Source organism: Drosophila eugracilis, unplaced genomic scaffold, assembly GCF_018153835.1.
Source record: "Drosophila eugracilis isolate 14026-0451.02 unplaced genomic scaffold, ASM1815383v1 contig_415, whole genome shotgun sequence".
In the NCBI taxonomy this organism is placed as follows: domain Eukaryota; kingdom Metazoa; phylum Arthropoda; class Insecta; order Diptera; family Drosophilidae; genus Drosophila; species Drosophila eugracilis.
The window spans coordinates 366,025-473,113 of record NW_024573278.1 but is presented as its reverse complement, the minus strand read 5'-3'; the positions used below and the strand labels follow the sequence as shown (position 1 = coordinate 473,113).

At 42.4% G+C, this 107,089-nt stretch overlaps 20 protein-coding genes and 1 non-coding gene across 23 annotated transcripts; 9 read left to right on the top strand and 12 right to left on the bottom strand.

Annotated features, from left to right (window-relative positions):
• Window positions 1-28,099: 28,099 nt before the first annotated feature.
• LOC108111733 (eukaryotic translation initiation factor 3 subunit D-2) lies at window positions 28,100-29,937 on the bottom strand. Its single transcript, XM_017221287.2, has 2 exons — window positions 28,890-29,937; window positions 28,100-28,833 (listed from the first exon to the last, which is right to left on the bottom strand). Exons 1-2 carry the CDS (start codon window positions 29,874-29,876, stop codon window positions 28,171-28,173), a joined length of 1,650 nt encoding a protein of 549 aa, XP_017076776.2. The 5' UTR covers window positions 29,877-29,937; the 3' UTR covers window positions 28,100-28,170.
• Window positions 29,938-30,404: 467 nt separating this feature from the next.
• On the top strand, window positions 30,405-30,773 carry LOC108111749. Its single transcript, XM_017221304.2, has one exon. The coding sequence runs from the start codon at window positions 30,425-30,427 to the stop codon at window positions 30,587-30,589; it is 165 nt and encodes a 54-aa protein (XP_017076793.1). The 5' UTR covers window positions 30,405-30,424; the 3' UTR covers window positions 30,590-30,773.
• Window positions 30,774-33,185: 2,412 nt separating this feature from the next.
• LOC108111737 (adenosine kinase 2) lies at window positions 33,186-34,685 on the top strand. Its single transcript, XM_017221291.2, has 2 exons — window positions 33,186-33,779; window positions 33,851-34,685. Exons 1-2 carry the CDS (start codon window positions 33,293-33,295, stop codon window positions 34,534-34,536), a joined length of 1,173 nt encoding a protein of 390 aa, XP_017076780.2. The 5' UTR covers window positions 33,186-33,292; the 3' UTR covers window positions 34,537-34,685.
• A 6,994-nt stretch (window positions 34,686-41,679) lies between these two features.
• Window positions 41,680-41,751, top strand: Trnat-ugu. The gene has a single exon. It is a non-coding gene; the product is annotated as a tRNA-Thr (tRNA).
• Window positions 41,752-43,442: 1,691 nt separating this feature from the next.
• Window positions 43,443-45,559, bottom strand: LOC108111728 (4-coumarate--CoA ligase 1). Its single transcript, XM_017221281.2, has 5 exons — window positions 45,382-45,559; window positions 45,115-45,322; window positions 44,870-45,056; window positions 44,695-44,811; window positions 43,443-44,582 (listed from the first exon to the last, which is right to left on the bottom strand). Exons 1-5 carry the CDS (start codon window positions 45,520-45,522, stop codon window positions 43,631-43,633), a joined length of 1,605 nt encoding a protein of 534 aa, XP_017076770.1. The 5' UTR covers window positions 45,523-45,559; the 3' UTR covers window positions 43,443-43,630.
• Window positions 45,560-49,005: 3,446 nt separating this feature from the next.
• On the top strand, window positions 49,006-50,424 carry LOC108111797 (putative glycine-rich cell wall structural protein 1). Of its 3 annotated transcripts, none has more exons than XM_041818923.1 (2): window positions 49,006-49,166; window positions 50,185-50,424. In XM_041818923.1, the coding sequence occupies exons 1-2, from the start codon at window positions 49,021-49,023 to the stop codon at window positions 50,357-50,359; spliced, it is 321 nt and encodes a 106-aa protein (XP_041674857.1). In that variant the 5' UTR covers window positions 49,006-49,020; the 3' UTR covers window positions 50,360-50,424. The 3 variants fall into 3 exon arrangements, 2 of the variants coding, with proteins under 2 accessions (XP_041674857.1, XP_017076876.2); XR_001772597.2 differs by lacking the exon at window positions 49,006-49,166 and adding an exon at window positions 49,318-49,644; XM_017221387.2 differs by lacking the exon at window positions 49,006-49,166 and adding an exon at window positions 49,414-49,606.
• LOC108111795 (conserved oligomeric Golgi complex subunit 1) lies at window positions 50,377-55,130 on the bottom strand. Its single transcript, XM_017221385.2, is given in 6 exon segments — window positions 50,377-50,706; window positions 51,728-52,393; window positions 52,451-53,389; window positions 53,391-53,509; window positions 54,178-54,860; window positions 54,924-55,130. Coding segments are annotated over 6 exon segments (2,667 nt in total). The 5' UTR covers window positions 55,058-55,130; the 3' UTR covers window positions 50,377-50,580.
• Window positions 55,131-55,360: 230 nt separating this feature from the next.
• LOC108111725 (short-chain specific acyl-CoA dehydrogenase, mitochondrial) lies at window positions 55,361-56,894 on the bottom strand. Its single transcript, XM_017221278.2, has 3 exons — window positions 56,819-56,894; window positions 56,514-56,753; window positions 55,361-56,452 (listed from the first exon to the last, which is right to left on the bottom strand). Exons 1-3 carry the CDS (start codon window positions 56,850-56,852, stop codon window positions 55,479-55,481), a joined length of 1,248 nt encoding a protein of 415 aa, XP_017076767.2. The 5' UTR covers window positions 56,853-56,894; the 3' UTR covers window positions 55,361-55,478.
• Window positions 56,895-58,068: 1,174 nt separating this feature from the next.
• Window positions 58,069-59,718, top strand: LOC108111735 (translation initiation factor IF-2). The gene is made up of 4 exons (XM_017221289.2): window positions 58,069-58,326; window positions 58,395-58,873; window positions 58,932-59,012; window positions 59,123-59,718. The coding sequence occupies exons 1-4, from the start codon at window positions 58,143-58,145 to the stop codon at window positions 59,621-59,623; spliced, it is 1,245 nt and encodes a 414-aa protein (XP_017076778.2). The 5' UTR covers window positions 58,069-58,142; the 3' UTR covers window positions 59,624-59,718.
• On the bottom strand, window positions 59,716-60,673 carry LOC108111736 (chymotrypsin-1). The gene is given in 4 exon segments (XM_017221290.2): window positions 59,716-59,877; window positions 59,950-60,057; window positions 60,059-60,546; window positions 60,607-60,673. Coding segments are annotated over 4 exon segments (825 nt in total).
• A 396-nt stretch (window positions 60,674-61,069) lies between these two features.
• Window positions 61,070-62,054, bottom strand: LOC108111741 (chymotrypsin-1). The gene is made up of 3 exons (XM_017221294.2): window positions 61,964-62,054; window positions 61,298-61,899; window positions 61,070-61,242 (listed from the first exon to the last, which is right to left on the bottom strand). The coding sequence occupies exons 1-3, from the start codon at window positions 62,052-62,054 to the stop codon at window positions 61,087-61,089; spliced, it is 849 nt and encodes a 282-aa protein (XP_017076783.1). The 3' UTR covers window positions 61,070-61,086.
• Window positions 62,055-65,208: 3,154 nt separating this feature from the next.
• LOC108111750 (chymotrypsin-1) lies at window positions 65,209-66,102 on the top strand (the record flags this gene model as incomplete). The annotated part of the gene is made up of 2 exons (XM_017221305.2): window positions 65,209-65,826; window positions 65,935-66,102. Coding segments are annotated over 2 exons (786 nt in total), but the record flags the coding sequence as incomplete, so codon positions are not given.
• Window positions 66,103-67,378: 1,276 nt separating this feature from the next.
• Window positions 67,379-68,516, bottom strand: LOC108111724 (phosphoglycerate mutase 2). The gene has a single exon (XM_017221277.2). It carries the CDS (start codon window positions 68,430-68,432, stop codon window positions 67,566-67,568), a length of 867 nt encoding a protein of 288 aa, XP_017076766.2. The 5' UTR covers window positions 68,433-68,516; the 3' UTR covers window positions 67,379-67,565.
• Window positions 68,517-68,621: 105 nt separating this feature from the next.
• LOC108111705 (probable cytochrome P450 313a5) lies at window positions 68,622-70,422 on the bottom strand. Its single transcript, XM_017221254.2, is given in 7 exon segments — window positions 68,622-68,782; window positions 68,840-69,404; window positions 69,460-69,586; window positions 69,642-69,714; window positions 69,769-69,954; window positions 70,009-70,209; window positions 70,269-70,422. Coding segments are annotated over 7 exon segments (1,467 nt in total).
• An 859-nt stretch (window positions 70,423-71,281) lies between these two features.
• Window positions 71,282-73,103, bottom strand: LOC121530227 (probable cytochrome P450 313a3). The gene is given in 8 exon segments (XM_041818951.1): window positions 71,282-71,502; window positions 71,570-72,146; window positions 72,204-72,330; window positions 72,387-72,400; window positions 72,402-72,460; window positions 72,530-72,715; window positions 72,776-72,976; window positions 73,037-73,103. Coding segments are annotated over 8 exon segments (1,401 nt in total). The 3' UTR covers window positions 71,282-71,332.
• Window positions 73,104-73,555: 452 nt separating this feature from the next.
• Window positions 73,556-75,360, bottom strand: LOC108111706 (probable cytochrome P450 313a2). The gene is made up of 7 exons (XM_041818934.1): window positions 75,204-75,360; window positions 74,952-75,152; window positions 74,709-74,894; window positions 74,579-74,651; window positions 74,396-74,522; window positions 73,775-74,348; window positions 73,556-73,716 (listed from the first exon to the last, which is right to left on the bottom strand). The coding sequence occupies exons 1-7, from the start codon at window positions 75,358-75,360 to the stop codon at window positions 73,556-73,558; spliced, it is 1,479 nt and encodes a 492-aa protein (XP_041674868.1).
• Window positions 75,361-75,679: 319 nt separating this feature from the next.
• Window positions 75,680-77,621, bottom strand: LOC121530224 (probable cytochrome P450 313a3). Its single transcript, XM_041818933.1, has 7 exons — window positions 77,427-77,621; window positions 77,165-77,365; window positions 76,929-77,114; window positions 76,794-76,866; window positions 76,604-76,730; window positions 75,985-76,549; window positions 75,680-75,926 (listed from the first exon to the last, which is right to left on the bottom strand). The coding sequence occupies exons 1-7, from the start codon at window positions 77,581-77,583 to the stop codon at window positions 75,766-75,768; spliced, it is 1,470 nt and encodes a 489-aa protein (XP_041674867.1). The 5' UTR covers window positions 77,584-77,621; the 3' UTR covers window positions 75,680-75,765.
• A 1,965-nt stretch (window positions 77,622-79,586) lies between these two features.
• Window positions 79,587-81,470, bottom strand: LOC108111732 (probable cytochrome P450 313a3). Its single transcript, XM_017221286.2, has 7 exons — window positions 81,314-81,470; window positions 81,052-81,252; window positions 80,816-81,001; window positions 80,681-80,753; window positions 80,491-80,617; window positions 79,872-80,436; window positions 79,587-79,813 (listed from the first exon to the last, which is right to left on the bottom strand). The coding sequence occupies exons 1-7, from the start codon at window positions 81,468-81,470 to the stop codon at window positions 79,653-79,655; spliced, it is 1,470 nt and encodes a 489-aa protein (XP_017076775.2). The 3' UTR covers window positions 79,587-79,652.
• Window positions 81,471-97,188: 15,718 nt separating this feature from the next.
• Window positions 97,189-99,532, top strand: LOC108111729 (glycerophosphocholine phosphodiesterase GPCPD1). The gene has a single exon (XM_017221282.2). It carries the CDS (start codon window positions 97,266-97,268, stop codon window positions 99,480-99,482), a length of 2,217 nt encoding a protein of 738 aa, XP_017076771.2. The 5' UTR covers window positions 97,189-97,265; the 3' UTR covers window positions 99,483-99,532.
• A 4,542-nt stretch (window positions 99,533-104,074) lies between these two features.
• Window positions 104,075-104,237, top strand: LOC108111751. The gene is given in 2 exon segments (XM_017221306.2): window positions 104,075-104,170; window positions 104,172-104,237. Coding segments are annotated over 2 exon segments (162 nt in total).
• A 1,434-nt stretch (window positions 104,238-105,671) lies between these two features.
• LOC108111708 lies at window positions 105,672-105,854 on the top strand. The gene has a single exon (XM_017221258.2). It carries the CDS (start codon window positions 105,672-105,674, stop codon window positions 105,852-105,854), a length of 183 nt encoding a protein of 60 aa, XP_017076747.2.
• The last annotated feature ends 1,235 nt before the right edge of the window (window positions 105,855-107,089 follow it).

Here is a 107,089-nt window from a genome sequence, read left to right as displayed (position 1 = left end):
CTGATGCAATGACAGTTGACAAACTGCCACTACGTAGCCGTTGGATCGGAACACATTAGCTCGGTGGAAATGTAATCGCAAAGAACTAAGAAATAAATCTTTCAATTTTTCGAATGAATGGAGGATGGAGGACGGAGGACGGCGGACGGTGGAGGATGGAGAGGGCCGTGAGGAGGAAGTGCAGCCAAATGTAAAGCAATCCACAGAGGCAGCCGGCAGTTGCACATGCCGTCCGTTGGAGCAAGTGTAATGTGATCTGCGTACAATTTGCAGCCTTCGTTTAAAAAAGTCCAACACCTCCGTACACCCCGCAAACCCTACTGGCCGGGAACCTAGCACACTTGAGACTTTTGCAAATAGTTTTTCCACATATGAACAGAAAGAATTTTCCTCACAAAAATACAAAAAAAAAAAAAATGAAAATAAAAAAATTGCTAGCGAAAAGAAAAGAAATACATATATATAAATAGACGAGATGGGAAAACGCTTATATGGAAATGATTTCACTGGAGAAGTGGAAGAGCGAACGGAGTAGTTGTGAAGATTGAATTGGCAGTTCAATTTCACGTATTATTGACATTTAAGCGTAAGCATTTGAATATAAACTGAACCCGGCTCAGGGATTGAATGCTCCGGAAGGCCGAGACCAGGAGCGAGTCCTTTTCACAGGATGCACAGACATTGGCTGCCTATTATTTTCTGTGCGATAAATCAATCGCATGAAGCAAAATGCAGAGAAAATACCAAGATAAGTGGAAATGAAATTACATCAAGCATACAAATTGTATTTATACTTTATTCTATCTTCTGCCGCATCACTGAGTCCGACAATTGATCTGAATCTGAGCAGACCAGGCGAAAAGGAGTTTCAGTCATAGAAAGAAATGTATTTCTCTCTGATGTCTTATGACATTTGTGGTTATTTACAATTTAGATTTTAACAGCTTAGAATGTTGCAGCAGTGATCTATAAAGGATAATGTGAATACAGCTCTCAAGTTTTGGTAGTTTAATAAGTATTTGTGGTAGTAATTGTCAAGTTCAATACTATTTTGAAATGTGAAACAAAGCTAAATTTGGAGTATTTAGATCATGCCCAAAATAAAGCTAAGGCAAATAATAAATTTGAAATCCATTGACAATGCATTTCAGGCACTTCTCACAGGTGGGGGATCGACTACAAAAAACCCAAATCAGTGCAACACATAAACCTAATTGCCGTCATTCTGCACGCACTCGGGGCGTGTTAAAAGTTGGGTCCGAATGCGATTGGAAAAACCAAATACAAATATGAATACAAATGCGGGGCGAAAATCGAAATTGCGAAATGCGGCGAAGAGGAGCTCAAGCTTCAATCCGGGCCCGCTTCCGGGTGTATTTTGCTAAATTGCAAATATTTCTCAATTCGCATGCATCAGCAGAGAATGCAATGCAAACAATTTTCACCCAGCGGCCACAATAAAAAGGGAAACCCCCGGCGAGCGCAAAAAACCCAAACACCCACACGCAGTAGGGCACACAAAGTGCTGTCTAGGCAAAAAGAAAAAAAGCGAAAAAAAAAATTCGCAAAAATCGGCGCCGTATGGCAACCCTGGTCGCTGTGTGGCTGCAGCAACTATGGCGCAATTTATTTCCAGTTTGATTGGTTTTTTCGTGCTTAATTGCACTTGGCTTGCGGGTGGTAAGGAGGGCGGCTGATTCTGACCATCCAATTGGGATCGGTGGGGGTGGCTGTGTGGATGTGAATTGCGTTGAGGGTGGTGGGTAGTTGCCCCAATTGGTTGAAAGGTCGCGCTCATCACGTGCTTTAATAATTTATTCAAATTAACACGCGTCAGGCTGCCTTTCAGCTGCCCTGCGATAGTGTCTGTTACAGCGTTTATGCGGAGTCCTTGATGAAAGAACTTAAAGAGAAAAAGTCATATAAATTTAAGGTTACTACATATTACAAAATTTATTGAAAAATATGTTTAAAAACAAAAGCCATGAGAAACAGTAACCTTTTCTCATCTATTCCGTGGAAATTAATAAATACTTATTATATTATTCCAACTTAAAAGATGCCTTTAAATTCATTATATACATTCTATAAAAAATCCCTTTTCTCAAAGTCTGCAGCATGAACATGATATGAGCCAGTTAGTGGGTCAGACTGCGCTCGGTTAATGGCCAACACTTTGTGGTCAGAGCAAACCGGAAAAACTGGCAGGCAAATGCAAAATATTGCACACAAGCACCCACTTACGGTCGACACCCCTTTACACTTTTTCTCCCCCAATTTTCACCTACCTGAACCCGGACGCGGGACGGGAAAGTGTGAGTGTGTAAATTACAGCTACATTTTTAATGCATTTTTATTTACATTTACATGGCAGCGCAAACAGAGACCAGTTGAGCGGGGAAATGTCCTGGCCTGACACGAACTTTTGACACTTGACAATTTGATTGTTTTTAAGGCAAAGTGTTAAATTATGCAAAGCATATAACAAACACAAATCGAGAGGCACGCACGCACACACACACGCACTGTATCAACAGCTATGTAAAGTAAAATATTTAATTTTAAATAAAAAGCCCAGCAACAATTTGCATCAATTAAATGTTGAGGAATCCTTAAAGAACTTGAATGATTTTTCAAGATTTCCGAAGTGACAAAATTCCAAAATAGACTTGACACTTCAAGCATTTAGTATTAAATGTTTAATCTCGTTAAGGAAGTGATGATGTAAGTGGTTATTTTTGTTGAACGGTTGGCTAAATTGCATAAAATGACAACTTAAACTCTGGGCTTGTGTAATATTTTAATAAAGTAAATAAATTTAATCCCAGATGTTTAACCGGATTACTATTTTTAGAATTAATTCCAAATTAAATTATTAAATCTGAAATGAAAAGGCCTGTTAATATAGTTACTTTACAGCAATAAATTACCAGCGTTATGAAATCCTCAGCCTTCGTGTTATGACAGTGCTTTGCTGATTTTTTCAGTACAAATTTTCCGGCGAGGAAAACCCAGACAAACCGGTTAAAAAAATTCAAATGAATTGCACAATAAATGAACAATATTTAGTGGGTAATTGCAACTAATGTAGCAAGTTAAATGGCAGTAAACTAATTACGATCCCTTGGTCTGGTTCAACATAATTTTCATTGCATTTTTCAGCCCCTTTTTCCAGACTCCTTTTCGCAAGCTCCTTCCAGGCCTTCCGCTCCTTGCGACTCCTTGCTGGCTCCTTTCTTGTGGTAAATTAACTTGAATGCCGCAATGTATTTACCGGTACTCCAGGCAAGGGGAAAAACAACAAAGAATATGGCGAAAGGAGTAAAAAAACAATCTAAAGCCTGCAAATGGAAAGGGTTAAAGAGCAAACAAATCCGACAAGCCGAGAGAAATGCTGCAGGAAAGGTAGGAAAATGCGCGCGTGAAGGGCTGAAAGGTGGGGCCAGGAGTCGCGTAACTTTTATCATTAGTCCGCTGGGAAATTTAACGGGCACTTAAGTTTTTCTCACTCGTTTTCAACTTATACTTTTTTTTTTTGCTGAACTATTGTTTAGCCATAGCTCCACTTCCACCCGCTTCCACCCATTTCCCCAGCTGTCACCTTTCATTTGGCTCCTGCTCAGCTCGGTTGAAAATTTATATTATGTTCACTCCAAATGCGGCACTAAGGTTAGCAGCATCATTTATAAGGAACTTTTATTTTTGTTAAGCGTGCCTTGGCCCGCTTCGGTTTTTGCGGATATTGTTGCAATTTATTTTATTGCATTTTGTCTACAGTTTGCGGATTTAATTTGGCCCCCAGCACTGCGAACTACAATCTGGTCTTCACCCGGGCTTAACAAGCTGCCAAGTTTTTAATGCCAGGCCTAAGCGGAAACTTTTTCGATTTGGTTCGGGTTGCCTACTATATATTCTTCCGCTTCCTTGGCTTCATTTTTTTGTTGTTGATTGTTGTTTTGGGTTGATTCTGGGCCTGGGACTGGGTGTATATTGCGCCATTAGGCTTACTAGCGGTCACTTTACTCGGCCAATTTTCATGGCCCAAAAAGATGGTTGTCAAAATTACAAAATACTTTAAATGCGATTGCAGATAAGGTGACACCGGCTAAGCTACGTGTTTCAGGTTCATGTCCCAAAGATATCACAATACCAGAGCAGGACCACATCCTTAGATGTGGACACGTATTCACACAGCATGTGCCCAGAACGAGGATATACCAGAGAAGTGCTTGTCCTGTCTTTGGTTTTTGGATAGTTTCAAGATGTGAACATATGAACGCTTAAAGAAATGTCAATTACATTTGTCGATGTGGACATTCCTGGTGTTGTTGCTGTTCAAATTTGAAATATCATTGTGGAGCCGAGAAGGGTTCTGGCCGAGTTTCCATCCAACACCAAGTGACATTTGTTGAGCTGGCGAGGCCGCAACTCCAGCTCGGCTGTGGGCACTCAGCACATGTCGTTCTAGGAACAAGGAATTATGTCCCCACCCAACACCAATCCCTCCAAAGAGGCCTTGACAAAAGTTCAGACAATTTTAGCAGCACGCACATACACAATTTATGAACTTTTCACTCAGATGCCCATGGCAACATGTTTCTTATCCAGCTCCACCTCCCTTCCCGCCTTTCAGTCTGAGGTTTTCATTTAACAGAAATGCTCGTTTGACCGGCCAACAAATGTGCACAACAAACAACTTTATTGCAGTATTTCCGCATTGTTCACATCATAATTTGAATTGTTCCGCAAAACCTTTTGTCTTGGAGTGCATTTTCTTTGATATGGCAACAAACTCTGCGGTCAACTAGGCAACAATATTTGTACTAAAACTATTCTTTATTGGCATTCACATATCCTTAAAAGTTGTTTAAAAAATATTTCTAGGTATTAGATAGATGAAATTCTTTTTTAGAGGGGCACAAAGGCATTTCCACGCTCCACTGGCAGCTCACCTGCTGCACTTCCCTTTCCACTACTGCGTTTTCTATTCAGAATCAATTTATTCTTTATTGAATGCATTGATGTGCACTCTTTTTATTTACCATTTATATTTGCTTTCTTCCACCATTTGTTTCGCTTCACTGACCCTTGCATTCAACCAATTATTGTGGCTCACTCTTCCATACCAAACCAGTAATCGTGTTATATTTGACATTATAATAAAAATACTAGTAATGATATAAGCAATGAACTAAAAACTAAACTAAAACTTATCAAAACAATCGGATTTCTGACTTCGTCCTTAAAAACTCAGTTCTTCTACAGTGATCTATAGTATAGCAGCAGCTTATGTCACTACAAACTCTTCTTATCGGCAGAGAGATCTAAATACCTTAAATTCTCCCTAGGAGAGAACTTTCCCACTGATACTCATAAATAGAAGCCACAAATGGTCTGGAAAAGGTTTTGTGGCCCAACCCAATCAAAGCGTTGAGATGGGGAGAGAGGAAGGGGGGAGCAAATGACTCTTGAGAATATGTGGTAAACGAGGTCCCCATTCAGGGTAAATTCTATGGGAATTCTATGGCACTTCGTCCAATTCCATTCAATCTCGATTCAAAGCCAGCTGTGAACAGCGAAATGAGCGAATCGGACTGGCCCAAAACCATCGAGTTCGCCTTTGACTTCACTTTTGGCCAAGAGCGTGAGAGCTGAGTGGGCCACATAATAAGCTCTATTTCCGTCTTTCCACGCCGAATTGCCAGCACTTACACACACCTTAGCACCACATTGAGAGGCGGCCGAGGCAGGTGCAAATAAAACGCTAAATTTGTGTACTTTTCGGCGGCTGCGTTTCCCAGCCTTGCTTCGAATGCCCCTGGCACGGGTAAGGAATTGAAAAACATTTACCACAAAACCATTCACATACGTGAGCCAAAAATGGTTGGCAGGAGGAGGCGAAGGATGGCGGTGTAAAATGCCAAAAGGAGCAAGAAAGCTAAAAGCTGCAAAAGCGCCGTGAGTTGGGCAAAAACTAATGCTGGAAAAGCGTTTGCTTTTCCCCAAGAGCTGGAAAAACGTTGTCGAGGCAAGCAAAAGGATACCAGGATACCTGAATTCAGCTCAAAATGGAAGCAGGGCACCTAAGTGCCAAGCATATGTCTTCCAACAAAGCAGATAGACACATTCACACGTGAGTGTCGCTCCTTTTTCTATCCTCACAAGTTTTTACTCACTTTTTTCCACCTGCTTGGCATCGGATTTTTCCTGCAGAGCTAATGTCTTTGCCAGTGTCCAGTTCTATATGTAATCCTCCCAGCTACCCTCCCATGATCTCTCAGTTTCCACACTTTTTATTTGATTATTTAAGCGAAATTTTACTTTTTAGTCATTGGCCAGAGAACTTTGTTGAGTTTGTTAGTTTTGTTCCACTTAGTAGATCAATAATATTCCGAGGATGCTTTGGCTGGCTTTTGGCTATTTTTGTTCTCACAGACTTTATCCTGCAATCTGCAAGATGGTAATAAACGGTTTATCATGTGCTTTATGTTGCTCTTAGCAAATGTTTTATACTTTTACGCTTCCTTGCACTTTAAATATTCTGTATGAAGCTTAAAAGTTTCAGAGCTAAGAAAATTTAACTAAAGAAAGACAAGTTTAACAGATACTCCAAGTTTTAATATTGTATTAACAATCTTTAATCTTAAAAATATAAACTTTAAGCGGGCGTCATAGAAAATATATAACTTGATATTCTCGAAGTCCATCAAGGGATTAGGGTTCTCAAAGTAGAGAATATCCGGATATAATTTGCGGGAAGAAAGGCGACTTGGAGGACAATGCCAACCCTTGTCCAGAAAAAGGGACGAGAAAGCCATCATCCAGGTATTTACACTTGTTTCGCGCCACGAAAGATTCGCCACGTGCTACATTCCACGTAGCAGGAGATTTCCTTCCTGTTGGCGGAACCTTTTTAGCATGTCCACGGGCAAAATAAACGAGTCCGTAAAGAGTCCACCCGAATTGAGTTAAGGCACTGTCGGAACTGCATTTTGGAGTCCAGTTGAGCTCGGGGATTGAAAAGTTCTCCGGCTTTCCAGCGGTTAATTGATTCGCGAACGTGGCACGTACATTGCTGTAATGCGATGGAGTTTTTACGAGCTGCTCTGATTTATTCAATTATAATGAGGGTCTTGACATGCCCTGACTTTTGGTACGCGTGAATAATGCAATTCGTATGACGAATTGAAGGACAATAATCTCGTAAGGCAGGAAAGCAGACGCCAAGTGTCCTCCCTGGCCATCCTGGCTCACATTACAGGACCTCCCCAAACCCAGAAGACAATCACATAAACACGCATTTCCCTCGGAGTGGGACAAATTAAATTACACGAAAGCTGCTTTCATGTCTAGGACATGCCGTTGGCTATGGAGCGAATGAGGCAGGACTATGTGCTCTGGCCGGGACAAATCGTAATTCAAATAAAACAATGTAATTTACCACAGGAAGCTGAGAACGTGGCCTAATAGGCAAATGCCCCCTGCTGGTGGCACATACAAGAAAATGTTCGACAACAAAGGCAGCTTTTCATATATACAAACACACGTACCGAAAGCTCTTGCGAAGGCTCCCAAAAATTGGTCTCAAAGTTCCGCAACCAAAAATAGAAACAAAGCATAATACTTGAAAATATAGGAAAAAAAATAACAAATTCAAGAGCTTTACGTTGGACAGAAGTTCGATTAATTATCCAAATTATTTTCGTTGTAAACAGCTTGGCATTATAGTAAGCCCTACGCTGACCTTAGAATGGGTGCCCCCAATTGAGTACCCGGAAGATAATTCGAGATTATCGCCAAAGAAAGCGCAGGAGGAAAACGGAAAAGTTTGTGGCACGACAAAACCGAAAGCAAGATATCATTTCGTGGCTCGTACTTGTTCATAAAAGTACTCATCCCAATGCAGCACATGCTCATACAATTTATGGGAAAACAGATGTATTCGGCTTTATTTATTTTCAGTCTGGGTTAGGGACGCTGGGTGAGTGGGCGTTCGGATCGGGGCTCCGCTTGTTGTCTTTTGTGCCACCGCATCACAAAAATAATCTCAAAGGACCCCTCACACACATACATTCACTCACTTGCGAGTGTTTTCGGGGGGACAAAGGCAGAAATCATATCAGGCAACAAACATAAGGACCAGAAGCAGGAACAGCAGAGGCAGCAGTACCAGTACGAGAACCAGTGGCAGACATGAAAACAAATCCCTTTGCACATTTTCCGAAAATGAGAAAATGCAAAAGTTTTGCTTCGGTCGGTAAGACAATGCTTCGGTTTGAATGGAATGGAATGAAGGTCCTCTGCGTCATAGAAAAGCGGCAAATTAAAACAAACCTCAGGTTGCCCGTATTCGGAAATGAGCAAAAAAACAAGAAATACACAAAAATCCAACAACAGCTACAAGAACAACCCAAATCCAGCCGAAACTTGAGAATATTTTGGGCAACTTTTTTTCCTTTCGTGCCTTCATTTCTCTTTAGTTGGCTCTGTGCATTGGACCAAGTTGATGAAATGCCGAGGGGTGTTGTCTGGCAGCTTTCCCTCTTCATGAAAGTGGGCGTTTGGGTTTGGGTGTGGGTTTGGGGGCGGTTCCCCATTAACTCCAAGTTGAGTTCTTCACACCCTCATCCAATATTTTCGGGCAGATGGGGCAGGGCTAAAGGCGTTAATGTTCGCTGATGTTTACGTACGGGAATTAACTTATTTGTCAGGTACTTGTTAAGCTAATAGGGGCACATTTAATGCGATGAACTGCAAATTACTGTCACACGAGATTTGCGCAGCAGCTGCAAGAGGATTTAACCAAAATGAAATAAGATGGAATTTCCCATTTCACACATTGAATGACAGGACGTCAGGCACTCTTTCGAACCTAGAAAAGTGTAAATAAAACGCTATTTCAGCAGGTAACAAACTACTAACCCTTCCTTAAAGGTGGTCCACTTGACATTAATTAAAACATCGGTGAAGTCAAATAGAGATAAATATGTAAATCGCTTTTGTAATACCTATTAAGCCTTCATTGCTGATATGAAATGATCTCAAATAAAGGTTTTTAGTTAAGAGTTACTAAGAAATAAGGGGAATAAGTAAGAAATCCTCAATAAAATTTTATAACATCAGTTGCTATTAGTAATCTAAAATCACCTATCTTAGTTACCTACTTTTATGGGCATCCAAGCTGTTCATCTTCTTTTAATACTCATACTTTTTAGTTACAGACATCACCGAACTTTGATGAAGGATATTTTCCATAAAGGAAACTCGCCAAGACTAGCACGGAGGTATATCTGGGAAAAAAGTCATGGAATCCTAATAAATATTTATATTTGTTTACCTTCCGCCGAGCCCTTTGCCATTCCTGCCACCCATTGAAGACCCGGCTAAGACTTAACAGGAAAATGTGTTTTTTCATTACGACTGGCAAGTGCGCTTTGTAGTGGATCTCGGAGTGTTCTTGTCTGCCTCGAGTGCACTTCTCCGACGCTCCGGCTCCGGCTCTGGCACTGGCACTGGCACTGGAGCCCTCCTTTTGGCACCCAAGCCTTTTCCTTTGCCAAACGTTTGTCGGAGCCGTAGTCGTAGGGGAATTTCTCATAACGCCAAGGCGGAGGCACTGACGAAGACGATGACTTGGCGTCCTCTTCGCAAATGAAGCGCAATTAAAATGTAATTTTTATGCAAATTCCGTGCATAAGTGAACTTTTAATTAATTCAGCGCGAAAATAAATGAGAACTTTGTCCATAATTATGCATTCCTTTGCCCCATCCTGACCATTTTGTTGTGCTGCACCGAACTGCACTGCACCTTACTTTTTAGTATTTGGTGTTCATCGTTGGGGGGTTTGTAGTTTTACTGAATTGACATGGAGTTGTACCAACAAGCAACTAATTTGTTGGGCCACAACCGGGAAAGGGATTTCAACGGCATTAATATTGCCCATAAATTCTGATTGCCGGTCGGCCTCTCCCTTGCTTTATTGAAATCGGTGCCAGAAATTATTCTCCAGACAGGCGGAACACACGCGATTCTCATATCGAAATGGGAAAAAATACATTTTAATAAATGCAGGAACGATGGTGAATGGATGCATAAATAAACGAGACTGTCAATCCGCCTGACTGATTACGGTTTGCCTGTCCGAATATGTGAATTTATATATATTTCGCGCCATCCATCTGTGCGGCACTAAACGCTTAATTAAAATAATAAATGCTCTATTATACGGAGTCGAAAGTCCTGTGGCTGCTTAGCTGCTTCTCTCTCCGTTGCTCCTTTCTGCAAACGTACTGAGGAATGGTGCATAAAAACCGCGACACGTTTAGCAAAAAATATCAAAGTGTTAATTTAAATTGCGATACGTGATGGGAATCCGACGAAGGCGCCTCCCAGCCTGCCTCCTTTTTCCGTTTCCGTTCCTGCGTTTGGTTTTCCCTCCCCCTCCTGCCACGTACGACGGGTTGCGCACAATTTTATGCACGTCCAGCGTGTAAAACACCTAAAGGAACGCCATCAAGCCGGGCACGCCCACTTTGGTTGAGTGCCCACCCAACGCCCGCCGCCCGCCGTCCTCGTTCCTTGTGGTATTTCACCCAACTCACCCCGCGCCATCGATTAGTTTTCATTTTGTGAACAATTTTTGCATTGGCTGCACTGATTACGGCTGCCGACCCGGTTTTTTTTTTGGCATGGCTCTGAGGTGAAGCCCTCTTCACCCCTTTCATCCAAAAATCCTGAAAACCCCTTATTTTCGTGGCCATTATCTAACCTCACAGGCGAAACAACCCTTTGCCTGCATTGCGGGACGTCGATCGTTTATGTGTGAGGCTGCCAAAACTTCTTTGCCCATATCACATATGGTGTTAAGTATGCTGAAAAACTGCTTCTACATACATGGTTCTCGAAAATAAAACGTAAACTGGCAGGCTGTGGCTTTTCAGGATATTATAAATTATCCCCAACAACTTTGCAATTATTTTTCAAAACAAACTGTAAGCTGAGAAGAAAAGTTCTGCGAACTCATTGCTAACATATTGCATAATTTTTTATAAATGGAAATATGCTTGCATTTTCAATTTGCCCCTTTAAACTATTTTAAACTTAGTCTGAAAAACAATATTGATAAAAATGTTTCAAGTTCTCAGAGGATAATCTCGAAAAGCAAGTTGTGAAAAATTTGAAAATGGAATATGCATCCGAAATAGACATTTTGCAGTCCTTATGTAACTTAACTGCTAATTTGAAGGTGAAATGCATTACCTCTGGAATATATTTATTAGGGAGTTAACTGAGCTTTTTAATGTCGCTCATTCCGATGAGACCTTCATAGAAGAATCAATTTAACATCTACATTTATCCGCAGTCTGCCTGTGCAACTCGTCACCGAGTACCAACTTCTTCGGGCAAATCGTTTTACCCACACTTAATTCACATTCGCACCCATACTACTCGGCCATATATTCCGATGGTCATTTACCAGTTGTCCTGGTTACGTAAATTCGCCATGTTTACCAAATAATCAGGGCTGCGTGTTGCATTCGGCCATACATCCACTTGTGGATACATACATATATGCATTTTAAATACATTGCATCTGTGTGCATTTATTGTTGATTTTTTTCGCAGCGCATTTACCCACAATAAACTCGATAAAGCGAGGGAATCGAGAAAATCGAGTCCGTTGTCAGCGAAGTGTGCCATAAAATGGAAAAATGTCGAGTCGAGAGATTCCCCCAATTTTATTGCATATGCTGGCGTTCGTAGAGGACTCTCCCATTGGCAAGTCGATGGACATCAGCATCAGGAAATGCCTCACTGGGCTGCAGAAGGTATCTTAAAGCTGGAAAAGCCATGCTTAAGTACGATTCTGTAGAGCTCAGTGGGCTTAAGATGTCCTCGGTCAGTGAATACCGAAGTTTCCGACAATTTCAGTAATTTTTCTTTACTGATCTGGTAGTATATCTGCCTCATCAGACATTTTGGAAAACAGATGTTTTCAATGGCACTTTGTATATATTTCAGAGCCACCTCACTGAAACTTGAATAATTTAAAAAATCACCATGGCCAACAAAATAATGCCATGTAATAACAGCCATCAGCTCAAAGGTCCCTGAGCTATGCTATTCAGAATGCAAATCTATGCATGTGAACCTATGTACGATCCCTGCATATGGTACATTTTTGTGTTTGCTCTGGTCCGCTTTCGGTATTTATGTATTCCCCTAAATAAATGAAATATGCGAACCATTTTTTGGAGTTCGGCCAACGTCCTGCATAATTATTTAGCATGGCCAGCCGGCACTGCACTGCAGCCCGTATGCAGTGTGTGAAAACACGATACTTGGCATATGAGCCGGCTGCTAAAAACGAAACCAATTTGCAAAAGTTCTAATGCGGCTACAACAAATAATAATAATAACAATAATCACGGAACGGCCGGCGATTTGCCACTTGAATGTTACAATTATATTTAGTGTAGCGCCCCCCCGTTTTGGCAAAGCCATTTAGAGTTCCGGCAAAGTGGGTTGGCTGTAGATTGCAGCACTTTGTTTGCCTGGGCCGAGCTTTTGGCCAGGCCATTGCATCCGATGTTTGCCATTTGGCTTTGGCCCTTTCCGCAACTAAGCCAACATCAGTGCAACACATCGGAAGCTATAATGGCGACGTACCCCCAATATCCCAACGGTCATCGAATGTCTGCGGGGGGGTTTCTGGGTCAGCAGGTGGAGTGGCCAGAGCCAATGTCAAAAAACTATTTCGGATTCCATTTAAAAGGCAAATTATAAAATGTATATAAACCAAATATTTGCTTTTTTTCTTATTGCAAAATGTAAGCTGCGTATAATTAAAGCAAACAAATTAAAATAAATTTAAAAGGAAGTAAACAGCAGCTCTCAAGATAAATATTCACAGAGCCTTAAATTAGTTCAGTAACTATTATATATTGCATATACAATTTCTCTTCTTTAACTTCTTTAAATATTTTAAGCAAAAATGCCGAACAGAATTAATCTGCCGATGGTATAAATTTCAAATTTATGGCATTCCTCTGTCCGTTGTGAAATATCTCCGAGGTTTTCCCAATAATCGCTTGGTAAATATATTCTTTTTTGAGCCAGAAGACATATTTCCAACATATTTTTAAAAATAATTTATGAGCGAATAATTTAAAGCTCTCTTCTCATATTCATATTTAACTTTATCCAGAAGAAGACTTTACATCACCACGGCTATGAAGGATAAGCTTAATAAGTCACCCCAATCTGTGGATGTTCAGTTTTCACTTCGCGTGCCACTCCTTTAATAATTCTCCCGCCGATTTCAGCCGGCATTACGGGCTAACTGAGTTAATTGTGCAACGGTGCGTATGAGTAATGCAGTCAGCTGTGGTCACACATCACCGCACGCACAATGCCACTCCGGAGCTCTGAAACTCTGAAGCCATGTACCTCCGCTCCATCTCATCCTGTGCGTCGATGCTCTCCTGATGCCTTTAAGCATCATTAATTTGCTGCGGACGAGGCAAGAGTAATTAAGTATACGCCCCGTACTAAGCTCATAGTCGCAGCCTGCAACTGGCGGATGGAGATCACAACTCTGCCGACAGCCGCGCATCCGAGGATACATTACAAATGGTGAACTAACCAGTACGACGTGCGGTATATCGGTGATGGGTCCATTGTTAGCACGCCTAAATACCATGGATGGGCCTCAGTTTTTAATGGGCTGTGGTCAACGTTCTGGCCATGCAGTTGTGGGTGGCTCCCAGCCTCAGCAATTATAATTTGCTTGAACAACCTTTTGGGCTGGGGTCGTTGCTCTGCTGTTGGCTTTAATTTGATTTTATTGGTCAAGGTGTTGCTGATGGTCTGACTGCTGCCATTTTCGGTCGGGCGGGTTATTAATGATGCTGGTCAAGGAAATAATAGTGGGAGGGACATTAAATGCTGTCATCATTCATTAGCCACAGCCATTAGGCAGTTGTCTGCCAGGAACTCTGTTTAAGTCCAGAACACTCGCACATAACCGACTTACTTCCTGGGAACCCAACATGTTCAAATCATACACGTACAGGTACTGAGAGAAATCGGTGGTGAGTATGGGAAACGAAAAAAAGGGGGTGCCGGAAACTAAACTTGTGCTGTGGAGTACTAAAAGAAGTGGAAAAAGAATATCAATGATCTGATTTAAGCTATGTTTTTAGCCGGAATTGAATTAAGTACTACGCCTCCTATATAAGTGATATACTTTCACCTTTTTCAGTTTGATTTCCCCCAGTGCCTTCCATCCCCAACAGCTTTCGGTTGTTTATGTCCTGCACATGCAAACAAAATCCGTAGGAAAACCATTCGTTGAATGCGATTAGATTTGTTCCCTGTTCCAAGCAGCTCCTCCTGCTGATAGCCAGTTGACCACAAATTCATTTGAACTGGCTTCAGTTCAGTTTGCAGCTCCTGGCCAGCTGCTGACTTTGACATCCTTCCTGGTAACGTTTGAGCCTGTGCCATTATTGTTGTCTTAGTATTTTAATTAAAACGTGTTTACATTCTGCAGCAACCCAAAAGCACACACCTGATGCCTCAGTTTGGTTTAGTTCGGATCGGTTTGGCCAGGGTCTCGCTTCAAATTATGTCTTAAGGATCTAATGCATCTCCATGATGCAGTTCGGTTTATTTTGTTTAAACAAATACACCAAGTTTGCGTGTTGGAATGCTCATTTGGTTTATTGAAGTTCAAGCGGACTTTAATCACCATTGGAAATTAAATTAATGGCTAAAAGCGAGAACATATTCTCTTTAAATCTAATCTTTTCAGTCTGAAAGTCTCTTTTGGGCGTTTTAAAATCTTGATTACATATTCCTTTTGGATTTTCTTCAATTTTGCATTTGTGGGCACCTTTGGAACGTGCCAAGCTAGCCAGACAGCCACGTATCCTTCGCCTTTTTTACGTTTTTGTTTGATATTTGCTTTTGTTGCTAGTGTTTGGCTTGCATTAACTTTATGACCCTTAACACATAACGTTATACGCCCACTTGGATGCGGGTGGATGTGATGCCCATGTTGATGCTGTTGTTGTTGTTGTTGCTGTTGCCGAGGGAAGGACACCGCAAATGGCATTCAGACATGGCCACCATATTTGATCAAATAATCGTAAATAAAGTGCTATAGTAATAATTTTTTGATGTCCCTCTAATGGGCTTTACGTGAGAACAACATAAATTGTGATTTAGTGCCCAGACAATGTTGAACGTGTTGACCGAAGGCCGAAGGACTTTTCTTACCTGTTTGAAAATATCCCGGTGCTTAATTCAAGCGGTTTTGAATACTCTTTTGTGGATAGAGGGATACTAGATTAGGCAGGTTGTTTAGGTATTTGATCTACTAAATAGAGCATGAACCTTTACTAAAATATTAGCAAAAATCTTTATTAGTTTCCCATCATCAAAAAAAATATAAACTAAATTTAAATATTAATATTCAACGTTTATAATGAATTTTATTTCGTTTATATTTTATATTTTAATTAAATTTAATTTCCATGAAAATTTTAAGTAAACAAACAAAAGGCAAATTAAAAAAAAAAACGCTGAAAATTGATTAACCGAAAATTAAATTGGATTTAAGTTTGCCATTAAGCATACACATTGCCGCGGAAATGTCAAATGTGAAAAGGTCAAATCCACCCATACACATGCACACACAGACACACACGCACAGTGTGCCAAACAGTTCGTTAGGGTATACATGTGTGTACAATTTAGAGGCCATCAATCAAGTCAAGTGGAAATTTATAGCACTTTTGTTTGTTATTATTCGTTTATGCATGAGTTAATTAGAATATTGGCTCTAACCTTGCCCCAAACCTTTGTTGACCCTTTTGTTGTTAATGCACAAAGATTTACGATGAGTGCGTATGTGTGTGTGTGGGCTGGAGTTTGAGTATGTCTTAGTGCATTAGACCATATGCTGAGCCGTCCGTGTGCATTCAGTCGAAACTAGCATGGCAAAACACTTGGACCGACCAAAATCTTGGCACGTGTCCTCCTTGGAAATATTTGACTCGCTAATTTTCCTCCTTTCCGCTTTGTTCGCTTTATAGTTCGATAAAAGATTTCCATCAAAATGCTCATTTTGTGGCTTTTGATGGCCGAAAGGGCAAAGCTCCTGGATACTTGACCCAAATTTAATAAGTTTTGGATTGCTCATTCAGCTTGATTGCCAAAAATTTAGGAAACTAATTGTGAATCGAGTTCGGTATGGGCTTAAAGTGAAATTATTTCTAGGAGGATAAAATTAGGCGATTTAAAACCTTTTTGACCTCATTTGGAAGCTTTTGAATATTACTTTAGTGAATTTGCTTTAGAGTTACCTTTTAAAGATTTCTAATGGTTTGACAAATGTGAAGTTTGCCAAAAGAAAAATAAATTCAATCAATGTATTGACAAATATTGTTGAGTGCCACCAATACTAACCACAATAAACTTCAAAATACATATCATCAAATCCATATCACTGTGAAATAAATACCTATACCTTTTAACCAACCGCTTAGCACTTGAACCTCACCCGAATCCCCATGCCGTCATAAGGTTCAGTGAGCTATCTAAAGGTGAGCAAAAATGCCCCGAACGCAGCGGAAATGCCAATTAGAAAATATATGTCAACAGGCCAATATCAGATAGGATTTCAGTTCCTCCACCCGGACCCTTACCATTTAAGCCCAAGGAAGAGAGCAGCCAGGACTTTCATAAATCATAAAGAGCGAGAGGTCCTTCGATGATGAGAGAAATCACAACGCAGGCGCTGCTCCTTGGTGCAGCTCTCTCGTTCACTGTTAAGACACTGTTAGCCGTGTCTGTTAACCAAACGACTGAAGGAGTAATTTTAACGAGTTTGTTGGCTTTCCAGTGCAATAAAAGGCCTAAAGGTGGCAACTTGTCAAATGGCCTGACTAAATGGCGATAGCCAAAGCTAATTTATGTCAATTAATACATTGAAATTTCATTGGTATTTCATGGTTGGGCGTGGCACGCCCAAGTACTCGACTCGTCTATACACCCCCACCAATCTTTGGCTGCTCATTTGGGGACACAGAACGTTGCCTATGGAAATTAATAGCAAATATTTGTGCAACAATTTGTTTGCTTGGGGCTGGCCAAAATTCGCATAGATGAGAGAGGGTGGCCAAATCTCATTTGGCGGGGTTGTGGCTGCGTAGGCATAATCAATTTAAAAATGCCTATCGGTATGCTTTTTACTGCTTAGCAGATCCCAATAAAAAATGCAAAACAAAGTCATTTCGGCCTTTTGCAAAATCCTCTGCCAGCTGCACCTTTCGTCCACGAAGGAACAATAAAAAATGTTCCCCATCACCGCGCGCCAGCTGTTTCCGCAGGTCGCCCTGTGACCTCCATACACTACCATACCGAAAATCCCCGCTAATAATTTGTCAATATTACGTGAGCAGAAAATTGAATAAAAAACGCTTTTGCATTGAGCGCCATCATCGAAGGCAAGGAAAAAGGCCAACAAATGGGAACCCAACTGAGGAGGTTTCTATGCTGGAAATCAAATAAATTGTTACAAATGAGTGCAACTTTTGCTTTTCTGCCTGCGTTGCTTCCTTTTGCCCAATTTCGATTTTTCATTTGCTAAGCTGATTTGCCAAGCCCCCCTCTAAAAACCCCCTACAAAATCCGCCCGAAACCCACCTACCTCTTCGCCTCCTTACAAAGTTTTGGCCGTTGCAAAAATATGAATAATTCAGCGTGCGATTCCGGTTTGGTCTCCGACTGTCTTTTTTCTACCTTTTTCCCACACACACACAAACCATTTGGCATCCTCCGTCTCTTTCGGAAAACTGAAGCTCTAATAAATGCAAATGAATTGACGAAAAGTCGTGCATTTCGGCTCTTTGTTTACTCTTCTCTGATTTGATATGCGCATCAATGTCAAGTTCCGGCGAGGTCCCCAGCCGGACAAATAGGGATCCGAAAGCGATATGATATTTTCAATAACGCTGCATAAATTTGGAAAAAAAATAGCCAAAACTCCGGTGGGGGTCAGGAAAATATTTGAATCGGTAGTAGCTCGGCGAATTATTCATCACTTTGATGGGGCTAGTGCCCAACCGCCCCACCGAATTCCCATCTAAACTAATCAAACTGCTTAATTAAAATTCATCCAGAATTACATGTGCGCATGTATCAACAAAATAAACTTAATTACTCACACCCAGCAAGCCGGAAAAGGGTTCAAATTTATTCAGCATAACAGTAGTAGTGCTTCAAACATAGTTTGGCCAAAAACCGCAGAACTAAAGCCACAGCGCAAAGTTGAAAATGCATAAAAATAGCAGCTATAAACGTATGTACCAGATAATTTGATGTCTCTAATTACAGGAGTTGGTACTCGATGGTCACGAATGCATGCTAAATATAGACTGAAACCATATGATGATGTTTTTAATTATTTTGGGTATCACATTGGAGCAAATAGTGGCATTCCTAATTGGTATTTAGAAAAGCCAATGATGGTAATATGAAGTGTATCTAAATCAGGTATTAACATGGTAACTTTAGGATACAGATACAATGTAAGCAATAGATTTTTCCTTCTACTGTATATATCTGGTATATATAATGCTGATTTTCACTTCTTCGTGAATCATGATTGTAATTTGCCCCCAAAGTGAGTGCGGCAAGCGAGTCGTTTCGAAAGTGATTCGAAACTATTACCAAAGCCAAAGACGGCAACAATTGATGACTGCATGGAGGAGGAGGAGAAGCAGGATGGGTTTTCAGCGGGGTCGCAGGTCGAATGCAACAAATTGCCGAGCGCCACTCGAAGCCGTCACCAGCAAGCAAGACAAATTCCATTTCACTCATTGCCAGTATTGACAGTTCCAAACACAAAGCGGCAGCGGGATGGTCGGAACAGTCGGGGCTGACTGGCTGAAGGCCGAAGCATGATGGCTCGTTGGGTGGTTGGTTGGGGGGTGAAGAGTGGAGGGAGCCAGGCGACCAGCTCAATTTGCTTGTATTTGCCAGGGGGCCAACTGATGATCGAGCCACTGTTGAGGCCGCTCGACTGCGGCTGATGCAGCGTCCGATTCCTGTTGCTGATGCCGTTGCCGATGTCGATGCCACTGTCGGACGGGAAGCTCCGTGCCTCATAATGCAAACAGTTGGAGTGCCCATCAAGCGAGCTGTATCCGGCTGGGGCACAGTGCATGGAAAACTGTGATGAACGATGCGGAGTTTGGAGTTATAAAGGAAGAACTTATTCTTTGTTTTTCCTCATTAATTGTTTTTAAGATAATGAGGAACAGATTTTAAATTTATGATTTTAATGGAAGAATATTATTATTAAGAGTTTTAAGTCTTATCCTTGAAATGAATTCCTAAACCTACAAAAACTAACAAGTCAAATGTGTTTTTGGGTCATTGTTCTCATTCTCTCGAATGTTATGCCAGACTTGGTAAACTACAAGATTTGTTGGCAGAAAAATGTTTACAACTTTTCTCACTTTTAATACATAATACAAAGTGCTCAAAGTTGCTTTTGATGTCAAGCTATACAAATGCCTATCGGGTATGCAAGGTAATATGAAAAAGGAAAGTGAGAGCTCTTGATTAAATGTTCTATTTATATCTTTGACCAAATCCAAGGCCTTTCGAACTCTAGGCTGTTTGGCCTTGAATAGGAAATCTTGTTTTGGCCAGATTACTGCCTTGGTTCGCAGGACCCGGAACCAATGTTCGCGGGTTGGAATGTCGGTGGATGCACTTGCACTTGGATGCCTGTGTGTGCATTTGGGATGCCTTTGTCGAGATGCCACGGCATGCTGCTCGTAGCCTGCCTCCTCACTGCCCCTTGAAATCTCCGCCCATGATACGCCTCAGCTGCCTGACTACTTAAAGCGAAAGTAAACTTTGCTTTCCTGCAGACTTCGAATCGCACACACATGCTCGCACACAAATTGCTCTGAATGTTGCCAAGCCAAGCACGGAGGGGCGGCGGCGGCACAAGAGGGGTGGGTAATGGGGGTCCTTGGGTGTACTTTGCAACCCCTTCGGGTGTGCAGAGGTGTGTGTTTCATTGCGGTCATTTAGCCGACCCTCAATGCAGCGTGTAATGTGGCCGCTTATGCGATGGAATGATTCGCCTAACCATTTTCGCCTGCCAGGCATTCCATGCCATCCCCATACCATACCATTTCTCCTTTTGCTATTGAAAATCAGTATAAAATACGCGAATAGTTCGCATTGATTTCCAGATTTCTGCGATCGAAATGAACGGCTGCTACCCTTTCGAAATTGAATTCATAAACTGCCGGCAAAAACACGGTTTCAATGGCTTTTCCCCGCATGTTTATTACTTTGTAAATGCGAAACAAGTGTGTGCTGGGGAACATGAGCAATCAGCATCAGCCATCCGCCCCGCATGACACAACAGTTGCTTTGGCCCGATCTGTCTTCCTGCCCCCCTGAATCCTGACCCCATCTGACCCCTATCCCCTGAACTGTGACCCCCTGTTTGCATTGTTCGGTTGTGTAAAAAGTTTTGTATTACAAAACACAATCAGACCCAGATGCACTTGGTGGGTGGCTCGGTTTGGCTCGGCACTGCTGGAAATATGGGGAACAAAGTTTAAGGCTCTTTGTATCACTTCTAGGTAGCTGCAGGCAGAACACTGCGGATGCAAGAGGCGAGTGGCAGGGGGATGTGTTTTCCGGAAACGCATGCGACACGATGGCCAAAGGGCAAAAGTCGCCGCTGCTCGTCGTCGCCGCATAATAATGTCAGCGATGGGCGACGTCTTTTTCCTGCTGTAAATTGCAAAAATGCAGCCAGAGGATATGCACATGTGCACATTTTCTTTTCCTCCATTTCTTTTTTCTTTTTTTTTGTAGCAGGTTTCAAGACCAAACGGAAGCCAAACTCAGATCCTGACAGGCTGCAGCAGCCAACCAACAACAACCAACTAAAGCTACAAAAGCAGCAGCGACTTCGGACAAAAAATACTTATGTACATATATGTATAGAAAAACAGGCCTGGGCAAAAAAGTTTATGTACATTTAATGCACGGCAGCAGGCTACAAGGAAACAGCACAATAAATCCAGGATACATTAAATAACACAAACACGGGGGCCATAAGGGGGCGTGGCAGGCTCACACAGACAGACAGGCGGCCATATGGAGCGAGCGGTCAACTTCCCTTTTCGTGTTTTGGCACGCTAAAGTTTTTCCGGGGGTGAGTGATTCCTAGGGTATGGAAAGGGAAGGCTGACTGATAATACAGCTTTATTTAAAAATAGAAATTAATTGAATTTATAATTTAAAATATGCATAATTTGTTGTTTTAATAAGGCTTGGATATATGGCGAAAAATTAAGGTAATTTTATTTTGATAATCCTTTTTCTGTTATTATAAACCACAAAATGTGGAGCACTTTAATCATAGTACCTCTATAATGTTTCTTTTTCGCAAAGAACATCTTAATAAGAAACTAAATACCTTATCACCTTATCGAAAACAATCCTTAAATCCCCTGTTAATTGACCAAGAGTAACTTCTTAGTCTACCCTCTCTAGATGTCGCCATCTCGTGTTTTGGCTGTTTATGAAAGTTGACCAACATGATGTGTTTATGGATGTGAGTGTGCGCGTTTCCTGTTCATCCATGTTTGTGTCAGTGAATTTCAGCGGAAGTTAAACAAGGCTGAGGGCATACCAGCTGGTGGGGAGGAGTGGGAAGGTGTGTGTGATTACGACAAGGACTCCTGCGGCATGGACTGGCAGCGAGGCCAAGCGCTGCATGCTCATAATAATTTCTTATTTAGGTAGCCACCAGGTGATAGGTGCCACCGAGGACGCCCCGCCAAGACCAGTCCCAGTTTTGTTGTTGGGCTATTTTCGCATGATTTTCTCTTTCGTCCTGTTCTGACCTCCTGCCTGTGTGCCACAGATTTATACACTTTTTCTAGCTGCCATTGTTCGGAAAGGTATTTAAATTCAAATTAGGCGAATGCCATGTTCAGTTCTGGTGACAAGAAAGTCGCAAAGGAGGCCAGGAGCATGGAAGTGGGGAGGAATAAAATCTGTGCCACTGATTAGCAGCACAGGTTGATAATTTTTTTCCACTCGACCAACTGGTGGGAGTGGAACATCTTGAAGTGAATGTATGTCAAGTGGCTAACACGCAGTTTGCTGGAAAAAAAAAACCTGGAGAAATGGAAAGTGGGAGTACGAGTTTGAGTAGGGAGTTGACCTCATTCGTGGTGGACTCTTGAAATGAGTTCGTTCACTCGTAATGCGCTTAACCACATAAAATTTAACTCAAATCAGCTCATTAAAGGCCTACCGCACTCGACACCGATACTAACACACATTCTGCAATGGGGGCAGCTATTAAAGGACCAACAAAAAAACACAAATTGAACTCAGAGACACGAAAAACATTTTGTTTTTGGGTGAGAGGAGCATCGCCATAAAGGAGAGTTTATGGAGCCACATTAAAGTGCGGAAGTAAGTGGCGCATAAAGGACCAAGCACCGAAAAAAATTACACAGAAAAAGAAACTAAAAATGCAGCACCAAAAAAACCACAACGAACAAACAACGTGAAAGTCAGACACATTAAATATGATATAAGTATTAGTGAGATGGCAGTCAGAACATGAGATATATTTTATGGCTCCAGGGGCCAGATACGGCGACCCAAGGGAAACTTTACAGCGGTCAATAAGTCAGTTCCTTCCGTTTATTATAATATTTTATATATTTTTTTGTTAGTTTTTCTTGTTTATACGAAAAATTTGATTATTAAAGATAATTTTTTATTACTGTCCTTATAGATCTTGGAAGATCATTATCGATATGTTTTTTATGCACAAGTCAGTTGGCAAAATTTATGAGTTAGCCAAATAGTTTATGGTATTAAATTATTATTGTGCATATGGTTCCATATTCTGGATTTGATTAGGTAGATTTCAAGTTTCGTTTCTGATTTAAGTAATTTGATTTTCCAATCTGCGATGTCCTTAACTCTTTACAGGAAATTAAACTGCCATTGATAAATTAAGTATAAAGCTCAATTTTATAAGGCGATCGTTGTTAATTTGAGAGTTAGATTAAATAATTTTCAATGCCGTTTAAATAATATTTAATATCCTAAGTAAAGAAGAACTTTAATTCTAAAGTAATCGATAGGAGTCTGATTGTTTTGCAGAAAAATTTCTGATAACTTTTCTCTTCTTGCCGGCCCCATCCGAATAATCAGTCTCCTTTTTGCGACGCCAACAAGTGTGGCACTTGATCTTTTTCTTGCCACTTGCCACCGCACTCAGATTGTGATTGAGTATGTGCAACTGAGCCAAGGGCCAAGAAAGAGGTCCCCGAACCCCCTGCTTCTTCTCTTCCACCTCCTTTGATTTTTCCCTTTTTGTTTGGACATCGGCAGTGGGGTGAGTGATGAAAATTTCGATGACGCCCATCCAACAATGCCAGTTTACTGAGAGGGACGAAACGGAATTTAATTTTGTGCGAAACTTGGCCAACTCAGACAGAAGGACATGGTTGTCATCGGCGCTGCATCAGCTGTCCCTCAACATCGACATTGGGCAGATGATAAAACCCAATTTGTAGCAAATAAAATAAAAAACAAAGCAGGCAAGCAAATGGACACAAGGAGCTCCTCTTGTTGCACCATCAGCAGACGCAGCAGAAGCTGGTGCAATTGAGCAAATTCATTGCAAATTGCCACTCGACGTCTGCTGGTGTCCGAGGAATAGGAATCATCGAGGATCAATGCCGAAATTAGAAACTGGAAAACGCATTTCGCATAATTTCAGGGCCCCTTCCGCCCCTCTGTTGCTCTGCTGCTCTGTGTTTACAATTCGTTTATGCAAAGTCTGATGCCGGGCTGCGGGCGAATATGCGGGGAGTCAGACAATCAGCTTACCCACTCAAAGATAAATCTATATATATATACACAGATATATATAAGATATTTTCCATTTGAAACAGGTAATCGATTTTCATGCTTGTGGCGAAATGTACAAAAGAACTGAAACGAACCCAAAAGTAAACCAACTTTGTTGTCTGTTTCGTTTGTTTTCATTCTTATGTTTTTTCCCTTGGCATCTGGATTTGGGTTTCGCCTCCACCTTATTCTTATGCCATGTGCGTGTGTGTGTGTGTGTGTGGAGATGTGGGTATACCGGGGTATCTGGGGTATCCGGTGCGTATACTTGATATTTATGTTGAAAACTTAAAGCAGTTAAGAGCTCGTCGTGCTTAAAATATTCCATCGGTGTCTGACAGCCAAGTTTATCCAACTTGTTGATTTACTTTTCGCTCCACTTTCCGGGGCCAAAGTTAAACCACATCACTGTTTTCCATCCACTTTGCCATTTAAAGTGAGACCTGCCTGGAATAATCACGTTCCAAGATCGTGTTTTGCTTTTGATCTTTTCTTTGATTTACATAATAAAAAACACACTTTTAAGCTGGGTTTTGTAACTGGCTTTGGCTGAGGAGATAGCTTTTTATCATTGAGTTATATTGCCGCTAAAATCATATCTTCAATCTCCTTCTTATATCCCGAATGGAAACATTATCTTTTCTTCATACAATATTCTAGTTCATTTTTGGGTAGCCTTCCAAATTAGGATCTTTAAAGCCATCTACACACAAGGATGGTTTCAAAGCCACCTAAATTATTCAGTGAATCTTAAACCACCATTAAATCTGAATACCAGGTATGATGCATAAATGCCGAGCATTCGAATTTCTAATCTGCCGAAAAATATTCGAGAGTGCAAAAGTGCACATGTGCCCAACTGGGTGACAACGGCAAGAAAGAATCCAATTACGTTGGCTACTGGAATATTTTTGACAAGTATTCAATGAATTTCATTCGAGATTTGTAACCCTAGCCAGCCAGACTTCCACCAGCCAGCCAGCCAGCCAGACTTTCGTTCGCAGGCAGGAAACGAATTAGAAATCTGTAAAACAGAAGTTGCTTCACAGCCCGCAGTTGGTCAGGAGCCGAGGAGTTGAGGAGCCAAGTGAGACGTGAAAAATATTCCCTTTTTTTTGCGGCCGCACAGGATGGAAGTCGGGAACTGAACCCTGAACTGAATCCCCTTTTGCCTGGCCGGAAAAGGAAAATGATTTCCGGCCTGGGCCGGCTGGGGTGATAATTCTGCGGGATCCAAGAACTTTTTTTATATGCAATCATTGGGCGGATTGTCAGTTAACTCGCAGCTGGCACTGCAACTGCAACCAATTCATTTCATCGAATTATGTGCACATTCCCGGGCGTCAGTTACCCCTCATTGCATCTACATAATTTTAGACATTATTCTCTTTCTCGCCACCGAAAAAGTTTTAGCTCAAATCGCGGGAGTCCAAAAAAAAAATAACTTTGTCAAAATGTTTGCACAAACTTTGGCCAGAACAGAACTCGTTGCGAAACGAGCTGAAGAAGTGGAAAAAATTATCACTATTGTTGCAGATTTGTTAGATGGCGGTGAAATTTGTTTTCGTTGCTTCTGTCTCTGCTGTATTTGATGGAGGTGTTGTTGTGGCATTGATAACAATTCTCATTTCGTTGGTAGCAGGTAACAACAGTGCCCACTCGTCGCTGCCTGGTCGAGCGTATAAAATACAAAAAGGGTAATTTAAATATATTAAATTGGGAGCAACTCGACTGAGAAAGTTTCATTTGGAAGAGAAGAACAAGGTCATCAGGTGTGAGCTGTGGTAGAATAATCTTCCCTTAGGGTTCTATTGGATTATATATTTAAATTTTGTATAAAAGGTTGAATAATGTAAATACTGCAAGGCTTACATAAATACAAAAAATGTCCCCCTAATTAAAAAACCATTAAATGGAAACATAAGTCAAAGGCTTTGATTGCTCGGCGGTTAGTTTTTCTTAAGATTTATCCATCCAAATTCTTAGAAATCAAACCATTTTTAAACTGAACCCTTACCTATATTACTGACCCGAAGCTATATCCTCGATTAACTGACTCGTGGCAAACTTTTAAACTGACAAATGATATTTAAATGAGCTGCATTTGAAAAGTTAACGGTGAATGGCGCCCAAAGCAAATGTCACAAAATTGACAGGATCCTCGAAAGGAAGAGAAAAGAAAAACTGGCACAAGTCGGCAAATTAAATATGCCAAAAGGCAAAGGCGAAATCCGAGCTGGCCAAAAGAACACAAAACTTTTGGCTTACAAACATTCCTAAACTCTTCACTCCGCCCAAAAAATCCTTGGCACCCTGCCCCCTTGATCCCAACTAATGTCCAAAGATGGCAAATCCGTTGCTTAAACGGCTAGAGGGCCCGAAGCCAAATGCTTTGGTGGCAACTTTAAGTCGCATTTGGTTTCCTAATGCGGCTCAGACGGCTTCCCGTTCCAGTATCAAAAGAAAAAAAACGCGTGGGGCAAATTGAAATGAAATTGAATTTAGTCAGAGGTCGCTGGGCGGCGGAGGAGGGTGGAGGATGAAGTAGTAGGAAAAGTTGACGCGGGTGTGGCAGTTTTATTTACAACTATTCCTCATGTGATGCTGGGAAAATGCAAAAGAGTTTAATTTGCAATTTGTCGCCCTCATTCAACGCTTAACTTTTCACTCGGGCGGTGTTTGTGGCTGCATATGCAAATGCCTTGGCCATCCACGACCCTCTCAACCCCACACCTATTTGTAGGACCCCGGAATGGCCCGCAGCCCTGCATATGCGATAAAATGTACAAAGTTTTGCGTTAAGGCCCCACTTGAGTTGGGCTTGGGCTCGGTCTCGGGGTCGGAGTTGTTGCCGCTGGCAAGTGCCCTAGCCAGCCTGGCCTGCCAGTTTGTTAAACGCCTTTCAACGGCGTGGTTAGCCAAGCGCAGACCTTGAAATGCCATGCCAGTCCTGGCCAGAAGCTAAGGCCAAAGCTGGTAGCTAAAGCTGGTAGTTGGTAGTTCTCCAGTTCGCTACTACATGGTTGCTGAAGCCACTCGAGCAGCTAACCAGCCGGAGCCAACTTTTCTGCGGCAAACGCTTTAAAAAACCATTCCGCAAAAGTCATTCCGTAAGTTGGTCCTGCATCCACACAGTCTCACATGTTGATTTAGCAAACAAAATGTTTTAATTGAATAACACTTTGGTGTTTCACTGCTGCTTACTGGCAAGTTCAAGTGCTCCGTTCTCCAACTGTGCGTATACTAGATGTGTATAACATACGTATACGTAATGCGTTGTTAATCTGTTCACTGCCCAGTTAAGTAAATTATTAATAGACCAGAGTTTATCAATCAAATTTGCCACTGGCAGGAAATTAAAATTAATTTTCTGGAAATTTTCATTTTTGAAAATTCACTAAATATTTTCACACCCTCGCATCAGCTTACTCACACCATCGCGAACTTATCCATGCAAATTGAATAGGTCTAAATTCAATTTGGCGAGCAACAAAAAGAAATTGGCGGATGGCAAAACAAAAACAGAAATGTGCAAAACATTTTGGTAATTTAGTTGAGCGATTTGCATTTCCGTTCGTTGGGGAATAATTTCTGCACTTTTGTGCTCACTGACTGGCCAAATTGAATTGCCGAATAACAAAAAGACCGGATGCATATGAAATTTGAGCATATATATGAATTTAATTAAATGCTGTTGAATACGAAAACATTTTGCTTAAATTGTCACACGCGTAGCACCACAGCAGCAGGAGCATCAGAATTTGCATTGATTGATGCCGTATTCGGTGATTTATTGAACCTGAGGTTTGTCAGCCAAACAATCTCCGCTGCCCTTGCCCCCGCGTTCAATTATTGTGATTGTCAGTCGGTAATGGCGGGGATGTTCTGCACAATGCATATTTATTTAGCTGGGTTTCATTTTGTATTTCTTGGAACCGCAGTGATTGATGTGGCCATGTTATCCTCCAAATAACTGTGACTGCACCCGGTCACCCCCCGTCGACCATTGTTCCCTGACATGTCATGTGCTGGCAACCGCCCCCGCTCATATGTTGTATTTGGTCAAAAACTCAATTTAAATTGCATTTGTGTTCACAGCGCATCTGTCAGTGCGGCATGTGTCGCCTGTCAACGGATCCCTTTATTCGAACAACTATCAGTTAAATGAATTTGTGTAAACATTAGTTATCGATGGAGTTGCCAAAGGGCTCGCTGGAGTCGTCATCCGCGTCTCCATCGGAGTCGAAGGCGTTCTCGGGTATGTCATAGATGCGGATCATTGGCTTGTTGGGATCCTTCATTATTAGATACTTTCCATCTGGCTGCTTCATCACAATGTCAATGAGGCAACGTAATATTCCCCAGGCATTGTCCATGTTCAGATTGATTTGTGTGGCGAATTCCTGCGGCTTGAATTGCTGACTGCCCAGGATCACATGACGGAGATGATCGCGGGGATTGACCCTAGACACATAGCCTAGCTTAAGCTGATCAGATCCAGCCAGCACGGCCTCCACAGTCCAGCGAGCCAGCTTACAAGCATTATTGCGCAGCTCAGAGGCCAAGACAGCACCACGTTGGTTGTCCAACTTCTGGCGCCATTCCACACTATTGGTCACCTTGGAGTCCCACTCATTCAGGGCCCTAATCGAGAGGAACTGCATCTCCCCATTTGGACCTTGGATAACCCCATTGTGCTTGCAGCGGGCAATCAGCACTATCTCGTTTCCCAGATCCCACTGGCGGTAGCGATAGCCCATGGAGGCCAGTTCTACGCCCGGCTCCTCAAAAGGATTCGGCTCCTCGAACTTGTAACGTGGCTCATGGTCACCAATGCGAAGAACCTTAAAGATTATGATATCGATCAATGAAAATTGAAAATAACTAGAAAGCAACTTACCTGCTGGCTAAAATTATGGTTGATGAGTGTAGCCTCCATGGCCAAACTGTGAGCTGAATTGATGGAGCCCTCCTCGTCCATCGGTGGCTCCAGCGAAGTCTCGTTGACAGTCAGCAAATCAAATTGAGAACTATCCCTTTTATCCAGGAACACCTTGGTGCCCAACTTCTCGATTACCACATCCCAAGAGTAATTCGAACGAGTGCAGCACATTATGGTGGCCAAGATCTCATCGGTGGCAAAGACTTTGCCCATAGTCTTGGAGAGGCGACGGATGACCGGATCATCCGTTGTGGTGGCGGTGTGCACAACGCGATCCATCTTAAGCAGCGGTTTCTCATTCCGCAAATTAACGCGATCATAGAGCTTATCATAGTACTCCAGGGAGCCGCAGGTGGTAATGTCCTGGCCCTCTTTGATATTTGGCAGTGTCAGTTTGAGGAGGCGTGAAAAGTCAATCTCCTCAATGGAAACCCAATTGGAACGCACCACTACGGAACTCTCGCGAAGTCGTGTAGGAGCATTACGGTTGAATCTGCGACCCATATTCCGGCGTGCATCTCGACCCCTCCCGTACTTGGCAATGTTGGATGTTCCACCGCCAGCTGTGGGACCTCCGTGCATTCCAGGAATGTTGTTGCCACGACCCGTCCGACCCCTGGCCCGGGCATTGTTGCGGATATTGGGACGGAAGCGTCCCCGCTGATAGGGCCTAAAAGCCTTCGATCCAGAGTTATCCACCAAACGGAAGGTGGCTTCATCGTCCTCGTGGAAGTACGCATATTGACTGTTGTTGCCAAAGGACGAGGAATACTTGTTGGGGAACTTCCTATCCGGCAGTGACACAGTCCAGTCGCAGATCTTACCCAGGCGATCACTCTTGCAGAACGGCTGGTAGGGCACATCCAAGACGGGCACCTCACATGGACCCCATCCGTGCTCGTTGTACTCCACGTACGGCTTGATGAACGGCGCGTAGTTGGACATGGCCGTGTTAATGAATATCGAATATAACCAATAAAAAGTATTGAAGTTTTTGTGCTATGGAAATCCCGATCCGCTTTTCTCGGGGTGAAAATTACACTGACCTGTTCTTGATAAATATATGACAGGTCGATTTGACAGGTTGGGACAGGGTTGACAGGTCTTAAAAGGGGCTTTAAAGGTTATTAAAAATACTAAAAGTTTACAATAAGTTTGTAATACGCAATTGAAATTGATGGTACTTAAGGATTTCTCAGCTTATTTATCTAAAGGCGATAATGCGAAAAGAAGTTTTACCATGTTCATATAAGTTTCCATAAATCTTTACTAAGAATTTAAGAAAAATAAACGTTTGAAACAATATTAGATTTTAATAATACTAGTATAATACTAATTTAATATTCCGTATTCAAAAATCTTGAACATTTTGGATAAAAAATAATTTATTTAAGTTTTCTTTTCTGAGAGTGGTAAGCAGGCCTTGGACTTATACTCATGATAGACACTGCAGACTGACACAGACAGGAAATAACGAGTAAGACGGCAGAAGAATGAATCGGAAAAGGACCTGCTGCCCCCCACCAATCCGCATAGATGAGGCCCCTAGTCACGCAACCGCAATGAAGAAATGTGTAATTGCCTGTTCGCCTATCGGTTATCCATCAACATTCTGCTGTTCTGCTTGGCTACGATTTTACTCATCTTTCGCATATTAAGCTGATCCAGGATATCACCTTCGAAAAAATTCTTATCAGAAAGATAGAAAATTGTTGTTTCTTAATATCTTTTATACCTAAAATTTCCCAAAGCGCAGTAATAAATGTTTGTTGAGATGTGGAAAAGGTACAGGAAATGGAGGTACTGTTCCAGGATTATCACTTAACAACGAACCTAAGCTCATATCGACATGACTCCATTCATATTGCTCCAACTTAGTTTCATTGTTCGGGTCTAAGTATCAGGAAAGCAAAGGAACAACAGCAGAGTGCAGTACAATGGAGCGAGTGTCCTGTATGCAGGATCTGGTCAAATGCCCTCCCTTCATTCCGGGTCGGTTTCCTTATTCTCGGCTGGAAGCACCTTACAACAATCTCGTTAAGCGTAAAGGCCAAATTATAGTAAAACTAACAGAAGGCAAAAGGTAATCACATAAAAAGCTTGTTAGATAACAACGTGCGAGGCGGCGAAAAAGGAAGCGGACATCCTGCCTCTCGGCTCATCCCCAAAAAGCAACATGTCGAGCGTGTGAATGTCTCTGGATGTGTGGAAAATGATATGGGGGATGGGTTGGAGGGAGACTTGCGGTGGCACCTCCCAGCTCCCAGCTCCCAGCTCCCAGCTCTCAGATCCTGAGCTAAGCTTTGTCAAGCGACAGGGTGTCATGTTGATGTGTGTGTCACTGGCAGCTGCTGCTTACATGGCCCAGCTCCAGATTCTCTCGCACTTCTCGGTTAGTACACTAAGAGAATAGGTTGAGCGTAAAAAAACTAAAAATAAAGGAAATTATTTTAGACATCTTGCAGCTGAATTTCCTAAGGACTCATAGGAATAAATTTATTTGTAGTTCTGGCATTGTAATCGTTCTTGTTGGTTTGATAATTACACTACAATTTTTCCCAGTGCACTGCAGTGTAGACTTAAGCCAAGGATGAGTGTGCGTGCGGCAGTGTGCGTCTGAGTGTGTATGAGTGTGTGGATTATAATTGCCATGCGGCTGTCAGTGACTGCAGGCGGCGCCTAACTGCACACAGCTGCAGATGTGCGGCTCGTGTTGCAATATCATTTTTAATGCAAACCGCATGCCACATTATGCAGCTGCATTGCCACGTCACCGCTGCGGTTTTCCCTTCTGCCACCGCTTCTTCCAGCTCTAGATCCTACCCCTTCTCCTCCCTCTCAACCTCCTCCTGTTTCTCATCTTCATCTCATCTGCAATCGCTCCTGCTGCTGAAGCTTTTCTACTGACGGTCTTGTTGGAAAAAGCGGCAGCAGCAGCAGCAGTGGTTTAGCAAAAGGAACACAGCCAAGAATAATGCCCTGGCACATAAGTAAGTACTTACCGAGCGAACAAAGGCAACAAGAACTACAAAAACAACAACAGCAACAACAGCAATGCTACTACTACTGCTGCAGCTACCAACAAAAATAACAACAGGAGAGGCAAAGTGAAAAACCGCTTGCATACTTTGCGGAGCTCGCGAGCGATAAACGACGCCATTGCCAACCGCCCCCACACCTCATCCTGCCCAAAAAAGGGTATATGCTGTACTGTATGTATGTATGGGATCCAACTGAAAGCGAAATTAAAAACACATTTTCACAGCACAATTTATTTTCAAAATTACTCCGAATTAATGTACATAGTTTATGGTATATCGCAGTTTTATGGCGACAAATATTGATAATAAAATGATGGCGTTTTTTCAAGCCAAGGTGGGCTACAGTATCCTTATATAAAAAATGCTCTTTAAATAAATATTTTAAGCTACAAACAAAGGAATCAATTATCAATCAATTTAATTTCAATGCCACTGTTGACTCAAATTTTTTTATTCTAAATAGAAGATAATATTTATTGTAGTTAGTGCAAACGAAACTAATTTGGATTAATTATCAGCTTTCTTTAGATATAAATAAAATATTTTTTTGAAAACGATTTTCTTTGATTGTTTTGATTGTTTTATATCAAATTTAATGTTATATTTAACACTCTTGTCATAACAAACTGTTATATTAACTTAGAGTATCTGCCTTTCGTTGCTTAATTTATAATTTCTGATTTCGTGTGGCTCCAACGCGCGTCGGAAGCTCGGGCTGCTTCTGCAGCTTTTGTGTTGCATAAAAATTAAAATTTATGCCAGGCAACTTGTGCAAAGCACTGCAAATGCCATTGTTTTTCATTCCCCATCCTTCTGCCTGCCCCACTGATGATGTTTTTTTGGCGGCGGAAGGACATTCACGTTCTGGGTGGCTGCATTCACTCCCCCCTTAGGTGGCCCCTTCAGCCAGCTTGTCAAGCCCACTTACATTCAATTCATTCATCTCCGGCAGAAAAATGAAAATAAAAGCCCCACAAAGCCACCTCCCCATTCCCCGTGCGCAGTCGGGCCATCGTAATTGCAGAGCAATTATACATACTTCCATCGACAAGATGGATACGTAATTAATAGCACATTAAATTGGGCCACAACAATATTAATTGTCCTGATTGATTTATGCAGGTAATTAACATTTTAAGCAACTGAGGGAAATAAATTTCCTCGTTGGGGGAGGGCTGTTCTCCTCAACTCATAAATTTCGTTACATCAATCAAAATTAGTATCAAGAAACATTTGGAAAGCATGTAAAATAGATTGGTGGAAAGTATTCAACACCGGATGTAGGCTTTCTCAAGAAACGAAGTGGGTCTAATTTTGGGAATGACCGTTCGGATTTTAGGCCTTAGTATAAAATATTTTCCGTTGCTGCGAGGAATCTCAATCCATCCATATCTTCAAAGCCCTAAAGCTGGCTATAGGTCTTTCTGTGACGGCAAAGAAACTCGAAGAATGGAGTTACCTGAGGGAATAATTATGGGTTTTGGCAATCCCCTGCTAGACATCACCTGCAACGTCGAGGACAATGTGCTCCTGGAGAAGTACGGCCTGGAACCAAATGCTGCGATCATTGCCGATGAAAAGCATGACGCACTGTTTGACGAGCTGATGAACATGGAGAACGTCACCTATTCGGCAGGTGGAGCCTGTCAGAATTCGATGCGCGTCTTCCAGTGGATCGTGCAGACTCCATTTCGAGCCGTTTTTACCGGCGCCGTTGGCAAGGACAAACTGGGTGACCGCATCGAAAAGAGAGCCACAGCCAATGGCCTGCTAACACTTTACCAAGTAAAGGAAGAACTGCCAACAGGTATGACAAGCCAATCATAGCATTTCCAAACAAATGTGATAAATTCCCGAGGATATATTTCTCTCTCCCAGGCTCGTGTGCGGTGATTATCAATGGACCAAACCGCTCTTTGGTGGCTAACTTGGGAGCTGCCTCGCTCTACTCCGAGGACTGGCTTGATGACGAGGAGAACGCCTGCGCCCTGGAACGTGCTGCTTACTTCTATATCACTGGCTTCTTTCTTGCTGTCTGCTCCCCGGTCGTGGAACGAGTGGCGATAATGTGCTCCGAATCCAACAGAATAATGATCCTTAACTTCAGTGCCGTGTTCGTGCTGCAGATGCAGAAGGATGCACTGGCCAATATCCTTCAGTACGTTGACATCATTATCTGCAATAAGGAGGAGGCCATTGCTTTCAGCGAAACCACAGACTGGAAAACGAAGGACGTCTTTGCAATTGGCTCGCAGCTACAGAAGATGCCCAAAGCCAATGTCCGCCCTCGCATTGTTATGATCACAGATTCCGCGTGCCCGGTTCTTGTTTTCCAGGATAACGACCGCATTCTGGAGTATCCCGTTCCGCCCGTAAAGCGTGGCGAGGTTTTTGACACCAACGGTTGTGGGGACGCCTTTGTAGGCGGATTTCTGGCCATGTACGTCCAAAGGATGCCCTTGGATTACTGCATCCGCACGGGAATATTCGCATCACAGCAAATCCTAAATGTGGTCGGGGTCCAAATCGAAAAACTGCCTAAGTTTAGCGAAGCATGCATCTAAGACGAATTGGCGCTGATCATAGTGCTACCAAAATTATGAAGTGTGAAATTCCATCAAAAAACATTTAGAGTTTAAATATTGAATCTTTAAACATTCTCCTCTCGTCCACCAAACACAAATGTGTTAAGCCAAATAAATTCTTAACTTGATTATCCGATTAGCCCTTTCCCAGCCATAAGCTATCAATATAATAATTTAAGGACCGACCCAATCGCCTGTCCTCTGGCACATCCTTTGGCCCACACCTTTTCAAGCATATTCAAGCCGGCGCAAGAGTCCTGCGGCTCTTATTTTGCCTTTGGCTCCGGGAAAAATAAATACATTTAAATGTATAAAACTCTCTCTTCCCCTCGGTTGCCCCTGCTGCCGAGCTGTGGCTCTGGGAGAAAGGCAAACAGAAGTGATGTAAAAATATGCGTTGCATACTTTGCAACGCCAATGTAAATTCCCTACCCGTCCCGCCGGGAGGAGCTTTGTCTTTCGGGTCCTGGCGTCTGCTGCCTGCCGGCTGTTGACTTTGGCCTGACAAAATATTGCTACCATTTCAGAGTCGAAGACGCAGAGAACGCGTTCGGAGAAGAAGAGCCGGGGCAACTGGACATGAGCACGTGCCGGAGGACAGTGGCCCAATTTATGAACTTTATTTTTAAGTTTTACTTTTTTTAATTATTTTCGTATTTCCTTTAGGTAATTTAAATTAAGATTTTGTGTTACATTTTTTATAACATTCTTTCGTATATAAAATATTTCTTTATTCTGATTTTAAGGAACATTATTATCTGAAAGACATTTAATTTGTTTGAAAAAACCAAACATTTAAGACACAATCTTTAAACCATAATGAGATAGTGATCTTAAAATCTAAATATCCTTCCACCGTGCGACGAGTGGTGCTGAATACAGCAAAGGACGAGGCGGTACAATGACTGTCTTCCACTGATTAAAACGATGCGTCCTCGTGACAGCGATTTTTTCTCGTTAAATCCTTAAATGTCGCTTCGTTTATCGTGAGCTTTGTTTTTTAACTTTCGCAGCGTTCGCCTTTCTCGGGGAATCGACTTCGGCCGCTGGTCGGTGGAAGAGCTCAAGCGATAATTTATGCATATATCCATGGTGATTTATGACATTATCCCACCCCCTGTGTGTCCAGTGGCTCAGCTCGGCTCCTCTTCTTCCATGCTCCACTTCTCCATTCTGTTCTGGGATACCGCGCAATTAGCTATGGGAAAAATGAGCAGCAGCAAACAGCGAGTCAAAAGATTTCCTTTGTCCAAAGTCAAAGTCAAACAACTTAAAGCTGAAACTCCGGTTAAGGCCCACGATTACTTTGCATTCTGCATCCGCAAAACTTTTGCGGCTGGCGAAAGAAGCTGATGATGAAGAAGAAGCGGAACGACCTAAAACGAGCTCAAATCTTGGCTAGAAACTTTTCAGATTTGTCATATGCACATCTCAAAGCTAATATTCAGACACATGACTCCCCGACCCGAGGGCCACATGAGTTATGAGTTGTGACTTAGGTGAGATCTCCACAGTCGGAATCCAGACTGACAGCTTAATTACGGCAGTCAGAACCCAGATTTTAAACTCGGCTCCGGGCGGCATTTTAATTAACTGAGCCGGAATTTTATTAAAACCTATGCTGAGGCCACGAACTAACTTAATTTATTGGCCAAGTCTCAGTTCAGTGAACAACGAAAGCTCAAATGTATCAAAACATTTCTTGGTAATTCAGATGCCTTCTAAACATGTTTGGCTCCAAGATACAGACCAACCTAAAATTGTAAGTAAAAAGTTTATATTATATTTTTTACGTTTTTCCTTTGGCCAGAGGGCTAATTTATGCAATTAAGTGATTTAATTTGATTAGTCTGAGCACAACAAAAGGACCAGAATTAGAAGAAGCCAAGTCGAGAGAGCAACTGAGGTGAAGAGAGTGTGAGGGCTGAGCCCCCGGCAAATTGCACTTGTCATGTTCGTATAATTACGACTGCCCTCGGGCCCACAGATGAAAACTAGGCAGAGAAGGGAGGGAAAACTTGGGCCAGACAATAACAAACAACAACCATACACGCATGACGTGCAGAGTGAAGCTCATAAAAATCACTCATACGCAATGTGGGACAGAGGCAATAGGAAGCTCCTCAGCTCGCAGGACAAGTTTCAAATGCTACTTGTAACTTTGTTACAACAGCCACCAAGCAGTAAATGTTGAAAGTTCCCCCCATCGTTTTTGCCCTGGGAATGGCGAAAGTTTCTTTTTCTGTGTTTTATACTTTGTAGCCAGCCAACTGGCGGCCAATGCCAATGTCTCGTCATGAACCCTTTCCCAATGCCCCATGACCCATTCCCCAAGTAGTTTCCCACTCATTTTCTCAGTCAGTCAGTGAGACATTGTTCTAAAGCCACAATCTCACAATAAGCTCTTTTGCACAAGGAAAAATAAGTCTTGTTTTCGTATATCAGCATGGAAGTTGGTTTAAGACTTTGATATTGGCTTGTTCAGAGTCCTCCTTGGTTGAACTGGGATAAGCAAGAAAATCAGCCTAGATTTAATAAGATAGAACAATGTTTCAGGCTTTTATTTTTCTCAGTGCACCTACTCTCAAGTGCTGATTGCCAATGCCATTGTGCGTATTGTTCTGCTCTGTTTGTTGTCTGTGGGGAGTTGACTACATACGAGTATGTGGGGAAGCTTGTGGATTATGGGAAATTATCGAAGATTTCCGGAATAATGGCGAGTCGTGTCTCCTGCTAATGTCTCCTGACATGGTTTCGGTTGCGACCAATGATTTTGCCGACCCGAATCGATGGAATTAAGCTGAAAGCATTTTCATTACATGTCCCAGCCACACGGCCCATATTAATTGCTAACTTTAGGAGTAGGACAATACTGCTGGATGCCATTGAAAAGAGCATTTTGCGTATTTTAAAGAACTTTAAGCTTGTTCGCTAGTCTTGCATTTCCATTCCCCCGAGCAGCATCAATTGCAAAATGTCTGAGTCATTTGCATAGAGTTATTCCAGGGTTTTTGCGAAGGGCGGACTGGCTGAGTGGCTGGTGGTGGTAAAAGTTTTATGTTAGCAACGAAGAACGATAATTTGCAGCAGTTACAATATTTCATGGAATATCTTTTGGATTCTTTTGCTTTTCTTCCATCTATTTTTTTTTTCTCCTACCACAAAACTTCAATAAAGTAGCAGCAATAAAAAGCGAAAAAGATTTTTCCTTTGCTTTATGGCGGGATCAATATTTTGACAACCGCAAAGTAACACAAATAATAGACAAAAATTTTCATTCGCTCTCTTTGTGGCCATCCATATTTTCATGTGACAAATGTCGCAGACCGGCAATTTGTCAATTGAATAAATTGTGCTAAATATGTACGACTGTAATACATTCGAATATACATAAATAAATATGCAATGCGACTTGCAATTGTTTGATTGGGTCCTGGAGTTGCTTCGGCTGTCGTGCCTTTGTGGCCACTCAACGCTAATGGACTTTAAAGTGTGTTCTCAAGCGTTCATTGCCAGATTCCGCCCCGAAAAGGGACAGACCGACAGATTCACTGGATATCTCGAAAGTTTCTTCTTCGGAATATCTCAGCTTGCATTGTTGTCGCACATATCACGCATACGCCCCGCTGCAGTAGTGCCTTACTGAACCAAAAAACGAATGGTACTCGTTGGAAGACATCCAAGTGCAGCCCCCAATCCAAGGAACTAACTGATCCAGGAGCAGCTGGCCAAATAATGAACTGCCAGCCAAAAGCAACACCAACACCAACCCAATCACAATTACACTCGACTTCCAACCGCCAAGCGCAAAAAGTCTTTGGTGGCCCGTTGTCTTTGTTTTTCCAATTTCGCAAATGGCTTTCATGCATGTGCGAATGGCTGTGTGTTAATTAGCAATATCAAGAGCACTTAAATTTGGTACAGATTATAACACCAAAAGTTTCTCCTTCCCACCCGGATTGTCCGGATTGTCCGGACTGTGTGTGTGTTCTTTTGTTCTGGCATCGAGTTCAATTCTCAAGTTGCTCATTTCGGGAGCTGGCTGATTGTGTTTGTGGCCGAGTCGGCTATTCGATTGCCAAGTTTTGGCCATTTTTGCACCAGCTGGAAATAGTTAGCTGTGGGCTAAAGATTTGAACTCTGGCAATTTCGTGGGAATGCGAATGCGATGGCGAGAGAGCATTTGAATAATTCCGGACTGGGCCACTTCAAAGGCTTGACCAGCTCGAGCTCTCAGCTCATTTAAACTGCATCAGGCAAGAAATGCCTGGATCCAAATCCAACCATCAAAAAGGCATTACCACAGTCGAAGCGTAACAAAAAAAGAATACTAGGAGGCAAAGCGACGGAAGAAAACTAAATGCACATTTAACAATAAATGAGCAACGTTTTTCGGAAATTAACTTTCAACAACATGTGTTGAAATGCATTTATCTTCCGTAGCCATAACGAGCTTCAGCCAAACTCCGTTTTGCAAGTGGGCAGCAGTATAAAAGCAAGGATTGCTGCAAGGATAACATAAAAATAGAGGTGGAAATTAATTTGAGCGCAAGAAAAAGAAGTGGAAATTATGAGTGGCTGCCAAATTGTGCTAAATGAGCCCAGGCAAGTGGAAATTAAAAGCGAACCCAGTACAGGAACCCAGTCTCCTAACCGTTTTATCCCCATCACTTCCTTCTTTCTTTCCCACGAGCCTTTGGGTCTGGTCTGGTATGGTCTGGTCCTGGAGCCACTTGCATTATGATTGCATCATTTGGGGCTAATTTGCATTTAAATACTTGGCTCTGTTATTGTTCGAGTGCAGCAGGGAAACTTTTCGCAGTACTAGGGCCAAGAGGAGGAGCACGAGCAGGAGCCGGCGGAGTAAAACAGCAGGAACAGGAGGAACAGACCAGCCCTGGGCACCTCCGACAAAGTTATGCCAAGTCAAGGATATCACGAAAATTGTCCTGCTGCAGCCGGACAACTTCTGTTAATGCGTTTGAATAATGAACGGGATGGGAGGGGTGAAGGGTTCGGCGGGGTACATGCAGTTTGGTATGGGGTTGGGCCTTGCACCTTGGACTCGGCGTATAATCCCGCAGTCCTTAGCAGATAACAATGTACAAACTGGCGCCGTCGGCGTCCAGCCGTTGATGGTCATTACTTAAAGCGTCCGTCCGATGCAGCAACGCGAAATCCGAGAATGAACTTAAAGAAAAATTTAAAACTAATTAAATAGTTATTAAATATAGTTAAATTTTGGGTGTTAGTAAAGTGTAATTAATATACAAACAAGCAGATAAAATAATTTTGGAAAGTAGGATTATGTAATACTAAAGCTTACGAGAACTTCGTATATTCCTTATGCTCACTCATCACGCTAATTGATACTCTTTAATCACTTTAAATACTTTTACTAAAAACTAGATTATTTAATTATGTACTTTTGGAAGACACTCCTGTAACTGACAGTGAGTTTCTTTTGAGTGTGCGGAAGTAAGAACTGCCGGCCAGCTGCCTGGTGTAGTAAAGTAAAGCGGAGATTTATTGAATGGCAAATGAATCATTTCTCTCTCTTTCTTTCTCTCAACTCTTTGGCGCTGAAACCTGCTACCAGATCTGCCCCTCCGCAGACCGATCCCCTCCTTCATTTCGTCGCACTTTTAATAACTTCTATAAAAGTTTTATGTCTCTCGGTGGCAGCAAACTTGCATGCTGCTGCAACAGAGCAAAAAGTTTGCGTGTGTTTGGCACTTGAAACTTTACTTTCGCGGGATCAAAAAGTGCTGGTTGAGGGGCAAAAACAGGGTTTTAAATATATATACAATCTTTTATATATATGTATAGGTATTTGTATGTATGCAAAGGAAAATCGGTGGAAAATAATCGCGTCAAGTATTTAAAGTGGCATTAAAAATATTGAAAAACTCGATAAATAGTTGTTAAGTATGCTGCTGTTGCTGCCAGATAATCTGCCCAAGGGGGAGTTCTACTGACGCAACGGTGCGTATACGTGTTCCTGCACTTTATAAGTGGCTCCGACTGGTAACGAAATTGTTCTACGGCTCTCCACCCTTCACCCCACCCTTTACTGGATCTTGCGCTCGAGAGTGTTTGCCTTCGGTCTTAAGGCTGGGCTACTTGAATGAATTATGACCCCTGGCTAAGTGAGTGCTTTAAGGAATAATGCAGGGCAGTTGGGCACATGTCTAAATATTTGAACGGAGAGTGGTTAGGCAATGTGAGGCGGTGTGCGGGAAGTGGTATATGTACGAGGATTTTTAAATCACTTATATGGGTGTCTAAAAGTATGCAACAATACACTTTAAATTCAGAGGTTAAATGGGTAAATACCAATACATTAAAGAGATTTTTCTGCTACCCGCAGACTGAATATTGATTCAGTTTTATTGGTGACATCAGCCACAGTGTTTCTTTAAGAATTTATGTGGGTCAGCAAATATTTAAACAGGAAGTGGCCTAGCATGTGGCTGCATATTTCTACTCCCATCTGCATTTGCTACCCAAAATGCCACCGCAAATGAGTTTGGCAAAGATCATACAAGATTTCGATGCGTTCAATTAATTTCATTGATTGCGCCAATTACTTTTGCGGTGTCTGGTGCTTCGAGAGAGCGCTATTCGATAGAACGCGACATCTCAGGTGATGATGATGCTGCTGATGTGTGGCAGCTTATTCGGTTCAGGCAATTGATTTGCCAATTTGCCAAATAAACAGACTCGAGTGAGCGAGTGCTGCACACGAATGCCAATGCCAATGCGAATGCGAATGCGAGAGTATTTGCCTCAGTGCGCCAGTTTATCAATTACCGACACAACGAGACGATAGACAGACAGTTGGCATTGGGAAATTGAAAACTGCATCTCGGGCAGCTACTAATTGGGGTGCATCTCCACAGTTTTAATTAGCCAACGCAGCTGAGTGATTGCCCAAATGAATGGATACTTGCGCACCTTTCGTTGTCAATCGAAATTGGAGCAGTTATCAGTTGACAACTGTTTAAACATGTGTTTATTGTTCGTTTCTGTTTCTGCGAGATACCTTTCTTCACTGGAAGAACCAATAATGTAGCCAAGAAGGTAGCTTAAATTTACTTTTTTACCGCCTGAAAAATGTGAGCCTCTTTAGCTCAGTGGCAGAGCACTGGTCTTGTAAACCAGGGGCCGTGAGTTCAATTCTCACAAGAGGCAAAGGTCAATTTGACATTTTTTGCATATCTTTTTTTTATTCTGTCGCCCTAAACTATTTGCTGATTTCTGCATATTTCAAGCTTGATTGAACTGCTGCAGCATGGCTTTCGGGGGTCTTCAATCAGGAGTTGACATTTTCGATATTTGACTTATGCAGGCGAGGGGATCGTTTGCCGCCGACTTCAGTACTCCCAATCCCATTGCCGTTTCCGTTCCGTTCCTTCGCTTGCACAAGTCAATTGACTGACGGCTTTGAATTCTCCTCGTGCCGCTGCTCCACAGAATTTGTTGCTTGTTTGTTGTAACAGTGGAAAATATTGTCTATATTAAGGGTAAAATTATTATAACTAAAGACGGTGAAAGTAACAGAATATTCAACAAAACCATAATGAACTGTCTATGGCTAAAGGTGCTTTGTATATGTAATAATAGACTTTTCTGATTAGTGTTTCATTTAAAGCTAAGTTAAATTCAACAAGCTTAATTACTTAAAAATGTAGTTTTAAATATATTACTCGAATATCAGTTAGATGATGATAAAATCATATTTAACATCTCTAGAAGAAAGGTAATCAAAGCGTGAAAATAACAGATGTTACACCTTCAATTTTGTGTCAATAAATCGAGCATGTTGCCCATCGCCTGATTCCCGGCACACGGAGATGCAATAATTTGTGATGCCGTTGACGTTTGCCCCAGCCAACACCACCTCCTCCTTCTGCAGCCGCCTCCTTTTGACGGGCGCCCACAAACACACACGCACATTGAGTGAACCGCATGCCGAACGATTCACTTCCGCCGAGATCCTTTGGCAACTTCATCATGCGCATATTCACAGTTCATAAAACCGAATGGGGAGCGGGGGAGCTGGTATGCGGGGTAAGGACGCCACTGACAGCGGCTCAGCAAATCGAAATAAAAATTTATGTGCACATGTTTGAATTTATTGCCCGTCTTTGGGTGCCAGCTATCCCTACGCCATACAAGGAATCCACGGATGGATCCGGGAGGCGGAGTATTGAGATCCGGGCACAGATTGCGAATCCTTCGTGTGGCGCTCGCTTGCGTGTGTAAATGTTATTCAATCGAATGTGAAATCATATGAGCGCGCTTGCTCTCCACTCATAAACATTTTATTTACCTTTAATTTCGTGAAAAGCTTCTTTTTGTTCGGCCCCCGTGATTTGGCACCCGTTAGCCCATTCTCCCACATGCTGCTCCCCTGGCCAATTCTATGCGTGCGATTTTTATGACTAAATAAAATGATTTTTTATTCCTGGAGAGGATGCGATGATGGGGGAGCAAGAGTCGGATGGCCCTTGACGCAAAATGGCAATTCTTTGTTTACCCAATGAAAGTGTTTAGCCATAAAGAAACAGCGACACAATTCCCGTTGAGTTATGGCCCAAATTCCGGCCCAAACTCACACAATATTTTTATAACCAAATTGATGGGATGGCAACGTTAATCAAATGTTGTCGGCAATTGTTTTTTGAAATGTTATTTGGGCCGTGGGTATTTCACAGAGATTTGTTACGTGTCTTTGACCCCTAAGTGATAGCAGGTGGATTTGAACAAGTGATTTGTTCAATGATAGAAGCCTTTTGCTGAATAAGAGTTTAGATACCCTAGCACTCAGTCTTTTAAACAAGTGAACAAACCTTTTATCTATAAGATATTGAACATTCTCATACTTCATCATTTTGTTTATTTGATAAGTGCACATCGACATTGGTTTGAGTAGCGAAGGTTATGGGCCACTTTCAAGAAGCATTTTGCAAATTAAAACGAAAAAACAGAAATCAAAAAGTTTCCCTAACTTAATAAACTTAATCAAGGCTAAATTACTCCAAATTAACGCATGGGCAGTTCTCGGTTATCAGTTCTTCTTGGATAGGGCAACGAAGAGATCACGGGCATATCGGCGGACGGCCTTTCCATTGTGGTTCTGGGGAATCTCATCCGCGAACTGGACACCGGCTCGCAGCTGCTTCTGGATGTCGGGCAGACGCTTGGCCACGTAGTCAATCACCTGCTGGGCGGTCAGGTTGGCATTATCTTCCCGAACAACCAGAGCTCCGGGAACATCTCCTTGGGTCTCATCGTACACTCCGATCACGCAAACACGCTTAACCTCCGGCATCTCATCGATGACTGCTTCCACTTCGGCGGGCCACATCTGCAGACCCTTCCACTTGAGCACCTCCTTCTTGCGGTCCGTCATGTACAGGTAGTCATCCTCATCGAAGTAACCCATGTCGCCAGTGTGGAACCAGCCCTCCTCGTCCTGCATCTCCTTGGTGGCCACCGGATCGGCAAAGTATCCATTCCAGTTAAAACCGTTGTGGACGATGATCTCACCGGTCTGGTTAACTCCCAATTTGTTGCCATCGTCGTCCACGATCTTAACCTGAATACCGGGCAGTGGGTTGCCAGCAGCCGTCAGCTTCAGATGTCCATGGTTGAACACAATGAAGCCAACCTCGGTCATACCGTAGGAGGAGTTGAGCACTCCGTTGGGAGCAAGCTTCTTGATTTTTTCTACTGTGGCCTGAGTCATACGTCCACCTCCGAAGTTCAGCTTCGTCAGGCTGCCCAACTTCTCCGGCGTGGCGGTGGGGCAGTCCAACAAGGAACAGCAGTGCTCTGGTGGAATCAGGGCATATGTAATGCCGTACTTGCTGACCAAATGAACAAAGTAGTCGGCCGTGAAAGGCTTGCTGCTGATGATCCTAGTGCATCCATTCACCGTGCTGAAGATGGTGGCCCACAGACCAGTGATCCAGTCCAGACTAGCCGAAATGTAGATCGTATCGTAGCCATTGACAAAGCTATAAAAAAAAAAAATAATATTTAGAAATTAGTAATCATTAGTTTTCAAATAAGTTAGTTATCACTTTCAGCTTTTTTTCTTAAAATGCCTAAAGAATTGAAAGTACTTACACTGTCTCTTGGGTCAGGATATCGTTGGAGATGCACACAGCCTTGGGCATTCCAGTAGTTCCCGATGAGGTGAGGATCGCGACGGTTTGCTTGGGTCCTTCCTTCAGCGGAGTTGGCCTAATAATGATGAGATAAATACCCTGATCCTTAGAACTATGCCATTAACTAAACTCACTGGTAGAAGAACTCTGTCTTGGTAGGATGCAGCAGATCCTGAATGCTGAGGACACCATCCTTAGATCCGGTGGTTAGAATAATCTCAGGCTTGAAATCCTTAGTAGCGGAGAATAATTTCTCGTAATGATCAGCATCGGTGAAGATGATCTTTGGCTTGGAGATGGTGTATAAGTGCTTAAGTGTGGCTATAAGAAAGGAAAAATATTTTAAAGGAATTTTAAAGGATATTTCGGATAGACTTACATTCCTCTAGGATCGGGTTTGCCGACTGGAAAGGAGTGCCGTGGAAGAAACAGGCCACGGCCGTTGGCATTATATAAGTGGTGTTCCTGGCGGAGATACCGATGATATCCTTGTGGTCTAGACCGCGGCTCTTCAGGTGCTGGGCAATGCGAATTGCCCAGGTGAGAGCCTGTCCGAAGGTAACCTCCACACCCTCGGTGTCGGAAATCTGGGAAGCCATTATCCATTAGGAGGTCCTGGGAGGGGTAACAATTCCTATTTACTCACCTGGCACACGTTCTTGGGCCAGTTCCTCATGTTCTTAAAGATGATCCGACCCAGAGAAACATCCGGCTTGAAGGGATTGTTTTGCGGAATACCCTTCCAGATCTTGTTCTCCGCATCGTAGCTGCACGGTAACTTGGACATTTTGGCTGTAATAGAGTTTGAATGCACACCCGGAAGATCGGCCACTATCTGTGGGACTATTGGCTAGTTGGGGCTACTTATAAAGACACGGATCCCCAAGGGGCTTATCTCCCAGTGATAAGCATAGCCTAGGTTAAGTGCAAGGTATTAATGAAAGATAAAAGGCATTGACCAAAGTTGACCACGAGAGTGGCTTTTATGCATATATTATCAGATAGCTAACGCTGGGTTCTTTAATTGAAGGGTGTCTTCTGTGGTGATAAGAGTTATTAAATTTTGACTCATTCTCTAGAGTGTCTTCCGGATTTTGGATTTTCCTTTATCTGTAAAGCTTATGTAATGTGATAGCACGTGAAGAAAGTTGAGTCTATATATATGTTTTATTTATAAATGATAGCCCTTTCAGCGAAAGCTTTATATTAGAGATAAATATAATAACAAACCTTTAAAATATATTCCCCGGGGTTTTTTTATGATATATCTGAATGTGCGCTAATAAACTTTGGACTTTAAACTGGGAATACCTCATGATTTCTAAATGCGTGATACGAAAACCGTAATGGAAAGTTAGAGCTTTTTTGGCCAACATTTTCATTGGTCTTCAGCGGATTATCGATATTGGCACGCGCACTGAAAGTGTTTTCTTGGGCCATTTCAAAGTATATTTAGCCGGCTTTCGATATAAATACAAAATGGTATCCCTTTCAACAGAGCCATGATAATTCAGGAAATTCCCTGAAACGAAATCTACCCAATTCACTGAAATTGAATGGGGTTTCTTTTGGACAGCTTTCAATGCTTTTCTTTACATTTTTCGGGTTTTATTTTCCCTTTTTTCCTCTCTGCGTTGCGGCTGACAAAAAGTTGGTGCAGCGAAAACGTTATTTAAATACCTTGGCGAAAAAGTTCACTCGCAAGATATTTGCAAACATCTGTTTCCTGATTTTCCAGCAATGGCAGCCGGCAGAGAAAATCAACTTTCCGTTCCCGGTGGCACGTGAACTAAAACCAAATTCTGTGGCAAGGCTGCCGATGATGAAGTTCGGTTGTGGATGAAGTTCCGCTTACAGCAGACCTTTGGTTGCTCTTATCCAGAAATGGTTGCTACCTAGGAAAGTACTTGTATAAACAAAGTTTTGGAATCTCAAATTAATGTTATCTTTATTATTTCGTAACATTAAGAAAGCATTATATAGAAGAGAGAGTGATATCTTAACTCTTATTTACCAAATAGGTAATACTTGTCCGATCGGATCATCAAAGCTGATTCAAAACATTCCTCATTAAAGTTTAAGTAGTTTTTAATTATTGTTCATATGGGCAATTAAGTAATAAGTGCCTGGGAACTAAGCCGATGCAAGCAGTTCGCGCTTAATGGTAATGGCTTAATGGGCTTTTGATAAGGTTTCTGTGGTGGCTTATGTACCCGACATTACAGACACTGCACTTTGATTTGATTTGTGGTAATCTTATCAGGCTATGGCTTGAAGTAGAGAATTAATTTTCCGAAGCCAAAACTATCGTCATCATGCGAGGGAATTACCTAGAAATCGGATGAAATAAAATTTGATAATTGGCACGAGCTTATCTAAGGGTATTCCGTAGGTAGACTTTTGGCGGAAGAATTTCCGTTGGATGGCCATGAATGGAACTATTTTTTTTTTTTTTGTCGCTACTGCTCTTGTTCGATTTTTGGGATACCCGTACTTTAAGGGCCGGCCAGTTGGAAGAGATTCGCGGTACCAGTGAGTTGGGTATTCTTATAGCGGCTAACTAGCCAACTGGCTAACTGGCTAAGGTAGTTGTTTGGGTTTCCCGCCCAGTGGTTGTACTTTTCTTTATTTTCTTTCCGTGAATTGCTGGCTGTGCAACTTATTCGCATTCTGTTGCAGGAACTGTTTTTTGCTTCAGATCCACCTCTTGCAGTTCAGTGTGTTATTATGCACTGGTTTTTCCTGGGTTTTTCCTCACTTTTCTTACATTTCTATACGGTTTTTTTTCTTTCATTTTATTTTTTTGCCCTTTTCTGTGTCGCTTCTTTTTGGCCCGTTTCCTTTGGCTGCTTTTCCTTCTGCTGCCGCTGCTGCTATTGCTGCTGCACACAAGTTTTTCATTTGTAATTCAAGATGTCAGTCAGCTGGGAGAACCAAAACTTAATTAAAGTTCCGCACTTTTACAGAGCCAACTCCGTACTTATCCCGGCTATCTCTCTCGCTTTTCCGTATGTATTTAGCCAGTCCCAGAAAGTCCGCCCATTTCGTTTAAATTCAAAGTGTCCGTCCGCTTCGGTACGGAGGGGGTTTATCTTTCAGGTGCAAGTTTTGCCAGCCGCACCTGCAGCAAATGTCCGGACTTGCGACTTTGTTAGCCTCGCCTCCGGATACGGGTCATCCGCATTCCCCTTCCCCAAATTGTTTTTCCCGGAGCATGTGTGAGCTTAATTTTATGAGCTTATTTCATACTTTTCACTTCTAATTTGGTTTTAGGCTAGTTGCCATGTGCAGATTTCGACTTGTTGAGTTTTCCTTGAGTTGGTGCTTTCATTTTCATTGGGTGATATCGGTTTCACTTACGCCTCAACGTATATAAAACATCTAATTTAATTAGCTGACACCGACGGGTGTCCTGTCCTATTTTTTTCTTGTCTGTTTTCTAACATCTGTTTGGTGAGAAAATGGAAAAATCGTAGGAGAAGCTGCAGAAAAGGTAAAAGGGACTCATTATGTATGCATTGAGTTTCCACTGTCCTGTGGCACCGACAGAGAAACTTTTTGATAACTCTAATTAGCATATGAAGAAAATCAGACTCGGACAGCTTTCTTTCGAAGGCAGGCAGGTGGAAAGCTGTTAAATGTATTCCGTTCCAATTAGGCTTCCCCCTGGTCAACTGGTCTGGTAATTAAAGAAAAGTTGTTCGCATTAAGAAAATTACATTTATTTAGCTTTTAGTTTGTTTTTACAAAAAAGGCATTTTCAAATATATTGACTTTCTCACATCTTAAAGGTTTTTTATATCGAATTACAGGATAGACGGAAGCATATGGAAATATAATTAATTCAAAAATATCACAACAAATTCATAATATAGATTCGGATAGCGATATATGGACATAAGGATGAGAATGGCTATACTTAACATTTCAATTCCTTTAACTTTTCTATTAAACGGAACAATCTTTTCTGTTATCCCCCGGCTTATCTACGTAATTGAACCATTTTTGCCTTATTCACTCTTTTACCTCTCTTCGCATATCTTAACGTTTTCAATCGCCCTTTTGGCCATTTCTTTCCCATTGAAATCCCCCAAAATCTCTCTTAGCCTCGACTATATTCCTCGACTCTCGTTGCATCTATAAATACCGTCTTGTTGCACTGCTCGTATCCGTGGGCTACTCGACTGAGCCGTGGGATTACCGACGTATTGCCTTCCATTGGCCACAGAACCAGAAACGCGAGAGGCGGAGGTGGCCAATGTCAATGCCATGGCCATGGGCGGAAATGGCCAAATGCAAATGTAGAAACCGAAACGAATCGGAACAGAAGTGTCGAAAAGAGGAGGGGAAGCACTACAAAATAATCCAACAGTCGCCGCGAGAGAAACACTTTCCATTCCTTCCGGCCACAGGGAGAGAGAGAGGTGCCAGGTAATGATTAAATCAGTTAAGAGCCATTGGCCATTGCAGCCAGCTTTGCTATACCCGGGGCCAAATCCCCCTGGCCACCGCAACCCTTCATGATCTCCCCAGAAAACATTGGCGCCTTTCCCTTCCGCTCGCCGCCTTTGGCTGTTGCGCATTTTGTGTTTTGCTCTCAACGTTTATTTTGGCCTTCTTTTCCTGGCCAAATGATTTAATTTCATGCATTTCGCTTTGCGGCAATGGCGATGCTTATTAGTTGCAATTTGCCAGCTGGGGCCAAAGTTTGCTCTAGCCGAAAACCAACAGCAAGCCACACAAAATAAACCAAATAAATTTAATAATTGCTGTCCTGAGAAGTTGATAGGATGGGTAAAAATAAAGGAGGCGGAGGCGGCGGTGGTGGAGGCGGAGGAGGTGGTGGTGGTGGAGGAGGCGGTGGCGGCAATGTAAGCAATATTTGTGTTATGCAACTTGCGTACTAATTGTGAGTCTAACTACTTATAATCTTCATCTAAGTGCTTATTCAGTTTGCCTCACTCCCGACAGAGTTAATGCAGAAAATTCAAAGTAAACTTAGTTGCTATTTAAAAAGTTCATAAATTTAAGCGGAGCGGAAATATATTCACAATATTTTAAGTGTTTCTACTCAATGTTAGTATATATACAACCATTTAATTAAACTTTCAATAGTTATTAATTTATTTTAGCAATCAAAACAAAATTTAAATTATTGCCTACATACATTTGGTTCTTACTATTTTTATTTTAATAAACTATTTTGTCGGAAAAATTAGCTGAAATATAATTACATTATTATAACACGGATGATGGAAATAATAATTTATTTTGAATGTAATTAAAGAACTTCTAACCCTTTGGTAGCAGGTCCTCCCTCATTGCAATGCTGGCCCAACTAACCTTTTTCTCATTTACTGACTTTGCTCCGCAACTTTAAATAACCGTGGCTCGTTATTTGCACAGTCCCAACTCAAAGAGAAATCTTTCCGTGTTTCTTTGCCCACAGAAAAAGGGCGGTGGCGGTGGAGGCGGAGGTGGATCCGGAAATAAAAACAAAGGAGGCGATGGAGGCGGTGCTGACAAAGGTGGAGCCAAGAAAGGACAGGACCAAAAGGCAGCCGCAGGCGGCGGCAAGAAAGGAGGCAAGAAATAACAACGGTAGCAACATCAAAGCGCATTAAAAATTACAAATTTAGAGTTAAGTTGAAATTAAAAGTGATATCATAATATATGTATCTATAATGTATGCGAATCTCTTAAAATTATTTGGCGGAGGCCGCCTCTTCTACAAATATACTTTGGACACAGGTTAAACATTTTGAATGCTCGGCTTAACAATGGAGGTAGCATCCCATCCGTATTCCAGTTGGATGCACTTCACAGGCCACTTGATCTGAATCCCCTAGCGGAACCATTCCTGCGACATCCCGAAGAAGGAAGCAGCGCTCGATTTGGATTTGCTAGTGTCTCCCTTGCGAGCTCCATTGCCCCCCGTCTTCCTGGTCGGAGTCGTTGTCGCCGTCGCCGTCTAAGGGTGAAAGCAGAGATAGAGGGATAAAGAGAAATGTTATTAATTAATTAGGACTATTAATTGGTAGTTTGTCTGATTAATCTGTTAATTTGCGGTTGGACTCTCAGATTTATGGTGAGCAACAAACAGCAGAACAGAAAGCAGACATAATTAGAGAACGATTTATACCGTCGGAGATCGCAGCTAATTACAAAACATGCGAGTAACGGCCAAGTAGCCATGGCCATAAATTAACATTTGCCCAGCGATTTGATTTCAATAATTGCAGCGATTCATTAATTAGCATCTAAGGCACTCGCACTCGCACACGCGTCTACAATATATACACAATCATTCTGCTGATATTCTGATATTCTCCATCCACTTGGAAATTTCGGTTTCGGTTTCAAGCGAAACTTTTGCCAAGCACTTGTGGGCGAAGTGGAGATGGGCGGTTAAGGAGCAGGAGCGGGAGTGGGGTGGCGGAAAGTTGCACCTAATTAAAATTTGTCTTGCGGCATTCTGGTTTATTTATTACTGGATGGACCAAATTAGTTTAATTAAACTGCTGCTTCAGTTTGAAGAGGTTTCCGAATTCGGAAATGAAGCATCTAATAAGAGCAAAGTGTGCGAACTTTGCTCACTCTAAGCAAGTTTTGGTTAAACAATTATTATCATGCAGCATGCAAACGAGGAATGATAACAAAATATCAACTATCAAATACCATTTCTACCCAACCAGAGCAAATGTTGAAACTATTGACTTAGGATTGCAATCGATAGAAATCCTAGGAAAGAAACGTAGGAACATACATTTATAACTCGATAAAGTATCTTTATGATAAAAATATTTAAACAACGGTGTGAGGTCCTCCTCTTTAAGTGGTGGTTCAATATTGGAATACTATGGCTGTATATCTATAGATATTATGGAATAAGTATCTAAAGATTCATGTAACCCATGCTTTGAAAAGAAATCAAAATGAGATGCTTAAAGTGAGGACCTACAACCCCGTATATCTTAAGTCCTTTTACTCACTTTATCAGCTGACTCTTGTGTGAGGGATTTCCGTTCAATGCCACTAACTCTTCCAGCAGCCTGGGGCATCACAATAGGCAGCAGAGGGAACCAGAGCGATGTGGATCCCGATGAGCTAAGACACAAAACATTGGGATCTGCTTCGTGGGCCAAAGAGCTGGCTGCCGATGCGCCTTGATTTGCCGCAATTGTCGAGGGTGTCAGCACTCCCAGTTCGCCCTGAAGACGGATTGCAGCTCTAGCTACATGTGCAGTTATGTGCTCCGCAAACAGCTCGAAATCAAAGGGATCTATGCAGTCGCGAAGTTGGTTTTGTTGAGAATGTATCTGGTCGTAAAGAGCACGCTCCTCGCGTGTGATGGCAAACACCCGTTCAAGGAACTTAAGATCGAAGAACAACTGCAGGGCGATGTTCTGACTGCATTTGGTACATTCCGCCTGGGCCAATCCTTCGTAGTGACTTAGCAGTTTTCCTAAAAGCCGCTGGATGAACGCTTGCAATACCTTTGGTGGCAGAGTTTGGGGAACAGCTAGGTTCAATGCATTGATCAACTGATGGAGATACGTCTGCAGGGAAAGACGCGGCTGACTGGGAATGCGAATAGTGGATTGGACACTTTGCTCTTGTTCTTCGTCCCGCTGTTCCAGAGTCAAGGTTTGCCACAACTAAAAAATAATAAAAATAATTTAAAACACATTTGAAAAGCTATTCAAAATAATTACCGCAAAATCACTAAGAACCACTTCATGGTTAATTACTTTCGGTAGCTTATCATCGCAACTATGCCCGGCAAGCACATCGTCAACGATGAGCAGCCAGAAAGATAGCATCTCCTCTTCGATCAGGCCGCAAATTCGCTGCCAGTGCTCGATCCCGACTCCTGCTAAGTTGTCAGTATACTGGCGCCAACTTGAAGGCTGGCAGAAGCAGAGCTTTAAGTTGGGACACAGTTCTACCAAAGCCAGACTATTTCGCAAAGCTAGAAGCAGAGCAGGACGCTCTCGAAGTTGTAGACCCTTCAAATTCGTCAGATACTCTGTTAGTTGCTCCTCGGCCGTCTCGCGCAGGAATTGGATGAGGGAAAGTTTGTCCTCTGCCCGCGTCGTCTGCTCTTGTAGCATCACATTGAGCTCCTGGACGATATCCGCTAGATTTGAGTCAAAACGTTTGCACAACTCCATGGTGGCTCCATCATAGCCCTTAGTCCGATTAGCCAACCGCTTTGGTTGATCACTGAGTGCCGCCGCCAAACTTAAAGGCAGATCTTCGCTCTGTTCTTTCCAAATTTGTTGCGCCGTTTGAGATTGTCCAGCTTCGATTAGCAAAAGCACCTGCTCGTAGGTCTGCTTCATAGCTGCCGCCCAACTGCTGCGTATGATCTCCCGAACTCTAGCGTTAATCAGTGGAACGTACTTTCGCACGTAGAAGTCCAACTGGCTGTGCTTCAAATGAAGTTGCTGTTCTAGACGGACGAAATCCGGTCGACCATTGGTCCTTGCTGCCGTCTTGATGTCCTGGATAGTCTGCATATTGCTTACAAGAGCGAATACTTGCTGCAAGTGAGCCGCTGCTAGGGCGTTCATCTTGTCTAACCACTGTTGGAGTGAAGAGCCCAGTAGCTCAGGTGTTAACTGAGGAACCTCAAACTGCGGTTTAAAACCCGGCTATGATGTCAGGCAAAAGGTTTGCAAGTTGACGCTCGCTGCTTTCCATCCGGTTGATGCTGGGCGGACAACTCGACGAAGAACATTCTGCCAGGCGAGTAAAGAGAAGACTTTCACCTATATGGAAGAAAAGATGAATCATTAAAATAATTCATTACAGATCCCCTGAAGTTCTTAGTAGGCTCAAACTAAATGTTTAAAATTTCTGGTTAACTACTTATTCTTTTTTAGCCAAAAAATGACTGACTCGACTTTGAAACTAGCTAGACTCTGCGGAGTCGAAGTGAAAGGAGTCCTGCGGCTTCTTTGCTCAGGCAAGTACACGGGAAAGTTAAAGGCTAAGTTCTACGACAGTCACATTGAGATTGGCGATTTTTACTCAATCTACTTCTTGGACAAACAGCCAAGCACATATGTTGTCCTCTTTCGTAACAAAGCAATGAGTCACTGTCAGACCTTGTCGCCGACAAATGGCACCAAATTTCAATGTTTTGACGGTATTGACAAGAATTCCACGATGGTCATTCTGGGAAAAGCGGACTATGTGACCTGTATGCATCATAGTTCGACTTACACGGATGTTCTGATGGAAGCATGCGGAGTCAAATGGTCAAGTCCATATCCAATGGTAACCATAATGCATTATAGGGCACTGGAGCAAAGTAAGCATTTGGATACTTCTTCAGCCAGTTGCCAATTTCAATGGGAGTACCTCATGATAATCCTGATTCTATCTTTGCTATTGTGTCTTTTTTACGGGATACGTTAATAAAACAACACTTTACCCAGCAAACACTTATCCAGTAGTTCCACGGTACTGTTCAGAACGGTTAAGCTGGCCAGAATGCGTTCCTTAACACGACGTGGTTCCGACGGTCTGCTCTGCAGACAGTTGAGAAAGGCCGAGGAACGCAGGCCCAAAAAGGTTTTCAGCACAGCACTAATTTCACTTTTGTCCAGCAGGAGAAGACTCTGGAGGCAGTCTACGGCCATCTCGGGTAGGAGTTCCTCCCGCTCAAGAGCGGCCAGCACGGCCTGTTTAATGGTGACGTGAAATGGACGCAGAATCTCCCACTGCTTGCGGGCCACCGGAAGTTTCTGCATCAGGGCACTCTGCCCGTCTAGTTGCAAACCTGTGCTTATATGCCGGCTGAAGATGAACAGCTCAGTTGCGGCATAGAAACGGTCGTTGTCCAGGTGCGTCCAGATCAGTTCCGGAAGAGCTGTGAGCAGTTTGATTTGTGCCATTGTGCCGTAGTAGGTCTGCAGCTTCTTTCCGGCGTTTCTTTGCTGCAGAACCGCCTCCTTGGGACTCGGATTCGCGGAGGTCTGGAAGCCCAGGAGCTGCTGCTCATTAAGACTGCGGCAGTTGGCCTGTACGTGTCGGACTTGCTCCATAAGCGTGCCCGCCGACGCCTGCATAGCCGCGATTGTGTCCGCCGCTTGGAGAAGATCCCGGTACCGCTCGCTTAAGGATTGAAAAATATTTTTAACCAGAGATTTCATCTCCCAAAGGTGCCACATCACTTACCCGACATGGGTGCGCAGCTCTTCGCGCTTGTTCTCCACCACCGACTGGATCTTCTTGTGCACCGCGTCGATCTCGGACACGCTGTGCTGCTCAAACAGCGTGTCCACATTCAGGTTCAACAAATTGGCCGTCATTTATGCGAGAAAAATGATTTTATTTTAATCAAAAAAACAATAACAATAGAGGTGGAACACAAAACTATCGATGTTATTCCAAACGATGCATCGATTGGTTCTTTCAGCTATCGATTATGGTCACTCCCCAACTGTTAAGCAGAATGTTAAATTTGAACTGTTGCTGAACACTGGAAATTACCAACAGTTGCTTTTTAAATAGAGCAATAACAGGCTTTATGAATTTAAACACAAAAAAAGCTAAAAGACAAATTTTTTAATATAAAAAAATTAAACAATTTCATTTAAACCATCTGACGATCATAAGATATTAAAAACATTTTATAATTCTAATTAAGCAACTTAACAAGTTTTTCTTATATGAGAATAAATGCAAGAATTCTGATATGTATGCCAACAATAACTTAGAAAAACAATAATATCACTCCCCGCCAAATTCCCGGAGAACAGCATTGGCCACGACTATCCTTTGGATCTCCGAGGTTCCCTCGTAAATCTCAGTGACGCGGGCGTTGCGGTAGTACAGCTCCGCAGGCAGATCCGTTGTGTAACCCATTCCACCCAAGATTTGGATGCACTGGTGGGAACAGAAGGTGGCGGCCTCAGAGGCGTGCAACTTTGCCATGGCCGCCTCTTTGGTGATGGGCAATCCATTGTCCTTCAGCCAGGCAGCGCGCCACGTGAGAAGCCTAGAGGTCTCAACCCTAGTGGCCATGTCGGCTAGCTTCTGCTGGATGAGCTGCATCCGAGCCAGTTGCTTCCCGAAGGCCACCCTCTTCTGCGCATAATCAACAGCTAGTTCCAGAGCAGCTTGTGCAATGCCCGTGGCCTGGGCAGCGATTCCTATTCTTCCACAGTCCAGGGACTGCATGGCTATCTTAAAACCATCGCCTGGAGCTCCAAGGACGCGAGATCGCGGCACAGGGACATCCTCCAGAACCAGCTGGCAAGTCGAAGTGGCCCGCATGCCCATCTTACTCTCTTTCTTGGCTATGGAAAGTCCTGAAACATCCTTGGGCGTGAGGAAGGCAGTGATCCCCTTGTGCTTCAGAGCCTTATCCACCGTGGCGAAAATGATTCCACCGCTGGCTTCCTTGGAATTGGATATCCATGCCTTAGTACCGTTCAGTATGTAGTTATCCCCATCCAACTTCGCCGTTGTGCTTGCCGCTCCAGCATCTGAACCGTTTCCTGGCTCAGATAATGCATAGAAGGCTATGTGCTTTCCCTGGGTGTACGGTACCAGAAAATCCTGCTTCTGCTGCTCTGTTCCGTGCTGCTGCACTGCACCGAGGTACAGATTATTTACTCCCATTACAATAGATACGGCTGCATCACCGCGAGCCACCTCCTCCATGCCAATCGCGTAGGCCTGGTAGTCGAGTCCGGATCCACCTGCGAAGGTCATTAACAAAACATCAATAAATATTTAATAGATATGTAATCCACTACTGACCGTACTCTTCCTTTACAGCCACTGCCAACAAACCAAGTTCCCCCAACCGTCGGACCTGTTCCGCAGGATAGAGCTCCTCCCGGTCGTGGTGCCGGGCCTTAGGGGCCAGTTCCGCATTGGCGAACTCCCGGCAAGTCTTCTGTAGAATTTGGTGGGTCTCAGAGAGCGCGGCTAGGCAGGCGATTCGACGGTCTCCGGCTGCCATACTCCGCACACTCCATGCGCCGCTCGGTCGTTGACCTAAGAATGGGAAATCGGCACATCGATCATCCAGGTAATTGTGAATCACCCAACCATTTCCTCACCCAACGTCCGCGCCACTCTGATCAGCTGCTGCATTCCGTCGTCCAACTGATCCCAAGCCCGTAGTGACAGCTGCGATCGCGGTTGTCGGAGCTTTCGCCGCTGTTTTCGCTTTCGTCAACGAGCCGATCGACAGAGGCCCGAGGAAAACAGCTTTTATATGCAGCTTTCGCATGGCGAATAGCAAGGCAGTGGCGTCTACTCATGAGCTAAGGGGACCCATTAGATATTTTGGATCTTAATTGAAATGTATTTTTGATTTTGAAATAAATACATTTCCAAACTTATTTCTTAAAAAAATGTAATCCCCTCTACCTAAGCCACTGCTATTTATATATAGTATTTCAACTATATATATATATTGCCTACCTTCCATAATCGAAAGTTTTTGCTTTGAAGCTATCTTTGTGAAATTACCAGTGGCTGTGTTAAGGTTCAGCTGAAAAGGAAAGGAATGGAAATCGGTTCAATGGTTTCTGAAAATGAGAATCCAGCAAGAACCTTGTTGATTTCCTATATCGGCTGAATACTAAATCAGGAAATGCTAATTACCGATACACACCCACTTTCGCTGAGAAGTACAAAGTTCTAGCATTTTTCATATACAAAATACAAGTTCATTTTAAAATTGTTGCCTTTTACATTTTACAAAGTAATGGCGGACTTTGTTGAATTTTTAGAGACACGTGTGGACGAGGACGGGATTATCTACTATGGAAAATCTTTGTAAAAACAAATTTTTAATAAAGATATGAAGGAATAATGAGGAGCGACCGGAAGTAAGATTTCATTTTGAGCTCCTTAGCAGTGGTATTAGTGTTAGTGCAAACATAACTAACTGACTGAACGAAATTTGAACATAATTGTTTATGTTAATTTTGTGTTTATTTTATATGTATCTGTGTCTGTATTAAAATTGGAATTTATTTATATTATTTTTACTTTTAATATTAAATTGTTTGTTTGACTTTAAGCCCGTATGACCGCCACCTAGCGGAAGTACGTAAAGCTAACCAATTTTACATTAGCAATGTAGTGCACAGTCTCTCCGTGTAGAAAGCAATATAAGGCGCTTTTAACTCAAATTAGAAGAAAATTACTATTCGAATATTATATATTGTACTTCTTTTTTTTAAGAAAGAATAAAAAATTAAAATATTATTAAATATTATTCGACTTATTCTCATTGTAGTAACCTATATAAAAACGTCGATGTTTTTAAATATTAATAAACAAAAACATTTCACAGCTCTCATATTCCTGCCAGCCAAGTTGCTTACGATTCAAAATTATAGAATTTTTGCATTATATTTCTGATAAATCAAGATGAATTACCTGATTCAACGCGGAAAGGTGCGCCAACAGGCGATAAATGTTCCAGAAGGTCTGCCGGAACTTCTTTCCGATATAACACGCGAGGTCCTAAGATGTCAGCCGACGAAGGAGTGTCTCTGCCAGTTCATCATAGACTACCTTCACTCGGTGATCGTGACCAGGGAGAAGGCAATGGGTGAGATTTGAATTCTTAAACATTTTAGGGTTTCGTTTACCATTACTGATACATATTTACTTGTCTAGTGGCCAAGACCATTCTAGACAGGGCTCTTCGACAGGTGGACAGTATAATATCGGACCTCTGTGTATGCGATCTCACCAAGGAGAAGTCTGAGATGATGGCCCAGGTTCTGGAGGACTGTTTCCGTAACTTCCTGGAGAAACGACGCTGTGAGATGCGACGTGGAAAGCAGACGATAAACTTTGAGGACGTCGACATCCTGGAGGAGCTGCTGGTGAAGTGTAAGTTTAGCGACGAGGAGCTGGCCATGTCACGTCCAGCCATCGAATCGGCCTACAAGCGCTTCGTGGAGGCCTATATGTCTGCGGAGCGCGGAGCCGATGGAACCGAGCTGCTTTACCAGTACTTCCGAGACAGAGAGCTAAAGAGGATTAATGAGGCAATGCGCGAAGAGGCGGCCATCAAAATTCAGAGTGCTTGGCGTGGATATTGGGTCCGTCTCCAGTTCCCACAGGAAGTCTGCGTCTGTGTCTGCGCGTCTGTAAGTGGATTGATATTTATACTGATTCCCTTCGAAGTTACTTTTTTGACATCACTAGGAGAAGAAAGACGACGAGGAGGAGAAGCGCCGGCAACATGCAGCGAGCATTATCCAGAGGTTCTTCCGCAGGGTCATGCTGGTAAGTTAAAGCAGCCGTAATTCTTCACCCGCTCCTTAGTTTCAATTGCTATATATTTTTTTAAATTTTTTATTTCATTTTTAACGTCTAAAATTTGATATTTTTTCTAGCGTGTTGCCACCAAGCCAATCACAGATCCTTGTGCGGAACCGACGGATGGAACAGAACCTACTGCCGTCTCCACCTCTCCTGACACATCTAAGAGTGGCTATGGTGAAATAACTGGCCCATCAACAGGAGTGCCCACTGCTCCGGCAACTGCTGCTGGTACAGCCCCTGGAACAGCTCCTGGCACGGCTCGCGCATCCGCCACGGATTTGGCGGAAGGTCAGGATGGTGAAGCTCCTCCACCAGAGGAAGGGAAAGTGGCACCTGAGCCTGCCGCTGGCGAGGAAGCTACACAACCACCTGCAGAAGAGGCTGCACCACCAGCCGCTGAAGAGGCTGCACCACCTCCCGCAGAAGAGGCTGCACCACCTCCCGCAGAAGAGACTGCACCACCTCCTGCAGAAGAGGCTGCACCAGCTCCCGCTGAAGAAGCAGCACCACCACCTGCGGAGGAGGCTGCTCCACCCGCTGAGGAAGCTCCCGCCGAAGCAGCTGCCGAGTAGATGACAAACTATATTAGTTTTACCTTAGTAGTTAAATTTATTTTGCTTGCAAGTGAATAAATTTAAAGGGGTTGGATGGAAACCTTTTCCGTTTACGACTCCAGTTGCTTTCCTATCCATCCACTGAATGTGGACACCCGGGTGTAGACATCCGGAGAGATGTATAGACCACACACAACCAGACCATAAGATACGATTCCCACTTGTTTCGGTCCATTTTCCGTTTGCATAACTAGAGGTCCCCCAGAGTCGCCCTGGAAATAAAAATATAGATGGTACATATTGACTATAATATTTAAAAACATCTTAAATATTGCCAAACTTACCGAGCAGGCTCCCCTGAAAGGTCCTCTGGCGCAGATCTCTGTGTCCGTGACACTCTCCATGCCAGCATCTCTGCACTCCTTGTTAGATATCGTGTGGTAGCTCATCCGTTTGGAGTACATTTGGATAGTTAACCTCTTCCAGGAATGGGAAGGGTACTGGTAAACGAAGTCCCCAACCTGTGAGAGTCACAGGAACTCCACCACCCACGAAATCCTTTTTCTTAGATCGATACTCAATGGCGGTGATGGTGGAGTTGTTCAATTTCAGAGGAGGATCAATGGACAACACGGCAAGATCACTGGTCACCAGTTCTTGGTACTTGGGATGGATACTGTAGGAAAGCACCTGAGAGCGGGAGCCCTTCTCGTTCAGACCACGAATTCCTGCCACCACAGACATCCGACTTGCATTTAAGCCTTGGCAACAATGAGCTGCTGTCAGGATATGACTGGGGCCAATGATGGAACCACCGCAGAAGTGCATCTGACCTCCGCGGGTTTTGTACTGCAGGGAAACCTGATAGGGTACGTGTTCTCCCGCCGGGACATCAGCTCCGCCTACAATTCGATGAGGTGTATAACCACTGGGCTGACGGGCTATGGGAGTATAACATTATATAACCAAGTGAATATAAATTAATCTGGTGGCAACCTTACAGTTCAGCCTTCCAAACACTCCTCCAATAGTTATAACTCCGATCACAAGCAGCTCAGTTAGACCCATCGTTGGTTTGTTTGTGCCACTGGCTTTGCATCTGCCACGCTACTTAAACAAAAGTTTGGCCCTCATTAGAGAGGGAATTTGCATATGTATCGCATATATCTGGGCCACTTTGGATACTTGCTTATGCCATTAAATTTGATCTTGAAATTGAAATTATAATGAGCAGTTCTGCAGGTAATGTAACCTAGTAACATTGTTTGCAAATATCTAATTGCGAATGCGGAGGGCTCAATGTAAATGTAGTTCTTTAACAAGGAAGTTTGTTAACGAGCAATTCAAAAATACCAATAAGTTAGCAACAATTGAATATGAACTGTATTCAGGATTGATAGAAAGATAAACCTTTTTATTAAATTATTAATTTATCCAAATGATCATCTTCAATTGATTGACAAAATAGACTTGACAAAACCTTAAGCCATTCTCTCCTTTATCCAACCATCAAACATGGACACTCGGGTGTAGACATCAGGGCTATTGGAGGCACAAAAAGCAGTGCCATAAGAGACGACACCCACCTGTTTATAGGATTCACCACTCTTCATAACCAGAGGACCACCAGAATCGCCCTAGGAGTGATAAAAAGACATTAAAACAGAAGACGTAAAGTAAAATCTTACTTACATTACAAGCTCCCTTGCCAAATCTCTCCAAGGCACAGATCTCAGTGTCAGTCAGTTGGGTCATCGTCTCCTTGCACTTGGAGTTACTAAGGGTCTTATAGTCAAGTTTTTGCAGCACAGTGGGATATTTGGCAAAAGGACCTGTGCCAAAGTGAAAGACAGAACCCCATCCTGTGAGGAGAACCTCCTGATCGGCTCCCACCAAATCCGAACCACTAACATCAATAGTGGACACTCGCTTGTCGTCCAGCTCGAAGGGTGGATCGATCTTGAGGATGGCAATGTCACTGGTCACCAGTTCCTGGTAGTTCGCGTTCATCTCATAGGATTGCACCTGAGAGCGGAAGCCTGAACTATCGTTCAGATCTCTAATCCCGGCTACGACGCTAATTTTACTGGCATTCTGGCCATTTACGCAGTGGGCAGCTGTGAGAACGCGATTTGGGGCAATTAGGGATCCTCCACAAAAGTGTCTTTGCTTTCCACTGCGAGTAAGGAACTGCATTGACACCTGGTAGGGAACATACTCATCCTGTGGAACATCGTAGCCGCCAACCACACGCTCGTGGGAATTGGTGTCTGCTTCCTCGAAATACTTTTCCACTGGAGAAGATCGTATACTTTGTTATAAATCATTGTTTACGTTTAAGTTATAAATTAAACTTACAATCGATGACATTGCCCATGGGCTTACCCTGGACGACATCCAGAGCTGACAAAGCTGCCACAAACAGCACAAAATAAGTTACTCCGTTCATGACTGAGGACTGAGCTTGAAACTAGAAATGCATCCGAGGTTTATATAGGCATGGCGAAGCTCCAATTAATTGGGGTTTTTCCTTCTGCTCGATTCATTTGAATTTTATCGAATGGAGCTGTGGGCGGTCGTCCCACCTCATGTAATGGGTTACAAGGTCGCTGGGCAGCGATAGCAGTGGTCTAGACTATAGGAAGCGACAGTTGGCAAGGGGAAACTACATAGTAGGGTTGTGGCTTAAGCCAACTAAGATTTGTTTGCTCAATCAAAGAAGTAATAAAAAACTCATACGTCATTTAACTGGGACTAAAGACCTATAGACAGACTAGGAGATAGGCGATGAGCGAGCTTCCTCGATTCCAGGGAATAACACCTACGCAAAAGTAGAACAGAGTCAGTTCAAGAATCAGAATCAGACCAACAACCAGACTTCCAACCACTGCCAAACTCCTTTCAGAGCGATCTGCCTGAGAGTTTTAATCAGCGAATAATTTAAATATTCCGATTAAACAAGCCACTGCAACGGCAGCGGACATTTCTTTTAATTCATTGTGCGGACAAGGAGGAGACAAGGAGACCTGCCGCTGGCAATCAGCACCTCGGACACCTCGGAGGCAGTCTCGGTTTCAGTTGCAGAAGACAGGAGCTCCAGGCCATCCACATGTTCGATGCAAATCAGGCTCCATCGCATCGCAAGTTCTGCCTCAATTTCATTCCTTCTTCCATCCCATGGGCGGGCTCCGAAAGTGCTATCTGGTCCACATTCGGAGTCAGATGTGTCAGTTCCGGGCCTGATTGCATCCAGCTAATGAATCATTTTGGGTGTAGCTGGATCTGGATGGAACAGCTTCAGCTGTGTGTGTGGCGCACTGGCGCGAATTAATTATGCACACCTCTTGGTTTCGTGGTCACTCCTCCGCTAGCTCCTCCACATTCTCCTTTTTCACCATTTCCATCCTGGCTGCTGTTTGAGGTCTTGATCTTTGGACTTCTGTGTTAATTGTCCTGGGCAACGATGCAGCGCCACGAAGTTGCCAGCCAGCGAACCGATTTGAACCCGAAATGGCTTTATTATATCGCCAGCGAGTATCCCCATCCACAGGATGTGTCTGGGGATCTGAATCCAACTCTGGCGTCTGTCGTGTTGCCTCCTGCCGCCGTTTGTTAATTGGACCACCCTGTCAAGGCATGACTTATCTGCAGACTTTATGCTTAATTCCTGCCTCTAATTTGCATGTGAGCTTGGTGCGCCTTCGACTTCTAGTCAGGTTGACGGGTTAATCCTTGTGTTAACTCATTAAGCTTTGTTCTAGCAAGGGAAATTTAATCAGGAAAGGTGCGCAGAGGAAAATATATAAAACGTAAAATAAGATTGGTAAAAGGAAATCATCATCATATAAGGGAAGAGCTTTTTAAGAAGACTTTCTTTCAACTCTTTCAAAACTTAAATGTATTTTTTGCTTTATCAACTACTGAATATAACAGGTAACTGCTTTTAAAAGAAGTTCTCGCTTCAATGCGAATTAAAAACTAAACAAAAAGAACTTTGCGATTCCACAGACGATGCGATTCGAAATTCCCACTAATAAAATGCACTTTAATCATTTCATCAGCAAACCATATCCTCCTTTCCAAGGGCCTGCGGATCGGTTCGGTGTTAACAAGATAAGCATCCTGCCTGTCCGCTCCGACGGGACGCCATCATTATTATGACATTTTGTTTGATTGCCTGCCCCGCCGTTGCCCTCGATCTTGGCCTTGTTCGCCAGCCAACTTCAGTGGAATTGTGCGTGTGGCCCAGAAGAAGAGCAGGCAGACAACCGAAGTGAGCATTCATTCTCGGTGCAATTTTTATGGGCTTTTTGTTTTCGGGATCTGTTTTCTTGTTTGTCTCTTTGCCGCCAACGTCTTCAGCTTGATTTATTGACTGACTTCATAAAGCAGAGCCGCTGGTTTTATGATCTGTCTGGGAGTGGGAGATGTGGCATTTTATATACACCAGGTTTTAAAATCCAGTAGCAACTTGGGAAAGGTTTTGCTAACCATGTCGATTGGAGGGTCAATCAAGAGCATCAACCAGAACAGGTGGGCTACACCAGAAAACATTCCTCTGGTTCGACCCGTATGCAAATGATTATGACCGATGCCAGCATAAACAAACGGGATCAGCCTGGTTAGCCGAATGAGTTTTCCGCTTCGCAGGCAATTAATTTTCCGCACTCGTTTGCAAGTGGAAAATTAATTGCGTGTTTTGCATAATCAGTAAATTGGTCGTTTATTTTAGTACTTAATTTGCTCAGGATAGCACCAGCAGCGAAGTGCACCTCAGTCTCCGCGATCCGAATCCAAATCCAAGTCGCCCCCTCCACTGGTCTTATAAATTATGACTCTGGACTCCCAACACATGCAGCGATCTGGCATTGGCTGCCAGTGTGCCCGAGCATTGGGCAAATTAAACAGATTTTTATTTGCAAATCAGATAAGGAGATCATGCCACGGAGCAGCGTTCAGATACGGCTGCGCGTTTGCCCAGATAAACAGATACCAATACGGCAACCAAAGCTAGAGCTGGCTTAATATTTATCGGTCGCGTGAGCGTGTTACCTAATTGATGACAACAGGTAGGCGCTTCTGTCAAGTCCAGTCTTATGATGGGATCGGAGGATCGCATCCCAGCTAGCTTATGATAACCAGGCACGCAAGGCGACAAATGAACAGCAAGGAGCGGAGCAGCAGGAGATCCTAAGTAACTACTGTTTGAGATGGAATGTTCAAAATTTATTATAAAAAAATGTTTATATAAGGATATATCAATATCACAATAGAAGATCCTAATTTATAATATTTTAACAATGATAAAAGTTATTTAGATACATTTTTATGCTATGAATACTTATTTCTGATCACATGGTTATGATGAGAAAGTTAACTTCTTTTTCCAAGTGTACATAAAACCAATACTGTTATTTATAGAAGATACTTGACGAAGGTTACCCCAATTCCACCCACATTACATTATTTCAAGATCACAAGAATTTACATGTTTGCATCGCCAAATAAATGATAAGACTGCTGGAGATGTATAAAATGCATGGCTTGCAGTGGCATTCCATTCACTCACCCAACAGTATCAAAAATGACAATCCTCAAATTTATTCTGCATTTTCCTGATCCTCCGGCAAGGATTAGCTGATGTGGTGACTCCGACAACCGAACCACCAGCCAGGATCAATGGTGGACAGCTGGTAAACGAGACGGTGCCCTTCCAGGTGTCCCTGCAAATGCAACGACGTGGTCGCTGGCAGCATTTCTGTGGAGGTTCTATTGTAAGTGGCCAGCATGTCCTAACGGCGGCACACTGTATGGAGAAGATGAAGGTGGAGGACGTTAGTGTGGTCGTCGGGACACTCAACTGGAAGGCAGGTGGATTACGTCATCGAGTGGTGACCAAACATGTCCACCCGCAGTACTCAATGAATCCTAGGATCATCAACGACATCGCCTTGGTGAAGGTAACTCCTCCGTTTCGTCTGGAGCGAGCTAACATCAGTCCCATCCTGATTGGAGGCTCTGATCGCATTGGGGAAAAGGTTCCTGTTCGTCTTACTGGCTGGGGATCAACCAGTCCATCCACTTCCTCGGCTACTCTGCCGGATCAACTGCAGGCACTGAACTATCGCACCATTTCGAATGAGGAGTGCAACCAGAAAGGATTCCGAGTAACCAAGAATGAGATCTGCGCCCTGGCTGTACAAGGTCAAGGAGCATGTGTGGTAAGTACGAATTGCGGTCTTTAAATTGCAGTTTAATTATCGTTTTTTTGGGTAACTTAGAAATTATTAACGTCCTAAATAATATAAAATATAATTTCTCAATTTCAGGGTGACTCTGGTGGCCCCCTGATTAAGCCCGGCCCGCAGCCACAATTGGTTGGCATTGTCTCCTATGGCTCGTCCACCTGTGCCTCGGGCAGACCAGATGTCTACACGCGAGTGTCCAGTTTTTTGGCCTACATCAGCCAGGTGATCAACCAGGATCTGGCCCAATAAATACCTTCCTGCAGAGCATAAATAAACCATGATTGGCCTGAACTTGACTAAATTCCTCGAAGTCTTGGGTTCTTGGCTTTTCCCCCTTTTTCTTCTTCTTTTTGGCGACTAATTAAAAATCTTGTTCAATATTCGCCACAGCCGTAGAGAGTGAGAGAGGGAGAGGGCAGAGGAGTCTGGGTGGAGTCCACAGAGTCGCCACACCATCTTCATGGTCTCTAGGCTTGGCCTGGCTCCAGCGAAAACTTGGACTGCCGCCTGCCAGGGCGACCATGATAAATGCAAAAAGCAATTTATCGCGCATTTAACTCAATTCAGTTTCTTTATGGCAGCGGGATGTGGATGTGGGGAGGTGGTTAGGTGGGTAGATGGGGTTGGCGGACACTGGAGCCTGCCACAAAGTTTCACTGACACGCACACAGCTGCGAACTCCTCACCAAAGACCGGGCCTTGTAATTCGATATTAGATTTTATGCGCGACAAATACGAAGTGCAAACATTTTTATGTTCCCGCCGTTTCTATGCGGCGATTGGTATGTGTAGTGGAAACGATTTAACGGGGCGCCGACTTTGACTTCAGCTTTAACTTCGGTCTCGGTTCGACTGCGGCTGTGTAATTAAGTTCAAATAATGTGGAGCTCATGCCTCTCCAAGCCAAACGCACACACACTGGCCAGCAAAGATCTGCAGTGAGTGCAGCTCCAAGGGAGCATCCTTCTGCAGAGGACCAAATTTGGTCTGAAGAGTGCCCGTCTCCTAGCTCGTTTCACGCTCTCAATTTACTGGATCAAAGCTCGCCACGCTCGGCGAGCCTAACATGGAAAATCTGCCCTCAAGTGAACTCCCATATAGACAGACTAACAGCGGGTCAAATGCGCAGAAGACTAAACCAAACCACCCATCCACCCATTTCATCTCATCCCATCTCTGGAGGCAATCTGAGTGGCTTGGGCACTGCTCACCATATAAATTCATTTAGATCAATCAATTCAATTTGTTTGTCAATAAGCCCTAAATGAGTATTTCATTTAAACAAATTAAAATTCGACCCATTTGGAATGCCAGAGGCTGTGGCTGCGCGGACTCATCCCGCAGCAATTAAAACTGACGCGACACACTCGATTCCCTGATTTCTTAAACGAGCCCAATGGAAACACATATAAATACGGCTGGACTTTGGCTCAGACCCAGACCCAGACCCAGATCCAGACCCTGGGACCCAGACCCAGAGCCAGGGCCAGAGCCATCGACAGAGTCCAAGAGACCAAAAGACCAATGGCCAGCCCAACGTTGTTGACTTTTCATTGTCAATTAAAATCAAATAAATTTATTTGCTGCTTGACATTCGCCTTGCCACAGTCCCCTTGTGGGCACTTTCGATCCGCTGTTTTTGTTTGGCATGCAAGTGCATTGAGCTGATTGCACTAACTTAGGAGGAGAGATGATATTCCCAAAATCTCGGATCACTTGGCTTTTCCCTGGTTTGCAACCGATTCCATGGCTTTCTTAACTGTTTCGGGATCTCCTAGGAATTTAAGAGAGGCCAAGGGCTTGAGATTCTCATCCAGTTCATAGACAAAGGGGATGCCGGTGGGCAGGTTAAGACCCATGATGTCCTTATCGGAGATGCATTCCAAGTGCTTGACCACACCACGTAGGCTGTTGCCATGGGCGGCGACCAGCACACGCTTTCCCTCCTTGATTTGTGGCACGATTACCTCTTCCCAGTAGGGCAAAGTACGTTCGATGGTCAGCTTTAGGGACTCCGCTTTGGGGAACTCTTCTGGCTTAAGTTGGTCCTTGTAACGCGGATCCTCGACTATGCAGGCGTAGTAGTCATGATCCTTCTCCATGGGCGGAGGCGGAGTGTCAAAGCTGCGGCGCCAAATCTGAACCTTATCCTCGCCGAACTTCTTGGCGGTCTCGGCCTTGTTCAGTCCTGTCAGTCCGCCGTAGTGGCGTTCATTGAGCCGCCAGGAGAAGCACACCGGGATCTTCTTGTGCTCGCTGGACAACAGGAGGGCCGTGAGTGTATCTTGGGCTCTGGACAGCAACGAGGTGTGGGCCACATCGAACTCCATTTTGGCGTTTTTAAGGGCAGTGCCGGCTGCACAGGCTTCCTGTTGGCCCTTCTCCGAGAGCTTGGCATCGAACCATCCACAGAAAAGGTTCTTCTGGTTCCATTCGGACTCTCCATGTCGAACCATTACGATCTTGTATTTTCCCTGTTTTCCGCCGGAGGATGACTTTGAGTACTGGCAACAGGCGTCGATGTTTGCCAGGCGACTGAGAATTTGGCCACACCACGAATTCCTGGCCAGAGCCAACATTTTAGGGCACTACAAATTTTGATGTTGAAGAAATTTCTAAGTTGTTGTCATTTCGAAAAATTTTGATGTGAATGCCGAAATGTGTTTTTGATGACAAGTTCTAACACGCATTCTAGTTGGTCTATAACTTAGACTAAAAGGTATATTTATAAATACCATTACAAAGACAGTGGTTACTTTTACTAAGACTTAGTTCCTAAGTTGAATTTCTATCATTGGTTGGTTAGAAATCTTAATAGTAGTGTTGTCCATGAATTGAAGGTCTTCATAAAGAAACTTGGTACTCAGCTTATAGTTTCGTAATATTTTAGCCAGAGTCAGCTTTGCAGACATCAATGAAAGCTTCCAAGCTGAATAAAAAAGAATATTAAAATTAAATTATAATAACATAGAAAATGTTTACTAACCTAAACAAGTTTTCTTTCCCTTGGAAAAAGGCAAATATGCATAGGGATGCCGCTCTCTCTTACTTTCAGGCAGAAAGTTGGCGGGATTAAAGTCATTAGCCCGTGGTCCCCAGACATCCTTATTGCGATGAGTGTGAAAAACATCCAACATCAGGGTTACACCTTTGGGAATGTGATATCCATTCGAAAGCTCAATATCCTGGTCTGTTTGCCTTATCAAGAGGGGAACTGCAGGTATCAAGCGCAACGTTTCATGCAACACCTGATCCAAGTACACCAATTTCTCCAAGTCATCATTGCTGACTTCAAATTCTCCTTCTGTGGCAAACACTTCTTTAAGCTCCTCATAAACTTTATCCTGGATTTTTGGGAACATTGCTAGGAGAATAAGGACATTATTGGCCGTTATGGATAAAGTATCCGAAGCAGCAAAGATTATATTTGAAAATTCTCCCATTACGTCGTCATAAGAAAGGCTGCCATTCCTAACAAGATCAAGAATACGATCGATTAAGGCTGGTTCCGTGCTATCTTCTACATTGCCATTTAGCTTTTTGTCAATAATCTAAAAAATATATTGTTTTAAGTGGGTATTTAACACTTTACTCAGCTATTAATACGTCTTTGATAACGGCGTATGCCTGGGATGTGGCCTAGAGTCTTTTGCTCTCATACCAACTCAGCTTTCCAATATGCTTGTTCCTGAGCCAAGGCATCACTACTCCTAGAGGTATCAGGCCATTAAGGCTGTGATATAAAAACAAGTTGTTCTAGTTAGTTTTTATGATTGGAATAGTCTTACGCCTTGTAGTTCCTCAACAGATTGCCGTTGTTGTAGTTAGCTTCTTTCCTAACATCACTTCCCATTGTTATCTCTAAATTCACAGAGGTAAGAAGTTAAGCAGTATTTTAATAATTTATATACTTACGAGCTGCTATTTTAAATGACCAAGTACTAAGCTCTGGCAGCAAGTTTTTCTCCCCTTGACCAACAAAGCTACGAAGTAAAGTCACCAGGGAATTCGATTCATGGTTCAAAATAGGAACGAAACTTAGAATAGCATTATTCTTAAATGATGGAGCCAGAAGTTTCCGTCGTTCTTGCCAATGTGGATCTAAATTAATTATTGAGTTTTCCCTTTAAAAAGTTCTTAGTATTTTGAAGTTACCCTTTAAAGTCAAAAGCCCCAAACCCAGGCAGGATGAGATGGCTTTATCCACAACCGAGCTTCTATTGGTGCAATGGGGAGACATTAAAATGTCCTCAAGGATCTTTGGCTCACAGGTTACCAAAACTGGGGTTAATCCAATCCAAGTCATTCCAGTTTTTCCGAACCTCTCGAAAAACAAAGTTCGTGTTCCTATATTACCTGGTGATCAGAACTCTTTGTATGTTCTTGTTAGGGTATATCAGAAGTCTAGTACTTACGTTTTAGGAGAATGTAATCAGCGGCAAGTCCAATAAAAGGAAGCCCCATTGGCCCGGGCACCTTCATCATCATAAGATAGAACCTACGTCGACTCCATAAGAAATATATCCACAAAAGTAAAGCCAAGCCCTTAAGAAATTGACAAGTCAGCATTTCAACCAGTTTTCTTCACTGTTTGCAATCTTGTTGAGCGACTAAGTTAAATCTGGGAGATTTGGCAGATTCTGAGCAGCTTTATATAGAGAACAAAATGTATCACATTTAATTGCAATTACCTTAATTTAATTTAACCTTCGTTAATTGTGTGGAGATCAAAGGTCAAAAGGCTTACGATAGAAACATTTTTTAATTTTATACCCGTTACTCGTTGAGTAAAAGGCTGTTTTGAATATATAATATGTACATGAGGTATAATATAATATATTCTTGATCAGGATCAATAGCCGAGCCGATTTAGCTATGTCCCTCTGTCCGTATGAATGCTGAGATCTCAGGAACTATAAAAGATACAAATCTGGGATTAAGTTGGATTAGGTGTCAAATAGTCTCCTATAAAGGGCCTTAGCATGCGACAAGTTTAATTCAGCGTCTTGTTAAGACGCGCTCCCAACAGATGCAAGTTGGTAAGTCTTAAGTATATATATTCTTGAGATGGCAGCGCATCTTAAGGTGGCGTTTTTCCGCCGAAATCTTAAAAAGCAATCGATATTTAGCGCATGAAATATTTTTCAAAAATCTTTCGCGCCAAATTAGTTCGCAATTTATTAAGAAATTTTTTCGCAATTTATTAAGAAATTTATGGTCAGCGACGTCACCTTCACATTATAAAAATGTTTTTTTCTGACAAAAAGTTAAAATTATAAAAATTTATAAATTATTAACTTGCTCCCTTTCTAGAGGCAAAATAATTATTTTAAAATCGGCTTAGAAAGTAAAGGGTAAAAGGGTATAAAGGGTAAATTTGTATATTAAAATGAAAAGTATAAGTTGTTACTCTTAATTTGTTTATTATTATATATTATAAAAAACAAAAGAGATTTAATTTTAGATGCATTTAAATTAGCTAAATATCCTTATCTCGTCGATGAAATTCTAGTCGTGGATGTACGGCCAGCTTCATGCCCATGTTGTCAACGTAAACCAGATCCTCATAACGAAAAGATGTGGATGTTTTATAGTTCCTAAGTACTTTGGCTAAAGCGAGTTTCGATGACATCAATGCATATTTCCAGCCTATAAAATAAATGTATAAATTAAAAACTTATTTCGAACATAATATGTTGACAAATATTAAGCTAACCTATGCAATTCCTTCTGCCCTTTGAGAAGGGTATAAAAGCGTAGGGATGCCTTTCGCTGATGTTCTCTTTCAGAAAGTTGTCTGGATTGAAAGTGTTTGCCTCTGATCCCCAGAAGTCCTTGTTCCGGTGGGTGTTGAATATGTCAACACCCATAACAACTCCTTTAGGAATAAGAAGACCATTTGAAAGGCGAAAGTCCTGGGATGTTTCTCTCGGGATAAAAGGAATAGATGGTATCAATCGCATCGTCTCGTTTAGCACTCGATCCAAATATTCACAGTTCTGGAGATCATCTTCGGTCACTTCAAAGTCACCGTTCGTTGGGAAGACGGTCTTAAGTTCCTCAAATGCCATATCCTGGTAATTGGGGAACATGGCCATCAGAATAAGACAGTGCCAAACTGTTAGAGCAGTTGTCTCAAAAGAAGCTAAAACCATAACACTGCACTCGCTCTTCACATCTTCGTAGCTTATGTCTCCATTTCGAAATAGTTCTATGGCTCGGTTAATCACTTTATTTGAGCTTTGGGTGTAATTCTTTTTCAAGTCACTCTCATTCATTCTCTTTTGTATAACCTAATTTGGAAATATTTTATTTTATTGGCCACTTCTTGATTAAGTTTCTCTACTCACGTTTTTAATTGTTTTGTCTATAATAAAGGCGGCATCTATTCTCTTTCTTTCATAACCGCAAAGTTTGGAAATAGTTTTGTTCTGAACCAAAGGCATTAAGGATTTGACAGTAATCAGAGACACAACTCTGTGAAATTATATCAGTATTAGAGAAAAAAGGAATATCTTTTAAGATTTACTTACGTTTCGTAGCTCTTCCATTAGCTTGTCGTTTTTAAAGTTCTCATCTTCTTCAATATCAGAGCCCAAAGTGGTCTCTGTAAGAATAAATTATTAAGATATTATTAATTTAAAGATTCTTACAAAGTTTGATTCAATATACGCACTAATGGATACTCCAAAAGACCATCGAAGTATATCTGAGTACATATCCCTTTCACCCTGACCGACAAAAGTATCGATTAAGCTAAGTAATGCATTCGTCTCATCACTGAAAACTGGTATAAAACTCAACAAGATACTTTGCTTGAATGCGGGGTTCATTTGCTTTCGGCGGGGATTCCATTGAGGCTCTACATAAAAATAATAAATAATTAAAATAACTTAGTATAAAATTAAACCTAACAAAATACCTCGCAAAGACAAAAGTCCCTCTCCAACACATTTTTCTATGGCATTAACAGGATACATGGCCTTGTTGATGCACTCAAAAGATATCAGGATATCCTTTACGACATTAGGATCCCTAGTAATCAAAAATGGAATCGGACCCACCCAGCATAACATAGTTGAGCCATATTTATGAAAATTGTTAGTTCTCCAACTCATTTTACCTGCAGTTAATGACAAAATTAGTTTAAATTAATACATCCTAAGTTGGTCATAAAACTTACGTTTATTGATAATATACTCAGCAGCCACCCCGAGCAGAGGAAGTCCCTTTGGTCCGGGCAACTGCATCATAAGCTTGTAAAAACTGCGTCGCCTCCAAAGGAATAGAACACACAAAAGTATCGCCGCGAAAATGAGAAAGTACATTGCCAGCATCGTACAAAAAACTTGTGAGGCTTATCAGCGTTTGACAAACGTTATACATATATCAGTTTGAGGCTGCATTTTGTTGGGCTTAGATCAAGATTTTTAAGGGGTAACGATCCCCTAATTGAAAGGGGAATATATTAATGGCTAACCCCACTTTTATTGCTGTTTAGCCCCAGACTTGCCAAATAACGCTGCTAAGCTAAGAAAGTGACCGTAAAATTTTAATTATAGGCAGTGGTTCAACTTTGTAAGGCGTTGATATAGCTTGTAAAATATAATGTATGTAAATATAAAGTTTATTTTATATGAAAATACAACAGATTTAAACTTTTGTAAATACGTTATATTAGAACGCGAATTTCAAATGATTTCTAAGTTCTTCTTTGAAAGACTAGACGTGGTACCTGAGCCAACTTCATGACCAAGTTGTCAACAAAGTCCAGGTCTTCATAGCGAAAGGAAGTGCTTACTTCGAAGTTTCTAAGTATCTTGACTAAAGCCAACTTAGAAGATAGCGTTCCATATCGCCAGCCTGAGGAATATAAAATGAAATTAAAATAAATATAATTACTTATTAAAAACAAACTTACCTATGCAATTTCGCTTACCCCTCGAAAAGGGAATATAAGCAAAGGGATGTTTTTCGCCAATATTTTCCGGTATAAAGTTGTCAGGATTAAAGTTATCTGCTTCTGGACCCCAGTGATCAGGGTTGCGATGGGCGCTGAATATGTCGATGACAATCAAGACTCCTTTGGGGATGACCACTCCATTCGATAACCGAAAATCCTCGCTTGGCTCCCTAACCGAGATCGGAACGGAAGGTATCAATCGCAAGGTTTCATTCAAAACGCGATCTAAGTAAGGAACTTTTTGCAGATCCTCGTAGGTTACTTCAAAGTCTCCAACCATCGGGAATATATCCTTAATTTCCTTAAAGACAATATTCTGGCATTCGGGAAACATGGCCAGTAGAACCAGGGTATGGTATACCGTATGAGCAGTAGTCTCGAAGGCAGCAACAATCAAGGAGCCACATTCAGATTTCAGCTCTTCGAAAGGCATTTCGCCAATTCGAAAAAGTTCAATTCCTCTTTCAATAATAATTTTCATCTCAGATTCCGGATTACTTTCTGGATGAGATCTCATTTTTTTGTCAAGGATCTGAAAGGATAAGGTTAAGCATTTTCCTATGGACAGTAGTAACTCACATTGTCCATTGTTTTAGATATCGTAGAAACAGCCCTCTCTCTACGTTTCTCAAAACCAAACAGCTTTGATACAATTTTATTTCGGAGAATCGGAAGTAAAATATAGAGTGAGGTAATATGTACTAACCTGTAAAGAGTAAAATATTTATAGTGCAAAAGTATACCAACTTAGGGACCTCTTACGACTGATAGCTCTTCAATATTGTATCGTTTTCGAAATTTTCTTCTTCCTTTACATCGGTTCCCACAGTGGTTTCTAAGTTCAAAAACTGGTACAACCCAATCCAATAATTATAATATCGGTTTTACTTACGGAAGGAAATTCTGAAAGACCATTTAATTATCTCTGGGAGGACGTCAATTTCGCCCTTTCCAACATAGGAGTTCAATAAGTTCACCAGAGCTCTGCTTTCATCATTAAAAATAGGAAAGAAGCTGAGCAGAACATTTTGCTTAAATGCCGGATTCATCTGCTTGCGACGCTCCATCCACGGTGCTCCTGAAAGATTTCCAATAATTTCGAGTAATTAGAGTTACATATAGTAATCTTCAGTACCTTGTAAAGTCAACAATCCGAGTCCCATACTTAGAGCCATGGCATTGGCTGAATGCTCATTCCTATTTAAGCATACTGATGACAGGAGGACTTCCCTGGCGACATTTGGATCCCGTGTCATAACAACCGGTGTGAAGCCCATCCAGGTCAAAAAGGTTGAGCCATACTTGTTCATGAACGGGGTTCGTTTTTTCATTTTACCTATCAATGAATAACTATTACTATTATTTACTAATTGATAATCGAACTTACCTCTAAGAAACAATATATTTTGTATAACAACCCCGATAATTGGGAGTCCCATGGTTCCTGAAGGCTTTAGTAACATCGTATATAACTTTCGCCGATTCCACAGAAAACGAATCCATAAAATTAGACACACTGCGATTAATATTTTCCCGAACATCATTATAGCCAAGCTATGTGCTTCTGAACAAAGTCAGACGATAAATATATCGTGGGTTTGTACTCCAATTTGGTGAGTTTTTATATTCTGATGTTCTCAAAATTTAAGTGGGAACCTATTTATGGCTATAACCTTAGGTGCCTAACCATTAACTTTAATAACCATTTAGCTTGTGCTTCTTCATAAAAATTACGACTAACTGGCTCAGAAGAACAATTTTTATAATATTTTAATATTTCCTGAATTTAATTTATATTTATATATTATTATTTATTAAGTTGAGCCTCTTAAACTCAGTACCTTTTAACAGCATATTAGTCCCCCATCAAGAGATATTCTAGAGTTAAAATCTAAAATATTCTGATATAGTTTTTTTTATAACAAATAATGTTGATAATTGTTTTTGCTTTAGGTCCTTCGATGAAATTCTAAAGAAGGCGGTTGCGACAGCTCCATTCCCACATTGTCACAGAAATCGAGGTCCTCGTATCGGAAAGACGTGGTGACTTTGTAGTTTCTAAGTATCTTGGATAAAGCAAGCTTAGAAGACATCAAACCATATTTCCAACCTTAAAAAAACAATAAAATATTTTATTAATGTAATTAAAAAGCAAAAAACAGACCCACCTATACAATTTCTTCTTCCCTTTGAGAATGGAATATAGGCGTATGGATGCCTTTCGCGAATATTGTCCGGCAGGAAGTTATCTGGGTTGAACTGGCCTGCGTTGGGACCCCAATGATCCACGTTGCGATGGATGTTGAATATATCGATGCCAATTGTGACTCCTTTGGGAATGACTACTCCACTGGACAGCCGGAAGTCCTGCGTCGGTTCCCGCGGAGAAATCGGCACGGATGGTATCAATCGCAAGGTCTCACTCAACACTCGCTCCAGGTAGACCATTTTTTGGAGATCATCGTAGGTGACATCGAAGTCACCGGTCGTTGGGAAGAGGTCTTTGAGCTCTTCATAAACCGTTTCCTGGTACTCGGGGAACATGGCTAGCAGAGTGAGGGTATGGTAGACCGTAAGACCAGTTGTCTCGAAGGCAGCGGCCACCATGGCAGCACATTCACCTCTCACCAGTTCAAAAGGAATCTCTCCATTGCGATGGAGTTCAATTGCCTTATTGATTACGGAGCTACTATCACCGATTTCTGGCTTTATATTTAACTTCTTGTGGATGATCTAAAGCGAGCAAGTATTAAAGGTACTATCTTTCTAAGAACAGACTAAACTCACCTTGTCTACCATAGTGATAATTTTATTTGCGGCCTCTACTTTTTTGTGTTCAAATCCGAACAGCGTTGAAACTATTTTGTTGTGAGTAAAAGGTAAAATAACATTCATGGTGAACATATGCAAGAGCCTAAAAATGTAGAAAATATTGTGTTTAGTAGACAAAAAGGGTGAATGTTAGTTATTCTCTTACGTCTCATAACTCCTCAAAATTGAATCGTTCTTAAAGGCTTCTTCTTGCTTCACATCAGATCCCACTGTTGTTTCTGCAGAGATATTTAAAGATATATCCAAAAGATATATGAGTAATATAAATCACTTCACTTACGAGTGGCTATTCTAAACGACCATCTGACTATATCCGATCTGACCAGCTTTTCTCCCTGACCAACATATGAGTCCAGGAAGGACACCAATGCCTTTGTCTCGGCATTGAAAATGGGAAGGAAGCTCAGCAGGGTATTGTGCTTGAATGTGGGATTAAGCTGCTTGCGACGTTCAGCCCACTTGTGACCTATAACAATACCATTATAATATATAAAAATATTACTGCATTTTCTTTACCTTGTAGGGTTAGCAAGCCATCTCCTCCAGCACCGGCAAATGGAATGGTGAACTGCGAACTCCTATTGAGGCAATCCGAGGACATAAGTACTTCCTCGGCAATCTTGGGATCCCGTGTTATGATAAACGGCATTGGGCCTACCCAAGTCAGACATGTAGAGCCATACCTGTCCATATAATTGGTTCGTATTTTAATTTTACCTGCGGCCAAAGAAGTTTTTATTATTCCACTGCTAATGTTACTTTGAGTACCAAGATTTACGTTTAAAGAGCACGAAGTAATCCAATGCCATGCCCAAAATTGGAAGACCCATTGGTCCTGGTAGCTCCAGTAGCAGCTTATAGTATCTTCGTCGATTCCATAAGAAGTATATCCAACAAAAGACTCCAACGGTCAAAAGAAAATGAAATGTAATCATAGTTAGTGTTCTATTCTCAACCTGGGAGAACAAACAGCCTGAAGTAGTTTTAAACACTGAGTTGGCTCTGAGGTTTTGGCACAGGTTTTTATAGAAAAGTGTAAGTTATAGCTTGTAGTCTACAAGTGCTTCTGTGTTTAGTTTAATAAGTATTATCATGTACCTAATAAAAAATGTAAGCTGACCTTTAACTACCCAAAACAGTGTTAGACTTTGCTCGTTTGGTAGGCATTTAAAAAAAGATTCTGATTGGGTTAAAAGCGAGACGTCTAAAGGTAAGTAAGGCATTTTGTGGTTAGCTTACTTCCGGATTTTAAGAGTGTAGACTCCCCCTTCCATCGAATAAAAAGGTAACTTGGTGCTCTCTCAATCGCCATGCGATCCATCATCCGCATTGGGTGAAAAAGCAATTAAGCCCGAATCAAGCGTCAACCGCTTACGAGTCTAAGGCGAAGCTTACCGGGCTAAGCCCAACAACAACAGCAACAATGTACAAATCTATAGACAAGAAGCTGCTAGACCGCAACAGGTAAATCACTATCGAAGTGCGCACGGGGCAATTAAAGTCACGAAAAATGTCAGCCTCCTTTAAGACTCCTTTGGGGATGACCACTCCATTCGATTGCCGAAAATCCTCTTTTGGCTCCCTAACCGAGATCGGAACGGAAGGTATCAATCGCAAGGTTTCATTCAAAACGCGATCTAAGTAAGGAACTTTTTGCAGATCCTCGTAGGTTACTTCAAAATCTCCAACCATCGGGAATATATCCTTAATTTCCTTAAAGACAATAAAAGAAGTAAAATATAGAGTGAGGTAATATGTACTAACCTGTAAAGAGTAAAATATTTATAGTGCAAAAGTATACCAACTTAGGGACCTCTTACGACTGATAGCTCTTCAATATTGTATCGTTTTCGAAATTTTCTTCTTCCTTTACATCGGTTCCCACAGTGGTTTCTAAGTTCAAAAACTGGTACAACCCAATCCAATAATTATGATATCGGTTTTACTTACGGAAGGAAATTCTGAAAGACCATTTAATTATCTCTGGGAGGACGTCAATTTCACCCTTTCCAACATAGGAGTTCAATAAGTTCACCAGAGCTCTGCTTTCATCATTAAAAATAGGAAAGAAGCTGAGCAGAACATTTTGCTTAAATGCCGGATTCATCTGCTTGCGACGCTCCATCCACGGTGCTCCTGAAAGATTTCCAATAATTTCGAGTAATTAGAGTTACATATAGTAATCTTCAGTACCTTGTAAAGTCAACAATCCGAGTCCCATACTTAGAGCCATGGCATTGGCTGAATGCTCATTCCTATTTAAGCATACTGATGACAGGAGGACTTCCCTGGCGACATTTGGATCCCGTGTCATAACAACCGGTGTGAAGCCCATCCAGGTCAAAAAGGTTGAGCCATACTTGTTCATGAACGGGGTTCGTTTTTTCATTTTACCTATCAATGAATAACTATTATTATTATTTACTAATTGATAATCGAACTTACCTCTAAGAAACAATATATTTTGTATAACAACCCCGATAATTGGGAGTCCCATGGTTCCTGAAGGCTTTAGTAACATCGTATATAACTTTCGCCGATTCCACAGAAAGCGAATCCATAAAATTAGACACACTGCGATTAATATTTTCCCGAACATAATTATAGCCAAGCTATGTGCTTCTGAACAAAGTCAGACGATAAATATATCGTGGGTTTGTACTCCAATTTGGTGAGTTTTTATATTCCGATGTTCTCAAAATTTAAGTGGGAACCTATTTATGGCTATAACCTCAAGTGCCTAATTGCTTTGATAACCATTTACCTTGTGCTCCTTCATAAAAATTACGACTAACAACGACAGAAGAACAATTTTTATAATATTTTAATATTTCCTGAATTTAATTTATATTTATATATTATTATTTATTAAGTTGAGCCTCTTAAACTCAGTACCTTTTAACAGCATATTAGTCCCCCATCAAGAGATATTCTAGAGTTAAATTCTAAAATATTCTGATATAGTTTTTTTTTATAACAAATAATGTTGATAATTGTATTTGCCTTAGGTCCTTCGATGAAATTCTAAAGAAGGCGGTTGCGCCAGCTCCATTCCCACATTGTCACAGAAATCGAGGTCCTCGTATCGGAAAGACGTGGTGACTTTGTAGTTTCTAAGTATCTTGGATAAAGCAAGCTTAGAAGACATCAAACCATATTTCCAACCTTAAAAAAACAATAAAATATTTTATAAATGTAATTAAAAAGCAAAAAACAGACCCACCTATACAATTTCTTCTTCCCTTTGAGAATGGAATATAGGCGTATGGATGTCTTTCGCGAATATTGTCCGGCAGGAAGTTATCTGGGTTGAACTGGCCTGCGTTGGGACCCCAATGATCCACGTTGCGATGGATGTTGAATATATCGATGCCAATTGTGACTCCTTTGGGAATGACTACTCCACTGGACAGCCGGAAGTCCTGCGTCGGTTCCCGCGGAGAAATCGGCACGGATGGTATCAATCGCAAGGTCTCACTCAACACTCGCTCCAGGTAGACCATTTTTTGGAGATCATCGTAGGTGACATCGAAGTCACCGGTCGTTGGGAAGAGGTCTTTGAGCTCTTCATAAACCGTTTCCTGGTACTCGGGGAACATGGCTAGCAGTGTGAGGGTATGGTAGACCGTAAGACCAGTTGTCTCGAAGGCAGCGACCACCATGGCACCACATTCACCTCTCACCAGTTCAAAAGGAATCTCTCCATTGCGATGGAGTTCAATTGCCTTATTGATTACGGAGCTACTATCACCGATTTCTGGCTTTATATTTAACTTCTTGTGGATGATCTAAAACGAGCAAGAATTAAAGGTACTATCTTTCTAAGAACAGACTAAACTCACCTTGTCTACCAGAGCGATAATTTTATTTGCGGCCTCTATTTTTTTGTGTTCAAATCCGAACAGCGTGGAAACTATTTTGTTGTGAGTAAAAGGTAACATAACATTCATGGTGATCATATGCATGAGCCTAAAAATGTATAAAATATTGTGTTTAGTAGACAAAAAGGGTGAAAGTTAGTTATTCTCTTACGTCTCATAACTCCTCAAAATTGAATCGTTCTTAAAGGCTTCTTCTTGCTTCACATCAGATCCCACTGTTGTTTCTGCAGAGATATTTAAAGATATATCCAAAAGATATATGAGTAACATAAATCACTTTACTTACGAGTGGCTATTCTAAACGACCATCTGACTATATCCGATCTGACCAGCTTTTCTCCCTGACCAACATATGAGTCCAGGAAGGACACCAATGCCTTTGTCTCGGCATTGAAAATGGGAAGGAAGCTCAGCAGGGTATTGTGCTTGAATGTGGGATTAAGCTGCTTGCGACGTTCAGCCCACTTGTGACCTATAACAATACCATTATAATATTTAAAAATATTACTGCATTTTCTTTACCTTGTAGGGTTAGCAAGCCATCTCCTCCAGCACCGGCAAATGGAATGGTGAACTGCGAACTCCTATTGAGGCAATCCGAGGACATAAGTACTTCCTCGGCAATCTTGGGATCCCGTGTTATGATAAACGGCATTGGCCCTACCCAAGTCAGGCATGTAGAGCCATACCTGTCCATATAATTGGTTCGTATTTTAATTTTACCTGCGACCAAAGAAGTTTTTATTATTCCACTGCTAATGTTACTTTGAGTACCAAGATTTACGTTTAAAGAGCACGAAGTAATCCAATGCCATGCCCAAAATTGGAAGACCCATTGGTCCTGGTAGCTCCAGTAGCAGCTTATAGTATCTTCGTCGATTCCATAAGAAGTATATCCAACAAAAGACTCCAACGGTCAAAAGAAAATCAAATGTAATCATAGTTAGTGTTCTATTCTCAACCTGGGAGAACAAACAGCCTGAAGTAGTTCTAAACACTGATTTGGCTCTGAGGTTTTGGCACAGGTTTTTATAGAAAAGTGTAAGTTAAAGACTACAAGTACAAGTGCTTCTGTGGTCAGTTTAATAAGTATTATGATGTACTTAATAAAAAGTGTAAGCTCACCTTGAACTACCCAAAACAGTGTTAGACTTTGCTCGTTTGGTAGGCATTTAAAAAAAGATTCTGATTGGGTCAAAAGCGAGACGTCTAAAGGTAAGTGAGGCATTTTGTGGTTAGCTTACTTCCGGATTTTAAGAGTGTAGACTCCCCCTTCCTTCAAATAAAAAGGTAACTTGGTGCTCTCTCAATCGCCATGCGATCCATCATCCGCATTGGGTGAAAAAGCAATTAAGCCCGAATCAAGCGTCAACCGCTTACGAGTCTAAGGCGAAGCTTACCTGGCTAAGCCCAACAACAACAGCAACAATGTACAAATCTATAGACAAGAAGCTGCTAGACCGCAACAGGTAAATCACTATCGAAGTGCGCACGGGGCAATTAAAGTCACGAAAAATGTCAGCGGCGATAAATTATTTTTTAAGTGCGTTCCCCGAAAAGTTGTCAAAATGTGTTAGAAAACTTTTCACCGCAAGCTGGGAGGCAAAGTCGATGCGTGGTGTTCCAAGGTGGTGGTGTCTCAAGGTGTGGCAGGCTGCCCACCAACATGGACTAGGCACACGCAAGCAGGCATGTTGGGGTATATGGGCATCCAGACTCTTTGGGTCTTGGAGGAGACGTCTGATAGCCGCGCGATAAGCAACATTACCGTACAATTTTCAATTAACACGCCGGGGAAACTATCGAAGGGGGCGCGGTGATAAATTCCACCAAGACTCGACCCTGGCGCTTGCAGGCACAAACTGTTCGTCGCCGAAGCCCCAACAAATTGTCTAATCTAATGCCCAGCTTGGTACCCAAAGGAGGCTTGGAGGAGGATATAGTCGGAGTCCAAGTCCCCCAGCACCAGGCCGGGTCGGAACTGATCTATGGTAGCCGTTAGTGTCGTCGGCAGTGAAAAGTTGTCGACCTGCACTGGCGAAATATAGCAAAATAGTAAATGCAAAATAAAAAGAAAAGGGGGAAAATCCAGGCAAATAATCGACAAACGTCCAACAAGCCAACTGACCGTGGTAGACAATTTATCATCCCGACTTGGGCTTCGGTTTCGCCTCCAGTCCGGTGGCCGTAAAAGCTTCTTTATGGCTGCTTCTGTGCTCTGGACCCTGGGCCACAAATTCTCCTTCACAGCCGGGATAGAAGCCTCTAGCCTGGCACAAATCTTTAATTTTATGTTTTAGCTCCACTTTGCCCGCTCGAAATGACATGTTTTCATTTTCGTTTGGGTTCTTGCCGCTGTTTTATGGCTCCTCGAATGATTTACATGCATGAGTTTGAAGGCTGTGGCAGATATTTTTGGGAATCACTAAGGTTCTAAGTCGAAACAAGATGATATGATGTATGTGATTATGGTGTATAAATTCTTTCTTAATTTAAAAACACATGTTAAAAATGTATTCATGTAAAATGAAAGCTCATTGTCTGAACATAAAAATTGTTTATGGTTTTTATTGCAGCAGAAATCTGCACACTTTTGATGTTTTGGATTTTTGATGTTTTGGATCATTTTACATGATTTTATTCTATCTGAACAATCCAGACCTACCAAGCTGATATAAAATTTGCAAAGTTTTAGTCACTTTTTTTAAGGTTGTTAAATTCTACATAAATATCAAATTTTCAATTTGGAACATTAGTTGTATATTGGACAAAAGATACCTAAAGTATTACATTTTTTTAATACTTCTCAGGTCATAGTTTACTACCAACCGAGTACAAGACAACTTTCAATGCACTTTCGACTTGCATCCTCGAACCCAATCAACTTTTCAATTTTCCTTAAGCAAACAAATGAAAACGCAGAAAGTGTCTTACCATTTTTCCTATTAGACGCGGCGCTTTCATCATTTTCAGAAGGCGCGTGAGTGGTTCAAAGGTGGCCCAAATGACATCCGTACATTGCCAGTGGCTGGCCCAAAATAATGCTGCCTCACCACTGGAAACTCCATGAAGCCGTGGCTACTGCACAGCTGCAGATGCAACTGCATAGCCCCCAATCGAGATGAAGATGCATCTGGTGAAGCACACACGTCCGCTGGCCATGAACTTTGCTCGCCTAACCCCTTCCTGCCATTGAATGTTGAATTTTCGGATTGGACCTGCGGCAATTTGAGCACCTGGCGGGGCTCATATGTGCACTTTCAGAGATCATTTTCCATTTTCCACATGCGCTGCGAATCGAAGACCATTTGCGTAAATTGAAAATGAAGCGGAAAAAGGATTCAGACACCTGCAAAATTATAACACACAAAGTTGGACTACCTAAGTAATGGCAGAGAAATTAAAGTCTGCATGCATCATAACCGCTCCCATGGAATCCTCTTCGAGATGTTTTGTGGGTGTGTGAAATAGGGCTAAGCTCTGACTATTTGGGATGCGTGCGGGTTCAAGCTTTAACTTCCGAGTTCTCTACCCACATGGACGACGTGGACGTGGACATGCATGCGATTTCATTTTGATAATAATGGCAGAGCCAAATAATTATAATGATCGTGATCACAATCACCGATGGGAGATGACTAAGCAATTTACCGTTTTCTAAGCCGGGTATAGATTTCTGAGGCCAGACCCCGGGCACATCTTCAATGAAATTTCAGGTCAATTGTCTTGCGGCGGGGCTGCGTTTGGGTGTTTGTGTCTTGCGGTCTGGGATCCGAACTCCAAACCCGAACCTGAGACTGGGACCCAGAACCAGAACCAGACTTCGACCACAGCCAGTTCTTGCCCAGTTCAATTGGCTTTTTTTCCAGCTATTTTTTGTTTTTCGTATTTTCGTGCTTGCGGATTCTCCGACATCTAGACATTAGGCCTCCTCCTCCTCGCAGCCTCCCAAACTCCAGCGTTTCCAGAAGACCTGCCTGCCTGCGTAGGCGCTTTCACAGATTAATTGAAGTCATAAGCAATTGTAAACTTATCGCTTTTCGGTCTGCCGATCCATCCACCAACTGGATAATTCTATAATATTTTCTCTGCGGTTTCTTCATCTCGCATCGCTCGCCTGCCTTTATCGATTTGCAGGTTTTTTTTTCTGTTCTTCTGTTGGGAAATTGTTGGTGGTGTTGGCGTTTGGTTAATTTGTTGCTATATTTGATTGTGGCACACTTTGCGCAATTATTTGATTGCGTTTCTATTAAGTCCCGATACAGTTCAAGAGGTCAACAATCAGAAGCCACTCCATTGGCTGCGTTTATTTCGCTCGGTTTCGAGGTTAGGTTCTTGTTATCAGCAATGGCAGGGATTTCTTTATTGTTTTTCATAAATTATTTTAAGTTAAAATATGTTTAATAAAATAGAAAAATTAACATTAAAAAAGCTTAAAGCTTATGTATTTAGTATCTCTATTTTTTCAGATTTTTCTATTAATTAGATTTAGTTAATAAACACAAAATAGTTTGAAATTTATGTTCATGTTATTTTTGTTAAATTCTTTGGAACGACTTCGATTTTAAACTCCTATATAAGGTTGAGTAATATCACTTTCGACCCAATCCCGTAAATTAGACACTTGGCAGCTATTACCCATACGCCGAGCCAGCCAGCGATTCCGCCGAACAATGGCAATAATAAAGTTTGGGATGCAGCCCATCCGTGACAATGGAGGAAGCGCCAAAGGCAGCAGCAATTACGGAGCGCGTCGGGACGAAAAGGACCAGAAAGGATAAAAGCCGGATGTTCAAATATGGGTAATAAATGCGGCAAGCCAAGATGATACACTTATCCGCCGCCATACGCACCCACATGATGAGTTAAAAGGCAAATGCTAATGGAAATATGACAAGGAAGCCGCGCTCCATCCTTCAGGCAACCATACATGATAGCCATATATGCAAATGGCATGCTGAATGTATGAGAAGGATGTGCGCCATGTGAATTTCGTGGTTACGGAAGCTGTGCGGCAGTTAAACATGGCGTCTTGCGATTTTATTGCCGCCTCAAAAGTTTGCTTACGCTTTGTGGCATAAATGAGTACACACCCCACGCCACTCTGCCCGTAGGATGTGGCAAGGAGGCAAGGCGAATTGAAATTCATGGAGCAAACGCGAAGGCAAACGCCCAATTTCGGAGCTTGGAGCGTGCCTAAAGCGTTAATCTGAATCAGAGTACATATGGGCTTAGAATGTGGCTATAACCCCATTCCAAAGTCTAACATATGTTTGCTTGTTCACTCGTGTTTTGCCATCTAAATTGCAGACAAACAATTAAAATGTTTATGCGACTCAAATTGAAAATTAATTGCTGGTTTCCCGGCTGCTCCTTCTGCGGTTTTAATTAATTTTTTTGTTTGCCAAAAATTACGCATGTATGTAAATTAAGGAAATCTTGGAAAGTCAGTCAGCTGAAGATTTCTCTCAGCTTGAGATGGTGGAGAAAATCATTAGTAGATTGATAAATGGATTTTCCCCGCAAATTTGACAAATTTGCTAATCAAACAGAATGCTGGCAGAACATCTTTCACTCTGGTCTCTGGACTCTGCCGTTCGACAGTTGAAAGGTGTTTTTAATTACTCCGAGTAGTTGACAAAGGAACAATTAAGGTTCAACTGGGACAGCTCTGGGAGCTGAGAATAGCATTTAGCCGAATGGAAAAGTGCAAATATTGTCAGAGTCTTCAGGAGGAATCGTAAAGAAGAAGGGTGAGTGTGAGAGAGTGAATGTAACCCACACAGGACCAGAACATCATTAGTGCCCCCAAGGACAGAAGGCAGGGGATGCTCGACTTTTTGTCCTTCAAAGTGAAACTCAAAGACGAAGTCGCTTTCGGGCCTTGTATTTAAGAAAATTGACATTTCTGGCAAACGAAAACGCAAACGGCTGGCGCAATGCAAACAGAAAATGCCACGGCGAAGAAGCCAGAGAGATTTTCTAAAACTAAAATAATTTGCTAATATTTGCACAGCAACGGCGCAAAGTTGAGACACACTCTGCGCCACATCATTAATTATTTCGGGCGCAAGCTGCGAGGTTTCTTGGCAGCGGATGAAGCTCGGATTGGTCTTGCCTTCAAAAGATTGTTAATTGATAGAAATTTTCGTTGTGGAATTTCGCAATCTTACATTTTCCACTGCCCGTCGATTTCTATATTAGTTTAACGGGAATGCTGAACGTTACTAGTTTTTATTGATTGATGGAGGTTGGAGGCTGTGGAAGCATGACAGGGACTCTGGAATGCAAATGGTGAAGGCGTTGAAGTATTAATCTGTGTTCTAAATGGGGAATAAAATTGTAAAAATAAGATTAATATGTACGATCCATAAATTTTAGGTGCTTTTTAAAAATTGGAAGTACTTATATTACTTTCTTAAGTTTTTCTTTATATCAAAATTTTTAATATTTGCGTATTTACCTTTATTGAGTTCAATTTGAGTTTCAGTAAAACATTTTGGAAATGGATAAATATTAATAATAATAATAATATTAATTTTCTAATACTAATTTTCCAATTAAATTCCTAAATTTCTATTTATTAAAAATAATATTATTTTTATAGAGTATTATTTAAAAATTTATTTGTTTAAATTTAATTTAAGAATCCTCAAAAAATTCCCTTTTGGATCTGTAGCCATAAATTCCACCCGTAGTTTCCATAAACTGCTATAACATTCTGTTAACTAACAGACAGCTCTTTCTGTTAGATAAGCCAACTGGAAAACTACCCACTGAATAAGAAGCATTCTTAACGAAACTCATTTCCACTCAGAAAGAGAAATCACTCAACTCATGGCCCCGCCCCTTTGTTGGTTTTGAGAGCGGAGCAGAGCTCTTTTTTATTTGTTAATCAAATACTGGGCTCCCCGAACTCCCCCTTCCAATTTGCCACCGTTTGAGCGAGATGCAAGATAAGGTTTCCGGGGGCGATTGAGGTTGGAGAGGGAGCTGTGTGAAAATTGGAAAATTTGTAAAGGAAAGCGGCGAAACAAGAGAATTTCCCAGTTGGCGACCACAAAGGCAGCAGTAAAGTGGAGCGCACGCGGCATCCAAACAGCATCGATGTCTTCTCTCGGATACGACTGAATTTTCCACTTTTAAACGCTCCTCTCGAATATATATATATACACATAGTGCGGCTTATCTGGCCGATTTCTTGGTCGCTTATCACTGTTTGGATTGTTAATTTTTAGTGATGCTCGATTCGTTTTGGTCGCTACAAAATATTTATTATTTTTCCGGGAATCCTTATCAGCAGAGCGTAGCACAAAAAATTGACAATAATGTATAGTTGAGAACAAATCTGTAGAGTGACCTAATAGAGAATGAGATAATCCTGAAACTGAGTTTGATTTCGATTTAGAAATTTAAAATCTTTTTATTTTTAGCTTGCCCCCGAAACCCCTAATCGTCGCAATTAATAAATGGCTGTTTTGCCAATAAAGTAACGAACCTCTCACCCTTCTTACCCTTTAAACCCGAGATCCTTGAACTCGACCAGCCAAGATGCTGCCTCATCAAAGGATGCTTAGTTCCCCTTTTTCTCAACGACATCTTTTTGGGTGAAAAATACCCGAAAAAATTAATTTCTTTTAAAGAGTTCTTCAAAGGCAAACAACAAAAAGAAAAGGTTAAGGAGAGGGTAAAAAATGGGTAAGGGGATGATGCTGCGGAGGGCGATCTTCGAGGGATCAAAGATGCTCGTCCTTTTAGCGCTGACTCCTTTCAAAAGGGAGGAGGAAAATCAAGAAGTGTGTTCACTTTTCTCCTTTTTTAGGGTAAAATTTTGAACTTTCTTTATTAATTGCTGCTGACATGGGGCGGGGTTCAGAGGTGACAAGCGGTTTCGGTCCAGTTAAACAACTGAACTTCTGGCATCTGATGGACATTTGACCGTTAGAACTGGACCAAATCAGAGATTTCCATGGGAAACTTTAAGATTGTAATATATTCGCATGGAAAACAGGTCATCTTAATTCATCTCAAATAAAATGAAAACTTTTAGGTTATTTTCTAGAATTTTTTATTTTTTTTAGGTGGTCATTTCATAGATGAGAACTAGCTCTGCATCACCATGACTTCATATACAGCAAAAATAAAACCGACTTTTCCGCCAAATCACAAGCCGAACATAAAAATCGAATTAGTCCCGGCGACACATCAAATTGAAAATTATAATTAATGATACTGGCCGCATGGAACGGTAACTGTAACTATGCAATTTTCGCACTTCGCTTTACCATTTTCCCCGGACACGGAAAAAATGGGTGAAAAAAGCGGCGAACACAATTCAAAAATCAAACGGAAATTAACGAAAAATCCATTGAAAATGTGCCAGGAAAATAATTGTCAAGCGGAACGTGGTGAGAGGAGGGCAGTTTCGGGAAGGGGGAGACGGCAAGGGGAGGTAGAGCGCGGTTTTTGCATATGCATTTTCATAGAAAATCACACCCCAGAGAAAATCTACGGTTTCGGAAGTTGGGTGTGTTGCTGTGTGTGTGCGTGTGCAGTAACCTTTGACCCAGTTCCTTATGCTCTGCAATTATTTTTGCTTACCTTTTGCATATGCATGAGCCTCGCCGTCTTGATTCCTTTGATTTCTTTTCAGCATCAGCATTCAGCATTGAAGGCAAACAAATTTGTTTTCCCTCGCGAAGGGAAAATGGAAAGCCGCGTGGCATCACTTCTTTTTTGTTGTTCTTAGCCGGGAGTTGACTTTATTATATTCATAAATATTTATTGACAGCTCGGAGAGAAATCCGAGGGTATACAAAGGACTGTTTTGGATTTGTTTTGTGCGATTGGCAGGCCAAGGAGATTTTCGCCAAATTTTCATTAAGATTATGCTGCATTTTTGGCACCTTTATAAAGATTTTTGATACAGAAAAATACATGAAAAGAAGAAATTGGATTTATGGTTGATCGAATTTTGATGGCAGAAGTAATATAGAAAAGGAAATCCCGCCAAAAAATCTGGATACTTGAAGAACCCACCAATTTACTTTACTTCAGATTGCAGGACCTCAAACCTCAACAAGAAAATCACACTCTAATAAAGTATAACGTTCTTCCCTGATTCCAAACTAATTGAAGGCTATCGAATCGAAGGATCCTTTGAACATCGTCCATTTGATAAGCACCATAAAACTATATAAAAATCAGGGAATCAAGGGAACATCTTCCTCCCTCTCAGAACTCCTTCAATCTGCAGCTAATTGAATCCAGGCAAGTATCTGATGAAAGGACAGCTGCCTCAACTAACTCAAGTCCCTCAAGATATGCCAATGGCGATACGATTGTCATGGTAGTAAATGCTGTCACGCATAATAAGCCATCCGCTGGCGCAATTTGCGATTTCAGTTTTATGGATTTCTAATGAAAAGTCACATCAGCGAGCGATCTTCCTGTGGGACACACCTGGACAAATAGTCCATAGCAACCCTTCGGCTTGGACAAGACTGACCCCGATGACCCCGTAACGTCTTCTGCATTTGCATACATCAGGGATTTTGAGGATTTTTGTGCCGTATTTTTGGGTGCATGATTTGTATAAATTTCCTCAAAAGAAAAACTAGATTTCTTTTGGGATAAATCCAGGGAATTTTTAATGAAATTTCTAGCATTCTCAGGGGTTTTGAAGGACTAAAAAGGACAAGAAAATGCTTAGTGAACCATTTGATTTTTATTTTCCCCCTAACCCTACTCTACTTAATTAATATTACAATACCGTTTTGCGAATTCGGATCCTTGAAAAACATCCTCATAATGTTGTGATTGACACTTCGCTGGCGTTTCAATCAAAATGCCATTATTATTTCGTGTGTGTTTTTTAATTGTGTTTGACAAAGTTGCGAAACAAGATGTTAACCCCGGGGGTTGACTCAAGACTGGAGGCAGGGATTCAGCAGCATCTTGAGAAAGATCAGCAGCTGGCCTTGTCGCAGTGAGATCACCGAACATTCTGACATTTGACCACTGGTCAAAGGGTTGACCAGCTCAAAGTTCGTAGCGAGATTAAGGGAAAAGGGTTAGACCTAATGATGCTCTAAGGGATGCTGGAAATCTAATGTAAACCGCCATGGCTATATGCTACAAAATGAAAGCCTAATCCAAACATCTAGCGAAAAGTATCAAATATCGCGGCTTTTCAATTGAGTTAAGCAATCGCATAGCACTTTTTAATTGCCCCTGGCTTGGCGGGATAAAATCATCTCAAATTGGGTTATAAAATTACAATTGCGGCTGCCGAACAAGAGAGCGCAAAAAATGGGTTTACTAATGTTTGCGGTTTTGATTTCAAAGGATGCTCGCTGAGGGATGCCCCGAAGTCACCGAAATTGATACAGATCCTGAGCAGGATCTTCGGCCAAGGGGTTGCAACTGTGGCAACGAGTTGAGGTTGAGTCGCGACAATTGCGGAGTTTCTCTGTTTGTTACTGCCCCGAGTATCGCATTACCCAGCTGATTGCAATCTTTTAACCCGTATTTGTCAGCCTCTGGGCAATCAGAATCAAAGTCGGCGAAAAAAAGGGGAAGTGCCTCGTGCCTTTATGGGCCTCAGGTATTATCTAATTACCGCATTAGCCGCATCAGCATCGACTTCTGAGGACAGACAGCCATCGAAATAGTTTAAAACCCTGTGATGTCTTTGTCCCGGCCAGAAGGTGTTGTCCATTGTTGTGCAAGGTGACACACCTACCCGAGAACCATTGTCTTCTGGTTTCTCTGTCTTTTTCGGTGATTTACGGGCTGACGAAAGGAACTGAGGCGGGAGGTTACTGATGCCCGACCACCTCCTACGCAGGTCCACTGTTTGTCCGGCTACCAAAATAATTGACCATATTTATGGACATTTTAGCCTTTTATGTCTTCATGTCGGCCCACTTCCCTTTGGTCATTCAGGGCTCATTCATTGGTTGTTAGACCATACCGAGGGGAGATAACTATTTTAGTGTAGTTTTTCCACTCCCGGCTCCCGTGCCGCGTGCTAAATGTCTAAGCAATTGTTTTAGGCGGTGCTTTTTGTGGCATCCGAACTTCCTTCCGTAAGCAATTTCATGGTCATTTTGTGGGCGTTCTAACTTGGCCTATTGTCTTCAGTCCAGAGCAGATGCTCCCTCTGAGTGTGAGAACCCCAGGCACAAAAAGGTGTTAATATATTTTTGGGGGCACTCAGAGATTTACGATGCCCCGCAGTCGGCAGGGAAAACCCAACTATTTCGGCACTATTTTACATAAATATTTACATGAGCCGAACCTTTGCTCCCACCTCTGCCAACCCTGGCCCCCAGTCCAAGAGCCAAGATCACCAGACACAGCTTGACCCCTTTCAATTCCTGGGCAAAACTTTTATGAAATCGTTTGACAAAAACACGAGAAGAAACTCTGCTTTCGCAAGCAGTCGTATTAAAATGTCAGGCGGACAAACGTGTCAGCCCCCAGTGGCAAATGTCAATACAAGGGGTCCAGTTCCCCAAGTTCCGTCAATTATTTTATTATGATTCTCCTCTGGTTGTTTTATTTTATTTGTTACCCCATCCAGTAGCTCAAGTTACTTGCTCATTTGTTTGTCATTTGCCGACTTCGAACTGCCGGCTAATTGTGGCTGCCTTTTTGCTTAATGCATTTTGATTTTGCAACTGCAAAACAGCAGAGCCAGAAGTTCGTGATCTGTGGCAATCGCTTGACATTTACAAGGCGGCTGGCTTTTGTTTTTAATTAGACGACTTGGAGTCGGATTTGGAGTCGGAGTAGGAGTCGAACTCTGGCTACTGGGTGGTCGTGGTCTCTGCTCTGTGGCTGATTATCGACGCGAGGGCTTAGATCTTTGCCGTCGATTAAGCTGCTTAATGCCATTAACATGATTAAGAGCCCCAGCCACATTGGCAGTCCCACTTCGTGGCCACTCGGCATGATGTCTCCACATCTGTAGTTGCGTGGAAAACCCATTGAGTGGGCAAATTATGAACGATTCCGTCCATTCACAACTTACAGCACAGGAGTTCCGATCGACTAATTGAGCAATTGAACTCTGATCGCAGTCTCTGGAGGAATTGTGTTTTTAATTCATAATCAAATGATGGAATACGGAACTGCCGGAGGGCACTAATCTCCTTGCTTTCGGTTAGTTTTGAACTATCCCGTTTGGCGGGCTCTTTATAGGGGTGAGTGCTTTCGGGTCGGTCGGTGTCAAAGGTCAAAATGGACGAAAACTTCTCATGGGTCAGCTGGGTGCTTAAAAATAAATCAGGAACCAACTCGATTTCGGACATGAAAAAAAACGAGTTTTACTACCAATTTCTGTTTCGTTTTTTGTACTTATTTTCTAACCGTGACCTTTGAACTAAGCCCAAAAATCCAGAACGGGCCAATATTACCAGTCCATGCTAGAACATTTCGAATGCATGGAAATGCTGTCTGTGGGAAACGGTTTTCAAATTTTAGCCAGCTGCTTACCGCATTTCAGGAAAACTTTTATCAAAAGAACGCGCAGATAACGGCGGGCAAACAATATGAATTTGCCCGAAACTTATTTACACTTAGCGGCAACATTTGTTTGGCATTCCGAATATCTCAGAGATAGTGCCACATCTGTGGGATGCCATTCGGATTGCAGCAGACGCCCGGCCGAATCTAATTTTATGAATGAACCAACTTAGTCGAGAGGGCCGAAGGAAGTGCGAGTATGCGTAATGCAGTAACAAGTCAACAAGCCAACTAAACTCAAACTAATGAATAGAATGGCTCTCGGAACTGTATGTAAACGTAGTTTATCTGAGGGTAAATATTAGTTATGATAACAGTGATGAATACATTGCATCTGGGTCGGGTCGTTCTCGAGATAGTTTTCTTCGCCCAGATCTCCAGGTTAGCCTAATGTGTGGGAACCTCTGAATAGATCTTTTAGTTTTTAGAAGGTGGGCAGAGCGGAAGTCTAGGGTCAGATAAGAATGGTTCCGATGTGGAAACATCTGTGGCTTCACTTTGCATATCCCACCTCCACGACCTCCTATGCAAATTCACTGCGACACATCCGGGATCGCTTAAGTTCCTTGATATACGATTTCTTTCAGCTCAGCCGGTTAATTACCTTCAAGGGACACTTAAAGACCGAATGACCACTTGGGCCGATCTGCGACAGAAACAGAAGCTCAACTCCACCGGAACCTTGACACCCAACACTGGGGTGTAGTCACCCTCGTCTTTTTTTTCTGTTGCCACTAAATTGCCGAAACCCAATAATTCTCACATTCGCCGCTGACTTTGATTGCTCCTTGCGGTTTCCAATTTCCAGGAAGGATCGAGAAAGGGTTGAGGGTAAGGGTTGTTTCGGCTGGCCAATAATATTTAATAACAATAGATATAAATATTGAAAGTATTATTGAGTCATAATATGGACTCTTTCGCACTTTTCGTTGGACATGAAATTTGAGAAATTCGATTTGGCTGTGGCATTTCTGATCCCATGTAATCTCATCTGGCTTATCTGGGATCCCAGTTGGGCTCGTAAATAACATTCGAACTGCTCAATTTTCAGTGTTATTCTTCTGGGCGATAAAGGCTTATCGCAGGAGGAAAACTCAAACTGGAGCAGGGCGAAAAGATAGTCCAGCTTCGGATTTCAGATCACAGCTCGTAAAAAATCGTAAATAAATCAGCAGAGGCGATAAAAAGAAGGATTTGTTAAGTTTGTTTTAAGTTGATTGAAGAAACTTAATGCTAAGATTACTCTCCCAAGTCCAATTAAAATTATCTAGCTTCGCCCCACTCTCCTTTACATCAGGCCACATCCTGTATCGTTTCTCACGGAAATCTTTCCAGAATTTGTTTCATTTTTTCCAGCTCGTTTTTTCCATCTCCACTGCAGTGTAACAAATTCCAATGGGCTTCGGGAATGCACGTTGTACCCCCAACTTATGGTTAAATATTTGAGGAATCAGCCTCAACCATAAATTGTAATCTTCCACGGGCGAGTTGCCGTTAAAGATCCTGGCGCAGTGGATGTCACTTAAGGGTCTGTTATTGTTTTTTAATACTTGTCCAGATGTTGCTTCAAGGTTGCCGTTGGTTTCGACGGGGCAATCGATGGAGTCCCATGTGTCAATGATTCTTTCCCGTATTTAAATACGGTCGCTGCTCGGTTCTTTTTCTCACACTTTAGTTGTCGTGTAGCTAATTTGTGATTTCTGGTGTTTTCGGTATTGGATTTGTTTTACGCTTGCCTTGGAAAACTATTTTCCGGCTATTGGTTTCCATCGACTGGATGGATGACATAAAAGTGCTGGGATGATTTATTGACATGTTTACCGTTCCAAAAGGGGGGAATACTCACTTTTACATTTCGAATTGATACCCGTTTTGTGCCTGGGAAAATACCAGTGAGCACCTGTTTATCTAGTGAATATCCTGCCCAACCTGTAAGCATATCCTGCATCCGTGTTTGCCTCAGGATATCCACCAGGAAATCGGTCTGCTCCAAAATCACGTAAATATTGTACAAAATATTATTTACTTACCGCTCTCATACTGTCAAGGGAAAAACATTGAGGAAATCCCGATCGCCGGCTTTCCCAAGGATATTCAACTACACGAAAACAAAGCGGAAAATCCGAATTTTCCCCAGTAATCCCCCTCATTCCCGTGTGTTTTCAGAGCGCCTGCGCGCAGGCCTCGGTGCAATGAGCGTAATTTGAAGACCGCGAGAAAGGCGACTTAGTTCACAGTTTTCCAATTAGATTTTCCCACACAATAGAGCTCATGGAAATTAGTTTCTTTATGCTTAATTAGGATTGTATATTGAGTTTCCAGGAAGTAGTGCGCTCCAAGCAAATTGCGGCCTTCAGTTGACAGTTGATCTCTGATCTACCTGAGCACAAGCCTGCGGTTTTGCTTTGTTTGCCGTTTAATTGCACTTGCAACTGCAACACACCCATAAAATCTCAACCGCAGGGTCCAAAACAATCTGAGTCAAGTGTTTCTGCACGCAAACGGAAAGATCCGAAGGACTTCTACCTGCGCAGGCGTACTAGCCTCGGTTTCAATTTCATTCCAGCTGCCTTTTTGTGGACACAGGACGAGGTCAGGAAAAGGACGAGGAGTGGTGAGGAAAACGGACATGGCTGGTGGACAGCACTTTTGGCACTCGTTCTGCGGTCTAGCAAACATGTGTCCAAATTTTGTGCTGTGTCAGTGAAGGAGGATAAAACTCAAAATGAGAGCTCGCTTGCGACACACTTGAGGTTGTTGTGCCCACAAAAAGGGATGGAAGGGGTTAAAAATATATATTGCTTAATCATTGATAGGTTAACATAAATATATAGAAGCACTACAAACAACACAAGTTAATCTAAGACCTTTTGATTTGTTGAGAAACTTATAACTGAAAAACAAGATTGCTTCTAAGTTTATAAAATAACCTCTGTGTTTTTTTCTTCTTTTACTTTTCCTTAATTCAGAGTACAATTCCTTCTTCTTTTATTAATATAAAAGTATCAACTTTAATACTTTACTGTTTAAACTTTTTCTGTATGATAATGAGATCAGAATCGGAAAAAGAAAATGTTAACGAGTTGCAGCATCTGCGGTTTGGGGTTGAGTCTTCTGGCATGTGGCCGGATCGTCTTGATTGCCTCGTTTGCTGTTTAATCGCTGTTGACGGGCATAAATTTCGATCCATCCTTGGAGACCCCTCTTACGCAGCCCCCTCGCAAACGACTCACTAACACCCCTTTTCGGCTGATTTGTTTAGTAAACAAGCGGATTAGGCACCAAAGAAATTCGAGAACGCCCCAAGTTGGAAGCCAGCGAAGTGTTGCCCTGATTTGGGTAAGGTGAGATACTCAAATTGGGAAGTGCCCGAAATGGTTTCATTGACAACTGTCACCGCTCCGGACGCAAAACATTCAGACTGACATTTCTATATTTGGAATAGTTTGTTCGTTTACTCGAAATTTCCCACAGTTTTCCAACAGTTTTCGGCGAGGCTGCAATTAAAATTTAATTTTAAAGCCCACACTAATTACGTTTTTTCCCCTGACTATAACTCCTCCTAATTTTCCTATTTGAGCAGAAGTTTTAGAGTACAACCCCCTGTTTTAGTGCCTCGCATGTCCCTGCCTCGATCCTGGTTTCTGTTTCCCCTTGATCCTGTCGCAGGTGGCTCGTTTCAGTGTTTTTTGGTTTTTGAGGGGAGCGAGGACTTGCGTGCCTTTTCCGCGACACAGAGATTTCTCCGGGCTTCGTCTACCAATTTTATAGTTTCCGGATCAAAAGATCACTTCCTGCGGGAAATATGACAGGATGCTTAGCTGACTTTGGTGGGAAAGTTTCATTAAGTATTGGAAAATTTCCTAAACGTTGTCCTGGTTTTCTGTGGTTAGCTAATGATATGTTTTGTCATGTGATAGATACAACTTGGAGTTATTATGTGGGGATTGCTCAACTCTGGGAATTTCTGAATGGAATTGGTTGTAAAAATAGGGAACTAAATGGTGGGGCCCAAGAGTTAGGAGGGAAGTTTATGGGCTTATTTGGGTTTTCTCCGATTTTTTTGTAATACAAAAAGAAATCTTTGCTCTGTCAAACACACACAGAAATCTCTTAAAATACTAATATCAAAATTACATTTTTGTACAAGATTATTAGAGACGATTCTGAGAAATTCTCGTTGCATTTCATAAGGACACCTAACCATGCATCGCTGGTTTTTTGCCACCGAACGGGAGGAGTGTGATGTAAGGCCCCAAGAGGACTTAGTAAAGAGCACCCAGGAGCAAGAGGAGTCCAATCCAATACCAATTCCGACTACTTATTGGCCCTTTTGCGTCAAATTCCACCGTCGACTTCTTGGCAACGAGTATGTGGCCATAAGTGGCAATTGTGATTCTCTCGGAAACTGGGATCCCAAGGATGTCTACGTCCTGGCGAAGTGTGAGTGCCCAGAGTGCTTATGCAAGTGCTTTCAGTTCGAGGCGACCTTGGAGATACCCCGAAACATCGACATCCATTACCGCTACTGTGTAGTTGTATACGATCCGAAGTCGGATGAAGTATATATCCGCTTTTGGGAATCACAACTCAAGCCTAGGGTCATTCGCACATGCCAGAACATGCTGAAGCGCTGTGACAACTTTGGGACACCACACGAGGACGACGAGAATAACAAGGTGGATCGCGGATGGGCCACCACCGAGACCATTGTCCACCTAAAGATCTTTAATGCTCCTTTTATATGGCAGCGTCAGAAGCAGAGGCTTCTGTATGTCCATATTCAGCCAATGTTTGAGGTGGCGGAAGATCGTTGCTCTGACCCGGCGAACCCCATCAAAGCGGGTTCGTCGAATACGCGCTTATCGGGCTTTATTGATATTCACCAAACGAAAACCGCCGATCTTCAGCTTCGAATGGCCCAAGTCGAGGTGGTGAACCTTTGCTCCCAAAAAACACTGTCTAATCAGCCGGAGACTGGAGTACGATGTGGGCCGAAGGACATGGAGTTGTTCCACTGCTCGATCGCCTTTCCAGCGGAAACGATATACCGCTTGGACCTGTACACCTATGCTCATAAAGCAGGTCAAGACGAACCACCCTACCATTACGGCTATGGCTTCCTAATGCCAGATCAAATGGTGGACACCGAGGGCTCTGTCCGAGTGAAGATCACCTGTGCTTCCACCCACCGCCCTCTAATTGAGATGTGTGTGCGATACCTATTAATCAGGCCCTTGGCCAGTTTCAAGTGTGATTTGAGCCACAGCTACGAGCGTTACTGGCGCAAAAACCGTCTGTGCATGAACATCGGCCATAAGGGATCGGGAAATACCTACAGGCTTGGAGCTGATTTGATTAGGGAGAATACTCTATATGGCTTTAGACAGGCTGCCCTGGCCAATGCGGATATGGTGGAGATGGATGTACATCTCACCCAGGATGCCCAAGTGGTGGTATACCATGACTTTGTCCTCCGATTCCTGCTGCAGCGAATGCCCAGCTATGAGGATCTCCTCGAAAATCAGGACCTGCAGATCTTTGCCTTTGAAAAACTGAACAGACTTATGCTGCTGGCTATGGGAGGCTTAAAGCGAAACAATCTAATTGCCGTGCCTCTAGAGGCATTCACCTACGATCAGCTTAAGGATGTGAGAATGCTGAGGTTTGCTGGTAGAAAGGGTTGCGAGTCGTCCTGCGATCGGATGCTTCAGGAGCAGCGTCCCTTTCCCTTGCTCTTGGACCTCCTTGATCCGGAAAGTCTGCCTCTGGGTATGGGCTTTTTAATCGAAATCAAATGGCCTCAGTTGACTAATTCACGGCGCTGGGAGAGTGGCAGTTTCAAGTCCACCTTCGACCGAAACTTCTATGTGGACACCATCCTGGAGACAGTCCTGAAGAATGCCGGCCAGCGTCGTATCATCTTCTGCAGCTTCGATGCCGACATTTGTGTCATGGTTCGGTATAAGCAGAATATCTATCCAGTGACTCTCCTCATAGAAGATCCAAGCTCGCCGGTTCAGTATGCAGATCAGAGAGTAAATGTTTTGGACTACGCCGTGGAACTTTGTCACTCCCTGGAGTTCTTGGGGATGACCCTTCATCTCAACTCACTGCTAAATAAGCCAGAGACAATGGCTAACCTGCATCAGTTCGGTCTTGAGGCTTTTGTCTACGGCCCTCCCGCCACAAGCCTAACCGTTCGTAACAGACTGAAGAAACATGGAGTGCTGGGCATCATCTACGATCGCATGGACCAACTGGACCAAGTCGGCGATGAAATCGAGGGGGAAACGATATGTACCATTGATTCGGTGACCACAAGACGCTTGATCAGGGAAATAGAGGTGGAGGAATGGCAGCAGAAGTGTGGCTACAAGCGAGAATCCGTCGTCGTAGAGCGTAACATTTACATCGATTGATGGTCTCTAACCCGATTTTACCCCGCTGACTAATAAAGTACCTAAAGTTATGTGCCCTGTGATAACAGTCCAAATCCCTGCTTCTGTAATCACCAGCCAACGTCCAAGGCGGACCATAAAGACAAAGAGGCATTACACGTCTAAGCCGAGAATATCCCACAAGACCAAAGCCAAAGTTACGACAATTGTCAACAGAGAAGGACCAAAGAGCTAACCCCTTTTTTTTGCACACTCCCCGCGAATTGGCAAACTTTTTTCGCAAACACTCGCGCTGCGGATGATAAGCTCATGTGAACTATTGCCGGGTAGATAAACAAAGGACCCGAATCCGGAAGCTGCTGCTGGCGGCAGAAGGGGTTAAGATGGTTAAGACGGTGCGGTCCAGAGTCCTGTTGGGCGGTCAAACGACACGGCATCGTAAATGATATCCCGTGGCGAATGGGTTCCCTTTATAGGCCAGTGCACACTTTAGCAACACTCACTCGAGGCTGGTCGCTGGTCGTCTTGAGCCCGTTAACCCCTTTTGCATCCTCATCTTTGTTCTCGTCCTGCCGGGGTATTAATATCCTTTTGCATATCACTCACACCGGGACGAAGACGTTAGCTCAGTGGGATGTGGGTTTTGGTAGTTGTGCAACTTCCCCCCATACATGCCATTATGCTATTTATCATAATTTTTCAATTTAACACTGCCATACACTCGGGACAACGGCACAGCACACATCCCGACAGAAAGACAACACCGTAGCTCATATCCTTCTTCCTGGCGCATAGTTTCCAATGTTTACTTGCGCAAACATCCTTTGACGAACTTTGCCCATTGTCCAGACTTTGCTTTGATGATAGGGCTTAGCTGTACCTTTGCTTTTTTGCATTCTCATCGATTCCATCTTTCGCCATAGCAGTGTGTGCTTGTCCTGCCCAGGAAGGATCTCGCTTCCCTACGCTTCCGATCTTATGGCCATCGTCCGTTAAGGATGACGTTATTAATGACATTTTGACACTTACGTCTTGATATTTGCACAGCTGGCCGTTTGTCTAAGGACTTTTGGCGATTGCAGCGAGTGAAAAAGGTCAACTATCCACTTTCTTTTGGAAAATTTTATGGTATCTCCTATTTAAATAAATGTGTAATTATGTTGGTTTAAGGTTAGTGTGGGGTTGAAATTGATTCTAAGTATAGTAAAGGTATATTATTATGCTAGTAAATATTTAAAAAGGATTCGATTAATGGGTTGATGGAGTATGTGTATCTATCAAACATAGGACAGAAGTGATTTATTACAATTTTCTTAATATTATTTTACAACAAACAAAGATAAAGATGTAATTTAATCTACAATCTATTTTAGTAGCTTTTTTAAGGATTAATCTTGCCAAGTAACTGTCTCTTAGAAAATAATCAAATTAAATCATAACTCCCAAAATATTAAAACAAACTTTCACAGTTCAGGAGTCCCTTAAGTATTGTCCGGTTCTAGCACACGGCAGCTGTCTTCAGGGCGATCGGATGACCACCCCAGCCCGGTCGCTTCCAACCCATTGCATTCCCCTGGTATGGTCTTTGTCCCGGATTGTTTGCCTTCAATTTGACTACAAACCATAATTTATCTTTTCAGACGTGTTGGTCAGCGCGACAATGGCGGGCCAGCGACAAGGATTATTGATTATGCAAAGTGCCCGGTGCCCAGGACAATGCCGAGAAAAACAAAGGCTTAAGCAAAGAGAAGAAAGGATTCCAAAAAGGAGTCTCAGGCTGCGCGAAGATGAAGGGGTTGCTCTGAAGCGAACTGGACAGCGGTCAGTGGAAGTTATGAAATGTCCGTGGAGGAATCTGATGAGCCGGGAAAGTATCCCCTTACAGGACACAACGCGTGTGTTTTCGCCCATTAGAGAGATAATAGTTTTTGACATTCCTCGTCCGTTTGCCGGTTTTCTCAACCTTTTCAGTGTTAATGGTCAGTTTCGCTATTTTGGCATGGTTAATTAATATCCAGCTCTGGCCGAGTGTGAGAAACTTAAAGGCAAAGGTGAGACTGGGCGAGGTGAGAGGCCCGAGCTGTTGACGGATGCTGATGGATTAGGGAAATAATTAATGATGTATCTGAATCAACGGTATCTGAATGGTAACTGTATCTCGTTTTCTGACCATCTAATCGATGGCTATTATGGGAGCAGGACCTTTGATTCAAACTGAACTGGTTCAGGTTGGTATTATGTTCATCCCATTTAGGGCAGAACTCATTTTAAGTTTTTCCTGATAAGAGTATGAAATAAAATCCTAATCTTAGTCTTAATGTTCAATATGATTCGTAAGATTTACATTATTTCCATTGAAAGATTTGCTTAAAATACATTCTTAACTAAAGTTCTTTCCATTACTTTTAGTTTCTCTGTAAATTTAAAAGAAAATATATGTATAAAATCAGGAAATGTGATTTTTTACCATACAAAAACGGATCATTGGCTGGCACAAAGAGCTGTTTTCAGCAAAGGAATACACATATCAGTTCCAATGAAATGAGGGGAAGTATCTTCGGGTTCTTATTCGTTCTGAAATCTGTTTTCTTCTTGATGTTTCCACTCGCGCTGCAGACAGTTGGGTTGATAAGAGGCATTTTGTTTCTACGAGTGCCTGATAAGCGCCATTTAAGAGAGCGACTGAGGCGAGGTCAATTGACCTGCTTTTAAGCAGAGACTTGTGCACGTCCGTTCATCAAAAAGCGCTTTCGAGATAGCCATTCCTCATCCCCAACCTCTCCATTCCCTCTGCCAACCCAAAAACCAATCTCGCTAATCTATCAGTCGAGTGTCTGTCTTTGTTTTTGTCCCGTCAGGCAAGTCAATTGCCAAGCCAAAAAATGTAAACAAACTGAGAATAGAAAAATAAATATATTAAAAAACAAAACTTCCACACGCTTATAGCGAACAAATAAGTGGCTTCACATATACACACAGATGTGTCATCTTATCAGTGAAATGAGGATCCAAAGATGATGGCCACATCAGGCGAGAGCTGGGAGATTAATTCAGCTGCTGCAAACTGAACTTTTGTCCTGGAACAGCAGCAGCCGCATTCCCTGATCTTTGGCGACATCAATTTTTAGGGTGAACAATTTCAATTAGGTTCACGTTGAACCGCGATTGAGATTAACGCACTGCAAGTACATAGTTTCTGATAATGCAATTATTGTTCAGCATTCTCTATTTGCGTATTCCGCACGGTTGGAAAACGCCAAACGGTTAGCTGTATCCCACGCTCTTGGAATCACAAGACAAAGGCGGTTTATTGGCGATGGGACAATAGATGGAGACTCATGCGGTCTGTCGCAGCCATTAGAAGCACATTAGGGTGCCCACTCACAGGAGCAGCGACACATGCAAGCTGCAGTTTAACTGTTTTGAGACACAGATACACGCTCTTCAAGATACGACTACTTAGGATCCAAACAAAGGCGCCTTTTGTTGGCTCGGCTATATGGTTGGATGGTTGGATGGATGGATGGATGGATGGGTTCAGGGTCCCTCCGCATCAGTCTCCGCTCTTGGCCAACCGCAAATGACGCAAAATTGTCGCCAAGGCAGAGAGTTTACCCACGCACAAGCACACGCACACTCACATTGAAATCTCTTGACAAGATAACAAGATGCAACTGTGAGATACGAATGGCCACAAAAATACCGTTTAATGAGGCCCTCGCACACAGCTTGACTATTTCTTAGATCTTATCCAAAGGGAGTCACTCAAAGGATATTCGGCCGGCTGCCTATTCTCATTGAAATCGATTCTATTCATCCTTCTGCCTTTTTCGGGTTGCCTGCCATTGGCCCATAACTCTTGTCACTTTATGCACCCGGCTTTGTTTGGCCACAAAGTGTCGCTGACCAAGTCCCTAAAATCGATTGAATTACCCGCTGCCTAACAGCTTCCTTCCGCAATTCATGTCAGGCCTTAAACTCAAGGGTTTAGGGCCTCCAAAGTGCAGCGTCAACCGTCTTGAAAGGATTTAGTGCGACTGCATTTCCACAGGAAACTACTGATTGGATTCTGCCCAAGCAGGGTATGAATTCATGTCGTCAGCTTTTCACATATTCTACTGAAAGCCCTGAAAGGATAATTGAAACGAGCTCTTGAGACCCTTTCTGAGAGAGGAGAGCCTCTCCGCACATGAATATGTAATTTTGCCAGGATTTGAATAGAAGGATGTGGCAAAAAGCCTCAAGTGGCCATTGAAGAGCTTCCATTTTGGGTGTGGGTGAAAAGTATGAAAAGAATCAAAATTAAGTGGAAGTTTCCCAGCTCATCAGTGACTTGTGTCAAAGAAAAGCCTCCTAATTCAAATGCGGCATAAACCTTTTTCCCCATGACAACATATTAAAAGCGGCTTAAGCCGTAAACAATGCGGTTTTAAGGCCATTTGCCCCACCCTCGTCGCTTGGCCGCTGAAAAGTTTAAGCGATTAGCGCAATTTAGCGAAAATAACATGCGAAATTGCTCGCTCGAACGCCTTTTCAATGACACTTGGATACAAAACAGTCGCCGTTGCACAGATAGTGCTAAAAGGGGAATCCCGCTGAGCCGAGCGCACTTAATGTGGGAAAATCGTCGTCACTTGTCAGTGTACACGCCCACCTCAAACAACCCTCGTTTCCACGGCCGAAAAGTGTTAAAACACAATGAGCCCAAAACACACACACACAATTGTTGCGGATCTGGAGATCCTCTCATCTCCACAAGCGGATTGCCCATGCTAATCGTCAGATGCGTAAAACTCAATGAACATTCAAGTGCCAAGGGTCCTCACAATAGCCCAAAAGGATAGCCAAAGGAGCTAAAGAAGCTACCGAAAATAAAAAACAAACAGTAGAATTTAGAGGAAGAGATACCGAGATCGTGAACCCATAATCCTTTCAATGCGCCACTTAAGCCGATCATCAGGAAACGGGATGGAAAGAAACCCTTGCCGCATCTCCTGATCCGACCTTTGGAATCTACGCGTGCAGTCTCCGCTGAAATTCCATTGTGGACCATTTAGTGAATGCGGTTCGTCGGGTGTTTGGCCCATTTTGTGTCGGGGCTTGCCATTCGCAACTCACAACTGGCAACTGAAACTCGACAAATTAGGCCACTCAGCTTCCACTGGCCTTTGTTCGCCTTTTATCCTTTTTTCGGATGCCTTGTTTGCCCTTCTCCTTCTTAATGCCCGAGATCAAAATGTTTGCGTCGAAGGGTTGATCTTGTTGATCTCGTTTTTTACGACAAGGATCCCTTTACCACTGATATGATTTATTTATTTGTATATCTGCAGGCCGGGGCTATCTCGATCTGGGACAGTCGAATGCTGCTTAAGGACTGCCCTTTATTTGGCTTGACTTTTGCACTCTCATCCTTGGGATGCTGCACGTGCCAAGAGATTGCAATGATCTGGGGCAGATCGAATGAAAATATAAGTATAAAAATAAATATAATAGTGAATTGCTGATATTATTCAGATTTTACTTTATTACAACTTAAAATGTATTAACCATTAATAGATTTCTACCCATCAAAACTGTTTTTGGCACATTTCAAGCAGCTTTCATCTTTTTGAAGGGCTGTTAATCTAAAGCCAAATTTCAGCTTTCGCTGCTACGCAAATTGTCCATTAGGCTAATTACGCAAACATTTGTGAATTTACTTATCCGAAAGATTGAAACGCAAACCTCTTGTTGAACTCAAAAATCTGTTGATTGATGGCCGCATTGTTCGGGCTTGTCAGTTGCGCCATCGCCATGCAAAACCAATTGTCTGGGCACCCAGAATGGATTCGGATTACACCTGGACTTGGGTCTCTGGACCGGAGACGGCGCAGAGCAAACAGATTATTTTCATAAATTAGACTTTATTAATGATTAAGGAGACAGCCTTCGAGACGGGATGGCCAGGACAGTTGAAGGACAACGAGTGCGACTGCCGAAACGGGGTTGGACTGGGATATCCTTAAAGGATGCGAGTGCGGTTGAGGAGCTAGAAAACTGGACAGTGGTCAGCGCATTGGTCAGTCACGCACGTAATTTTGGCATTACCCCTTCGGGACAGCAACTCGCAACGGGATAGGCAGAGATCAGAGGTCACCACCGTACTTTTGCCCGTTTCTTCTCACAGTCCCGAGCAGCAGGAAACTTAAGACGTTTTCACGATGAATTTTAATGATTTTTGTATTCAAATGCGGATTGATCCAACCAGTTTGGTCACTTCCTCGAGGACCCAAGGGAGTGTCCTGTGAATGGCAGAACGCATATCCTGCTGACGGCAGGATTGGCCCATCGCCCATCGGTCAAGCTGAATGCGAATCTCATTCAAAATGGCCAATGTCCCATGTTCGGCTTTGAGCTTTTATTACCGACAACTCTTTGTTTGGTGGCCTCGACAAAGGGGTCAATCCGAAAGGGCAACAGTTGATGTTCAGGGCGCATGTGTTGAGTCCTGGAATGGGTGGCCATTTTGTAGCCAGAACTAAGGGAAAAATGTAACTAAATGAAGGAAGACAGTTTGCAATAGTTAAGTGGAGTAGTTTGTGATTTGATTTTATAGTTTAGCAACACAGAATTTCATTAAAAAGAAAAGATTTACTTCCTCAAAAAAACTTCTTTTCATTTTAATATAATTTTATATCTTGGAAGTTCCACAAGAAAAGTAATTATGATATCCGGTGTGGAAGTATTTTCTCGCCGAAGAAATAAACTCTTCAAATGAACTTTGTCCGTTGACTCGTGTGGACCATTAACAAACTTTTTATGATTTTATTTAAACGGTATTATGCTTTGCGACAAAATCACCTTTACACATGAATTTTTCCCGTCTTTTTATGTTTTTTTAACTGCTGGCCCGACGCTCTTTTAATGGCCTCCACTTGACCACCAGGCCACCTTAGTTGGTTTGTTGACACCTGCAGCTCAATTTCGTCTTTTAGATCATAAGTAAAAATCTGAGATTGTCACTTCTTGCTGGATGGGTTTAAACTTTGATCTAGGCCGACTTTTAATCACTAACTTTACGAGATATATATTTACAGGTAATGCACTACCGGAAGTTTTTGAGCTCGTTAAAATTCCCAATTTAATGAAGATAAATCGTAGTTGGATTTCATTAACCATAGGCCATAAGAATGGGAAACTGTTTGGGTTTGAAATTTCACCTTTTGACACCGTCGCGGGTTGTACTTGGATGTACTTTCCAGCCGAAAAGCAGAGACTGCGGCAATGGTGACATTTAAATTAATAAACTGCCAGAGAGTTTGGGCCGTAACAGGCGCGTAACTGCAGTCAATTATTCGGCCGAAAATATCCTGTTTCCAGCATCCAGTTTCCACATCGGCAGCAGCGGCAGCATCATCATCATTATTATTAACACTTTCCACGGCCATGGACTCGCCACTTGAACTTGGTTCGGCAGTGGCCCGGGTTGTTCCTCTTATTGTGTCTCTGTAATGCTATATAATTACACCATCAAGTTGACTGATGACACGGAATGAATCTTTGTCGCTCCCTTACACAACATAACACTCGCACACCCGATATTTGCATAAAATCATAATTTTTCTTTGTAGCAACCCGAGGGAAACCCT

Excerpts from the sequence above, each read along its gene's own strand:
- LOC108111733 (XM_017221287.2), bottom strand. The coding sequence starts at position 29,876 with ATGTCCAACTACGCGCCGTTCATCAAGCCGTACGTGGAGTACAACGAG. Across the intron at positions 28,834-28,889 it reads ACCATAATTTTAGCCAGCAG|GTTCTTCGCATTGGTGACCA; the intron begins GTAAGTTGCTTT and ends ATAATCTTTAAG.
- LOC108111749 (XM_017221304.2), top strand. The coding sequence starts at position 30,425 with ATGAATCGGAAAAGGACCTGCTGCCCCCCACCAATCCGCATAGATGAG.
- LOC108111741 (XM_017221294.2), bottom strand. The coding sequence starts at position 62,054 with ATGAACGGAGTAACTTATTTTGTGCTGTTTGTGGCAGCTTTGTCAGCT. Across the intron at positions 61,900-61,963 it reads CATGGGCAATGTCATCGATT|TGGAAAAGTATTTCGAGGAA; the intron begins GTAAGTTTAATT and ends GATCTTCTCCAG. Across the intron at positions 61,243-61,297 it reads TTGGCAAGGGAGCTTGTAAT|GGCGATTCTGGTGGTCCTCT; the intron begins GTAAGTAAGATT and ends TATCACTCCTAG.
- LOC108111706 (XM_041818934.1), bottom strand. The coding sequence starts at position 75,360 with ATGATGTTCGGGAAAATATTAATCGCAGTGTGTCTAATTTTATGGATT. Across the intron at positions 74,349-74,395 it reads TATCTAAAACAATGGACAAT|ATCCTTGACAAAAAAATGAG; the intron begins GTGAGTTACTAC and ends TTATCCTTTCAG. Across the intron at positions 73,717-73,774 it reads GGGTAAGCGAAATTGCATAG|GCTGGCGATATGGAACGCTA; the intron begins GTAAGTTTGTTT and ends TATATTCCTCAG.
- LOC108111728 (XM_017221281.2), bottom strand. The coding sequence starts at position 45,522 with ATGTCCAAGTTACCGTGCAGCTACGATGCGGAGAACAAGATCTGGAAG. Across the intron at positions 45,057-45,114 it reads AAACCCGATCCTAGAGGAAT|CCACACTTAAGCACTTATAC; the intron begins GTAAGTCTATCC and ends CCTTTCTTATAG. Across the intron at positions 44,583-44,694 it reads ATCCTGACCCAAGAGACAGT|CTTTGTCAATGGCTACGATA; the intron begins GTAAGTACTTTC and ends TTTTTTTTATAG.
- LOC108111732 (XM_017221286.2), bottom strand. The coding sequence starts at position 81,470 with ATGATTACATTTGATTTTCTTTTGACCGTTGGAGTCTTTTGTTGGATA. Across the intron at positions 81,002-81,051 it reads TGGCTTGCTAACCCTACAAG|GTCACAAGTGGGCTGAACGT; the intron begins GTAAAGAAAATG and ends GTATTGTTATAG. Across the intron at positions 80,618-80,680 it reads ATTTTGAGGAGTTATGAGAC|GCTCATGCATATGATCACCA; the intron begins GTAAGAGAATAA and ends ATACATTTTTAG.
- LOC108111737 (XM_017221291.2), top strand. The coding sequence starts at position 33,293 with ATGACCGTTCGGATTTTAGGCCTTAGTATAAAATATTTTCCGTTGCTG. Across the intron at positions 33,780-33,850 it reads AAAGGAAGAACTGCCAACAG|GCTCGTGTGCGGTGATTATC; the intron begins GTATGACAAGCC and ends TCTCTCTCCCAG.
- LOC108111725 (XM_017221278.2), bottom strand. The coding sequence starts at position 56,852 with ATGCAGCAGCTGATCAGAGTGGCGCGGACGTTGG. Across the intron at positions 56,754-56,818 it reads CAGAGTGGCGCGGACGTTGG|GTCAACGACCGAGCGGCGCA; the intron begins GTGAGGAAATGG and ends TCCCATTCTTAG. Across the intron at positions 56,453-56,513 it reads GGCTGTAAAGGAAGAGTACG|GTGGATCCGGACTCGACTAC; the intron begins GTCAGTAGTGGA and ends TGACCTTCGCAG.
- LOC108111729 (XM_017221282.2), top strand. The coding sequence starts at position 97,266 with ATGCATCGCTGGTTTTTTGCCACCGAACGGGAGGAGTGTGATGTAAGG.
- LOC108111735 (XM_017221289.2), top strand. The coding sequence starts at position 58,143 with ATGAATTACCTGATTCAACGCGGAAAGGTGCGCCAACAGGCGATAAAT. Across the intron at positions 58,327-58,394 it reads GACCAGGGAGAAGGCAATGG|TGGCCAAGACCATTCTAGAC; the intron begins GTGAGATTTGAA and ends TTACTTGTCTAG. Across the intron at positions 58,874-58,931 it reads GCGTCTGTGTCTGCGCGTCT|GAGAAGAAAGACGACGAGGA; the intron begins GTAAGTGGATTG and ends TGACATCACTAG.
- LOC121530224 (XM_041818933.1), bottom strand. The coding sequence starts at position 77,583 with ATGATTACATTTCATTTTCTTTTGACCGTTGGAGTCTTTTGTTGGATA. Across the intron at positions 76,867-76,928 it reads GTCGTTTAGAATAGCCACTC|AAACAACAGTGGGATCTGAT; the intron begins GTAAGTGAAGTG and ends ATATCTCTGCAG. Across the intron at positions 75,927-75,984 it reads GGGAAGAAGAAATTGTATAG|GTTGGAAATATGGTTTGATG; the intron begins GTGGGTCTGTTT and ends TGTTTTTTTAAG.
- LOC108111797 (XM_041818923.1), top strand. The coding sequence starts at position 49,021 with ATGGCCAAATGCAAATGTAGAAACCGAAACGAATCGGAACAGAAGTGT. Across the intron at positions 49,167-50,184 it reads GGGAGAGAGAGAGGTGCCAG|AAAAAGGGCGGTGGCGGTGG; the intron begins GTAATGATTAAA and ends CTTTGCCCACAG.
- LOC108111724 (XM_017221277.2), bottom strand. The coding sequence starts at position 68,432 with ATGTTGGCTCTGGCCAGGAATTCGTGGTGTGGCCAAATTCTCAGTCGC.
- LOC108111708 (XM_017221258.2), top strand. The coding sequence starts at position 105,672 with ATGATTTTTGTATTCAAATGCGGATTGATCCAACCAGTTTGGTCACTT.